The 144,179-nt window shown below is 41.5% G+C and overlaps 2 protein-coding genes and 1 long non-coding RNA gene across 6 annotated transcripts in view; 1 reads left to right on the top strand and 2 right to left on the bottom strand.

Moving 5' to 3' along the window:
• Window positions 1–46,062: 46,062 nt before the first annotated feature.
• LOC123331818 lies at window positions 46,063–50,083 on the bottom strand. Its single transcript, XR_006548613.1, has 2 exons — window positions 49,482–50,083; window positions 46,063–46,215 (listed from the first exon to the last, which is right to left on the bottom strand). It is a non-coding gene; the product is annotated as an uncharacterized LOC123331818 (long non-coding RNA).
• A 14,258-nt stretch (window positions 50,084–64,341) lies between these two features.
• On the bottom strand, window positions 64,342–115,397 carry SLC9A6 (solute carrier family 9 member A6). Of its 3 annotated transcripts, XM_025277345.2 has the most exons (17): window positions 115,247–115,397; window positions 114,888–115,112; window positions 106,371–106,570; window positions 104,705–104,782; window positions 104,354–104,430; window positions 103,937–104,049; window positions 101,576–101,681; window positions 95,120–95,261; window positions 92,897–93,002; window positions 92,513–92,601; window positions 90,077–90,190; window positions 87,516–87,627; window positions 86,154–86,307; window positions 80,302–80,332; window positions 77,987–78,066; window positions 72,328–72,433; window positions 64,342–67,027 (listed from the first exon to the last, which is right to left on the bottom strand). In XM_025277345.2, exons 2-17 carry the CDS (start codon window positions 115,054–115,056, stop codon window positions 66,755–66,757), a joined length of 1,950 nt encoding a protein of 649 aa, XP_025133130.1. In that variant the 5' UTR covers window positions 115,057–115,112; window positions 115,247–115,397; the 3' UTR covers window positions 64,342–66,754. The 3 variants fall into 3 exon arrangements, with proteins under 3 accessions (XP_025133130.1, XP_006056312.2, XP_025133131.1); XM_006056250.3 differs by lacking the exon at window positions 115,247–115,397 and having other exon boundaries at window positions 114,888–115,240; XM_025277346.2 differs by lacking the exons at window positions 114,888–115,112; window positions 115,247–115,397 and adding an exon at window positions 108,791–108,895.
• A 21,276-nt stretch (window positions 115,398–136,673) lies between these two features.
• LOC102407213 (ER membrane protein complex subunit 5) overlaps window positions 136,674–144,179 on the top strand; it is a 9,184-nt gene continuing 1,678 nt past the window's right edge. The window contains exons 1-4 of one of the 2 annotated variants that reach the window (XM_006056252.3): window positions 136,674–137,037; window positions 138,263–138,364; window positions 141,097–141,149; window positions 143,862–143,965. In XM_006056252.3, the coding sequence (XP_006056314.1) occupies window positions 136,959–137,037; window positions 138,263–138,364; window positions 141,097–141,149; window positions 143,862–143,965 (338 nt within the window). In that variant the 5' untranslated portion in view covers window positions 136,674–136,958. The remainder of the gene's footprint in view (window positions 137,038–138,262; window positions 138,365–141,096; window positions 141,150–143,861; window positions 143,966–144,179) is intronic. The other variant, XM_006056253.3, reaches the window with a different exon arrangement.

The following is a 144,179-nucleotide window of genomic DNA, read 5'->3' as shown; positions in this document are numbered from 1 at the left end:
TACAAATGGCCAATAAGTACATGAAAAAATGCTCGACTTCAGTAACCACTAGGGAAATGAAAATCAAAAAGTATCATGAGATACCACCTCACACCTACTAGGATGGCTATAATTAAAAGACAGATAATAACTAGTATTCTCCAGGATGTTAAGAAATTGGAACTTTCATGTATTACTGAAGGAAAAGTGGTGCAGCCATTTTAGAAAAGTTTGGCAGTTCCTCAAAAAGCTAAACATGGAGTTAACATATGTTCCAGCTATTTTGCCCCGAAGTATATATCCAAGAAAAATGAAAACATATGTACACACATATATACACATGTATGTTTATGTGTGTGTGTACACACATGTTTTATATAAATATGTTCATAGTGACATTATTTATAATAGCAAAAAAGTGAAAACAAACTAAATGTTGTTCAACTGATGAATGAATAAAGTGTGGTAAATTTATATGATGGAATACTATTTGTCAATAAAAAGGAATGAAGTACTGATACATGCTATAATATGGATGAACCTTGAAAACATGCTAAGCAAAATAAGCCAGTCACAAAACCCCACGTATTTATGGTTCCAGTCATATGAAGTGTCCAGAATTAGAGACAGAAAGTAGGTAAGTCTTTGCCTAGGGCTGGGTTTTGGGGATGGGGAGTGTCTGCTGATGGCTCCAGGGTTTTGTTTTGCAATATTTGTTTGTTTATTTATTTGGCTGTGCCAGATCTCACGTGAGATGTCTGTGACATGCGAACTCCCAGCTGCAGCATGTAGGATCGAACTCTGGGCCCCTGCATCGGGAGCATGGAGCCCCAGCCCTTGGACCACCAGGGATGTCCTCAGGGTTTTGCTTTGAGGTGATGAGAATGCTCTAAAACTGTTTGTGGTGATGGCTGCATAAGTCTATGAATAGACTAAAAACCGTAGAGCTCTGTACATTTTAAATGGATGAATTGTCTGGTATGTGAATTATACCCCCATAAAACTGTTAAAATGTGATAATATTGTTCCACATTTACAAAAATCATAGATTTATTTATCTCACAAACTTTGTTCACTGTAGTATACTATCATCTAACATGGTGACTGGCACCTGTAGAAATTTGATAAATATTTGTTGAATAAATGAATGAATAAATCTTGACACATTTTTGCAAGGCCACATTGCATCCCTTCTGATTCCTAAGGTGATGCTTATTTATAAAACAAATGCTTCCTTAGGTGGCAACAAAACAATAGCTACATCACTCTTGTCTCTCCTGTCCCAAGAAAAGACAGAATGGAGTGAGACCCACTTAATCTTATGGAAAACAGGGTGACAGCTCTCTACAGGAGCACAGGCAAGCTCTGTAACTGTAGCCCCAGGTGAGTGGTTAGTGGGGATGGTGGGTAGGGCTTGTTCTTACAGGACCTAAGAGCTTCACGGTTCCAAGATTCCATTCTCTTTGTCTTTAGCAAATAGACCAGGATCAAATACAGAGTTGAAAAACCATGATCCAGGAATTCTCCAACAAGGTATTTTAACAGAATTTTGTGCAGAATCCTTATAGACTTCGTTGGAATTTGAGAAAACAATAGCTCAAGACACTCAACACCTGAGAAGTATTATATCAAGCTATACAACAGTCTATAAATAATGACAATGGTGTTTTGCACTGATGTATTATTATGTAAAATAAGAAAGACACGTTGGGGTTTTTAGCTGAAAACAACTGAGGGTATATTTAGTCTGCAAGCCTGCTTACTTCCTGAATCTTCTTGGAACTCTGAAAATGTAACTTTAAGGAAAAGTACCAGTGGTAAAGGACACAAGCAAGGCAAGGTTCTATAGAAATCCCACCATCTCAGCAATTGCTACACAAGTTATTGTCTAAATCAATTAACCCATGTGAAGTGTCTGCAACTACATAGACATGCCTAGAGTCTTATTATTTGAGTATGACATAATTTTGTGTTTGTAAAATTAAAAAAAAAAAGATCTGTTAACCTCATGAAGACTAGTTACCAAGGCAAGAAGTCAGATACAGGGGTGGAAGACAAGAGAATCATGTTAGTGCTGTGAGGGGCAAGGTGGGGAGCTGGGTCCACCCCACCACAACTCTCAGCAGGTGCTCCACCTCAAAAAAAAGTCTCCTTCAAAATTTGGGACTCTCCCTATTTGCTGCAACTTACAGCAGTTAACTCCATTAATCACTGGAATGTCTCAGGTAGTCAATGTAGCTTGTATTATCTGGTTTGGTTTCATGGCTACTTCCATAATATTAAAAAGATTCTAAAAATTAAGAGCTGGAAGAACACTCAAAAATGAAAGATTGTTTATATTTTTACAGTGAACACAAGACATAAAATATGTTTCTCAACATTACAGCTGCTAAGTAACACAAATAGTTTTCCAGTCTCCTAAACATTTGCTTATGCACTTCTGCAGTACAATGATAGCATTCAGAAGTCATGCTTAAGTCTTCTACAATTTAGGTGTGCAACAGGCACAGGAAAGATCATTTCTTGTTTACTCTTATTTCTTTTGCTAGAATGAATTGTATGCCCCACCCCACTCCCAAATTCATGTGTTGAAATCCTCTTAATGTGAACTATGGACGGGCGTTCATAATATTGTACAGAAGGCAGTGATCAAAACCATCCCCAAGACGAAAAAATGCAAAAAGGCAAAATGGTTGTCTGAGGAGGCCTTACAAATAGCTGAGAAAAGAAGAGAAGCAAAAGGCAAAGGAAAAAGGGAAAGATACATCCATCTAAATGCAGTTTCAAAGAAGAACAAGCAGAGAGATAAGAAACACTTTCTAAGTGATCAATGCAAAGAAATAGAGGCAAACAATAGAATGGGAAAGATAGAGATCTCTTCAAGAGAATTAGAGATACCAAGGGAATATTTTATGCAAAGATGGGCTCAATAAAGGACAGAAATGTTATGGACCCAACAGAAGCAGAAGATATTAAGAAGAGGTGGCGAGAATACACAGAAGAACTAAACAAAAAAGATCTTAATGATGCAGATAACCATGATGGTGTGATCACTCACCTAGAGACAGACATCCTGAAATGTGAAGTTAAGTGGGGCTTAGGAAGCATCACTATGAACAAAGCTAGCGGAGGTGATGGAATTTCAGCTGAGCTATTTCAAATACCCAAAAAATGATGCTGTGAAAGTGCTGCACTCAATATGCCAGCAAATTTGGAAAACTCAGCAGTGGCCACAGGACCGGAAAAGGTCAGTTTTCATTCCAATCCCAAAGAAAGGCAATGCCAAAGAATGCTCAAACTACCACACAATTGCACTCATTTCACACACTAGCAAACTCATACTCAAAATTCTTCAAGCCAGGCTTCAACAATATGTGAACCGTGAACTTCCAGATGTTCAAGCTGGTTTTAGAAAAGGCAAAGGAACCAGAGATCAAATTGCCAACATCCGCTGGATCATCAAAAAAGCAAGAGAGTTCCAGAAAAACATCTATTTCTGCTTTATTGACTATGCCAAAGCCTTTGACTCTGTGGATCACAATAAACTGTGGAAAATTCTGAAAGAGATGGGAATATCAGACCACCTGACCTGCTTCTTGAGAAACCTATATGCAGGTCAGGAAGCAACAGTTAGAACTGGAAATGAAACAACAGACTGGTTCCAAATAGGAAAAGGAGTTCGTCAAGGCTGTATATTGTCATATAGGTTAACTATATGCAGAGTACGTCATGCAAAATGCCATGCTGGATGAAGCACAGGCTGGAATCAATAACCTCAGATATGCAGATGACACCAGCCTTACGGTGTCAGGAACTAAAGAGCCTCTTGATGAAAGTGAAAGAGGAGAGTGAAGAAGCTGGCTTAAAACTCAACATTCTGGTAATGAAGATCATGGCCTCTGGTCCCATCACTTCATGGGAAATAGATGGGGAAACAGTGGAAACAGTGGCTGACTTTATTTTTTGGGGCTCCAAAATCACTGCAGATGGTGATTGCAGCCATGAAATTAAAAAGATGCTTACTCCTTGGAAGAAAAGCTATGATCAACCTGCTGCTGCTGCTGCTGCTGCTAAGTTGCTTCAGTCGTGTCCGACTCTGTGCGACCCCATAGACGGCAGCTCACAAGGTTCCCCCATCCCTGGGATTCTCCAGGCAAGAACACGGGAGTGGGTTGCCATTTCCTTCTCCAATGCATGAAAGTAAAAAGTGAAAGTGAAGTTGCTCAGCCGGGTCCGACTCTTTGCGACCCCATGGACTGCAGCCCACCAGGCTCCTCCGTCCATGGGATTTTCCAGGCAAGAGTACTGGAGTGGGGTGCCATTGACTTTTCCGATGATCAACCTAGACAGTATATTAAAAAGCAGAGACATTACTTTGCCAACAAAGGTCCGTCTAGTCAAAACTATGGTGTTTCCAGCAGTCATGTATGGATGTGAGAGTTGGACCATAAAGAAAGCTGAGTGCCAAAGAATTGATGCTTTTGAACTGTGGTGTTGGAGAAGACTCTTGAGAATCCCTTGGACTGCAAGGAGATCCAACCAGTCAATCCTAAAGGAAATCAGTCCTGAATATTCATTGCAAGAACTGATGTTGAAGCTGAAGTTCCAATACTTTGGCCACCTGATGTGAAGAACTGACTCATCAGAAAAGACCTTCAAGCTGGGAAAGATTGAAGGCAGGAGGAGAAAGGGATGACAGAGGATGAGATGGTTGGTTGGCATCACTGACTGGATGGGCATGAGTTCGAGCAAACTCTGGGAGATTTGTTTGTTCCAGGAGTTGATTATGGACAGGGAATCATGGGGTCAGAAAGAGTTGGACATGAATGAGCAACTGAGCTGAACTGATTCAGTTCCATTGATCTCTTTGTCCATCTTTATGTACCACACAGTAGGTTTAGAGTTATTGTTTAGTTGATAAGTCATGTCCAACTTTTTTGTGACCCCATGGACTGTAGCCCGCCAGGCTTCTCTATCCATGGGATTATCCAGGCAAGAATACTGGAGTAGATTGCCATTTCTTCCTCTAGAGGATCTTCCCAATCCAGGGACTGAACCCCGGTCTCCTGGGTTGTCAGGCGATTCTTTACCTGAGCCACCTGGGAAGCCCAGATTTAGAGTATGTATGTATTAATTCAGATAGTGTGCATCATCCAAAGTTTTTATTTTTCAAGATTGTTTTGGCTAGGACCTTTGCATTATCATATAAATTTTAGAATCAACTTGCCAATTTCTACAAGATAAATTTCTTGGGCTTATAAATGTGACTACATTAAATCCATAGGTCATTCCTGGGAGAACTAACATCCTAACTATATTGATTCTACCAATCCACAAACACGATGTATCTCTCCATTTATTTAGGTCTTTAATTTCTTTCAGTAATGTGTTTTTTTTTTCCAATTTTGAGAGCTTAAATGTCTTTTATTAGATTTTTCTCTTGATGTTTGAAGTTTTTTGATGATATCATAAATAATAATGTTTAAAATTTTTCATTTCCCAATTTTTCACTACTATAATTGATATATAGAAATACAATTAATTTTGTATATCAACCTTGTATCTTGTGACCTTACTTAATTTGCTTTTTAGCTCTAGTGACTTTTTTTAGATTCCTTACATTTTTATACACAATTATGTTATCTGAATTAAAAGTTTTACTTCTTTATTTATAATTTATATGCTTCTTATTTCTTTTTCTTGACTTATTGAACTGGCTAGAACCTCCAGTATGCCAGTATGATATCAAATAAAAGTGATAAGGATGGACATACTTGCCTTATTACCAATCTTAGGGGAAAGTACTCAATAGTTCAGCAGTAAATATGATGATATGTAAGTCTCAAAAAGAATACTCTGCCTACTGTTTGAAAAAAGGGTTCAGTGGATATGAAAGGTTAGAGATAGAAATTTGTGACTCATAATTATAGATGGTATATAAAGCATAAGTCCTGAAGAGTAATGAAATTTAGAGATTGGGTAATAAATTAAAAATAAATCAATAGAAAAACTGGTAAAATGAAAAAGATGCCATCAGAAGACCTGACATAATAATAAATATTATTTATTAAGTGCTTACTATTTATCATAAACTATTATAAACACTTTTCATGTGTTCTTATTTACACTCTGTGCAAACAGAGAGAGAGATCCAGCAAAAGACACTGAAGGAGAAGCTTGAAGAAATTCAAGATGTGGGGTGTCACAGGAACCAAGAAAAGAGATTGTGCTAAGAAACAATGACTGACTTCTGGATACTACTGAGAGGCAAGATAGAAAGAAAAAAAGACATTCCTTCAATTACCAACAAGGATGTTGTCTGCCTCAGCAAGAGTATTTTCAATAAAGTACAGTCTGGAAGATAGATCAAAGTGGGTTGAGGAGTGGATGGGAGCTGAGGAGGAAGAGGCAGTGTTAAGGAGATGGCTCTTTGGAGAAGTTGGGCTGTAAGAGGGCAGGAAAAAAGAGTATCATATGGAGAGGGCTTTGGGGTCAACAGAAGAATGTTCATGCTCCAGGGCTCCTGCACTGTCCTTCTAGGGTTTCTTCCCAAGTTGCCTTTCTCCACACTCATTCTAAGTGCAAAGTTCTGTCTCCACTCTTCTCCATCTGACAAGCTCTTATCCTTTAATATCCATAAAAAATGGGAGGACTTCATTAAGTCGTGGTAAAATGAGCCACTTTCTCCACCAAGTTCCTAGGTACCACGGACACAATTCTATTAGACCATTCAGCATGTGGATTATAATGTAGTCATTTTGTCATCTGTCTCCCCTGTGGTCATCTGTCTCACCTCCTCCAGCGCAAAGGGCATGTCTGACTCATTTTTGCTTATTCCTTTGTTAAAAATCCTCCATTGGATGGAATATTACTCAGCCCATAAAAAAGAATAAAATGGTAACATTTGCAGCAACATAGATGGGCCTAGAGACTATCATATTAAGTGAAGTAAGTCAAAGATAAATATATGATGTCATTTACATGTAGACTCTTTAAAAATGATACAAATGAACCTGTTTACAAAACAGAAACATACAGAACATAGAAAACAAACATGTTTATCAAAGGGAAATGACGTGGGGAGGGATAAGTAAAGAATTTGGGTTTACAGATATCAGTTCAGTTCAGTCGGTCAGTCATGTCCGAATCTTTGCAACCCCATGGACTGCAGCACGCCAGGCCTCCCTGTCCATCACCAACTCCTGGAGTTTACCCAAACTCATATCCATTGAGTCGGTGACATCATCCTACCATCTCATCCTCTGTCGTCCCCTTCTCCTCTTGCCCTTAATCTTTCCCAGCATCAGAGTCTTTTCCAATGAGTCAGCTCTCTGCATCAGGTGGCCAAAGTATTGGAGTTTCAGCTTCAACATCAGTCCTTCTAATGAACACCCAGGACTGATCTCTTTTAGGATGGACTGGTTGGATCTCCTTGCCATCCAAGGGACTCTCAAGAGTCTTCTCCAACACCACAGTTCAAAAGCATCAATTCTTTGGCACTCAGCTTTCTTTATGGTCCAACTCTCACATCCATACATGACCAATGGAAACATCATAGCCTTGACTAGATGGACCTTTGTAGGCAAAGTAATGTCTCTGCTTTTTAATATGCTGTCTAGGTTGGTCATAACTTTCCTTCCAGGAGTAAGCATCTTTTAATTTCATGGCTGCAATCACCATCTGCAGTGATTCTGGAGCCCCAGAAAATAAAGTCAGCCACTGTTTCCACTGTTTCCCCATCTATTTTCCATGAAGTGATGGGACCAGAGGCCATGATCTTCGTTACCAGAATGTTGAGTTTTAAGCCAGCTTTTTCACTCTCCTCTTTCACTTTCATCAAGAGGCTCTTTAGTTCCCCTTCGCTTTCTGCCGTAAGGCTGGTGTCATCTGCATATCTGAGGTTATTGATATTTCTCCCTGCAATCTTGATTCCAGCTTGTGCTTCATCCAGCCCAGAGTTTCTCATGATGTACTCTGCATGTAAGTTAAATAAGCAGGGTGACAATATACAGCCTTGATATACTCCTTTTCCTATTTGGAACCAGTCTGTTGTTCCATGTCCAGTTCTAACTGTTGCTTCCTGACCTGCATACAGATTTCTCAAGAGGCAGGTCAGGTGGTCTGGTATTCCCATCTCTTTCAGAATTTTCCGTAGTTCATTGTGATCCACACAGTCAAAGGCTTTGGCATAGTCAACAAAGCAGAAATAGATGTTTTTCTGGAACTCTCTTGCTTTTTTGATGATCCAGCAGATGTTGGTAATTTGATTTCTGGTTCCTTTGCCTTTTCTAAAGCCAGCTTGAACAGCTTACAGATATACCTGATATATCTATATAAATAAATATATATTTACATATTAAAATATATCTATATTTTAGTATAGATTATAATAAAAAACAAGCACCTACTGCTTAAAACAGGGAACTATATGCAATATTTTGTAATAATCTATAATGGGAAAGAATCTGAAAGAGAATATATATATATTACAAATATACATATATATACATATATATGTTGCTGTTGTTGTTTAGTCACTACTTTGTGTCCAACTCTTTAATGACCCCATGGATTGTAGCCTGCCAGGCTCCTCTGTCTATGTGATTTCTCAGGCAAGAATACTGGAGAGGGTTGCCATTTCCTTCTCCAGGGGATCTTCCTCACCCAGGGATCAAACCCTCGTCTCCTGCATAGGTAGGCAGGTTCTTTACCACTGAGTCACCAGGGATGCCATATATATGTATGTATGTATGTGTATATATATATATATATATATATATATATATATATATATATGAGTCATTTTGCTGTGCACGTGGAACATTGTAAATCAACTATACTACAATTAAAAAAATGAAGAATAAAAATTTTTTAATTAAAAAAAGATGTGATATTAAAAATATCTGGTTATACAAGTGTGGTTAGCTTGTGAGAATTAACCAACCTCTACGCTTACACTCAAGAAAAGTGTTTTTTTTAAATGCACAAACAAACAAAAAAAATAAATGCACAAACAATAACAAAATAAAATACTGTTTCCCCTCCCCATTGTCTTCAGGTTAAAATCCAATTACTGAGCACCTACTTCATTCCCAGCACTGTGCTAGGTTCTCAGGTGATCCCAGCAAATACCTTTTGATCTCCCTGTCCCTCTCCAACTCTTAGCCGATGCTGACTGGAGTCTAGAGAGATCATACACATGTCCTGCTCTGGGACTTTGGGTTTCAGAATGGTAAAATCCTCGCTTAGCTCTGTAGGATACTTTATAAGGAGCTCAAAGCTGCTGGATAAACTAACAGGATGAATTTACAAATGTTTTGGACTGAATGTTAACTTCTGTTAATATATTCTGGAAAATACTAAGGTCTTTTGCAATAATATCTCCATATTTCACATTCTGCTTGTGAGCAATTATCTATACATTCCTGTTGGGCTATATGCCATTAGCCAAAGTTCTGAGAAACTGTTTTCGGGACCAGTGTGATGGAATGTTCTACCTACTTTTTAAAGGCTCAACATAAACTTTCATATATTACTCCAAAAACAAAGAGGCAAACATCTTATTTCTTCATTTATAGCATTGGAGTGTATTACTCACACTTAATCTGTGTTTAGCAATCTGAAATGGGGCCTTAAGGTTGTTTGAATTCCTGGAGCCCTTTCACATTTCCGGACTTCAATTGAGTGAGATGAACACACAACAAGAGTAGCCATCTGTAAACAGGGAAAACCAACCCATATTAAGCAATTAGAATCAGAATATGGCTTGTGTAACAGTTCAGTTTTGAAGTCTAGTTCTGGCTAAATGTCTGACTTCAGCTAAATTGTTTAATTTCCCTGCTCCTTAGGCTCTCTGTTTTATAAGATGGAACAAATACTGTAATCTTTAAGATGACTAGTTGGAAGGAATATACTAACAATTGTAGAGCTGTTTGCTCAGAGAGTATGATTACCCATATGAATCCCTTTATTTGAAGGAAAGATAAAGGTTCTGTCCTCTGCTTACAAATCTCCTTAGTTCTCATGTAGATGTCTTTAAGAAAACATAGGGACACAGAGAATTGTACACTTAAAATGGGTGAATTTTACGGTATGCAATTGATACCTTGTGCTCCCCTAGTGGCTCAGTGGTAAAGAATCTGCCTGCCAATGCAGGAGACGAGGGCTCAATCCCTGAGTGGGGAAGATCCCCTGGACAAGGAATTGGCAACCCTCTCCAATATTCTTGCCTGGGAAATCCCATGGAGAGAGGAGCCTGGCAGGCTATAGTACATGGGATTGCAAAAGAGTTGGACACAACTGAGCGACTGAACAACAAGTTTATTCTGCTTTCAGATATTTCATATTTCTCACTGACAACCTGTACCCATCTGTCCAATGAAAGTTTACTGAGAAAGACCAGTCTGGACCAAAAGGCCAAGGAACAGCAGACTGCAAGCAACTGTTTTCTTCTCTCTGTGCATTTAGAATAACAATCCTGCTCCTCACCCTGGGTTGAGCTGGCCTTTGTGGATCTCACCAACCTCATTTCCTTCCAAACTGCCTTTTGTCCACTAGGCCACACTGGCCTCCTTTCTGGAAATGACCAGCTTTTCCCCATCCTGGAGACTAGATTTCCTGTTCCCACTGGTTGGAATGTTCTTTACCCAGCTCTGGGGTTAGCTTGTTCCTTCTCACCCATGGGGTCTCAGCTGAAATAGCACCTCCTGGGAGAGACCTTCTCTGACCATCCTTTGTTTCTTTGTTGTTTCTTTTATCATAACCCCCAATTAGGTTAATTCTTTTGTCTACTTGTTTGTAGTCTGGCTCCCTCATTAGAATGAAAACTTCTCAAAGCAAGTTTGTCTTATTTCTATGAAAAATGCTGACATTCCATAGTGGTTCCCCTTCCCCCCTTGACTCTGCCCATGCCTCCCTCTCTTTTCCCGTCATAGCTCTACTTACAACCTGAAGTGCTCTTTCTTTGTTTTCTTCTTAATGATCTGGCTTTCTCTACTAGACTATGAGCTCCACGATGGCAGAGAATGGGTCTGTCATTCATTTCCATATCCCCCGTACCCAGCACAGGCCCTCACACTGGATGAATATCAGAACATTAGTGTTTGTGTTTAGGACAAAACACCATGGTCACCTCTTCCTGAGTAAACACTGCTTGCTTTTGGCCTAGAATTGCAGAGGTGTTGCTGTTGAGTCCAAACCCATTTCAGTCTAGGCTGCTATAACAAAATTATCACAGACTGAGCAGCTTATGAATCACAGAAGTTTATTTCTAACAGTTTGGGGGGGGGCGCTGAGAATCCAAGATTAAGGTGTTGAGAGATTTGGTGTCTGGTAAGAGCACTTTTCCTGGTTCACAGATGGCCATCATCTCTCTGTGTCATCACATGATGGGGAGATAAAGAGAGAGTTTTCTCGGGTCTGCTTTATAAGGGCACTAACCCATTGATGAGGGCTCCACCCCCATGACCTAGCCACCTCCCAAAGACTCACCTCCTAATATCATCACATTCACTTCACTTCAGTTCAGTAGCTCAGGCATGTCTGACTCTTTGCAACCCCATGGACTGCAGCATGCCAGGTTTCCATGTCCTTCACTGTCTACCAGAGTTTGCTCAAACTCATGTTCATTGAGTTGGTGATGCTATCCAATCATCTCATCCTCTGTCACCCCCTTCTCCTCCTGCCTTCAATCTTTCCAAGCATCAGGGTCTTTTCCAATGAGTCAGTTCTTCACATCAGCTGGCCAAAGTATTGGAACTTCAGCTTCAACATCAGTCCTTCCAATGAATATTCAGGACTGATTTCTTTTAGGATTGACTGGTTGGATCTGCTTGCAGTCCAAGGGACTCTCAAGAGTCTTCTCCAACACCACAGTTCAAAAGCATCAGTTCTTTGGCACTCAGCTTTCTTTATGGTCCAACTTTCACATCCATACATGAACTATGGAAACATCGTAGCTTTGACTAGACAGACCTCTGTTGGCAAAGTAATGTCTCTGCTTTTTAATATGCTGTCTAGGTTGGTCATAGCTTTTCTTCCAAAGAGCAAGCGTCTTTTAATTTCATGGCTGCAGTCACCATCCACAGTGATTTTGGAGCCCAGGAAAATAAAGTCTGTTTCCATTGTTTGCCCATCTATTTACCATGAAGTGCTGGGACCAGATGCCATGACCTTTGTTTTCAGAATGTTGAGTTTTAAGCTAGCTTCTTCACTCTCCTCTTTCACTTTCATCAAGAGGCTCTTTAGTTCCTCTTCACTTTCTGCCATAAGGCTGGTGTCATCTGCATATCTGAGGTTATTGAAATTTCTCCCTGCAATCTTGATTCCAGCTTGTGCTTCAGCCTGGCATTTCGCATGATGTATTCTGCATATAGGTTAAATAAACAAGGTGACAATAAACACTCTTGACATACTCCTTTCCCAATTTGGAACCAGTCCATTGTTCCATGTCTGCTTCTAAGTGTTACTTCTTGACCTGCATGCAGATTTCTCAGGAGGCAGGTAAGGTGGTTTGGTATTCCCATCTCTTGAAGAATTTTCCAGTTTGTTGTGATCTACATAGTCAAAGGCTTTAGTGTAGTCAATGAAGCAGAAGTAGATGTTTTTCTGGAACTCTCTTGCTTTTTCGATGATCCAACAGATGCTGGCAGTTTGATCTCTGGTTCCTCTGCTTTTTCTAAATCCAGCTTGAACATCTGGAAGTCCTCAGGTCATGTACTGTTGAAACCTGGCTTGGAGAATTTTGAGCATTACTTTGCAAGTGTGTGAGATGAGTGCAATTGTGAGGTAGTTTGAACATTCTTTTGCACTGCCTTTCTTTGGGATTGGAATGAAAATTGATCTTTTCCAGTCCTGTGGCCACTGCTGAGTTTTCCAAATTTGATGGCATATTGAGTGCAGCACTTTCAGAGCATCATCTTTTAGGATTTGAAATAGCTCAGCTGAAACTCCATCACTTCTACTAGCTTTGTTTGTAGTGATGCTTCCTAAGGCCCACTTGACTTTGCACTCCAGGATGTCTGGCTCTAGGTGAGTGATCATACCATCATGGTTATCTGGGTCATAACATCTTTTTTGTATAGTTCTTCTGTGGATTCTTGCTACCTCTTCTTAATCTTTTCTGCTTCTTTTAGGTCCATATCGTTTCTGTCCTTTATTGTGCCCATCTTTGCATGAAATGGTTCTGAATAGAGAGACTGTAAAAAATATAATAAATATTATATGTGTGTGTATATATATATATATACACTTACATACAGTTGATTTTCAATGAAGGTGCAAAGGCAGTTATACAAGGAAAGGATAGTCTTTTCATAAATGGTACTGAGAATAGCCAGATATAGGTTTTTTTAATTTATTTATTTGTCTTCACTGGGTCTTAGTTGCAGCACGCAGGATCTTAAGTTGTAGCATGTGGGATCTAGTTCCCTGACCAGGGATCAAATGGGGACCCCTGAGTTGGGAAAACAGAGTCTCAGCCACTGGACCACTAGGGAAGTCCCATAGCCAGATAGTCTTCATGAAAAAAAATGAACCTTGAACCCCTACATCACTGTTTACTTAAAAATTAATTTGAGATGCATCATATACCTAAATTCAGTTGAATATAATTAAAACTATAATGCTTCTAGAAGAATATGTAGGAGAATATTTTCATGACCTAGGGATAGGCAACAGGTTTTTTACAAGACATACAAAGCACTGACATAGAAGAAAAAATAAGGATAAATGAAACTTCCTCAACATAAAAAATTTCTCATCAAAAGACACCAGTAAGAAAATGAACAGTCATGCCACAGATCAGAGAGAGTGTTCATAACACACGTAACAGACAAAAGACCAGAAACATAATAAAAAATGGGCAAAAGTCACTTTACAAAAGAAGGTAGATGAAGGGCCAGTAAACACATGAAAATATTCTCAATGTTATTAGTCATCTGGGAAATGCAATGAAAAATCATTTCACACCCTCTAGAATAACTAAAATAAAAATAATTGACAGCATAAAATGTCAGCAAAGATGTGGAGCAATGGAAAATCTCATGCATTGTTGGTGGAAATGGTAAGCTACTTTAGAAAACTGTTTACCAGATTCTTCTAAAATTAAACATACATTTTCCCTGTGACCTAACAATTTCACTCCCTAGGTGTTTCTCCAAAAGAATTATAATCATAGGTCCACAAAAAGACTTGTATAAAGAATGCTTGCTGCTGCTGCTGCTGCTGCTAAGTCGCTTCATTGGTGTCCGACTCTGTGCGACCTCATAGACGGCAGCCCATCAGGCTCCCCGGTCCCTGGGATTCTCCAGGCAAGAACAATGGAGTGGGTTGCCATTTCCTTCTCCAATGCATGAAAGTGGAAAGTGAAAGTGAAGTCGCTCAGTTGTGTCCGACTCTTCGCGACCCCATGGACTGCAGCCTTCCAGGCTCCCCTGTCCCTGGGATTTTCCAGGCAAGAGTACTGGAGTGGGCTGCCATTGCCTTCTCCAAAAGAATGCTTACATCAGCCTTATTCATATACTCAAAAACTGGTTGTTGTTGTTCAGTTTCTAAGTTGTGTCCAACTCTTTGTGACCCCAAGGACTATAGCACGGCAGGCTTCCCTGTCCTCCACTGTCTACCAGAGTTTGCTCAAACTCACGTTCATTGAATTGGTGATGCCACCCAACCATCTCATCCTCTGTTGACCCCTTCTCCTCCTGCCTTCAATTTTTCCCAGAATCAGGGTCTTTTCCAATGAGTCAGTTCTTCACATCAGCTGGCTAAAGTATTGGAACTTCAGCTTCAACATCGGTCCTTCCAAAGAATATTCAGGACTGATTTCCTTTAGGATGGTCTGGTTGGATCTCCTTGCCATCCTAAGGACTCTCAAGAGTCTTCTCCAACACCACAGCTCAAAAGAATCAATTCTTTGGTGTTCAGTCTTCTTTATGGTCCAACTCTCACATCCATACATGACTACTGGCAAAACCATAGTTTTGATTATACAGACCTTTGACGGAGGACCAAAATATACATCCATGAACAGGAAAAAGGGAAAACTGTGGTAAATTAATATGCTGGAATGTTAATCTCCAGTAAAAAGGAACAAACTACTTATACATATGCAACAGCACAGATGAATCTCAAAAATATTATGTTGAACAAAAGGAACCAGACATAAGACTATATGCCATATGTTTTCATTTATATGAAGTTCAAGAGCAGACAAAATGAGTCTATGGGATAGAAATCAGATCATTGGGTGGCTGGAGGAGCATGGAGGAACTATCTGGAGAATTGGAGATATTTTATGGCTTGATTGTGATGTTGGTTAGGTGGAGGTATACAACTCTTTAAACTTATGATTAATCCCATCTCTCTCTCGTTCTCTCTGTTGTGTCCTACTCTTTGCGACTCCATGGACTGTAACCCGCCAGGCTCCTCTGTCCTTGGAATTTTCAAGCATGAATACCAGAGTGGGTTGCCATTTCCTGTTCCAAGGGATCTTCCTGACCCAGGGATCACACCCATCTCTCTTGCTTCTCCTACATTGACAGGCAGATTCTTTACCACTAGTGCCACCTGGGAAGAATTTTTATAAATTAAAATTAAATTAAAATACACTAAAAAAACAGAAAGCCCCAAAGCCTGAAACACGAAAAAGACTTCATATATCCAACTATTTAATTGACATCTATACTTGGATAATTACGCAGGCATCTTCAATGGAACTCAGATACTAAATGGTGGTTTCAAAATCCTTTGATACCATGAAGAAAATGAAAGAAAGTCTTGTGATAGAAAATAACTGGACAAAGGACTGTTTAAAATTGGGTAAGTAGGAAGCCATGCAGTCAGCTGAGGAAAGAATGTTCCAGACAGAGGGATAGCAAATGCAAAGACTCTAAGATAAGACTGAGTTTGGCACATGCCTAGAACTTAGTGAACAAGGAAAAGGAGTGGGAGATGAATCAAAGAAGCAGGGCCAGATCACAAAGGACAATGTAGGCCATAGTGAGGAGCTTGGATTTGATTTTATGTGTGATGAGAAACCACTGGATGGGTTAAACAGGCCCATGGTATGACTTGCATTATAAAGGATCACTCTTGTTGCTCTGTGGAGAATCAGTTTGGGGGACTGGGAATAGGAAAAGTAAAGTGGCCAATCAGAAGATGTGTTGGTTATTCCCCTTAACCTCTTTATCTTCTATATCATTTCATTGTCTGCCTTTCTCTGACCTCGAAGGCTGATCCCCATAGATAGCATCTCCAGGGCCTCTTTGCTGGCTGGTTTCTGGTTGAGTTTAGGCCACGGGAGGCACTGGCAGGTGATCAAAGGTGAGAGCTGAGGGATGTGGGAACACGTTGTCATTGCTCCCTGCCCCATTTCCTTCCTTCCTCAGCCAGGTCCTGGCTGGAGTTGTGTTCTTGCAGCTCCTTGTGCTTTCCCCAAGGCTTCCCCATCTTTGGGTTATTCTCTTAGGTCTGCTCTCACCTTGGTTAATGACCAATAGTTAATGGTTTACACCATCACTATTGACTATTAGTAGGTGTGATCTACTTACCTACAGCCAAACATCCTGGAGTGCAAAGTCAAGTGGGCTTTAGGAAGCATCACTACAAACAAAGCTAGTGGAGGTGATGGATTTCCAGCTGAGCTATTTCAAATCCTAAAAGATGATGCTGTGAATGTGCTGCACTCAGTACACCAGTAAATTAGGAAAACTCAGCAGTGGCCACAGGACTGGAAAATATCAATTTTCATTCCAATCCAAAAGAAAAGCAATGCCAAAGAATGTTCAAACTACCTCACAATTGCACTCATCTCACATGCTTGCAAAGTAATGCTCAAAATTCTCCAAGCCAGGTTTCAACAGTACATGACCTGAGGACTTCCAGATGTTCAAGCTGGATTTAGAAAAAGCAGAGAAACCAGAGATCAAACTGCCAGCATATGCTGGATCATAGAAAAAGCAGGAGAATTCCAGAAAAGCATCTACTTCTGCTTTATTGATTACACTAAAGCCTTTGACTGTGTAGATCACAACAAACTGTGGGAAATTCTTCAAGAGATGGGAATACCAGACCACCTTACCTGCCTCCTGAGAAATCTGCATGCAGGTCAAGAAGCAACAGTTAGGACCAGACATGGAACAATGGATTGGTCCCAAATTGGGAAAGGAGTACGTCAAGGGTGTTTATTGTCACCTTGCTAATAACTTACATGCAGAATACATCATGCGAAATGCATGGCTGGATGAAGCACAAGCTGGAATCAAGATTGCAGGGAGAAATATCAATAACCTCAGATATGCAGATGACACCAGCCTTATGGCAGAAAGCAAAGAAGAACTAAAGAGCCTCTTAATGAAAGTGAAAGAGAAGAGTGAAAAGGCTGGTTTAAAACTCAACATTCAAAAACCGAAGTCCTATCACTTCATGGGAAATAGATGGGGAAACAGTGGAAACAGTGACAGACTTTATTTTCTTGGGCTCCAAAATCACTGTGGATGGTGACTGCAGCCATGAAATTAAAAGACATTTGCTCCTTGGAAGAAAAGCTATGACAAACCTAGACAGCATAATAAAAAGCAGAGACATTACTTTGCCAACAAGGTCTGTCTAGTTGAAGCTATGGTGTTTCCAGCAGTCATGTATGGACGTGAGAGTTGAACCATAAAGAAGGCTGAGCACCAAAGAACTGATGCTTTTGAACTGTGGTGTTGGAGAAGACTCTTGAGAGTCCCTTGGACTGCAAGCAGATCCAACCAGTCCATCCTAAAGGAAATCAGTCCTGAATATTCATTGGAAGGACTGATATTGAAGCTGAAACTCCAATACTTTGGCCAGCTGATGTGAAGAACTGACTCATTGGAAAAGACCCTGATGCTTGGAAAGATTGAAGGCAGGAGGAGAAGGGGATGACAGAGGATGAGATGGTTGGATGGCATTACCGACCCGATGGACATGAGTTTGAGCAAGCTCTGGGAGTTGGTTATGGACAGGGAAGCCTGGCATACTGCAGTCCATGAGGTTGCAAAGAGTCAGACACGACTCTGTGATTGAACTGAATGGTTTACACATAATGGTTTATAGTAATAATATATAACATATATAGCAATAATAATATATACAGAATTATAGTTAATAATCATTATATTCTTTTCAGTTAATCTCTTTTGAGTGTGCCATCTGCTTCCACTTGTGCCCTGTATGGCGCAGGTGACTGTTACAGGCAAAAAGATGCTAATGGCTTGAGCTCCAATAGTAGTGCTGAAGAAGTTGAGAAGAAGGCTGATTTGAGATCTATTTTGGAGGTAGAAATCAGAGGACATCCTTAGCTACTGGTGGGAAATCCTTAGGGACTGGTTGTGGAGGATGGGAGAAAGAGAAAAATGGAGGGAAATTCCTGGGATTGTAGCTGATTGGTGGTGCTGTTCATTGAGGTAAGACTGTCTGAGGGAGATGGAGGCTTGTAGGAGCAGAGATGAGGAATCAAGAATTTCTTATCTGCCATGAAAAGTTTGAGTTGCTAATTAGACATCCAAATGGAAATGCCATGAAGGCCTGTAGACATATGAGTCTGAAGCTCAGTAGAGATGTTGGCTGGAGAAAGAAACATGGGTCCCATGAGTATGTTGTATTTGAACGCAAGGGGCAGGATGAGAACACTTCGGGAGAGAGTATGATAGGGAATTCCCATTGTATGAATTGTGATGGGAAGCAGGGCCCGCCTTCCACTGAGAAAATTGAAAATGCTGGACATTCACTCTCCCTGACCTCTGGCAGCCCAGACATGGGCAATGACCTAGGCTCAGTCAACCAAGGCCTCCTGTCGGGACTTTGAATCTGAAGCCAGTGTTGCAAAGAAGCAAGGGACAGTTCCGAATTCCTTCTGATGGCAGCAGCTGCAGCATCCAAGTTGTCGTTGGCAGTGGTTGGTGGTGACTGGTGGTGGGCAGTGTTCCTGGGTGTGAGCTTGGCTGGGATGCTGACCCCTGAACTTCCCTCAGTTTCAGACCGTTTCCAAGCCTGGCTTATCGGCCTTCCTGTCAACTCTGTTTGCTACCTGATTTCCTGCCAGTGAATTCCTTTTCTCCTTAGGTTAACCAGAGTTGGTTCCTGTTGATTGCAACTAAGAACCCTTTTAGCACAATGCCTTGAACTTGGTAGGCATCCAGCAAATATGTGCTGAACAAATGTCTGAATAAGTTTCCTCCTAACTTGAAATTAGAAGGGAGTCGCAAGCTTTTCCACCATGGCTGCCATGATCTAATGGAGAGTATTCTTTTTCATTAATTGACAACTTTCCTTGGAGTTTTTAGAGGACAGAGAAACAAGAGGTCAGCAGCTGAAGTAACTGTCGTCCTAATCTAATAGAAATAAACATGGTGACTCATGGGTGAAGTCAGTTTCCTTCTAAAAATGGCATATGGGAATTATTATTCACGGGGAATGAGTCTTCTCTGGAGCCTCTGGTATTTAAGGATGCTTCAGAGCAACCCACCCACCATTCCCCATATTTTGAACAGCAGTTATAGAAACCTGTGAACTCTTGATTTTAAGATATGTAGCCACAATGAAGGGCTTCCCTGGTGGCTCAGATGGTAAATAATCTGCCTGTAATGCAGGAGACCTGGGGATTTGATCCCTGAGCTGGGAGGATCCCCTGGAGAAGGAAATGGCTACCCACTCCAGTATTCTTGCCTGGAGAATCCCATGGACAGAGGAGCCTGGTGGGCCACAGTCCATGGGGTCGCAAAGAGTCAGACATGACTTAGCGACTAACACACACATGTACACAGAGAAACATAGTCACAATGAAAGCAAGAAAACCTTTTGTCCTTTGCAACTAGAATAAAGAGGTCACATTTTACTTCTCCAAACTTTTCAAAGTAATTCAATTCCTCCCTCTCCTCCAGTGCTTTTAAATGAAAGTCAACTGCTGTCTTTGAAAAGATTTAAAGAAGTTATTGAAACAACTGGAATCCAAATCTGCTCTGGTAAAAAAAAAAACAAAAACAAAAACAAAAAAATCATGGAATTATCCTATACTGTTCTATTTTATATTTTATTGATTTTGAGCTGCATCAGGGGCCATCTGCAAGGGCTCCTGTAAAGAAACCAACTTTCTGTCTTACAGATAGCTCCAAACCCACAGAGAGGCCAGCTCCTCAGCTGTGGTGTGAACTTACTCCAGGGGAGTGTGTCATCAGTCAGAGCTCTCACTGATGAAAAATGGAAATGTCAGTAGCTGGAAAAATAAGTTAATTTTAAAAGGATCACTACATCTGATACCAGATCCTGTCAGTTCCACCTTAATAGCCCTCTCCTGTCTATATCCTCCTCCCCACCCCACTGAGTCTTGGCCAATGCTTCTCTAATTTTAATATGGACACCTGGGGATCTTGTTATACTGCAGATTGTGATTCCACAGGTGGGGAATGGAGCCTCAGATTCTGCACGTGTGACAAGTTCCTAGGTGACATACACACTGCTGATCTTGGACCACACTTTGAATAGCCAGGGTCTAGGCCACCATAACACATCTTATCTGGATATTTACAACAGCTTTCTACCTGGTCTCCTGGCTCCAGGCTTGATCTTATTTTCAACCGATTCTTCCTACAGAAGATAGAAATGATTGGTTTAGAAGTTAATCCTGGATCTGTATCATTCTCATTTCTCTCCACTTAAATTCCCCCAATGGCTTCCAGTATTCTTAAAATACCATCCGGACCCCTTCCTGTGGCACTGAAGGTCTCTGTGCCCGTGAGCCTTCAAACCCCACACTCCTCCACAACACTGAGCACTCTGGTCCTCCCACATTGCTGGTGTTTGCTCATATCTCCTGTCTTCTCAAGTCTTGCTGGTACTTCTTCAGCTGGGGCTGCTACCCTCTGTTTGCCTAGTGAATCATTCTGCTAAGGCTTTTCTTTTCCTCCACAGCTCCTGACTCTTTCACAGAGTGGGGACCTCTCCCTATGGGTTCCCATGGTACCCTGAAAATATCTCTACCACCAATTTTATCAAACTGCATTTTAATTGTTTATATGGTTATCCCTATATTGTCACCCTGCAGAGTACATAATGAGAAACGCTGGGCTGGAAGAAGCACAAGCTGGAATCAAGATTGCAGGGAGAAAGATCAGTAACTTCAGATATGCAGATGATACCACCCTTATGGCAGAAAGTGAAGAGGAACTAAAAAGCCTCTTGATGAAAGTGAAAGAGGAGAGTGAAAAAGTTGGCTTAAAGCTCAACATTCAGAAAATGAAGATCATGGCATCTGGTCCCATCACTTCATGGGAAATAGATGGGGAAACAGTGGAAACAGTGGCAGACTTTACTTTTTGGGGGCTCCAAAATCACTGCAGATGGTGACTGCAGCCATGAAATTAAAAGACGCTTACTCCTTGGAAGGAAAGTTATGTCCAACCTAGATAGCATATTCAAAAGCAGAGACATTACTTTGCCAACAAAGGTCCGTCTAGTCAAGGCTATGGTTTTTCCAGTGGTCATGTATGGATGTGAGAGTTGGACTGTGAAGAAGGCTGAGCGCCGAAGAATTGATGCTTTTGAACCGTGGTGCTGGAGAAGACTCTTGAGAGTCCCTTGGACTGCAAAGAGACTCAACCAGTCCATTCTAAAGGAGATCAGTCCTGGGTGTTCATTGGAAGGACTGATGCTAAAGCTGAAACTCCAGTACTTTGGCCACCTCATGCAAAGAGTTGACTCATTGGAAAAGACTCTGATGCTTGGGAGGGATTGGGGGCAGGAGGAGAAGGGGACGACAGAGGATGAGATGGCTGGATGGCATCACTGACTCGATGGACATGAGTTTAAGTAAATTCCGGGAGTTGGTGATGGACAGGGAGGCCTGGCGTGCTGCGATTCATGGGGTTGCAAAGAGTCGGACACGACTGAGCAACTGAACTGAGAACTACTAAACTGTGAGCTTATTGAAAGCATAGAGACTTCCTTTCTTCCTGCCTACCTCGTCTTCCTCCTTCCTTCTCTCCCTTTTTTCTTCTTCCTCTCTGTCCTCCCCTCCCCTCTCTTCCTGCCTCTCTTTTCTCTTTCTCCCTCCTTCCCCCTCTCTCTCCCTTCATCTTTCCTTTCTGTCACACTGGAGTCCATGCCCTGCTTAGAATACCATATGGCATTGTGTTCTTGGTGATTCCTTTTTTTTAAAGTATTTATTTATTTACTTTATTTTTGGCTGTGCTTCAGGCACAGCCAAAGGCTCTAGGGGAGAATCCTTCCTTGCCTCCTCCAGGTTCTGTTGGCTTCAGATGTTCCCTTGTGGCTGCACCACTCCAATCTCTGCCTCCATCCTCAAACAGCTTTCTCCTCTTCTCCTTTTACCTGTGTCATGTTTGTCTTATATTAGGACACATCATTAGATTTAGGTTCCATCCAGATAATCCAGATGATCTCTGAACCCTTAACCTAATTACATCTGTGAAGATCTTTTTTCCAAATAAGATTACACTCATGGATTCTAAAGGTTAGATAGCAGAGATATCTTTTGAAGGTCACCAGGCAGCCTCCTACAGTTGGTGACATAACATTAACAGGTCCTGCCATGACCATCTCAACTGCATTTGAGTCCCCACACTTCTGAATAATAGTCCTTTTCAAATGTGTCACTCCTTACACAGGAAAAAGAAAAACAAAATCAAATTGATGCTGCTGCTGCTGAGTCACTTCAGTCGTGTCCAACTCTGTGCGACCCCATAGACGGCAGCCCACCAGGCTTCCCCGTCCCTGGGGTTCTCCAGGCAAGAACACTGGAGTGGGTTGCCATTTCCTTCTCCAATGCATGAAAGTGAAAAGTGAAAAGTGAAAGTGAAGTCGCTCAGTCATATACGACCCTCAGCGACCCCATGGACTTGCAGCCCACCAGGCTCCTCCATCCATGGGACTTTCCAGGCAAGAGTACTGGAGTGGGGTGCCATTGCCTTCTCCGAAAGTCAAATTAGGTGTGTATAAATCTTTACACTGAAATATTATAATGTGCAGCCAACCAGTTTGTATTTACACAACAGTGTCCTTGTCTGTCCTTCCAGACAACCACTGGGGTGGTACTCAAAATACCGTATAACTGATCTGTTGCAGGTACCAACCCATCACAATGGATGCCACAGCCCATCAGGATGGCACCCACTATAACCAACAGGCACTTCTATGCTGGTGTCTATTGGCAACAAAGCAGCTATAACCAATTCCTCACATTTAGGTAGTCACTTGGTTTTCAGTGATTTTTCATACTATTGATACTATTTGGTTTCCACAATGGCACTGTGAACATAGTGGGGTGTGTTATTTCACAGATAAGTGAACAAAATCAGAAAGTTGCCCGACTCACCTTGGATTGCTCAGTGACGTGAGGCAGATGCTAGCCTGGAGCCCTTTTAATGCCTAGTCCAGGACTGACTTTCCTTCACCACCTGGGGCCTGCTAGCATAGACTTAGTTTTCTTTGCGATGAATATAACATCCATAGAAGATGAGAGCCAGACATCTCTTTAGGAAGTTAATGGAGGCGCCAGGCCAATGGCCAAAACCCAAAACACCTTCAGGAACTGGTAGATAAACTGAGTGCAGCCACCCACATAAGGCGGATAGAGAGCATGGTGGAGCATGTGCTGATCTGGAAAGCACATGTCCCTCCTAAAGGTGTTTAAAATCAGATTTTTAGTAACTCTGATGTAGCCAGAGTTATAAACAAAACAACTCTGTTGGCCTTATTAAGCCCATAGGATACCTGTGTGTACCCTCTGGTATACCAACCATCTCAATGACAGATGACAGAATTGAGATGCAGACAGGCCAAGTAATTCATCCAAAGTCAAATCGCTTGTTACTGACAGCTGAGATTAGAGAACAAACTAGTGGTGACCAGTGGGGAGAGGGGAGGAGCAAGATGGGGGTCGGGGATTAAGAAGTACAAACTAATATGTATAAAATAAATAAGCTGTAAGATATATTGTACAGTAGAGGGAATTGAGCCAATATTTTATAATAACTTTAATTGGAGTATAATCTATCAAAATTTGGAATCAGTATGTTGTAAACCTGAAACTAATATAATACTGTGAATCACTAATACCTCAATAAAAATGCACTTTAAAAATGTTACAATGCTTTAAAAAACGAGCTCTTCTTACTCTCTGCCCAGTCCTCCTATCCTTACCTGTGAGAGCACTTGCCTCAACACTGCCCTGATAGGCCTACCACCCTGGAATTGTGGCTCATAATCCAGGTTTTTACTATCCCTCATGGCTCAATTGGTAAAGAATCTGCCTGCAATGCAGGAGACCCAGCTTTGATTCCTGGGTTGGGAAGATCCCCTGGAGAAGGAAATGGCAGGCCACTTCAGTATTCTTGCCTGGAGAATCCCATGGGCAGAGGAGCCTGGCAGGCTACAGTCCACGGGGCCACAAGAGTTGGACACGACTTAGCGACTAAACCACCACCACTATCCCTGTGGCGCCATACTCCCTTGCTCCTCCTAATCCAAATTCCCCAAACCTTCTCCCTCTTCTTCATAGCCCTGCTCCACATTTGGTTGAAGCTGAAAAAGAAATTCACACTAAGGCAGCAAGGAGACGCAAGAGCTTATGGTGAATTAGTGTAGCCAGTTGGGTCAGCTGTTATGCCAAGTCAAGGATTCAGTCTCTTTATTGCAAAGTCATTAGGGAAAGCAATATAACATCATGAGGAAGAGTTTGGGATCTGTAGTTATAGAGACCTGGGTTCAAATCCTGACTGTGTGAGTTTGGGATAGTTACTCACCCTCTCTGAGCCTAAGTTTCATTCTCTGAAAAATGGTTATTATACTCATTTCTTTTTCCTGGCAATACTACGAGGATTAGAGAGAGTATATGCAAAGCTCTTAACACAGTGTCTGGCATTTGGTAATTCACTGGAAATGATAGATTTTGAAAATAAAATCTTAGACCATAAGAAAAGATGCATCTCATATGAGCATTCCTTGGCAGTCTAGAAGTGTCTATGCTCCAGGCCTGACTGAGGTTCAGAAAAGAGAAGGGTGAGGAGGGAGAAAAAGTCCTCTTGGTCAAATGGTGTTCCCACATGCTAATGTGTATAGAGAGCTACCACCATCCCATCATCTTTTTGTAAGCAAGAGGTTTTTCATATATTTTAACCATAAATGGGAGTTTCTTGGCAGGGCTATTTTGTGATGGACCAAGAATAAATTCATAGGAAGAGAATAATCATGGAATAGACAAATTGGAGCCAATATGCAGAATTTGGGATGTGAGCCAGAAAACACTAACAGGCCAGAGATAGACAATAAATAAAGCACAAGTGAAAGAAAAGAGAGACAGACTCCATAACTCTGTGTTCTGCTCAAGATTTCTTATCAATAACTGGAATAAAGACCAGAGGACAAATTCATTGAATTTGGGAGGGGCATATAACTTGGAAGGGATGGTTAAATAGCTTACATGACAGAATTAGGTTTCAAAAAGACCCAGAAAGAAATCTGACTTCCTGGTCTAATCAACATGGAAAAGCCCCTCTAACAACTAAAAAAAAAAAAATCTGACATAAAAAAAATATATAAAGACTTTAAAAGGTGGAAAGAAGAAGATGGACTTGACTAGGGACCCCAGGACTTCAGGAAGAACAAAGCCGTGAGTTCTCTGGGTTTCCCCTTGCCTCTGATGTATCCAGAACAAAGAGCCAGGAAAGTCTGCAACCTGGAACCATCAACAGGCACAAACAAGAAAAGCTCCTTGAGGGGCTTTCTCTCCCTACCCAAAGGACTAGAAAAAGGGTGGCCTAATACAACAGAAAACCTTTTTGACAACACCTGCCCCACCCCAGCTAAACACCAGTCTGTGTATCTACACCTCCACCCATACCACACTGAACTGATTACCGAAGCTATATAGTAAGGCTTCCATGGGACGGTAGCATTATCTCTCCCAGTTCATGCTTTTTTTCAAAATTGGTTTAAGCTCAAGTTCTTGCCTTTCCATTTCAAGTGGGTGCTTATATTATTGATTTGCATTATTTCTTCTTTTCTAATGTAGTACTGTAAATTCGAATGTAGAATTTAGTGCTGTAAATTTCCCTTCAGTACTACTGTAGTTGTGTCCCACGAATTTTAATGTGTTATTCTTTCATTGTTATTTTGTACAATGTTTTGTTTGATTTCCCTTGAGCCTCCTTCTTTGACCCATGGATTATTTAGAACTATGTTGCTTAGTTCCCAAGTGTTTGGAGATTTTTCTGTTATCTTTGTGTTAGTTTCTAGTTTCCAGTTGGTTTATAGTTTGATTCCACTGGGGCTGGAGAGCACACTCTGTGTGATTGGAACTCTTAAATTTGTTGGGGTTTGTTTTATGGCCAAAGATAGAGTCTATCTTGATGAATGTTCCATGGGCACTTCGAAAGTATGTGTATTCTGCTATTATTGGCCAGACAGTTCTGTAAATGTCCATTAGATACTGTTGGTTAATGATATGGTTGACTTCCTCTATACCCTTGCTTATTTTCTATCTAATTTTTCTATCAATTGCTTAGAATATGGCACTGAAGTCTCCAACTATAATTGTGGATCTCCTGTCCCTCGTTTCAGCTGTATTAGTTTTTGCTTCATGTAGATGAAACTCTGTTGTTTGATAAATACATGTTTAGCATCACTGTCTTCTTCATGGATTGATCCTTTTATCCTTATGTACATTTCCTCTTTTACGTGGTAAGTTTCTGTTTTCCTTTGAAGTTTACTCTATATGACATTAATACAGCCACTCCTACTTTTAAAGAAAATTAATCAGTGTGCAATATATCTTTTCCTACCCTTTTACTTTCAACCTACTTACGCTGTTATGATTGAAGTGGGTTTCTTGGAGAGAACATTAAGTTGGGTCATACTATTTCATTTTTGGGCATCCCTGGTGGCTCAGAGGTTAAAGTGTCTACCCACAATGCTGGAAACCCGGGTTCGATCCCTGGGTCGGGAAGATCCCCTGGAGAAGGAAATGGCAACCCATTCCAGTATTCTTGCCTGGAGAATCCCATGGACAGAGAATCCTGGTGGGCTACAATCCATGGGGTCACAAAGAGTCGGACATGACTGAGCAATGTCACTTACTCACTTACCATTCTCCTTTAAATTAATAGATTTAGACCAACTAAATTTAATACAATTATTGGTGTTAGGATTTAAATCTGTTAGCTTATTGTTTTCTCTTTGTTCTGTTTTTTCTTGCCTTCTTATGGATCACTTGAACATTTTCTAGAATTACATTTTGACTTATCTGTATTTGATGCTTTTGAACTGTGGTGCTAGAGAGGACTCTTGAGAGTTCCTTGGACAGCAAGGAGATTAAGCTAGTCAATCCTAAAGGAAATGAACCCTGAATATTCATTGGAAGGACTGGTGCTGAGGGTGAAGCTCTAATATTTTGGCTACATGATGTGAAGAGATGGCTCATTGGAAGAGACCCTGATATTGGGAAAGATGGAAGGCAGAAGGAGAAGGGGGTAACAGAGGATGAGATGGTTGGATGGCATCACTGACTCAATGGACGTGAGTTTGAACAAACTCTAGGAGATGGTGAAAGACAGGGAGCAGTCCTTGGAGTAGCAAATAATCAGACATGATTTAGTGACTTTACAACAATATTTGGAAAATGAAGAGGATAAATTATCCTACCAACATTCTCTTTATGATGACATATAAATTCTCTAAGATGATACAGACTTTCTCTCCAATGTTTCTTACTTCCTCCTGAGCCCTCCCTGGAAGAATCTTTAACATTCTTATTTCTATCAACAGTCTGTCCAGGCCAATGATTTTTCTATCATGCTTTCCAAAAATTTTCCAGCCTCCACTCATTACCCACTTACAAAGTCACTTCCACTTATTTAGTCATTTGTTATAGCAGCACTTCCCTGATAGAAAATCTGTATCAGTAAGGTTTCAGAGAAACAGAACAAATGTAAAATATATTTTGAGGTTTATTGCAAGAAATTGGCTTATGCAATTGTGGGGGCTGGCTAGACAAGTCTGAATTCCACAGAGTAGACCAACAGGAAGGGAACTCTTGGGACTCTCAATCATGAGTTGAAGCTGCTGTCCAGAGGCAGAATTTCTTATTCAGGGAAACCTTAACTCTACTTTCAAAAGCTTTCACCTGATTGAACCAGGCCCACCCAAATTACCTAGGATAATGTCCCTTACTCAAAGTCAACTGATCATACACTTTAAACACATCTACAAAATATTTTCATACCAACATCTAGATTAGTATTTGATTGAATAATTGGGGTCTGTAGCCTAGCCAAGGACACATGAAACTGGCCATCATAGACTGTAGATCATCACATTCATCTTTTAAAACTGTTTGATGGCATATACTAATGCTAAACATATATGTCCTTTATGACCCAGCAAGTATCCTTCTAGGTTTAGACCTAAAATAAACCCATATATTTACCAAAAGTCATGTAAAAGAATGTTCATGACAGCATTTATTTGTATTAGCTTGAAATTGGAAACAACCCAATTCTCCATCAATGGGAGAATGAATTAACAAAGTGTGGCAATACATTCAATGAACTACTACTTAGAAACAAAAAAGAACATCCTACTACTATTTGCAACAGTACAGATGACTCTCACAGACACAATGGATGGGTCATTCATCCATTTGAATGACTTTGAAAGAAAGTCATTCAAAGTTGAGTACATTCTGTATGATTCCATTTATCTCAAGTTCAAAACCAGGCAAAACTAATCTACAGTGTAAGAAATCAGGATAGTAGTTACTTGGGGTGGGAGTTATTGACTGGAAAGAGGCACAAGGGAGCCTTTTGGATGCTGGTAATGTTCTGTTTCTTGATCTGAATGGTGGTCACAGTGATGTGTGTGTGTGTGTGTGTGTGTGTGTGTGTTCCATGCGTGAAGATCAATCAAGCTGTATAATTAAGACCTCTGTGCTTAAATTATAGCTTAAGAAAAAATTAAAATAGTAAAAACATCCAGAAAAGCTAGGAAAATGAGTTTAAACGAATAAAAACAGTCTTTAATGTCTAACAATTTTAAAGTAGAGCCTGAAGAAGACCTGATTTGGCAGCATGGAGAAAGACTTAGGGGCTTCAACTGACCGCAAGTTCTGTGAGTCAGCAATATGACATGGCAATTTTAAAAGTGCAAGTAATTTAATTCACTTTAACAGATACAAAGTCTCTCTTATATTTCATCTTGTTGGTTCCAGCCCATAATTTTCAAATCTTTTTGTATCTTAATTCTGTTATGTAGGACAAAATGGGGTTGTAGAAAGAACACTTGGAAAATAAAGTCTTGGAATAATCTTTCTAAGACAACAATCTAAAGTTGAGCAAAAGTCCAATGAGTTGTTTTCTTTGTAACTGGACTTAGATTTAGAGACCAGATGCAACACATTTCAAAAGTTGTTGACAAATTTAAGAGAAACCAGAGGCCAAGAGTTAGGATGTTAATGAGAAGTAACCCTGCCATATACAGAAGTGCTTGAGACAAATAACTAAGGAAGGATGTGGAAGAGTTTTTATTCTGAACATTGGAAGGGCTGGCATTTGAAAGAGGGCATATCTGTTCACCACTAAGGATGGAGCTAAAGCTGCAGTAAGTGTAACCATGAAACTGACCTGGTTCCACTATATTAAGAAGGAATATTAAAACTCAACATTCAGAAAACTAAGATAATGCATCTGGTCCCATCACTTCATGGCAAATAGATGGGGAAACAGTGAGAGACTTTACTTTTTGGGGCTCCAAAATCACTGCAGATGGTGACTGCAGCCATGAAATTAAAAGACACTTGCTCCTTGGAAGAAAAGCTATGACCAACCTAGGTAGCATATTAAAAAGCAGAGGCATTACTTTGCCAACAAAGGTCCATCTAGTCAAAGTCATGGTTTTTCCAGTATGTATGGATGTGAGAGTTGGACTATAGAGAAAGTTGAATGCTGAAGAATTGATACTTTTGAACTGTGGTGTTGGAGAAGATGCTTGAGAATCCCTTGGACTGCAGGGAGATCAACCCAGCCAATCCTAAAGGAAATCAGTCATGAATATTCATTGGAAGGACTGATACTGAAGCTGAAGCTCCAAATACTTTGGCCACCTGATACGAAGAACTGACTCATTGGAAAAGACCCTGATGCTGGGAAAGATTGAAGATGGGAGGAGAAGGGGATGACAGAGGATGAGATGGTTGGATGGCATCACCGACTTGATGGACATGAGTTTGAGCAAGCTCCGGGAGTTGGTGATGAACAGGGAAGCCTGACATGCTGCAGTTCATGGAGTCACAAACAGTTCGACATGACTGAGTAACTGAACTGAATTTTCATGCTAGGGTCTTTGTGAAAGAAGGATAGCTGGGGACTTCCCTGGTGGTCCAGTGGCTAAGACTCCATGCTGTCAATGCAGGGGGCCCAGATTCAATCCCTGGTCAGGGAACTAGATCCTGCATACCACAACTAAGGCCCAGGGTAGAGAAATAAACATTTAAAAAAAAGGAGTAGAGTGGGTCATCAATCAGGAGTTTAACCAGTTGCTGAATGACCTTGGGCTAGGTGGTTTTCAGAGGAGTCCAGGTGCATTGTACCTCTTTCCAGATATGCAGAAGCAAAGAATATCACTGAAGGGAAGGAAGGTGAAGTCTAAAAGAAAGGAAAATGTTGACACCTATGTTCAATCATTGGGCTTCCCAGGTGGCGCTAGTGGTAAAGAATCCAACTGACAATGCAGGAGACATAAGAGACGACGGTTCAATCCGTGGGTCGGGAACATCCCCCAGGGGAGGGCATGGCAACCCACTCCAGTATATTCTTGCCTGGAGAATCCCATGGACACATGAGCCTGTCAGTCTATGGTTCATAGGGTCACAAAGAGTTGGACACAACTGAAATAACTTAGCATGCACACATGTTTAATCATTACTCTCCATTTGCAATCTCTTAAATGTGGTCATTGGGGATGCCTGTAAAGCATTACATATTTTTACTAGAAATGGACCAGAAATAGAAAGTAAGGTCGTTGTAACTTCCCCGAGGTGCTTCTGTAAAATGGAGCCAACATCAACCTTCAGCATTATGTTTCCAGAAAAGAGAGATCAGTTTCAAATGCTGTCTAAACCCTCCAGTTTATTTATGGGACCACCCACTTAAAAATCTTGCCTCTGTGAAGCAGCATAGAAAACACCTTATTGTGACTCTTTTTGAGAATGTTCTCTTCAACTACAATCCTCTTGTCCCTCCCAAACTAAAGTCCACCTATGTAGAGAATCCACCAGATCTTTACGCTCATGATAAAGTGACCTTGCTTTCATTGTATTTAGTTGCTAAGTCATGTCCTACTCTTTCACCACCCCAGGGACTGTATTCCTCCAGACTCCTCTGTCCATGGGATTTTCCAGGCAAGAATACTGAAGTGGGGTGCCATTCCCTTCTCCAGGGGATCTTCCCAACCCAGGGATCAAGCCCGAGTCTCCTACATTGCAGGCAGATTCTTTACCACTGAGCCACCAGGGAAGCCTATTTAATTTAGTAGAGTTGGCATTAAATAGAAAGGATTATGCCAGCAAGTGTTGGTCAATCTGACCCTGTCCAGAATGCAATGCTTATTTTATTATATGGCTGCAAAAATATTGTCACAAGTATCTGTGACTATCTGTAAAGTACATAAAGTTATTAAAACACATTCTTTTACTAAAGGAGTACAAAACATTACATAAACAAATCAAGCTAGAAGCAAGCATATTTCATTTGCTTAACTAGCACTAAGGAAGTCACCCAAGCAAAGCATCTGATGGGCTGGCAGGCAGAAGGGGGATAATTTCAGGGATGGTATGACATGATAAATTGCCTCTGCTGTACATAATTTTCACTCCAGAAAATAATTCATGTCCCACTCTCATCACATTGTTCTCTCGATGCATATGTCAGTTCCGTCATCTCCAGTGCCTCAGCAGGACTAAGTTTGTCCTTTGTGGCTGAAATTCCAAAGATGCAAAACCATGAAAATAAAATAAACCCACAAAGCACAGCCTAATTTTGGACATCTTCTAAAATGTAAATGTCATTATTTGGGTCCCTTTTACATGTTTTCATGGAGAGTCTAGAGCACCCCATAGAATAATACCCTTTTGAGACAAGGCAGCTTGAGAGGAGGTATGAGCATCCACACCGTGACCCACTGGAGGCTTGGTTTAGAGTTCTAGCACTTATCAGATGTGTGAGTTTGAGCAGTTCACTTAACTCTTCCTCATCTGCAAAATATGGATATAATACGACTGACTTCCTAGGGTTGTTAAGAAAAGGCGGTGCCATGCATGTAAGGTGTCTACACACCATTTGTGTCTGTTGTTAGTAAGTGGTACTTGGTATCAGGATTCAGTGGTTTAACAAATATTTATTGAGTATCTATTTGCCTAGCACTGTTCTAGGTGCTTGGAACACAGAAGTGAATAAAGAAACCAAAGTCCCTTCATTGTTCTAATTCTCTGAAAAATACCATTGGTAGCTTGATAGGGATTGCATTGAATCTTAATAGATCTTAAATCGACTGAAAGGAAACAAATAATTAAAAAAAGTAAAAAGTGTAGCTTGTCACAAAGTGATAATGACTTTGGAAAAATCGTAGCAGGGAAATTGAAGATGGAGAGCTGGTGTTGAGAGTGGGGTTGCAGGCTTTGATGGGTGGTCACCTACGATGGTGACGTGTAAGCAAAGACCTGAAAGAGGTGAATGAGTGAGCCAGGAGCCAGGAGGCTATCTTCAAGAAGTATGTTTCAAGCAGAGGGAACAACAACTTGAAAATCCTGAAACAGAAATGTATGTGGGGTGTTCAGAATAGCATGGAGGCCAGTGTAGAGTGGTATGAATGATGGGGAGAGGAGTAGGAAATAAGGTCAGAGAAGCAATGAGGACAAGATCATGTAAGGCCATATATTGTCTGGCATGTTGTAGCAGGTGCTATGTATGTAAAAAAGTATTCTTATATAAGATCATCATCATTACCAGACACAAATATTTAAAGAACCACTTTTTTTCTGTGTTAAAAGCTATAGAAGGCACAAGGGTGACAGCAGAGAGATTTTTAAAATAACCAGATGAGAGACAATAGCAGCTGAGACAAGAGTAACTGCAGTGGAGGTTGTGAGACATGGTCAGATTCTGGCTATAGTTTCAAGTTAGAGTCAGCAGAACTTTCTGATTTAGTAAACATGGGGTGTGAGTGAAACAGAGGAGTCAAAGATGATGCGAGGCTTTTGTGCCCCAGTAACAGGAAGGTTGGGCCTGTTGTAATCTGACCTGAAGACCATACAGGTGGAGCAGCTTCTAGGCGATGGGCAACTTCTTTTGACCATGTTAAAGTCTGTGATGTCTGTTAGACACCGAAACAGACAGGTTAAGTGGGAAGTTGGATATCCAAGTCTAGCATTTGGGGCAGAGGTCCATGCTGGTATTATCAGTGCATGAATTGTATTAAAAGTTATGGAACTGGATCACCTAGGAGTAAGGACAAAGAGGAAGAGGAGCTGAGCCCTGGAACACTCCAATGTTGAGAAGTCAGGGGGAAGAATAGGCAAAGTCATGGAGATGGAAAGTAGATATATGGTTGTCAGGGGCTGAAGGTAGGGATGGAGAGTGACTGTTGATGGTTAAGGGGTTACTTTGGGGGGAGATGAAAATATTCTGGAACTGGATCATTGTGATGATTGCCAACTCCATGACTATCCTGTAAACCACTATAAAAGGATAAATTTTATGGTATATTAATTAAATCTCACTTAAAAAAAAGAAGTTGGAGAGAAGAGGAGGATTCAACAAAGGAGACTGAGGAGTGGTCAGGAGGTGGAAAGAAAACCAAGACAGTGGATTGTCCTGGAAAGAAAGAGGAAAAAATGTTTCAATAGAGGCATATCAAATGCTGTGGAGACCTTACCTACATTGCAGCTACATCATTGGATTTTGCATCATGAAGGTCACTGATGATCCTGAGAAGAGCCATTTAGGTGGAACAGTGGGATTGAAGCCTTGACTGGAGTGAGATAGGGGAAAAAATCCATTGGTCACTGTTGGAGGATGATGGGGATTCAACTCATTATTTTGAAAACTGGAAAGTAGAAAGAATCAACCCCCCCTCCTGCCTTTCTAGGAAAATAATACCAGTATAAAACCATATAGCAGGTGAGGGGGCATTTTTCTCTGTAGAAGTATTTCTAGCTAAAAAGTGAAGATAGGATGATGGAATTCTATAATGCCATGTTGCAATCCTCGGTGGAAATCTATGCATTAGATTAGCAATATTAGCAATAACTGCTAACATCAACCAGGAGGCATTATCATACTCCTGTATCTCTTAATGGAAGCACATGCCACCATCAATGAAACAGTCTTTCTTTAAAAAATATCAAACTAAATCTGATTAAACCTCTAGATTTGACTACCAATGTACATAAAACACAAGAGACAAAGGAGCATGTTAAATAAAACTACAGGGCTGCAGTCAGTAAGCTAGAGGATGTGGAGGATTTTAAAGGATAAACAAATTCTTTCCAATAAAAGAATTCTAGGGGCAAAAAGAGAGATAGAAGTGGAATACTGGTGACACTAAATGCTGGCAAGAATTTAGAGAAGCAGGAACTCTCATTCATTGCTGGTGGGAGTGAAAAATGGTACAGTCACTTTGGAAGACAGTTTGGTGATATATATTACAAAATGAAACGTACTCTTAGCATATGATCCAACAATCACGCTCCTTGGTATTTACCCAAAAGAGCTAATTTATGTCACATGGATATTTATAGCAGCCTTATTCATAATTGTCAAAACTTGGAAGCAAGCATCCAAGATGTCCTCCAATAAGGGAGTGGATAAATGCACTGTGGTACATCCAGAAAGTGGAGTATTATTCAGCATTTAAAAAGAAATGAGCTATCAAACCGTGAAAAGACAGGAAGGAAGCTTAAATGCATGTTACTACATGAAAGAAGGCTGTCTTCTAAAGCTACATACTGTCTGAGTCCAACTATATGATATTCTGGAAAAAGCGAAACTCTGGAGACGGTGAAAAGATCAGTGGTTGCCAGGGGCAGGGTGTGATGAATAGGCAGAACACAGGAAAATTTAGCCACATGATATTATAATGATAGATACATGTCATACATTTGCTCAGATCCATAGAATGCACCACACCAAAAACAAACCCTAATGTAAACTATAGACTGTGGTTGATAATGATGTGTCAATATACATTCATCAATTGTAACAGATGTCCCACTCTGGTGGGGGATGTTAATAGCAGAGGCTATGCATGTATGGGGGTGGGGGGTATATGAGAAATCTCTGTATCTTCCTCTTACTTTGACTATAGACCTAAACCTGCTGTAAAAAATAGTCTTAAAAAAAAATCCAACATGCCATGTGTCAACTTGGCTGGGGATCAGTGCCCAGGGGTTCAGCCAAACATTGTTCTCAATGTTTCTGTGAGGGTGTTTTCAGATGAGATTTCTATTTAAATGGGTGGCCTTTGACTAAAGCAGATTGTCCTTCATAACATGGGTGGGCCACATCCAATCAGTTGAAGGCCCTAAGAGAACAAATGGCTCACCTCCCATGAGCAGCAAGGAGTTCTGCCAGCTTACTGCCTTTGGACTTCCTCTGCAGCACTCATTCTTCCTGGTTGGTCAGCAGACTGCCTTTGTATTTGAACTGCAACTCTTTCCTGAGTCCTCACCTAGCCAGCCTCTCCCACCAGATTTGGGATTCACCAAGCCTCTGTAATCCTGGAAGCCAACTCTTTAAGATAAATCTCTTTATATAGTCACATCCTATTGGTTCTGTTTCTCTGGAGAACACTGACTAACAGAGCATCTAATGCTGTATCCCTTGGTCTGCACCTGTTTCTTTTTTATTTAATAAGTATCAATAAGGTTTTAAAAAAATCCAACAGAGGAATTTCAATATATTGCTTTATACTTTTCTGGATCTATGGTATCTAGAAATCTTTGGTGGTACAATTGGAATTTTCTTTCATGGAATTACATTTCTAAGGAATTCTCAAGATTAGATTTTTATTACAAAGTTTTTATGTTCCTCTTGGACATTAGAACTCAGCCATTGTTCAAGGCAACACTCCTTTAGTCTTAACTTTGTACAGTTTCCATTTTCACTGCCTTTTTGAACTTTATGCCTTCCTTGCTAACATCTTTCTGCATCTTTTCCATATATGTATGATAAATTAATGAGAAAGAGACACAGAGAAAGAGAGAGACAGAGAGATGTGATATGAATGGGAGGCGGGAATTTGGAGGCAATGAGTATAGACAATTCTTTTAAGGTGCTTTAGCATAAAAGGGAAGAGAAAAATGAAAAATGGGGCAGTTGTTAGAGAAGAAAATGAATCAAGAGGCATGTTTGTCAGGAATATAGATCAATGGAACAAAATAGAAAGCCTGGAGATAAATCCATGCACCTATGGGCACCTTTTCTTTGACAAAAAAGGCAAAAATATACAATGGAGAAAAGACAGTCTCTTCAACAAGTGGTGCTGGTCAACTACACGTAAAAGAATGAAACTAGAACACTTTTTAACACCATACACAAAGATAAACTCAAAATGGATTAAAGACCTAAATGCAAGACCAGAAACTATAAAGCTCTTAGAGGAAAACATAGGCAGGACACTCTCTGACATAAATCACAGCAAGATCCTCTATGACCCACCTCCTAGAGTAATGGACAAAAAAACAAAAATAAACAAATGGGACCTAATTAAACTTAAAAGTTTTTGCACAACGAAGGAAACTATAAGTAAGGTGAAAAGAAAACTCTCAGAATGGGAGAAAATAACAGCAAACAAAACAACTGACAAAGAATTAATCTCCAAAATATACACATAGCTCAATACGAGAAAACAAACAATCCAATCAAAAAGTGAGCAGAAGATCTAAACAGACATTTCTCCAAAGAAGACATGCTGCTGCTGCTGCTAAGTCGCTTCAGTCGTGTCTGACTCTGTGCGACCCCATAGATGGCAGCCCACCAGGCTCCTTCATCCCTGGGATTCTCCAGGCAAGAACACTGGAGTGGGTTGCCACTTCCTTCTCCAATGCATGAAAGTGAAAAGTGAAGTCGTGTCTGACTCAGCGACCTCATGGATTGCAGCCCACCAGGCTCCTCTGTCCATGGGATTTTCCAGGCAAGAGTACTGGAGTGGGGTGCCATTGCCTTCTCCGAAAGAAGACTTACAAATGGCTAATAAACACATGAAAAGATGCTCAGCATTGCTCATTATTAGAGAAATGCAAATCAAAACCACAATGAGGTGTCATCTCACACCAGTCAGAATGGCCATCATCAAAAACTCTACAAACAATAAATGTCGGAGAGGGTGTGGAGAAAAGGGAACCCTCTTACAGTGTTGATGGGAGTGCAAACTGATACAATCACTTTGGACAATGGTCTGGAGATTCCTTAAAAAACTAGGAATAAAACTACCATACAGGGACTTCCCTACTGGCCCAGTGGTTAGCACTTCGCCTTCCAATACAGAGGGTGCTGGTTCAATCCCTTGTCAGGGAGCTAAGATCCCATATGCCCTATGGCCAAGAAACTAGAACATAAGCAACAGAAGCAATATTGTAACAAATTCAATGAAGACTTAAAATTGAAAACAAAAACAAAGAACTACCATACGACCCAGCAATCCTACTACTAGGCATATGCCCTGAGGAAACCAGAGCTGAAAAAAGATGCACGTACCCCGGTGTTCACTGCAGCACTACTTTCAATAGCCAGGACATGGGAACAACCTAGATGTCCATCAGCAGATGAATGGATAAGGAAGCTGTGGCACATACACACCATGAAATATTACTCAGACATAAAAAGGAATGCACTTGAGTCAGTTCTAACGAGGTGGATGAACCCGGAGTCTGTTATACAGTATGAAAAAAGAAAGAGAAAGACAAATACTGTATATTAACACATATATATGGAATTTAGAAAGATGGTACCAATGATCCTATATGCAGGGCAGTGAAGGAGACACAGACATCAAGAACATACTTTTGGACTCTGTGGAAGGAGAGGGTGGGATGCTTTGAGAGAACAGCATTGAAACATATACATTACCATATGTAAAACAGATAGCCATTGGGAGTTTGATGTGTGACGCAGAGCACCCACAGCTGGTACTCAGTGACAACCTGGAGGCATGGGGTGAGGAGAGAGCTGGGAGCCGTGTTCAGGAGGGAGGGGAGACATTTATACCTATGGCCGATTCATGTCAATGTATGGTAACAAAAAATTACAATATTGTACAGTAATTATCTGCCCATTAAAATTTAAAAAAATTTAAAAAGAGACACGTTTGTTCACTGAACAGAATGATGTGGTAGAGCAGGAAAAATGACTGGCTTGGAAGAAGGATTGTTATAGCTATGCCCTTCAGTAGGAACAGAGGGTAGGGATCTAGTGAGGAATTGGAGTGGTTGCCCTTAGAGAGAAAACATACATTTTCCAAAGTAACAGATTTGGTTGTGGGAGCTTTAGGAAGTTCTTTTTCTCTTCTGCTCCCTTCTATTTTCTCAATAAAATAGGACACTAGATCACTAACTGAGAGTGAAAAATGGGAGAAGAGGTGTTGGAGGCTTAAAGAGAGAGGAATAGATGTGACATGGTCTTCCACAGGAGTTGGAGAGTGAATGTGTAGGAAAACAGTTTGGTTGCCAGACAACTCCAAGGATCCACTTGTGGCTGCTGCTGCTGCTGCTAAGTCGCTTCAGTCATGTCCGACTCTGTGTGACCCCACAGGCGGCAGCCCACCAGGGTCCTCCGTCCATGGAATTTTCCAAGCAAGAGTACTGGAGTGGGATGCCATTTCCTTCTCCGCCACTTGTGGCTAGCGGTCATGAATTTAAAGTGAGATCAGATAACGTGGTTTTGTATTTTCCTTCAGCCACAGTTCAGCTGCAGGTGCAGAGCAAGTAGAGAGCTGCACTTAACCAGGTTTGGGTTTTGCCAAGTAAGTCTGCAGATATGAGAAGGGCATTAAGCTGGAGCGTATGCAAGAGAGTGATTACAAAGATCGAGTATGGAGTGCAGGTTCAGTAAGGAGGGGACAGAAGACATCAAGTAGATGCAGGACAGGGAAAAGGTCGTAGGATCAATGGATGGGAAGTTTCATGGGGTCAAAAGATAGTTGGCAGTGAGCTGGACAGACAGGAGATGCCAGACTCCTATCTAGCCTTGCAATGAGACATTGCAAGATTGGGTAGAAAAACTGGTAATGACCAGGTCTAGGATACGGTCGTGGAATTGAGAGGCTGGGGTGGGGCTGAGGGCAAACAAGATCACTGGAGGAAAGGAGATCAAGTAACTGAGAGGCTGGGGTGGATACCAAAGTGGCTATGGTGGTGTTAGTGGAAGAGGCTATGGTTGTGGTGGCAGCTCCTTACGGAGTTCAGATGTCTCCCCGTCTGAGAACTCTGCTTTGACTCCTGAGGTTAAATGAGCCCCTCCCACACCTGTCTCTTCCCCTTCCCATCACTGTGCATCCTATTACTCTGTTTTGCTTTCTTTAATGCACTCATCATCGTCTGGAAAGATCATGCTTCTTTAGTTACTTTCTGTCCCCTTATTTTCTGCCTTTTACGCTAGAATCCAATGAATTCGTCTTCTCCAATGCTTTCTCCATGTGCTGTGCTTAGTCGCTGAGTTGTGTCTGACTCCTTGTGACCCCATGGGCTGTAGCCCGCCAGGCTCCTCTGTCCATGGACTGCTCCAGACAAGAATACTGGAGTAGGTTGCCATGCCCTCCTCCAGGGGATCTTCACAACCCAGGGATCGAACCCAGGTCTCCTGCATTGCAGGCAGATTCTTTTATTGTCTGAGCCACTTTTCTCCATATAGTGTACTTAATAACTGGCCATTAGAAAATAATGAAAAAAGCTTGAATGAGTTTGATCATGCATGTGCTGCTTCCTCAGCCTACAGGAGGGCCCTTCATGAAGCCTTTGGAAAGCTGGGTGAACAGGATTCATTTAGGGGAGGCTGAGCCTGTGTCAGCTGGTGAGGGTTTCTGGGAAGGGGGGGTTTGCAAAAAGCGGAGGACTAGTGATGAGCCCTCAATTTCTGAAAAGTGTAGCTAGTCTTTTTTGCATTCAGGGGAGTGTTGGCTGTTACCTGTTGAATGAATACAGAATTCCCCCAAGGGTCTCCCTGTGCACACCCTACGAAGGGTTCAAGCTTAGTTTCCAGCCAGCGGAGGAGTAATGCGACCTTGGGCTGACCTCCAGCTGCAAAAGTTGCCTTTCCTCTGGGGCTCTATCTTCACCTTTCCACATCCCATTCTTTTTTATCTCCACTGGCTCCAATCAGGCTCTACCTACCCTTGCCTCTACTGAAATAGGTCCAGTCAAGGACACCAGAGACCTCCTGCATCCAGTCATTCTACTGTCTCTGCCTCAATGCTCAGTGGCAGCCTGAGCCACATAGACAGCTCTCCCCTCCCTGAAACGTTTTTTTCTCTCAGCTGCTGGGAGATACCTAGGATTTTCCCCACCCACCCATCTCGTTAGCTACTCCTTCTCCTCTGCTTGACCTCTAAATGTGGTGTGAGGGCCTCAGGGCTCAGTATCTGGTGTCATTTTCTCTGCCTTCATCCTGCTTCTGGCTATTTCCCTCGGCTTTGCCTCTCCACTCTTAGGGTCTCCGCTGCCACCACTCCCATCCAACTCCTGACAGCTCTTACAACTCCAAGACTCTTCTCTGGGCTCCAGACTTCAGTATTTCTGTCTGCCTACTAGACGTCACCTCAAATGCAAACATCCAGAACAAAGCTGTGCCTCTTCCCTCCACCCCTCACCAAATCTCCTCCTCTGTGTTGCTCATCTCTTTAAATGGCACCAGCATAGCTCCAATAGCTCTGGCCACAAACCTAGCAGCATCATCAGTTCCTCTTTCTCCTCCCCCACCTCGATTTATAAATCCATCATCAAGCCCCCTCAGTCTTACCTTCTAAATAGCTCAGGATTCCATCTACTTGTCTTCACCTCCACTCATCACGCCAGCCAAGCCAGCATTCTCTCTCACCTGCATGGCATATCCTAACTGATCTTCCTGCCTCCACTCTTGCTCCCCCACTGCAACGAGATCGGTGGTGGTTTCAAAACATAAATTGGATTGTGTCTCCCACTCAGTACTGTTTAATGGTTCTTCCATTGTCATCAGAATACAAATCCCAAATCCATGACATGCTCAAGTTACCTCTCTGGTCTCCCCTGCATGACTGCTTCCTCTTTCTCAAACTCTGTGAACTTTTCTTTGTCCTTCAGTTTTGCACAGTGAGCATGGGCCCTTCACATGTGTTGCCCATCTTCTCCCGTATTCAGCTTCACCTTGTTGACCTGGCTAACTTCTCCTTATCCTTTATGTCACAGCTCAAATGCCACTCCCTCTGGGAATCCACACTGACCCTCGCATTCAGCCTTCAGGGTCCTTGCTCTATGTTTCTAGAGCACACTACATATTCTCCTTCTCATAGCATCGATCTGACTGCACTGTAACTGCCAATTTTCCATCTCCATACCAGCTCCAGTCTAGCTTCCATCTAGACTAGAAGTTCTGGAGGGCAAGAAATTCTAGTCTTTTGTTCCCCTCTGGATGCCATGTGTCTAGCTCACAGTAGGCTCTTTGCACCAGTTATCCCTATACTGGAATATTCCTCACACACATCTTTAAAAGTCTGCCTGCTCATCCTTCAGATCTCAGGCTAAAGATCATCTCTTCACAGATGCTGGCCCTGACCACCAATCAGAGCTAGCCAGCCACTCACTATCACATCAGCTTACTTCCTTTCTCTGCATTGCACTTGCCACTCTTGGATATTTTCCTTGCCTGTGTGCTTCTTTTTTATCTGTTCATGGCCTATCTTCCCCAGCAGGAACATACCCTCCATGGGAACAGGAACCTTGTCCAGTTTTGCCCCACATTATAGCATAGCAGCTAAGTTAAAGTATAGCTTGTGGTAAGATGAATGTTGGATGAATACATTTTGGATGAATTGAATGAGTGAACCAATGAATGAATCAAGCAATCATTCAAATGTAACCCTCCGAGGAGAGCTGAGCATTCTCAAGTGGAAGCTGTAAATTAAGTGAGGAGCTTGTAAAACCACCTTCACAAGTTGAGGCCTAAGATGGGTGATCGTTGGATCCTGAAGGACCGTGGCCAACATTCACCTAGCATGAGTTGTCTCTGGGACTCATGAGAGAAGGATACTAAGGAAGGTTCTTTTTTCAAATTTCCAAATGGCACAGACCTTTGGTATGGAAAGAAGGAAAATAGCTCCCTGTGGCCTCCCATGGCTTGCTAATGGAAGGCACTGGCAGGGAGTGGCTTCTCAGAACTTTTGATGGGTACTGAAGGTTGATCAACTGGTAACAAGTAAGGCCTGGGACACAGATGTCACATGAGCACTCATGGAAATGAGTGGACCATTGTCTACACCCAGGGCAGGACTGGGATTTCGAACAGTCTCAGCTTTGCTGGAGGGCAGTGAAGAAGCATACTGGCCAACAGTCCCCACATTCCACTGCCGCCCTGCCTCTCCCCACCCCGCTACCCTCACGTCCTCCACCCCCAGACCGCCAACAGCCAGAACAGAAAGTCATCACTCCACCTCCAGAAGCTCTGGCCACAGGAACTTGTCCAACTTACTAAATCGAGCTCTTCACTTCTGTGAATACTAAGAAGCAAACCTAAATGGAGCCCTTGCCAACAAAACTTCTCGCTTGCTCAGCATTGAAGTCGAGCTTCTGAGCTTTCCAACAAACATTTCTGAAGCCACCCCCTTTCTTTTTTAAAACTGCAAACTATAGAGCTCTCTTGCAGAGTCCTCCTCCCTGCTACCCCCTTGATGGCGAGCCATGCCAGTTTGGACACCTCCCAAGGACCAGACTTTTTATAAACCAAGCACAAATTCCCTCAAATGCTGCTTGATTGATGGAAGTTCTGTGGGATTCAACCCTTAGAGGATTCACATTCAAAGTCTCTTTGATTATTAAGTACTGCCAGAATAGACACTAAGCTCCCCAGTATAAAACCAAATGCCCTGAAGTTCCATTTGCTTGCTGTTGCACACACTGTTGTAGGCAATTCAGAGCATTATGTGCCCTCTGGTCCAAGGCAGCATGTGTGGTGCTGCTTAAACAATAGAAGACATAATTCTACCCTTAAAAGGGTCCAGTGGGGCCAGATCATCATATGTGCCCAGGACATACGTGTTAATGAAGACACTTGTAGTATAGACACATAAGGCGTGAGCAGTGTTCTCTCTCTATGCCACCTCTGGTGAGTGGGCTGAGCTCTCAGGTATCCTTTGGGCCCCATGACACAGAAGACCCAACTCCAGAACATCAGGAGCAGGCCACATCCCTCACCCAGGGCTAGTGAAAACAGCTCAAGTTTAAATTCTGGTCCCTGGGACAAGAAAATATTAGAAGATCTAAAGAGCCTTGCAACCCAGTTGTGTCCAACTCTTTGCAACCCATGGACTATACAGTCCATGGAATTCTCCAGGCCAGAATACTGGAGTGGGTAGCCGTTCCCTTCACCAGGGGATCTTCCCAACCCAGGGATCGAACCCAGGTCTCCCACATTGCGGGCGGATTCTTTACCAGCTGAGCCACCAGGGAAGCCCTACCAAACTACCCCCCTAATGGAATGTCTGTTAACTGAGTCGACTGGAAATGACTAGCCTGCCCACAAGGCCGGGTTGGCATGTGAATCTTGGAGCACCAGGGAGGAATTTGCACCTGTGGCTCTGGCCTCATCTTCCTTGCTTCTTTTTAAAAATTTTTATTTTATTGAAGTCTAGTTGATTTACACTATTGTGTTGATTTCTGCTATACAGCAAAGTGACTCAGTTATACATATATACATATATATATATATATATATATGCTTTTTCACATGATTTTCCATTATGGTTTATCACACGATATTGAATATAGTTCCCTGTGCTATATAGTAGGGCCTTGTTGCTTATCCATTCTACATGTGATAGTTTGCATCTGCTAATCCCAGACTCCCATCCCTCCGTTGCCCTCCCTTCCCCTTGGCAACCACAAGTCTGTTCTCCATGTCTGTGAGTCTGTTTCTGTTTCATAGATAAGTTCTTTGTGTCTAATTTTAGATTCCACATATAAATGATACCACACAGCATTTGTGTTTCTCTGTCTGACTTATTTCACTTAGCATAATGCCCTCCTAGTTCATCAATGTTGCTGCAAATGGCAGTATTTCATTCTTTTTACGGCTGAGCAGTATTCCATTGTGTATATGTACCACATCTTCTTTATTCATCCATCTGTCGATAGACACTTATGGTATTCCATATCTTGGCAATTATAAATACTGCTGCCATGAACACTGAGGTGCATGTAACTTCAAAGCAGTGTTTTTGGGTTTTTTTGGATACATACCCAGGAGGGCAATTGCTGAGTCATGTTAGTTCTATTTTTAGTTTTTTGAGAAACTTCCATACTGTTTTTCATAGTGGTTGCACCAGCTTACATTCCCACCAACAGTACACCTCTTTGCTCCTTAGTAATCCACTTGATCACACTCCATCACCCAAGCACATTTCCTTTAATGGGAGGCAGAAGTACAAACACGGAGCTGAGCAGTTCCTCTCAGAGGCCTGCACCTGAGGCTCTGGGAGCGCAGAAATCAGTGAAGCCACAGTGAACTCAGGAAAGGTAGACATTTTGTGTGGGAGGCAATGGCTCCTAGGGGAAAAAAAAGAACAACCACAGAAAAAGCAACTTGCTTAACTGGTTATCTTTTTACTTCAGGGCTGGCCACACAATAACTCTGTCACAGGATGAGTTTAAAGGAAAATGAGAAAGCATTTCATGGTTTGCAGAAACCACCACACTCGAGCCCAGCTCTGGCATAGCAGTCCAGGGCACACAGCGCTCTGGGAGACAAGAGGGATCACCAGAGTCTGACATGCTCACTGTCTGCACTCTGTCCCCGCCATCACGGGCCCACCCACAGCATACCACATCCCGGCCCCCAGGGGACTCTTTCCTATCCAGACTTGACTGTGAGAAATGGAACTGGGCAAAGGACTCCCTGAGCCCTCAGTCTGGGCTGTTTTTAGCCGAATGGGTCCAATCCACCAAACCACAGCAAAATCTACTGCTAGCAGCTGTAAAGAGGTGCGGAAATGCGGGACAGATGGGAAAGGCCTTTGAAGTAGAGAAGCAGTCCCTAAACGGAGGAGAAAGCCGCATGCTGAGTAGTCATTTTTTTGAAAAATCAAATGGCCCGAGTGCAGGAAACATGCAGCAAAATCCCCAAAGGTGTTTACAGAATACAACCTTGACTTTCAACTCCTTGGGTGAGGCAAAGTAGCCTGTGAAGAATTTGTTTGTGGAGCACCTTTTAGGAAAACTACCTTCAGACCCTGCAGCCAATTTCTTGGGATAATCTCATCACTAGGCGGCATTTTTTCAACAATTGGTCAACGTCTGATCCATGTCCATGAGGCAGATGTTCCAATAAGGCCAGGCTACCGTGGCTCCCCAAAAAGCAGGTGAAGGGGGTTTTCTCAGGTGTTGTATAACTTGGCTGGGAAGAGCAGCCCCAACTATGTCACGCGTGCTGGCAGCAGCACTGGAAGCAGTGTGCGATCTCCCGAGAGAGGACTTCTTGGAAGGGCAACACTCACTTAATGAAGGTAGAATTTCTGAAGTCACTGAAGAAATATGAAAGCTCTGATATGCTTGTTAAAAATCCATCTCTACTTTTTTGTGGTGCCAGGTGTTTGGGGAAGAGGGGCGGGGGCGGGGGAGGCCACTAATGTCACACGTTCTTGTCCTGAGGGGGAGGGGATTGCTGAGGGCTTCAGGGCAGGGCTGGGCAGACTTTCTCCGAAAGGGCCAGAGAGTGGATATCTTCAGCTTTGTGGGCCTTGTGGGCTCTGTCCCACAGGCTCAATCCTGCCTTTGTGGCTCTAGCAGCCAGAGACAAAATACAAACCAATGAGCGTGGCTAAATGCCAATAAAACTTTATTTGCCAAAGCAGCCTGAGCCTGACTGGCTCTTTGGGCTGGATTTGGCCTACAGTCCATAGCTGGTGACACTTGCCCTTTGCAAAGCGAAGGCTCATTTGCAGACTTCTTCTGGTTCAGCATCTCCAAACTTGCTGAAAGGTAAAAGGACAAGCTGAGGTCCCTAGACACCCATAATCACTTCTCTTCAACCGTTCTCAGTTGAATCCCATGATGTCATTCTGAAATGCAGTGGGTCACTGACAGGGTCACATTACTCAGAGAAAAACAGGATGTTCGACACCTAAAATATTCAGAACAGGCCCAGAGCTCATCGCTGCAAAAATGCTCTTATATAATGGGAAGCAAGGGAAGGGAAGGGAGCCATGGGCAGCTGAGCAGGGTCAGTCCCTCACAGAGCAGGGGCCAGCTCAGATGGTGGGCTGCTGCCTCTCCCTCCCCCATCACATCTCCCCCTTGCAGCTGTCATCCACTGACCAGATGACTTCATTTCAGCTACCCACCTCCCAAATAAAGGGGGTAATAATCTCTCACTTGGGAGAAATACCATATGGTAGATGCTTTGAAAAGTTGTAAGGAAAGTAGAAATTACTTAGGGGGAGAAAGCTACTTCCAAAAGCATGAAATTTGTCTAGAAAAGGATCAGGCAGTTTCTTTGAAATATCATAGCTTCCTAAAAACTCAAGTCTAAACTAACGGATTAGGTAACAAGAGGGACATTATCAAGGCAAATAGGCAGGGAGATCTGTTTCTTTTGTTTACATACCTTTAGTGCAGTTCAAATCCCCGACACTTATTCGCAAAGCCCTCCCATTACCTGCTCCTGCTAGAATCTCCAACCTCAAGGCCACCACTCTCTATCTCATACTCCAGGCTCAAAAATACGTGACACAACAACTTCTAATTCCCGAAGGTCCAGGGCTGTGTGGTTTCATGCTGCTAGGCCTTTGCTCATGGGGTTCCTTGTTCTAGAAGGCCCGTCTTGCCCTTTAAAACTTAGCCTCTTTATATGCATAAGATGTTACAAGGATATATTGTACAGCACAGGGAATATAGTCATTGTTTCATAGTAACTTTAAATGGAGTATAATCTATAAAAATATTAAAAATATTAAATCACTATGTGAAACTAATATTGTAAATCAACTATACTTCAATGAAAAAAGTCAAAATTTCGCCTCCTTTGTCTGTTCCCTGACCCTCCTAAATATGTTCAGCACCCTCTCTTTGCTACCTATGGCTCTTTTGTACATATTGCTTCTATGGTATTTACCATACCGTTGAGTCATTTATTTGATTATATGACTGATTTCTTCAAGCAGACTACGAACTCCTTGCTGTCTGATACATCTTTGGATCTCCAGAGCCTAGACAGTACTGGGTTCGTGGGAAGAGCTCCATAAGCATCTGCGGAATTAGGATGTCCAGTAGTGGGGGCACCCTATTGCCAGGTGTTTTCTTTTGAACCAGAGCTATGTTTTCCAGGGCTTGCCTAAGTTAGGTCTCCACGTTAAGGTCTCTAGACCACAACCATCTGTAGCCCTGGGTTCCTCAGCGTGAGGTTCCAGTCAAATGGGTCATTGGCATAACTCTTTCATGAACTTTAGTCCAACTTTTATACACCAAGCCTCCCAGTCCAATTACTGATAGTCTTCCAGATGGCTCCTTCTTATCCTTCAGGTCTCTTTTAAATGTCTTCTCTTCAGAGAGGCTTTCTATGGCACCCCAGTCCTCGGGTAGGTCTTCTTATTACTCTATCTTGGCACACTATTATTTTGCTTTATGTCATTCATCACAGTCTATAATGATCTGTGCTATTTCTTTACTTGTTTATTGGCTGCCTCTCCCACTAGAGGGTTAGCTCCACGAGGGACTAGCTTATTTGCTGTTGTAGCCCTGGCTTAGAACAGGACTTGGCATTTAGATAGCATTTAATAAATATCTGTTCAATGAATGAACGCTGTGAAGTCTGAGTAACATAATACACCTGGAATGCCTCACACAGTAACCATTGCCTATGGGTGTGCTGTAAACGTTTTTGTATTGATATCTCTTCAAACACACTAATCCTGGGAAACAGCTAGGATAATGAAGCCACATTTTCCCTGCTCCCACGCTTGCAAAAATGCTTCCTTCCATCTACAGACAAATGAGAAGGGAGATGAAAGCCAAAAAGAAGGCAGTTGTCATCTTTCATGGACAAATAAGATGTATGCAGAAGTTGACAACATTCATCTTTCCTTCAAGGGAAGCAAAAGTTAAATTCCCCACAGCTTGAGCAACCAGGAAAACCAGAAATGTTCGCACATAACCTTAAAAGTGGATCTGACCATACTGCAGAGGAAGACAAGCCCGGGTTAGGAGATTATGCCCATATAAGGCCCTGTAGGCCGCTCCCAGTGGAGACCGAGATAATTTGGCACCTCTCAGCAAAGACCAGCAGGACTGCGCTCAGGACTTTGTTCACCAATAACCCCAGATCTGCTGTCTACATTTTCATCTAAACATTTGAGGAAAACTCTAATACCACCCTAAACATTTCAGGCTTCATAAACCCTTGAAAGAAGTGCAGAAAATAACTCAAAGGTGGTCATCATGGACATGCTTCCTGGAGATCTCCCTGATCTGCTAAGAGGGTGGGATGGGAGGGCAGGGTTTTGGAACAAGGGCTGAGATCTGCTTCTTTTTCTGCCAGTGACCTATAAGGCCAGAGAATTGGAAAACTATTCTTGTAAAGAGCTGCTGCTGCTGCTGCTGCTGCTAAGTCGCTTAAGTCGTGTCTGACTCTGTGTGACCCCACAGACGGCAGCCCACCAGGCTCCCCCGTCCCTCGGATTCTCCAGGCAAGAATACTGGAGTGGGTTGCCATTTCTTCTCCAATGCAGGAAAGTGAAAAGTGAAAGTGAAGTCGCTCAGTCGTGTCCAACTCTAGCGACCCCATGGACTGCAGCCTACCAGGCTCCTCCGTCCATGGGATTTTCCAGGCAAAAGTACTGGAGTGGGGTGCCATTGCCTTTTCCTGTAAAGAGGTAGGTAGTGTTTTTAACTTTGTAGGCTGTAAGGCCTCTATCACCACTCCTCAACTCTGCTATTGGAATGGAAAAGCCTTAGCCCACAGGTAAAAGAATTGGCATGGCAGTGTCTCAATTCAACTTTACAGATGGAAACTGAAATTTGAATCTTATATAATTTTTGCATGTCATGAAGTAGTTTTCTTTTGATTTTTTCCAACCATTTAAAAATGTAAATGCCACTCTTAGTTCTCAGGTAATATAAAAACAGGCAGGTGGTGGGTCTGAATTGGACTGTGGGCTGCAGTGGACCTCCCCCAGCAGCAAGCAGCCACACACAAGGAGTACAGCCTCAGGTGTTTGACCTCACTTGGATTTTTCAAACTTACTTTCTGGCGAGGTGACCTGGAACAAGGTGGAGTCTGAATCTCAGTTTTCCCCATCTGTGCAGACTTCTCCATCAGCTCTAGAATGAGGTTTCAAAGAGATAAGTCATGGGAAGCACTCAGTATATAGTTCTTGGCACACATTGTAAGCGTGTGATAAGTATTAGCTACTGTTATCTGAAATGCCCTTTGCTGAGAGCCAGGTCTTCCCTTCTGATAACCCAAGTGCCTCACACATCTGATACACAGTAGATGCTCAGGAATTGTTTGCCAAATGAATGACTGAAAGGAAGGAAGGAAGGAAGAATAAATGGAACCCCACTGAAATCTAACAACTGATGCCTCCACTCACTAGCTGCACAGGCTGTCGGGTTGCAGCCTGTCTCACTTCCAGACATTTAGTTTTGGCCCAATGCCCTTGTTGAGTCCTCATTGTGGATAAAGGGTTGGGGTGGACTTTGTGTGATGTCACGATGTATCTGTGGTAGCTGATCAATAATCACTTGACAAATTAATGCATGAATGAATGAACAGGTATTGCCTAAACCAAGCACTATGATGTTGGAAGTCCAAGAAAAGAGATTCTTTTCTCCCCTCCCCACCATGCCTTGGGCTCCTGATGCTGGGAGGAGTCATGAGAGCGAGAGGGACCCCTCTGAAAGTCTAAGTGAAAGGAGGCAGAAGGTCCTGTTCCCTTCTCTTCCTCCCTCATTTGGCACCACCTGGGGCTACTGGTCTGTCCACCACCTGCCTCACTAGGAGACATGGCTCCCACACAAACAAACTGGGGCTTTTTCGAGCCAAATTTCTCTCCACATCCACATCCTCATCCATAGGGCCCTTGCTCCAGCTGCTAAGGTAAAAGAGGGGTTAGCCAGTGATTCGGGCCCATGTGCTTCATGGGGGGAAGCCATTTATTTTTCTATAAACAGCATATGGTGCTCATCTATGCCTCCCAAGGAGGCTGTGGGGATTCCTGGCACGAGGGTGATTTTGTTTCAAAGAATCTCCTGGGTCCCAGGGCGGAAAAAAAAAAGCTGCTGAAAAGACAGAAAGGGAAATGATCTTGAGCCATCCACAGCAGTCCCTAAACCACAAAGAGCAGCACGGGCGTATCCGAGGCTCCAGCGCAGGCCTCCCTGGAGGCAGGAAGGCCCCAGCGAGGCCCAGCCAGGCTGATACCACTCAGGCGGAGAAGTGACGCGGGGATCAATGAGCGCTCTGTGCTTGGCCTCGGGCGCCACCGAGCAGGGGCCTGTGGGCTACGTGCGTGCTGACAAGACCCTTAAAGGATTCCAGCTTTCCTCCAGAGGAAGGCTTGACTTGGCTCCGGCTACAAATACTGTCAACCACATCATAGCTGTTTTACAAAAGCGCTCAGAAAATGGAAAATGTGAAGGGCATTTGTGGGAACCAAGAAGGAGCCAAACACAAGCACAGCATAACTTTTCCCACCACCCAGGGAGCCACCTTCCTGAGTCTCGAGTCTTGAAGAGACAGAAACGGGAGTCGGGGCGCCCACCCCATTGAGTTGGCCCCTATGAGCTCGGTGAGGCTCATGGGAATTGGCATCTCAGAGCCTGCTTTAGGCCTTTGAGTCTATGGTATCAGTCATCTCTTCTGATTAAGAATAGTGATAACAGGGCCTTTCCTGGTGGCCCAGTGGTTACAAATCCTCCTGCCAATGCAGGGGACGCAGGTTCTATCCCTGGGCAGGGAACTAAGATCCCACATGCCAAAGAGCAACTAAGCCCCCCATGCCACAAGTAGAGAAGCTTGTGGTGTCACAACTAAGACCCAGCGCAGCCAAAAATTAATAAACATTTTTAAAAAGACTAGTGATAGTATCTGTAACAGCCACAACGGATAGAGTGGTCACTGTCACCAAGGCACTGAAACTAAACAGCTATGTGAACTTGGACATTTGCTGAACCTCTCTGAGCCTGAATTTCTTGCTTCTCTGTAAAAGAAAGACAATAATAGTGCTTACTTCAGAGGACGCTTGTGATGATTCAACATAGCAATGAGTGTAAAGGGCTTAACCCTGCCCCTGGCCCATTTGAGGTACTCAGTCAGCAGCAACTTATTATTACTATTCCACATGAAAAGTATCAAGTGATTAAGATCAAAAGGGAACACAAGAACAGTCTGAACTCTGCCTTCTGCACCTCCCCACCCTCACTCTGCTCACCTTACCCTGGTTCTTCAATACACACTCTTTCAATTTTCTCCCAATCCCCAGAGGGGCAGCCAGGATGAGGGCTGATCTGGCCATCCAAAAGCATAACCTAATCCCTCAGGGGTCCATGTGCTCATCAACTGCAACTCTGAGCAGACTGCCTCTTTCTTCCTCCCCACCAGGTCCATTTTCTGCAGTTTACATCTCCTTGACAGCGTCACTTTGGCCTGGCTCCACAGGGCAGTGCATGAGGCATGGCCCTAGCCAAGTTGTCCGTTGGCTATCTTGCCAGGTGACCAAACTGTGAGTCAGAAATACTCAGGCATTTGAAAGCAAAAGCACCCTTTCTGTGATGGCCACCAAAAACAATGCCCCCAAAGATATTTTTTCCCTTGTTTTTCTGAGTGTAAATCAGATGAGAAGGTGAGGGTGGAATGAATGAGGAGAGTAGCATTGACATATATAAACCATGTGTAAAACAGACAGCTAGTGGGAAGCTGTTGTATAATACAGGGAGTTCAGCTTGGTGCTCTGGGATGACCAGGAGGGACGGGATGGGGGTGAGGGTGGGAGGGGGGTTCGAGAAGGAGGGGATGTACGCGTACCTATAGCTGATTCACTTCAGTGTACAGTAGAAACCAACACAACATTGCAAAGCAATTATACTCCAATTAAAAAATAAACAACAACAACAAAAAACCCCAAACAAAACAACAAAGCAGAAGAGAAAAAAAAGTGAGTGGTGGCAACCAGTCCTGTGAAGAAAATGTTTCGTCTTGGTTTGTGCACTTGTTCATTCATGGCATTCTTAGTAAGTAGCTCCTGAGTAATACACCACAGGCCTGGGGGGAAAGAGTCAGACAAGGGTGCCTGAGCCTGAGGGCCCACTCTCCACTGGTGGAGGTGGACACAGTAAATAAGCAATTGTGATGTGGAGTGAAAAGTTCTCTGCGGGAGAGGAGCCTGAGGTGCTGCTGGGCCCGAGGAACAGGCACTGAACTCATCCTGGGACTGTGTTTGTAACAACAACAGAAAACAGGCTTTGATGAAAATAAATGGAACTGAGCAGCCCAGGAAACCACATGCAAAGCGCCCAGGGCCTGCCAAGGCAGCTCTAGATCTTGTTTCTCTGGGTCGTGGTGGCTCTACCGCTATTTCTTGTCTGTTCCTGAGCCTGCTGATTGGGCTCTTGCCTCCAACCCTCAAGGAAGAGTTAATCCTTAAGAGAATACTCACAATATTTTTTTAAAATCCAAGTATAGTTGATTTACAATGTTCCTGTTGTGCCGAAAAGTGATTCAGTTATACATATACATATGTATGTTTTCAGATTATTTTCCATTATAAGTTATCATAGAATATTTAATACAGTTCCCTGTGCTATACAGCAGGACCTTGCTGTTTATCTGTTTTATGAATAGTGATGTGTATATGTTAATCCCAAACTCTTAATTTATCCATCCCCATCTCCTTTCCCTTTTGGTAACCATAAGTTTGTTTTCTATGTCTGTGAGCCTCTTTCTGTTTTGTAAAAAAGTTCATTTGTATGAATTTTCTAAGATTCTACATATAAGTGATAACATATATTTGTCTTTGTCTGACTTACTTCACTTAGTATGATAATCTCTAAGTCCACCCGTATTGCTGTAAGTGGCATTATTTCATTCTTTTATGGCTTAGCAGTATTCCATCGTGCGCGTGTGTGTGTGTGTGTGTGTGTCTATGTGCCACATCTCTTTTATCCATTCATCTGTCGATTGACATTTAGGTTGCTTCCATCTCTTGGTTCATAGTGCTGCTATGAACATTGGACTTCATGTATCTTTTAAAATTCTATTTATTTTAATTGATTGATGATTGCTTTATAATATTGGTCTGATTTCTGTCATGTATCAACATGAATTAGCCATAGGTGTACATGTATCCCCTCCCTCTTGAACCTTCCTCCCACCTCCCACCCTTTCCTACCCCTCTAGTTTGTTACAGAACCCCAGTTTGAGTTCCCTGAGTCGTACAGCAAATTTCCATTGGCTATCTATTTTACATATGGTAGTGTATATTCTTCCATGCTACTCTCTCCATTCATCTTATCCTTTCCTTCCTCTCCACCACCCTTATCCATAAGTTTGTTCTCTATGTCTGCATCTCCATTGCTGCCCTGAAAATAGGTTCATCAGTAACATCTTTCTAGATTTCATATATGTTAATATACGATATTTGTTTTCTGACTTACTTCACTCTGTATAATAGGCTCTAGGTTCATCAAGCTCATTAGAACTGACTCAAATGTGTTCCTTTTAATGGTTGATTAGTATTCCATTGCATATATGTAATACAGGCTTCCCTTGTGGCTCAGCTGATAAGGAATCTGCCTGCAATATGGGAGACCTGGGTTCGACCTCTGGGTTGGGAAGAGGCCCTGGAGGAGGGCATAGTAACCCACTCCAGTATTCTGGCCTAGGGAATTCCATGGACTGTGTAGTCAATGGGGTCACAAAGAGTCGGACACAAGTGAGTGACTTTCACTTTCACCACAGTTTTCTTTATCCATTCATCTGTCAATGGATATCTATGTTGCTTCCATGTCCTAGCTCTAGTAAACAGTGCTGCAAAGAACATTGGGGTACATGTATCTTTTTCAGTTTTGGTTTCCTCAGGGCATATGTCTAGAAGTGGCATTGCTGGGTCCTATGGTGGCTTTATTCCTAGTTTTTTAAGGTATCTCCATACCATATTGTAACACAGGCTTCCCTTGTGGCTCAGCTGGTAAAGAATCTGCCTGCAATACGGGAGACCTGGGTTCAATCCCTGGGTTGGGAAGATCCCCTGGGTAAGGGAAAGGCTACCCACTCCAGTATTCTGGCCTGGAGAATTGTCCAAAGAGTTGGACACCACTGAGAAACTTTCACTTCACTGTATTATGTTCCATAGTGGCTGTATCAATTTACATTCCTACCAGCAGTGCAAGAGGGTTTCCTTTTCTTCACACCCTCTTTAGAACTTGCTGTTTGTGGATTTTTTGATGAGATCCTTCATTTATCTTTTTGAATTAAGAGTTTTAATCTTTTCTGGGTATGTGCCCAGGAGTGGAACTGCTGAATCAGCTCACAATATTGTTACAAAATCCAACATAAAAATCCCCAATCCTGTATACAGTAGGATTCCAATTTTGTACTTGTCTGTTTCTGTATGTGGGAGTTCATAATGCACATGCAGAAAAAAGACTGGAAGGAAACACATCAAAACATTAAAAGTGGCTCTCTTTGGGAAGCATTCTTATATCTTCTTGTTAAATATTTTCATTTTCCCACAATGAACATGTATTCATCTTTATTATCTGAAAAATACTGTTAATTTTAAAAACGAAGAGTCTGCAAAAGGCTGCATTGCTATGTGATTCTGTTTATATGACACTCTGGAAAAGGCAAAACTATAGGGACAGAAAACAGGCCTGTGGCTGCCGGGCCCTAGGGTGGGGAAGGGACTAACTACACATGGACACAGGGGTTTTGGAGTGATGGCAACGTTCTGTATCTTGATTGTGGTGATAGTTACATGACTGTGTGTGGCTTTCAAAACTCACAGAACTGAACACTTAGGACAAATTTTGTTGTATATAAAAACTTCCTCAGCAAATCAGAGATTTCTTTTTGGTTAGAGTCTGGATCATTTCTCAGCTTCTATTATTTCTGAAGAATCAAATGGACCTAAGAAGATAATGAAAAATTAGAGGATATGATCTCAAAAAGGAAGATTAAAGAAAGAGATAAAGAAAAGGTTCATATTCCTATCAGTCTCTTCAAGTTCAGCCTTAAGTGACTGGGGTTTGAGTTTGGTGTTCTGTTCTTTGCTCCTTTTTTTAAAGTCACTTGAGACCAGGATATATATGAAAGATATAGTTTTTCTTGGTATTTAATGAGGTGACTTGAGTATGAATTCAAGTATATGATTTACAACTGGAGTGATATCTTTATGAAACATTTACACCTATGACAACACCTAATAAAACTTTTTTATTATTATTAGAAACATTGCTTTTATGGTTAGAACAGACTCAAAATAGGGTAAATGATCAATTTGTATGTGTCTACATACAAATTGATCATTTACCCTATTGCTCTTCTCAGTGTCAAATCTAAATTCAATCTGATGGAGAATTGAGAAAAGGGCAAGCCAGTGACATCATTTCCTTTAAGAAGATTGGGGTTTTAATTCACTGCACAGGACATGACATAAAGACTATGTTAGAGTAGGGAACTACATGAGCCAGAAGCTGGCATGAACTCAAGATTATCTGTAGAAGCAAAGAGCGATGCCTAGACACAGACTCTCCTTCACATAAAAGGACTTGAGGATCCCCTGAGTCTGGCATAGGAGTAGGTGCTACAATTCCTGTCCTGAGTGACCAAGGTAGACACTAGTGTTCAAATTCAGTCATATCATTTAAATATTTATCCTTTGTCTTTTATTTAATATCAAATCAGATCATTGTCCATAAATATTGACATTAGATGTTGTTATAATCAAGATAGATTCAAAGCTACTCTTTCGTTGCCTCCTTAGAATAAATGTTATGGAAGACAGGTGGGCAACTGGCTCAATGCAGACAGAAGAGCTATTCTAGTTACTTTTTATGAAGCTGTAAATTCTTCTGTTTCTCCTTAGAAGTGGCTTTAAATGTGTGGTGCAGAAACTGTATGTACAGATGCTCCTGGTTCAAATAAAACCAGTTGAGAAATCACAGAGAAATACTGAAAATTAAAAAAATAGTTAAGTAACGGATCCTGGTCAAGGGCATGATGAAAAAATGGCATGGAGTTCTCTACAGAAAAAAAATTACCTTGTTAGTCCATTTTATTTACAAACTAGGAAATTCAAGCTCTAGACCCATAAAGTTGATGGCCCACTGGATGTCTCCACTTGGATATCACATAGGTACATCATGCTCAGTATGTCCAAACCTGAGCTTTTTCCCTTTCCCTCTCCCCAGCATATGCTCTTCCTGGTTTCCCCATCCTGGTGAATGGAGCTACTACCTACCAGTCACTCAGTCCAGAGAAACCTGGCAGTCATCCTTAACACCCTAACCTTCCTCACCTCCAGTATGCAAGCATTCAATAGGTTTCCCCCAAATGTGCTTTGCCATTCCCTTAGTGTTACCATTGGTCTCCACATTCCTGGATCCAGTGGATGCTCTTACACCTGCCAATGCAGGAGAAGCAGGAGATGCAGGGTTCAATTCCTGTGTCAGGAAGATTCACTGGAGGAGGAAATGGCAACCCACTCCAGTATTCTTGCCTGGAAAAACCCATGGTCAGAGGAGCCTGGCAGGCTACAGTCCATGGGATTGCAAGGAGTCGAACATGACCTAGCGACTGAGCACAAACACACTGACTTCCCTACCAATGGGTCAAAAAGAGTAGAGCTCAGCTGGATAGAGTATAGTGTAATGAGAGCAAAGTTGATGGCTGCATTATTACCCAGACCAGCCAGATTTGTCCTGGATGGTAACTCGAGGCCAGCTGTGAACTCTGACCAGCTGTCTTGAAAATGTAATGTTAGTAATCAAGAGAAATGGGTGAGAACACAGCATCACTAACCCAGATGGTGGTAGGGTCTCACCCCAGCAAGTAATCTTATTCTTTTATTGATGTCTCCCTTTGGAGGTGGGATTAGTGTTGGCTGATGAAAACCTTGGGGAGAGGGAGAGGAGACTTTTCACCTTCCTAGTGTTCCCAGGTGGAGAAGGAAATGGCAACCCACTCCAGTGTTCTTGCCTGGAGAATCCCATGGACGGAGAAGCCTGGTAGGCTGCAGTCATGGGGTCGCACAGAGTCAGACACGACTGAAGCGACTTAGTAGTAGTAGTCGTAGTAGTCGTAGTAGTGGTGTTCCCAGGGGCTGTACATCTAACCCCACTCTCTACAGGGAAAGACTCAGGTGAGTCAATTAAGTGTTCTCAATAGCTGAAGGGCATACTTCATGAGGTTTAATACACAGTTTTAGATCAGCACATCAGTCCTACAGTTTCTAGATAGGGGAATAAAATCCTACTGAGGAAGGAAAGCAGTCATGAGTTAACACAGAAGCAACTTTAGGAAATACCTAACAGGATCAACATTACCTTTTTTTTTTTTTAATGACAGCTTTCTGTGGATCATCTTTCTCTCAAGGTAGTTCTGAAGTGACTTTTCCCAACGACTCTGGAGGCAACGAAGACTTCATTTTGGAAACATTGGCTGGGTGAGCTGGTGAGTCACACCTCAGATGAATTAATAAAAGTTAAGAAAACAAAAACCAGATGTTTCCTTCATCTTAATATAGGCCTCTGTGCTTTCTTTTGTCAGTTCTACTGTCAATTGCTGATTTCCTTCTCTTGAGGCAAAAATCAATCTTTAAAAAGTTTGAATATCTGCATTTTTTATGAACTCGGTCCCACAGTGGCTGTTCGGCTCAAATGTCCACACAGACTGCAGTCCCGGCACTGACACTTTCAGCAAGTGAACGACACAGTGTTTGAGGACAGCACACCAGGGGGCTTTTGGATGCTCCACTGGGTTCGCTGGAGAACTCGCGCAACAGCCTTTGGGAGAAGCACAAAGTGAAGCCGTCTCCTTGCTTGCAAGTAAACCTCCCCAGAACCAGAAAGGGTCCGGCCAGCTAGCAGTGGCTTCCTTTCCAGATCCAGGATTCATTTCTTGGCCCTTGACCCTCCCAGAAAATGCTAAGAACTTCAGAGCGCCTGCAACATATATTTTCATCTCCTGCCCAGACCAGTGGAGGATACACTGAAATCCAGAATGACACACTTTTTAAAGTTTCCTAATAACACCACCCATCATTCCCTGAGAACTTTGGAAGTATTCTGTATTTTTGTAAGAAGGGAAAATAATTTATTTTTTCCTCCATCTATTGTACTTTGGTTAAAGCAATTATTTTCCCCAGACGCCACCCCAAGCAGAAAGCTCCAGATGTTCTTAGGTCATAATGGGAGAATAGATTGCAAGTCCTAGTGTTTTCCAAGCTTGTGTCCTCTCCCAGCTTTTTCATTTGGGGCCCTGAGTTATTTTCTCTTACTCTGCTTTTCCTGATTGGGTTCCATCTTCTTTTACCTTCCAGAGGCAAAATTGGGTTCATATCTTTACTGCCTACATCTCTGAACATCTTTGTCATAAAAAGGTATTTGATATAGATGAACTTATTTGCAAAGCAGAAAGAGAGACACAGATGTAGAGAACAACCATACAGATGCCAAAAAGAGAAGGCAAGGTCGGATAAATTGGGAGATTGGGATTGACATATACACACTAATGTGTATAATATAGAAAGCTAATGAGAACCTACTGTATAGCACAGGGAACCCTACTCAATGCTCTGTGGTGACCTAAATGGGAAGGAAATCCAAAAAATAGGGGATATATGTATATGTACAGCTGATTCACTTTGCTGTACAGTAGAAACTGACACAGCAGTGTAAAGCAACTGTATTCCAATGAAATTTTTAAAATAAATAAAATTATAGTACTACCATTCCACCCACTCACTTGCCTAACCCAGATCACTGGGAATCATTGTACCACCCCCCACCCTCAACTCAATCACCACGTTTAGTCTCCAAGTCCTGTTGAATCTATGGACCACCTGTGCATGTCTCCTGCATTTGTTCCCTCCTCTCCACTCCTGACATTTGTACAGTCCAGGCCACGCCCTCTTTCACTAGGCTAAGCCATCATCTCTGTGTCCACTCTTCGTCTGTCCAGATAATCCATCATTCCCACTGCAGCCACAATGAGAGCGAGCTTTCTAGAACCCAAATATGGTCATGTCTTCCACACACTGCCACTCCCTGGTCAGCGCGTGGGCATGGTGGCTTGGGAAAATTCCTGACAACAGTGAGTAATGTCGAAGCATTTGTTAAAGATAGGCTAACGTCACAGAAACGGCAGGGCCTCCTTCCCCAGCCTCCTGACCCCTCTCAGGGCTGGGCATTTATCATCCGGACATTCCTCCATCCCAGGGCCATGTTGTCTGTATACCTGCTAGTCTACCCCACTGGACTGTGAACTCTGGATCTTGTGCACTTCTGAACCCGTAGCATCGTGCACAATGCCTGACACAGAGCAGACATTCAGAACTAAATAAAAACAAGCCCCTCTCCCTCAGAGGCAATGCGTTAGTCTCTCAGTCGTGTCTGCCTCTCTGCGATCCTATGGACTGTAGCCTGCCAGGTTCCTCTGTCTGTGGGATTCTCTAGGCAAGAATACTGGAGTGGGTTGCCATGCCCTCCTCCGGAGGAACCTCCTGAACCAAGGATCAAACCCGTGTCTCTTATGTCTCCTGCACTGGCAGGCGTACCCTTTACTACTGAGGCACCTGGGAAGCCCCACCACAAACAAAGTGCCTTAAAACAACCTGCACTTGTCACCTTATGGTTCTGGAGGCCGGAAGTCGGACAGTCTCACTGGGCTAAAATCAAGGTGTCAGCAGGGCTGCCCTCCTTCCAGAAAATCTGGGGGAAACTGCTTCCTTCCCTTTTCCAACTTTTAGAGACTGCTTTCCTCTCTCTTTCAAACCAGGACTGAAGCATCTGTCTACCCCTGCTTCTGGTGTCACATGTGTTTTTCTGAACACAGCCAGGAGTGTTCTCTAATTCTGTGGGCCTATGGGACTGGACAGGACCCAACTGGACAATCCAGGATAACCTCCCCATCTCCAGGTTGGCTGATTAGCAATCTTAATTTCATCTACAACTATAATTCTCTTTGCCATGTTACTATTTACAGGTTCCAGGCAAGTTAGGAAGTGAAATATTAGTGGGCTCAAATGTTTAAATATCAGCTTCTTGGTTCCCCTTAGAAAATGGATCTCTGATTGTTGGTCTCAATAAAGTGTTAAAAAACAATTGTGTAGTGCAGACAGGGGGTCTGATCACCATTATCTCACTTTCTCACACCAAACAAGCTCTCAGATGGGAAAAACAGGCAGCTTTCATTGTCTGACATTAGTCCTCCAGATTTTTCAGATGCAAAAGCAGCTCACGTGCTTTTTGCCTAGTGCACATGGGAACGCAGCTGTATAGGAGATTCAAATGAAGAAAAAAAAATCATGTAATAAAGCCTTGTGACTCCCCAAGCAACCAAGAGTTGAATACTTGTCAAGCAATTTTGGTAGGATTAGTATTTAAACACATAGCGAACCACTTCAGTTCCAACAAATCTGGAGAAATGAAACCTTGTTTCCAAGAAGTGCTCACAGAGCTTTCAAAGTGTTTTTCCATCACTACAAAAAGAAAGAACTTGCACTCCTAAGCTGTCTCTTGAGTGGGACTCACACCATCAGACAGCAGCAGTGGAAAACGAGCAGGACACCAGGGGCGAGGCTCCTGGATGGCAGGGCAGTGCTGCTCAAGGAGAGGGGCTCTTTCACTTAGTAGACAGAATTGTCTAGAAACTGTCAGGTCTCACGGCAGTCAGGCTCCAGCCATGAGAGCCCCAGCTAAGCCAGTTCTCAGAGTTCAGCCTTCACCGTGGCAACCGCTTGGGAAACCTCCAACTTGCGGAACGGGAGATTCGGAAGGAAAGTCGCTCACAGTAGAAGCATGGCCTGCAGAGAGTTTTCCCTATTTTATTCATGTAGCACCTCATCACAACACGTGGCGGAATACTCAAGCTCAGTGTCAAGAGCCTTCTGAATCCTGGTCAAAACGTTTCCATGTACATCACTTCATCCGATCCCCCAATCAGACCTGGCAGCTACTTGGGCCTGGAATCATCACTCAGTACCTACCACAGTGTTGGCACATGACAGTAGCTCAATAAATGTTCACTGGATCCATGACCTGTCATATTTTATAAAGGAAGAAACAGGCTCGGAGAGGTTTAAGTAGCTTCCTCAGTGTGCCCAGTGGCAGGCAGGGCTGAAACCTGGCCATTCTGTTCTCCCACTCCACCGTGCTGGCCTTCCAAACCCAACTCAGTAAAGGGTATGAGGATGTTTTGCTCCTTTTCAGCAAACTTTTGTTGAGCATCTACCCCAAACCAGAACTTCCCATTACTCTTCCCCTGTCCTCTGCCTGGCCAGTTCCTTCAAGCCTTGGTTTTAATATCAGCTCCTGAGCAAGGCCTCCTCAACGAGCCCTCCCACAGCTACCCAGCCGCTGCCTCCTCACCCAGTACCTCTCACCTGATTCCTGTTTGGTATTCATCCCAACCTCTAATTACTTGATGTATGTATTTGTTTATTTATGGTTGGCCTTCCCCAACTGGAAGTTCCATGAAGGCAGGAAGCCAGCTCAGACTTTCTGGTGACACTTAAGATGAGGGAGACGATGCCACTAAAACAAAAAGCCAACATGGTCTCAGGTGAATCCACAAATATGTTTAGAACAATGGACTCCTAGTGCAAGCATCTGAAATACAGGAAGGCAATGAGATTGTCAGTCTAGGGGCAGAAAGACTCAGGGGAGACACAGCACTTTTTCTTTTCCAATAACCGAAGGCTGTGATCCCAAAGAGGACCATGGACGTGCCTCAGAGGGGTGGTAGGAGAGGGCTGAAGGGGAGGAAGTTGCAGGGACAGGTTTGGGTTCAAGGTGCTTCTCGTTATGAGTGCTGGGTACTTCCTGTCTTGCACACTCAGGTGTGAGTATAAGAGGGTGGCCTGCATCTATTTTATTCCTCACTATGTGTAGATAGCACAGTACCTGGTATGGTTTCACTCAATATCTATTTGATTGAATGAATTTGTGTGGAAGTTACAGGTAGAGGCTGTCACTATTCACTGCCTGGAATGTTTCTCATCCTCACCTTGTCATCTGCTTGACCCTCTGCTTATTCTGTGGTCTAACCTTAAATATCTCATCATCAGGAAAAGCTTCCCTATCCCCCATGACCAAATGACAGTCCCGCTTAGAGCCTCCTGTACTTTTCCATCCCGTGATGACTGTATTTGGTGTTGTCTGCTATTTGAGGTACATATTCCCCTACCAGAAGGCACCTGGTGTTTCTTGCCTGAATGATTCCAAGCAACACCATGAGATGGTCACTGGCATCCCATGCTGTGAGGGCAGGGACCATTGTTGTTTGCTGCTTTAGCCACCATGTGGGGCACAGTAAATACACAAATATTTCTTAAATGAACTAACTTTACAGCTAAGAAATTGCAAAAGCTTGGCAACATGTAACGGTCAATGTTACACTATAAGCAAGCAGCAGAGTCTGGATTAGAACTCAGGTCTGTGTAACTCCAGAGCCTGGGCTCTTTCTATCAATATTATACCAAACTCTGTGTGGGTTCACGGCCATTGTTTAGGACCTCATGCTCTGCCATCAAAGGTGGGCTCCTTAGTGAAAATATTGGCAGGCACACTGTGAAGGCATGGTGTTAGCCACGTTGCCTTGTCCATGGACTCAGAGATACAAGAGGGCACTTCACTAAGAATTCAAGAAATTTCCCAACCAGGGGAACATGTGCCTGGCAGCCAACAGTGCATCAAATGGAGGAACAGAGCTGAGACTTCATGCCCTATCCTGGCCTGATGACAAGCAAGTGGTGGGTGGGCAGCAGGACAGACATCTGTAATTCCCTTCATCATCCTTCTACTAATACTCAAGATGGAGTAGCCTGTCACCTGGCACTGGAGCTACTAGAGTAGCAGGGAAGAAATGTAGACTTTGGAGTCAAGACTGGATTTGAGTCCTGGCTCTGTCATTTACTAGCAGTGTATCAACTTCCTTCCACCTAAGTTGAAAAGAGAGTAATGGAATGTACCCTCCCAGCATTATGAAGATTAAGTTAAAATGGAAATGAAAAAAAAACCTCTCATACACATTGCCTAGACCTAAGGGGGTCCCCAAAATGCAAACTACTTAGTGACTGAACAACTATTTTTATTATTCCCAGTTTATTGCAAGCCTCACACATCAATGCTGCATCATTTGTGTGAAGTACTTCCTATCAAGGGCTTTCTGATTAAGTCAAGGCTTTTACACCTTCATCTCCAAACACTTGTACATTGAGTCAGGTAAACAAATACACTTTCTCAAACCTAATGTTAAGGTTTTATTTGTGAATTAGAAAACATGAGTTGGTTGAAGAAACAAGCCAGTGCTGTGGAGGCCACCACCTGGGCCTCTCAAGGACCATGAGCAAGGAAGCTGGAGCGGGTGGCACCAAAAGACAATCATGGTGTGGTTGGTGCCATTACCGGACTAGGCGAAGTGACTGTCAGCAAACCACAACCTAGAGAACTTCTTACACACAATAAGAAAGACCTGTCTTTAACTTGGAAAAGGACTATTTGTGATTGTACTCTCAACCCAACTTGGAACTACCTTACCTAACTTTTTACAGAATTTACTCTCCCCACATAATGGAAGTTAACATGTTCATGACATTATCCATTACTGAGCTAACATGCTACAAATCAATATAACAGAATTCAACTGCTTTGAATCATATTTCTTAAATGGTCCAACTGTGCCCATGAGCAAACACATCCAGCCTTACACATAAGCACCAAAAATGTGCCACCCCATAAGTTATGTTCTGTTAGGTTTCTGTTTGCTGCTTTTTTAAAAAAACACCAGTCTTCCCCCTTTCCCAGTAGATATATAGGTAGAAAAATAAATGAAGTCAGCACTCTTTACCTCTTACTAGAATAAACTGTGACTCAAACACCATGAATGGTTATTTGCAAGGCTATAATTTTTTTAATGACAGATTTTGCTAAAAGAAACCACTACAACGTCTGTCCAAGTCCTCCAAGGGAAAACAAAAAAATACATAAAGATTAAAAGTCTATTACTTTAACAGCACATTGCCAAACACGGACAACTAGGATACAATGCCAAGGAACCTTAAAAAATAACTTGAAAAGACACAATGTTCAAGTCATTCACACGTGTAGGGTCCACAAAGAACAGGAAAACAAGTCCGAGAATAGTTCTACTTGTGCATGATGAGAATTCTGACTGTACCTCATCCAAGTTCATTCAGGTGTCTTAAACCAACAGATGGATGAGCAGAGTTTGTTTTTTTCTTCTTTGCTTGGAGATGCACACATAGATTAGAGAGGAGAATCTTCCAGATGCTGATTTAAGCACAGCAGGCTTGGTTCCCCTTTGATAAAGTACGAAGGCAGATTCAGTTGACTCAAGCTTTATCAGTTTCCCTAAGAAAAAGTCTTATGCATGCTGAAACAGACAAGTTACTGAATTTATCATGCTAAGTATTTACAGTCATTTTCATAAAGTGAGCTCAGTAACTTGACAGGATAAAAAAGGTAGTTGTGAATTTCTTGTATAACCTTTTACAGCGTGAATGACTTTGTGGGTAAATGACGCTGAAGTTCAAAGCCCCTCAAACATGTTAACAAGAAATTACTGATGGCATGAAGAGGCACACATTATAGAAAATGCACACTTCACGGGTTCCTGCATAGCAGGAAAGTCGCTACCACTACATAACAAATGGCTATGCCAACAGTTAGAGCTGCCACTCAAGGGTTCAACAGTAGAATTCCCTTAAAACCGCAAGGAGTGTTTGCATCACAGCAAGAAAACCTTTGGGAAAATAAGTATATTTTGTTTGGAAAGATATTTTGCATTGGACAATTTGAACATCACATAAACAAAACCGTTTTCAAATTGGGTAAGATTTAAGGCAATGCTACTCAGACCTGAGGGGGAAAAAACCTACAGAAGTTTGTTTTTCTTCCAAAACTTTGACAGGTCAGAATCAACATTGGAAAGGATCCCCCCTGCTAAGCATTCAATACACTGTTAAGTATTTGCAGCATTACAAAATAGAATCCACTTTCATACTCTGCACATGAAATGGGCAATTGTTATATACTCTTCCTTGAAAACTGTAAGAAACAAAACAAACATGGCAGCTTAGGTATTTCCTATTAAAAAGTCACATGAACATGAAGACAACTACACCTGGTAACACAAAGGCAGAACCGTCCTCACAACAAGCTCAGGAGCGCTGTATTCTCTCCTGACTGGCTGTGGTGTCCTGTGGAACGGTCATGGATTCATAAATTAACATCAACTACAGACTAACGAATGACAAGTAGACACAGTCAATTCAAAAATTTTACATTTTGCTCCTGTTTGGCTGCTAAAGAGCAGCGATTTAAATTGGTATAAAAACTTCTGACCACAAAGCTTGCTATACAGATAAAGTACATAATCAAAAAGTAAGCAGCAATCGAGTTTCTCATTTAAACTTATCTGGTATAGAGTATTTACAGATTTGGGGGGAGAGCTCTCTGAAACCACTACGCTCCTTACTCCTCCTGGCCTCTGCCCACTCCAGCCCCTCCAAATCGAAATCAAGTGTTCTGAACTATATACAACTATACTTTGGCTAAGTGGGCTGGATGGTGCAACTCTTTCCAAGGTCTTGGTCTGGAAAAAAGAAACAAAGTCTTGGAAGTCATGCACAGCCTTCTTTTCTGAGTAGCAGTGTACTGGAGCCAAAAAATTTACTTTTTCACGGCAAAGGGGAAAAGGGGCCCCAGCACTTCACTCCCCAACCTGAATGGGCAAGATCCGAAGCCATTGACCTCATGCACCATAACAGGCCACCAGACAAAAAGGAAAGAAAAAGGTCACGACAAAGGCAGCAGCAATCAACACAACTTTCCAACAAAGCAACTTCTCCTGCCTGGGCTCCCCCAGAAACAGTGCTCCCTCCTTCCTCTCCCTCCCCTCCCACAAGACAAAATTAATTCACATCACAAGAACTTGGTGCTCTGGTTAAGTGGTAGGTAAATATAAGAAAGAGTAAATCTGTCACCTTGTATACCTGAACTGAGACATAAAGCTAACAGAACACAAGACATCACTGTGAAATTAACTTTCTAAAACAGATCCAGTCTACACAGTGTGGCCAATAAAAAGTAAAATGAAGAATTTGTTCACAATCTGCCTTGTACAGGGTATTTATAGTCTTTCAATGCTATATAAATAAATAGCATTTATATAGCTTAAACATTCAGAGACATGCACTGGGACTTTTTAGGTAGTACGAATTTCTTCACAATCACATGTGCAAATTTTACAGACCACTAAGTGAGTAACTAGTAAGCTTAGGCTGGACCGTGTCTCGTATTATCTAACAAATTTAAGGGGGGCTCAGAATCATCCATAGGTAGAACCAGGCGTGTTCCCCGAATGACCAGTTCATGGTCCCCAAAGGCAAGTTCCCGATCAAAGGCATCTTCAGAACTGTTTCCCATAAGTCTCCTAGGGGCACCGGATGATGCTGACTCAGTGTTCACAGTAGAATCGCCATATGTCAAACTAATATCACCATCATTGAGGATGAGATCGGAGTCATCGTCTTTCAACTGTTCCTGGTTCTAAATGCAAATAAAACAAGTTTTGAGAATTATTATGAAAAATTAAAGAAACATTTCCAATAGCTCAATTTTCAAGGATGCTGTATTTTCTCTGACCCCACTTGCCCCACTGTGTGCCTGCAGACTGAAGTGCTTGAGAGCTGCCAAAATCTCTACTGCTTTCTCTTACCTCCTGTCTCCTCTCCTCTCCTTCAGATAATTAGCTCCTACTTATCACTGAGGTTTTCACTTAAAAGTCACTTTCTCCCAGAAGTCTTCTTTGACCATCCAAGGCTAGCTTAGGTGCCCTCTTGTGTTCTTCCCTAGCAGCCTGCACTTAGCCCTCTCCCTACAGTGGCACTTACCCCTTTTCACAGCTGCATATGCAGGGGTCTGCATCACATCTCCCCCCACTAGACTCTAAATCCCTTGTATGCTGTAGTTCAATCACCTAACAATTTGGGGCACACAGAAAGTATTCACTAAATGTAAGTGCAATTCATTGCTGAATAGGTTTAAATAAATGAAGCGCTTACTTTCATGTCAACAATGCCTAGAAATATTGAACCTTCACTACCCTCATTACATACTTGTCAAGCAGCTCAAAAAGCTTTTGTTCTAATGGAAATTTGGAGGCCAAAAAGAATATAATTACATAAAGTTCCAGAAGAGGGAAAAGTGTCCAGGATATATAGTGCCATTTTGGTTAATTAAAAAATGTACATGTGTATAGTGAGAAAGGGTCCAGAAGACCCCCTGGAGAAGGAAATGGCAACCCACTCCAGTATTCTTGCCTGAAGAATCCCATGGACAGAGGAGCCTGGTGGGCTACAGCCCACAGGGTCACAAAGAGTCAGACACAACTGAGTAACTAAACCACCACCACATATCAGTAAACAATGATGTCACAGTCAGCAAGAGACTGCAGCCCTCCAACGTGAGCTGGTGAGCCTGAGGAAACTCAGGAAGGGAAGAATACCTGCCATCCAGCAGCCATCAAACTGCAGCCACAGCCCACAGTGAGCCCCAAGGGAGCTCAGGGTGTGAAAACACAGGATACCAGCCCCACACAGCTGAGGTGCATTTCAAAGGAATGCTTTCAGTGAGCCCAGACTCTGCCATTTTCCCATCATAAAAAAGCGCTAGATTCCTTCACTTGAGATATCTGGTTTTCTTTAATTTACAAAAACTTTTGACATTCAGACTTCCCACCCTTTGTTGCAAAATTTTTATATAACCTGGTTCCACTTACCCTACGCCTCAGCTCCAATCCACCCCACTCCCCTGACTCCCACCTCCAGGGAACAGTTTTCTCAGGGTTACTTGAGATGCTGCCTCCCAGACTTGAAGTACCCCAAATTCCAACTTTTAGGTTGTGACTATTTTTCCAGTCAACAATAGAAAAGTCTAGAAGGGTATTCAACAAAATGATGATAGCAAGCTCTGCATGATAGGATTGCTAATGGTTTTTATAGTTTTCTTTGTGTTTCTGTATTATCTGAAATTTTATTATAATGAATGTTTATTACTTTTAAAAATCAGAAAGTCATTTTATTTAAATGTAGAGTAAGAATCATTGTAAATACTCATGTTGATACAGCAAAAAAAGTCTGTGACTAATACTCCTTGAGGGAAGTAGATAGAAACCTCCTACACCCAACTCTCCTATCCTGTGCATTTAAAAATGTTAAGTTTGTCTAAGATAGTCAAATAGACTGAGGACACTATTAGACTAAAATTTCACATTTGCTGTTGCTGGAAATTTCAAAATTCTTTGATGTTGCTAGAGATTTGCCTCAACACTCAAAGACAAAGACCTGTAAATTAAAAACCAAAGGAAAAAAAAAAAACCCCAAAGAAACCCGCTCCACCAACCAGCCATAATCCCTTCCAAGCCAATCCAGCTGTAAGTCTAAGCTGTAAGTCTAAGGAGCCTGTCTATCACTTAATTCAGCAATGCCCACAACAAAGCTCTGTGGGGCCTTCACACATCAGCAGGGGCTCTTTCTTCAGCACCTTCGACTGCCTTTATTAAGTTTGAAGTTTGGGGCAATAGCTACCAAATTTTAAAATGCATATGCCTTTTGACCCAGCGATTTAAACCTTTAAAATCTATTCTTTATAACTTTATATTATTGGGTAAACATATATACAAGGATACTCACTGTAAACATTGTTTGTAATAACAAAAACACAAAAGGAATGAGACTGACTAGATCAACCTTAGTAAAGCTACACTACGCAGCCACCAATAGAGAGAAGGTTCTCATGGACTCTTACAAAGGTATCCATGCTGTGGATCATTACGTGAAAAAAAGCAAGTAGCAGGACAATACTATTATGATCCTGTTAGGGGAAGCACACCGATTGAAACCGCCCACCTTGGCCAGGCACCATAGTAACTTTGCATGAGTTGTTTTATGACAGGAGATCCTGATAAGGAATATGGAATAAGCCACCACCAACCAGAAGAGTTCGGGAAAGGTTAAAAGGAGACACCACGTGTTCGTCCACTTCCCAGAATCCCTCTCACTAGCATCCACCTTGGCTGAGCAATTAGTGCGCCACCAGGAAAGACTCTGAATTAGAGTGATTGGCCAAAGACCACCCAGAAACTAATCCCATCACCATAAAACTGGAGACTTCGAGCCACGGGGCAGAGCAGTTCTCCTGGGTTCCCTTGCCCTACTGCTCTCCACCTGGGTGCCCTTTCCCAATAAAATCTCTTGCTTTGTCAGCACATGTGTCTCCTCGGACAATTCATTTCCGAGTGTTAGACAAGAGCCCAGTTTCGGGCCCTGGAAGGGGTCCGCCTTCCTGCAACAATCCCATCGTAAAAAAACAATAACAGACAGTTATATACACACATAGAAGTTTGTATAGATAAAATATATCTGGGACTATCCACAATAAACTCTTAAAAAGACTGTCTCTAGGGGATGTGGTGGGAGAAAGAGAGTGACTTTCATTTTTCACTTTGTACATTCTATACTGTTTGAATATCTGGCTGTAAGTATGCTGCTGCTGCTGCTGCTGCTGCTAAGTCGCTTCAGTCATGTCCGACTCTGTGTGACCCCATAGGCGGCAGCCCACCAGGCTCCCCCGTCCCTGGGATTCTCCAGGCAAGAACACTGGAGTGGGGTGCCATTTCCTTCTCCAATGCATGAAAGTGGAAAGTGAAAGTGAAGTCGCTCAGTCGTGTCTGACTCTTGGCGACCCCATGGACTGCAGCCTACCAGGCTCCTCCATCCATGGGATTTTCCAGGCAAGAGTACTGGAGTGGGGTGCCATTGCCTTCTCCTGTAAGTATGCTACTTTTGTAATTTAATAAGGAGTCAGCATAACAAAAAATTAAATTAAAAATGAAGTTTTATGGTTGTTCTGGGTTACACTGCATCCCCCTCATCCCCTAGAAATATGAAATCCTAACTCCCAGTATCTGTGAAAGTGACCTTATCTGGAAGTACAGACTTTTAAGGGATCATGTTAAGATGAGGTCTTTAGTGTGGGCCCTGATCAAGTATGGCTGGAGGGTGTCCTTATAAAAAGGGGAAATTTGGAGACACAGATCTGCGCGCATGCACACACACACACACAGGGAAAATGCCAGGTGAAGATGAAGACAGAGATCACGGTGATGCATCTTCAAGCCAAGGAATGCCAAAGATGGCCTGCAAACCACTAGAAGCTAGAGAGAGGTCTGGAATAGACTCTCTCTGAGCCCTTAGGACCCAACCCTGCTGGCACCTGGACCTCAGACTTCCAGCCTCCAGACTGTGAGACAGTAAATTTCTGCTGTTAAGTTTGGGGTACTCTGTTATGACAGCCCAAGGAAGCAAATAGAACAATGTTGTATTCTGCTATATTCTACAGAACACACAGGCATTGTGCAGCTCTTCTGGCTTTTCATGATGGTGAGTGGGTCTCTGGACTCCAACAGCCAGGCCTCACTGACTTAGCTGACAAAGCTGGCTGACCCCTCAGCAGACAGCCATGTGGGCTAACAGGGTAAAGAGGGAATGGACACTGTGCTTGATACGGGAGCCTGGGTAAAGTGGGAGGGAGGGACAAGACAACATGGGGTGTTCCCCTCACCCCATCAGCAGTGTATGGATTCAACATAACATAGTGCTGCAGGGTACTCCTCCCTGACCCAGGTGCCACCCCAGCTAAGTCTCCCCTTCCCTGTCCATTCTCCATGAGATCTACGCTAAAACACCACAGAGGAGGTCATAAGGAAGTGTGTATGTGTGTGTGGGTGTGCATGTGCATGCACATCTACACTGTTTTACCACACCCTTTCCTCTCAAAGTGTTACATCAGAGTAGTCAAAACTGACAGATTTTGTTAACATGGGGACTTTATTTGATGTCACAGATTATTTTTGAAGGATTGGGTTAGAAGTAAAGTTTTTTAACAAAAAACTTGAAAAACTAAATGCTCATATTTTAAAATAAAAACTGCTTAGCATTTGTCATTTCTTTCTTTGTTGCAGTACCTGCTAAATCACCAATCTTACATTGGCAGTTAAGGAAAAATATGGAATCTAGATTATATCTAGGTATGTTGATGCCTCCCTCCCATGAGATATACAATACAGGTAGATAAACTTGCCCTTATGTATGAAATAAAAGACCATCTGTTGCACTTTAGGAGCATCAAAAAATGTTTTAGTAATCCTCTCAACATGACTGTGACGATCCACATTTATAGATTAAAATATATAAAGTTAGTATTGAGTTCAGACCACATGCTGCAAATAATTGATTCTCCAGGCAAGAACACTGGAGTGGGTTGCCATTTCCTTCTCCAATGCAGTAAAGTGAAAAGTGAAAATGAAGTCGCTCAGTCGTGTCCGACACTTAGCGACCCCATGGACTGCAGCCTACCAGGCTCCTCCACCCATGGGACTTTCCAGGCAAGAGTACTGGAGTGGGTTGCCATTGCCTTCTCTGAAATAACTGAAAACCAGCACAGAAATTGAATTTTTTTGTACTAAAATTACTGACAGCAAGATGCTATTCCATATCTGTTTTCAAATGATGTTTCAAACACTGTGAATTATAATAAATTTAGAGATAAATTATATCTATTCCATATATAATTTATATATAAATTATTATACATATAATAAATTTAGAGATTTCAGTGCACTTTCTAGCTGAGCAACATATGTTTATATTCCTGCTTGTGGCTTTTATATCATAAAAGCAAGCAAAACAAAACAAAACAAAACAAAAACAGCAGTCACCCATCCACAGAGCAGATATATTTACATTTAACTTAATGAAGAACTGAGGTTCTGGATGAAACCAACTTACCTCATAGGCCTGGGGACTGGTCAGGCATCTTGCAATGGGGCCACAGCAGGCAGGCAGGGTGGTGGTAAGAGGAGGCCCACTGTGCGTCAACAGAGGCTTCAGATAGCTGTGCTGGTTAAGGAAGAGCTGTGTTCCTTTCTTTATCAATTTAAAAAGAACACTCTGCTTGATTACAATCACTGTCACAGTGTACCTACCACTTCAGATAGCAAATGTCCCATTTCATGACCCTGTTATGTCAGTGAGATAGCAACATTTTAAAATTTTGTAGTATTATCTCTGCTTTACAAATATGGAAACTCAGGCTCACAGAAGTCAACGATCTGCCTAAAGTCACACAAGTAAATGGTGGACCAATACTCAAACCCAGATCAGTCTGATTCCAGATCCTATGACCTTTTGACCACTACATCATATTGCCTTTATGATTTTACTAAAGTCAAAATCACACTCGATTTAGCACCAAAGGAGATACAGAAGAAAGAATACTAAAGAGCCTGAAAAGCGATTAAACATTTCAGTAGTAGAATATAGTAATAAAAAATAGTTTTCATTATTTACTATGGATTCAGCTGGCCTCTTCAATGAGTTGAAACTTCAGAATCAGAGGAAATGCAATTCTAAAAACATTTTTAAAAATTATGCATCATGAGTTCCTCTGTCACAGACTCTCATTTTAGCATTCATCTATTCTCCAAAAATAAAAATAAAAACAGATGCAATAATATATTTGATACTTGAAAGGAAAAAAGAGAGAATCACAAGAAAAAGCAGAGAAAGGGAGAAAGACACATATACATATTCCCTACTTTCTAAAATTACAACCTAAGGTTGTTCTCAATTAAAAATGAAAGAAATTTACATAAATTCCCATAAACTCTAAGATTAAAGTACTTTGTATAAACACACTTATATAGTTCATAAAACATCTTGCCACACAAAAACCACTGAAAATCTGGAATGATGAATTGTACTAGTGCATCAAGTACAGAAACTACCAGATCTTAGTTCAGTGGTACTTAACAGGGTACTTAGTACTGAGGCTAATAAGTCTTGGTGTTTAACTCTACAAGAACAAATTACCTAAAAACTAAAACTTATCAAATATTGACCAAAAAATCTGAATGGTCCAGTATCTATTAAACAAACTAAAACATTGCTCATACAAAAAGCTCCAGGCCCAGAAAGCTTCACTGGTTAAAATCTTCCTGGCACTTAAGAAACAACACCAAGCTTACATAAAGTCCTCCACAAAACAGAAAAAGTCTTCCCTACTTGTTTTATAAGATTAGCACAGTCTTATTATAGAAACTTGATAAGGATATTACAAGAAAAAAATCACAAGCCAATACTTCTCATGAAAATAGACACAAAATATTAGCAACTAAATCCAGTGTCACACAATGAATAACATATCATGATCAAATGGGATTTGTTCCACCAAACTAAGATTGGCTTAACATTCAAACAATTGATGAAAATCAGCAAGATAAAACACTAACGGAGAAAAAAATAAACACGTGATCATTTCAATTGATGCAGGAAAAGGGTATGATAATATTCAATACCTATTTATGATAAGAACTCTCAGCAAACTAGAAAAAAAGGGAATTTTCTTAAGTTGATCAAAGATATCTCAAAAACTTATAGCTAGTATCATACTTAATGGTGAAATATTGAAAAATATCCCTTGAGGTCAGGAATAAGGCAAGAATGCCCACTGTCATCGCTTATATTTAACACTGCATTGGGAAGGTCAGTTCACTCGCTCAGTTGGGTCCAACTCTTTGTGACCCCAAGGACTGCAGCATTGCAGGCTTCCCTGTCCATCACCAACTCCCAGAGCTTGCTCAAACTCATGTCCATCAAGTTGGAGATGCCATCCAACCATCTCTTCCCCTGTTACCCCCTTCTCTCCTGCCTTCAATCTTCCCCAGCGTCAGGGTCTTTTCCAATGAGTCAGTATTTCCCATCAGGTGGTAAAAGTATTGGAGCTTCAGCTTCAACATCAGTCCTTCCAGTGAATATTCAGGACTAATTCCCTTTATCATTGACTGGTTTGATTTCCTTGCAGTCCAAGGGACTCTCAAGAGTCTTCTCCAACACCACAGTTCAAAAGCATCAATTATTCAGCACTCAGCTTTCTTTATGGTCTAACTCTCACATCCATACATGACTACTGGAAAAACCATAACTTTGACTAGATGGACCTTTGTCGGCAAAGTAATGTCTCTGCTTTTTAATATGCTGTCTAGGTTGCTCATTGCTTTTCTTCCAAGAGGCAAGCATCTTTTAATTTCATGGCTGCAGTCACCATCTGCAGTGATTTTGGAGCTCAAGAAAATAAAGTCTGTCACTGTTTCCACTGTTTCCCCATCTATTTGTCATGAAGTGATGGGACCAGATGCCATGATCTTTGCTTTTGGAATGTTAGGTTTTAAGCCAGCTTTTTCACTCTCCTCTTTCCTTTCACTTTCATCAAGAGACTCTTTAGTTCTTCGCTTTCTGCCATAAGACTGGTGTCATCTACGTATCTGAAGTTATTGATATTTCTCCTGGTAATCTTGATTCCAGCTTGTGCTTCATCAAGTCTGGCATTTTGCATGATGTACTCTGCATATAAGTTAAATAAAACAGCCTTGATGTACCCCTTTCCCGATTTGGAAGCAGTCTATTGTTCCATGTCCAGTTCTAACTGTTGCGTCTTGACCTACAAACAGATTTCTCAGGAGGCAGGTCAGGTGGTCTGGTATTCCCATCTCTTTCAGAATTTTCCACAGTTTATTGTGATCCACACAATCAAAGGCTTTGGCATAGTCAATAAAGCAGAAATAGATGTTTTTCTGGAACTCTCTTGTTTTTTCGATGATCCAGCAGATGTTGGCAATTTGATCTCTGGTTCCTCTGCCTTTGCTAAAACCAGCTTGAACATCAGGAACTTCATGGTTCACATATTGCTGAAGCCTGGCTTGGAGAATTTTGAGCATTACTTTACTAGCATGTGAGATGAGCACAATTGTGTGGTAGTTTGAGCATTCTTTGGCATTGCCTTTCTTTGGGATTGGAATGAGAACTGACTTTTTCCAGTCCTGTGGCCACTGCTGTTTTCCAAATTTGCTGGCATATTGAGTGCAGCACTTTCACAGCATCATCTTTTAGGATTTGAAATAGCTCAACTGGAATTCCATCACCTCCACTAGCTTTGTTCATAGTGATGCTTCCTAAGGCCCACACAACTTGGCATTCCAGGATGTCTGGCTCTAGGTTGGTGATCACACCATCATGATTATCTGTCATTAAGATCTTTTTTTGTATAGTTCTTCTGTGTATTCTTGCCACCTCTTCTTAGTCACTTCTGTTTCTATTAGGCCCATACCATTTCTGTCCTTTACTGTGTCCATCTTTGCATGAAATGTTCCCTCAGTATCTCTAATTTTCTTGAAGAGATCTCTAGTCTTTCCTATTCTATTATTTGCCTCTATTTCTTTGCATTGATCACTGAGGAAGGATTTCTTTTCTCTCCTTGCTATTCTTTGGAACTCTGCATTCAGATGGGTATATCTTTCCTTTTCTCCTTTGCCTTTAGCTTCTGTTCTTTTCTCAGCTATTTGTAAGGCCTCCTCAGACAACCATTTTGCCTTTTTGCATTTCTTTTTCTTGAGGATGGTCTTGATCACTGCCTCCTGTACAAAGTCATGAACCTCCATCCATAGTTCTTCAGGTACTCTGTCTATCAGATCTAAGCCCTTGAATCTATTTGTCATTTCCACTATATAATCGTAAGGGATTTGATTTAAGTCATACCTGAATGGTCTAGTGGTTTTCCTTACTTTCTTCAATTTAAGTCTGAATTTTGCAATAAGGAGTTCATGATCTGAACTCTAGTCCCATCACTTCATGGCAAATAGAAGGGAAAAAGTAGAAGCAGTGACAGATTTTTTTGGAGGATCCAAAATCACTGTGGATGGTGACTGCAGCCATTAAATTAAAAGGTGCTTGCTCCTTGGAAGGAAATCTATGACAAACCTAGACAGCATAATAAAAAAGCAAAGACATCACTCTGCTGACAATGGTCTAAATAGTCAAAGCTATTGTTTTTCCAGTAGTCATGTACAGATGTGAGAGTTGGATCATAAAGAAGGCTGAGCACCAAAGAATTGATGCTTTCAAATTGTGGTGCTGGAGAAGAATCTTGAGAGTCCCTTGGACAGCAAAGAAATCAAACCAGTCAATCTTAAAGGAAATCAGTCCTGAATATTCACTGGAAGGACTGATGCTGAAGCTGAAGCTCCAATACTTTGGCCACCTGATGCGAAGTACTGACTCACTGAAAAAGACCCTGATGCTGGGAAAAGTTGAAGGCAAAAGGAGAAGGGGGCAGCAGTGGATGAGATGGTTAGATAGCAACACCGACTCAATGGACATGAGTTTGAGTAAACTCCAGGAGATAGTGAAGGACAGGGAAGCCTGGTGTTCTGTAGTCCATGGGGTAGCAAAGAGTTGAACACAAGTTAGCAACTGAACAATACCATAGATACGCATTCATTCGTGTTTCCATATATTAGAATCCTTCCAGAAAGTGAATGTAAAAATCTAGCAAACAGAATATATTAAGTAGTAGCTTCTAATGATAAGTGTCAAGTGCGTTTTTCTTAAACATAGAAGGTTTTGATCAGAAAGTCAAAAGCAAGGAAAAAGGATTTTTACATAGCTGTCCCAAATTCACTTCAACAGAACATAAACTAGGTTCTGATTCACTTAAAGTCTCAGCCAGAAAGAACTCCATAGTCCCTTTATCTAGTTCAATTTTCAAATAAGAAATTAATTTTAATAAAGTGAGTGATACAATTTTTTAAAAGGCATGATTTAGGGACTTCCCTGGTGGGCCAGTGATTAAGACTTAGCCTTCCAATGCAGGGGCATTGGGTTTGCTCTGGTCCAGGAGCTAAGATCCCACATGTCTCTTGGCCAAAAAACCAGAAACAGAAGCAGTACTATAACAAATGTAATAAAGACTCCAAAAATAGTTCACATAAAAAGTATCTTTTAAAAAAATTTTTAAAAGCATGATTTAAACAGGTTATTATATATAACCTGACTTAAAGTATAGCTATGAAGAAGACTGTTACAATAGGACAAGAAAGAAATCTGGTAAATAATGAAGCACCGGCATTCTGAATGGAGAGGAGAATCTTCCAGTCTTTGGAAAGGTCAGAGAAAAGACATCAATGATCACTGCGGTATCCAGCATCGCTGAGTTTCTCATTCCCATGTTTCTTCCTAAGCCTGCCTTTCCTCTTTTACCCTAGCAAGCACACTGACAAACACCAACAAATTCCTTTTGCAGCATTCACTCAATTAGCTAAAAGACAATAAATATTAAAGTTTACTCCATAAATAAACCTATATATCAAAGCAAGTCTATCATAAAGGCTCTTGAGTCCCTACTGGCTTCATGGGTTTTCAGAGGAATTCATCTGTGTGTGTGGGTAACCTTTTCATCCGTGTGTGTGGGTAACCTTCTCCACTACACTGAAGGGGAAAAGGAAGACCAAAGGTATCCTTTATATTCCAGTTCAGGAAGAGAGTAGTCAAAACAGTTGTTCCATTAAATTGTAATCATTCATATCCATACTGTTTTTTTCTCAATTAAGGATACTTGTGATCAAAGTTATACCACATCCGGAAGAGCCATGCGCTCTCTGCTTTGGTAGTTCTTCTTTCACTTTCAGGAATACCCTGCAAACAGACAATAAGTAAGTCAATATATACATAAAGACAAAAAACACATTCATTTAAGAGTCACTGCTTTGTAGAATTACAAATATAGCCTAATTTAAGAGCTTGTATATTGCAGCTTAGGAATAAGAAACTGTGAAGTATTTTTTTTGAACACTTCTATTACTCAGGCTGCTTCCTGATTTATGAGTTGACTGGAATTTAGCAAAATTAATGTGGGATAATCCACCCCCTAAATCTGAAAGCTTTACACCCACAATGTGAACTGCACCTTAAGCGGAAAACATCGCATAAACATTCTGATCTTTGGGAGTTGTCATGGGTCCCAAAACTAACTGGCATTTTCAAAGATGCTATTATGTTGTTAGAACACTAGCAAAATTTAAGTAAGTAGGGAAATTCCATGGTAAGCCAGGCTGGGTAGGAGGGAAAACTAACACAGCAAGCGGATCTCTTCAAAAACAGCTCCCCCCAAAACATAAACTGCATCCTCATGTGTAACACAGAGCAGTCAGCAGTGGCGCTGTGAGGCCATCTGGTTCATCTCGGCTCCGATGTGAACTAGTTGGGCAAGTCCCTTCCCCTCCCAGCCTGAGTTTTTTCATGAATACAATGCGAACCTTACTCAAAGGCTCTTTCCAGCATGAATGTTCTGTTTCCAAGATTTTCAAAGAGTACAGTTGAGATTCTGGGTTTGGTTCCTGTTTTGTTCCTGTTTTTCCTGATCCTCAAAATAAGTGAATCTTCCTCTCGGTGGGTATCAAAATACAAAAAGTCTGAGAACACTGAACAGGCTTACAGTGTTTACTTTCACATCAGGAGGCATTAGTTTGTATAGCTCCACTTTTTAGAAGAGCAACAAATCTACAAATCTCACGATCCCCTCACCACATGAACACCTGTAAACCTAACCCCTACATGTTCCATAGTTACTAAAATCTTCCTCTGTGCTTCCCAGTGGACACTTGAAATATTGAGTAAACAATATACTGAGCCAAGGCATCCACAGTTTTGAGGGCAAAGTAAAAATGACATTTTTTTCTGGATGTCACAGTTGGTACTCACCTACCTGGCTCTTTCCCTGTCACTCCATTTCCATTTGTCCTCTGTGGTGACAGAGGGGACATAACGGGTAGAGGCATACACAGATGGTGATCAAGCATTGGTCTGGGGAGCTGTCTGATCACTACTCTTTTTTCGACATGGGGGAGGAGGCACTAAGGGGCTATTACCCTTTGGAAACTACCCCAGGAACTCAGCATCATGGGAACTCATCCAGCCTGGTTTGTACAATTATTTCAAACCCATGAAATTATACTTTAAGGTTCTGATCACAAAAGAGGCATGTGCGTCCTAGGTCACATACAAACTCATCACTCAATAGCTAGCAAAATTAGCATTCAGGAAATGAATCTGACAAAAAAAAATTTTTTTAATTACACTCTGAAGACAAGTAGACCAGGGCCTGTTTCAGACAAGAAAAAGAACTATTGTTTTTAAAGAGATGCTTTGCATTTTCAAAAACCTCATTTCTGTTATTTCCCATCTCATGTCTAGGGCAGAGGTACCTATTCAGCTGTGCTCAGAAAGCATTAAAAGGTGGAAGGAAAATACCAGAAAAAGGTGGTCAGTCTAGAGAAAGCACTGAGTTACAATGCACTGGTCTACCAAGTTCTGTTTCAAGGAAACAACAGAGAAAGTGACACATGAGTGTAAGCAAGGAAACATGGGCAGGGCTGAGGCAGAGGGTAAGAAAGCACATTCTCCTGAACAGGCAGGGAAGCCTGGTTGAAGAGCCCAAGGCTTCCAGGCAGTTCTCAAGGGCAGCTGCTGGTCATCCAATTTGAAAGTTGCACAGGAAAAGCAGCTGGAGTGGGGCTTACATCAGAGACAAGACTTCATGCGCAAACCAAAATGGAAAAAGGCTCCCCATGCCAGAACAGTCACTTGAAAACCCAGGAGTGCTTAAGGGACTCTACTCTTGTCTGTGGCCAAAGCCCAGCCTTGCCCACAGATAGGGGAGCTGTCACCCTTGATAACCACACGCAGCCTAAAATTCAGTTTTGTCTCTATCGAGCAGTGAGAAAAGCCAGGAATGATATGATGTCAGTTAAAAGCTGATGCAAATAGTACAGGATCTAAATAACAGTGGCATGAAGTCTACGTAGATTTGTTTTCTTTCCAAGCAACCACACATTTGACAGAAATGCCAGGACAACACAAATGCATATTTACCAAGTGTTCTTGGTCTGAATCAACACCAACCCTAAAAGAAAAACACAAAAGGCAAATGAGATCTTGAAGCAAAAAAAAAAAAAAAAGCCTATTCACATATGAGTACTCTTAGGCAACTACTTTTCTCAACACAGAAGCTATGAAATGACTAATATTTTTGTGCTTCTCAATGGCTGCTGCTGTAGACTTTTGGCTCCTGCCACTTTCCTTAGCAACAGCTTGACTCCTAAGGCAAGCAGGGTCTACTAACCTTCTCTTCCTGCAAGCCAATCCCACTTACCAGTTTCAGAAAAAATAACCTTTTCTTTTGTAACCAAGTCCACAATAAGCAGGAGTGAGGGCAAGCAGTGCTGCCCCAGTGGCCGAATAAGAACTCTAGGGCAGTTCCACAAACAAGGCTGGCCCATTGCAGTTCCGGGAGGAAGCTGCATGTTTTCAGACCTCTCAGCTCTCCTGGCAACATTCTGTTATGATGACTGAAGAGAAGGTCCAATTCCAGGGTGTTTTTCCATAGGCAAATGGATAGCCATTAGCCTTGGTTCTTCATGATTCTTTTTTATCTGCTTTCAATCTCAGGGAACAGCTTCATTATGAGAAGCTCTCTTTGACTCCTCTATCTCCTCAATCTGAGCACTCACCACCTCTGTTCATTCTCCCTCTAAACTGTCTCTCAGATCCCCTCTCCTTTCCATTTCAACTGCTCAAGCTGGGACCTCATTCTGACTCACAGCATCTGGAGCAACTGGCTGTAAGGGTGCCCCGCTGCCAGGCTCTCCCTGAGAGTTAGCCATCTCAAGCAGAGAGCTCACTGGCTTACTACCTTTACAAAAGTCTCTGAGACCAGCTTGTAACTCAGAGGGTCAGGTCTAAAGTCCTTTGTGTGGCATTCAAGACTCTTCAAATTAGCCACCCCTGCCACTCTGGCCCAGTTTTCCCCTCACCCTCGCCCAAACACCTGCTGGTAGTGAGACCCGACTGCTCCTTGCCCCAGACCCTGTCCTCTCCTGAGCTTCCATGTCTGTGCTTGTGCTAGTCCCTCTATTTGAACTGTATTGTCCCTTATTTTGTTCTCCTTTTTTGAGTTCCAAAGGAACCATTCTATGACCCCTTCAGTCAGGATCATTTTTCCTCTGGGATTTTACAGTACTTTCTAATTCTTTTATTATAATACTTAGTATAGTAGAGTATAGTTATTTACCTGTCGGTCTCCCCAGATAAGACTGTGAGCTCCTTGAGGGTAAAGGTCATGTCCTAATTCATCTCTGTATCCCCAGAGTCTAGCACAGTACCTGACACACAGGTGTCAAATGTTGAGCACACTAGGTGCTCAAATGTTTATCGATTAAGGCCACTACTACAGACAACACAGAAAAAAATAGCAGTGTGAGAAGCTGCTGCAGGAGCAGCCTAGTAACACCAAAGGGAGGAAAATGATGCACGACCTTATCTGGAAGGCAAGAGAATCAGGGCCAAATACTTGAAAAACAGATGGTCATAACCAGATTCAGAATTCCAAGAAATGCTCATTTCTTCTTTGTTAAGATGGCCAGAAGCTATTTAATACCTCTTTCGCCATATTAAACTCTAACCACATTTGTGTATCTCAAGTGACATCTAGTGGTCTTGACAACACAAGTTTAATTCTCAGATGCAAGAGTGTTGGAGGCCAAGTTAACATAATAAACATTTATCAGAGCAGTTACTACCTGCCAGGCACTGTGCTAAGCATAGGGCATAGACATGATTTACACACAGCCCTGCCCTCCAGGAGTTCACAGACTGGTGGGAAAGACAGACATAACTACAGCGCAATCCCCAAGGGCTCTGCAGTCCAGAAGAGCTGGGTTCCAATCTGACTCAGCTCCTTTCTAGCTGTTTGAACTTAGTCAAGTCATGCGGCCCTATGAACCACAGTTCTATCACCTGAGAAATGGGGGTGACGGCCCCCATGCAGAGTTGCTGCAAGAACTAAACAAGAAAATGTGTCTAAAGATTTTAAAACAGTGATACATCATTATTGTTGTTCAGTCGCTCAGTTGTGTCCGACTCTTTCTGACCCCATGGACTGCAGCACGCCAGACTTCCCTGCCCTTCATCATTAACACTTGCTAAATGGTAGCTCTTATAATAACATCATCATTACGAGGCTGACTGAAAACAGTGCTATAACAGACGTACTCTACAGTAAGCAGACAGAAGAGTGGTTCTGAGAGAAAAGAAGAGGGTGAAAGGAGGCGGTGTTTGAGCTATGTCGTTTCCTGGGAGTGGAAGAGCGATCCAGGCAGAGCCAACAGTGTGAGCAAAGGCTCAGAGATGGGGAAGTACAAACTATGTGTGGTACGCAACAAGGAGCCAAAGGTGACTGTCACAAACTACGCAAAAGGACAGAGGAAGAGCTGGCTGGCTCTCACTCACTGAGGAGCCACTGTCCACACAACAGGACAGATGACATCACGTTCTTGCTGTGAAATCCTACAAGACAGCCAACTGGATTTTATTTATTTTTAAACAGAAAGTTTATTTTTAAGACATTCTTGTTTTATTTATACTACATTTTCTTTTAAATGGCTACACTGGGTCTTCGTTGCTGTGTGAGGGTTTTCTCTAGTTGTGGCGAGTGGGGGCTACTCTCAAGTTGTGGTATATGGGCTCCTCATGCAGTGGTTTTTCTTGTTGCGGAGCACAGGCTCTAGGGCACCCAGGCTCAGTAGTTGTGGTGCACAGGCTTAGCTGCTCCAACGCATGTGGAATCTTGTCAGACCAGGGATCGAACCCCTGTCTCCTGCATTGGCAGGCGGATTCTTTACCACTGGACCACCATGGAAGTTCCAAGTGGATTTTAAAATCCAAACTCCTTACTGTGTCCTACTAGAACCAATAGCAGGGCTCCACCGACCACGCCAAGTTGGTGCACCTCCTGCTTTTGTGAATAAAGTCTTGTGGGAGCATGGCCATGGCAACTGATTCATGTATTGTCTATGGGGCTTTCATGCTGGAGTTGAGTAGTTGAGACAGAGACCATATGGCCTTCAAAGCCTAAAATATTATTCTCTGGCCCCTGACAGGACACATTTGTCAAGCTCTGCCCCTAAAGGATCTTGCCCACCTTGTTTCCTACCTCCCTTTTGGTTACTATATTCCAGCTAGGTGGGCTTTTTTCCTTTTCATTCAACAGGCTGTTCCTGCCTCAGGACCTTTGTACTTGCTCTCCCCTCTGCCTGGACCACTGTTCTTCCTGCTCACTGCTTAACTGGCATTATCTTGTCATTCAGGTATCCTAAGCTCCAATGTAACCTCAGAGACACCTTTCTTGAGCTCCATCGATAAAATACACTCCATGCCCACCTACTATCATAGCACCTTGTTTGCCATCGGAGCATTTAACATCATCTAAAATAGTCATCTTCATTTACTTACTTGCTAGTTTACTACCTGTCTTCTCCCACTACAGTACAGACTTTATAAGACCAGAGACCTTTTCTATCTTGTTACTACCACTGTACCTCTCCAGATCAGGGGCTCTTAACCTTTGCAGTACCAACATTTTGGCTCAGATTACTCTTTGTTGTGGGGGCTGCTCTGTGTACTTGTGGGATGTTCAGCAGTATCCTTGGCTTCTACCAACAAGATGCCAGTAGCAGCCCCCTCTCTTTGATTGTGACAATCAGAAATGTTTCCAGGCATTGCCAAATGCCCCTGTGGGGAATTGCTACCAGTTGACAGCCACTAAATTTCACCTTAAAACAGCACTGGGAACATGGCTGGTGCTAAATTAGTATTCATTGAATAAATGAATAAAAGGCACATTTGAAGTACTGTACTAAGAGCTTTACAGACATGAGCTCAGGAATCCTTACAACAACCCTGGAGGAAAGTACTGTCACACATGTTACCAACGGGGAAGCTGAGGCTTAGAAAGGTTAAAGAACTTGCTCAGGATCACAGAATTACTAAACAAAGGGGCAAGAACTCAAAGTCAAGCCTAATCCTGCATATATGTTAAAGCTGAAGGACTTTTTAGTATTCTCACAATTATACTCAACAAATTTGGGGGGAGGTAAGAGAAATTTAAATTCCAGTCTCTGCAAAGAGGCCAAAAAACCCCCAAACAACAACATTAATAATAGTTAACCTAAGACTGTATGATAATGCATACAACTGAATGCCAAACAGGACAGGCAAGATGGGGCCAACGCTGGCCAAAGAGCTTGCAAAGCTGGTGAGGTGGATTCAGCTTTATGTGAGTAGGTAGGTTTTGGGGGAGCTTTTTTCTGGGGGGTGGGGTAAACATGGGTATTTGGTTTAGTACGTGTGAAAGGCAGTTAGGGAAGAGAACTGATTCTACTTAAACACTGAGATTCCACTTAAGAGTGTTATTTTTCCTAAATTATCTTACATTTAGCTTTGGCTTTGTTTTCCTTAGTAGAATAAGGAAGAACTTTTGTTTTAAAACTCTTGAGGAAAAAAAAAGGAGTTTAATCCTTCCAAAATGGACCATCCTCATTTCTTGATACAGAGGTCTAGGACAAATCAAGTGAGACTGGAGGCTCCTCTGTCCACCATTAATGGTATTTATGAGCTTGAACAACTAGAAACTTTTAAAGCCTCTATTTCCCCACTTGTGAAATGGAGTGATTGTGATTAGATAAATATATAAAATGCACTTAGCACAATGCCCAGCACATAGAAGGTGTTCAACACATGCCAGGTCCTCCCTAAAGTAATAATCAGGGTTACAAGAACATTATTTTGATGTATTTTTAATTATCCACAATAACAGCACAGGAATTGTAATAAAAGGATTAGAACAGTAAAGAGAGAGAAAGACAATCATAACAATATTCAATGTCTGATTTAGGGCTGGTTGCTATTTAGAGTATTAAAAGAAAGGCATAAAATGGAGAATGGACTCTGTAACATGTGAAAGAAATACTATTTTCTCTAATGAACCTTACACATTCTGGAAGCTCAGTAGCTCTCAAGATCTATGAAGTTACAGCAAACACAGAAGTAAAACCTACAACAGCTTTAACTATAGACTGCTGTACCCATGGAAACAAATGCAGAACTCCTGAGATACAACAGAGCTTTTTCCAACTGAATACAGTAACTAGTGTGCATTCAAGACTAAGATCTTACAACCTTGGCCTTGGATTGTCAGGTCAGAAACAGTGCTGATCATGAAGATAAGAAAGAATGATAATATCTAGTTGTTGATTTGGCCTGGGATAAATTGGACTATTTCATATGCTGCAGATACAAGAAAATTTTTGATCCAGTTTGGAGATAAGAATAATAAGCCTTAAATATATGCATATCCCTTGACCAAGCAATTTGACTTCTAGGAATGCATCCTAAGGAAATAGCCAAGTGCACAATAGTATATGCACTTCCAAACACTCACACTGTTAATCATAGTAAGAGCAAAATTCTCAGTTAGCCATAATAACAAAAACCTAAAAACAACACAAAAGTCCAATGGTAGAGATTTGGTTAATAAATTACAATATAAGCAGCCATTAAAATAATGATATTTACTAACATAAATGTCTATGCTATATTATATTTGAAAATCAGTTTATAAGAATACCTACAATGTTGCCTCTTTTTGTTAAAAAAAATACATAGAGCAGAGCAAGAGGTCTGGAAAGACATCCCTCCAAGTGTTAACAATAGTTTTTATCCTTCCTTTGCATATTTTCCATTTTTTCTGTGCTACATGTTATATACTTATTATAAGGAAGAAATGAAATATTAGGGACTTATCTAAGCTTAAAATTCTCTCATGGTTAAAAGAAAAATAACCCAAATTACATTTTAATACTAAAATGAGGTCCCCAATCAATACATACCTTATATGCAAACATGACAGCATGGCAGTGGTGCCACCACCAAATACCCACACAGTAAAAAACACAATCAGAAGTGTGGTGCTGAACATCATCTGCCGGGCATAAGTGGCCGTATCTCGAATGGCCAAGGCAAACGCCATCGCGCCACGAAGGCCTACAAGGGAATAGGAGGAGGACAACATGAACTTCATAAATTCAAAGACACAAGGTACATTCTGAGATCTTAGAATAGCATGAACAAATACATATTTCAACATATGTAGGTATATACAACCAAATACAAAAAGAATTAGTAGATGATACTCACAAGCATTGATCATTTAATAATTTTTTAAACTCTATTTTAAAATGTACTTACACTAAAGTTCACTCTTTTGGGTGTACAGTTCCATAAGTTTTGACAAATGTATAGAGGTGTGTGACCACTACCACAACCGAGACACAGTGGTTTCATCACCCCTCTCCCAAATTCCTTTGTGCTACCTTCTTTTTGGACTAACCTCTCATAATCCTACCACACTCTTGGTAACTATTGATATTCTCTGCATTGCTGGGTTTTTGTCTTTTTGAGGATGTCGTGTAAATGGAACATACAGAATGAAACCATTTGAGCCTGGCTTCTTTCACTCAGCACAATGCCTCTGAGGTCCATATATGTTCTATGTATCACTGGTTTGTTCTTTTTAGCACTGAGGAATATTCCACGGCATGGAGGTGCCATTATTTTGCATACTCCCTCACTCACTGGAAGACAGACAACTGGGCTGTATCCAGGTTTTGGCAATTATGAAGAGAACTGCCATAAACATGCACATACAGATTTTTGTGTGAAAATGTGTTCATCTTTACCTCCTCCACTACACTTAACATAGTTCTGAACTGGGAATTTGGAACCAGAACATGAGAAAACTCCCATAGAAAGGAATGGGACACTTTTAAAAAGGATGTTTTATTGGAGGCTGTGATTTCAATGTTTAAGGGAGTCTAATATATTATCTTTGGAAGGGCTGATGCTAAAGCTGAAACTCCAATACTTTGGCCACCTCATGCAAAGAGTCATTGGAAAAGACTCTGATGCTGGGAGGGATTGGGGGCAGGAGGAGAAGGGGACGACAGAGGATGAGATGGATGGATGGCATCACCGACTCGATGGACATGAGTTTGGGTGAACTCCAGGAGTTGGTGATGGACAGGGAGGCCTGGCGTGCTGTGATTCATGGGGTCGCAAAGAGTTGGACACAACTGAGCAACTGAACTGAACTGAATATATTATTGGCATATTATTTCCATCTAAAATCAGACTGGTATATGCACGGTGAGTTGTTTCCTGGAGGAGGCAAGAAATAGAGAATTAAAACTTACCAGCAAACATCATCATGTGTTGAAAATTTGATCCAATCTTACTTCTTCTACCCAAATTAAGTAAGAGGGACAAGGGGTAAATATTGGCAGCTCTTCCCAAGAAAATAGCAATCTAAAATTATTAATAGGTTAAGGATAATTCTTTTTATTGTTAACGTTATTTAGACCATGCATTCCTATCACTGGACTTTTGTACTATTTCTAGGATTTTGCTTGCTATTATGGCTAACGATTGAGGGGGAAGCCACCTGGGTCCCTAAGAACAAGGACAACTCCCTAACGATAGTTACAAGGCTGTGCGGGTCCCTGGTGACTTTGTGGAGCAGAGCCTGCTACACCAGTCCAGACTTTCACATGAGAGAGAAATATATTTCCATCTTTTTTAAACCTCGGTTAACTTTGGTAATTGCCACATGAAACCAAACCTATATCCTAACAAATACAGCCAGAAAGAGAACAAGTATCTCCTGGTAAGAGTCAATTTTCATGGCAGGATTCTGTTATGAGGAATTTCAACTCCTAACAGACTCAAAAACCTACAGAAAATATTCAGCCTTGGTTCTGGGTAAGTACTGTGGATTCAAGCCACTTGACTGCTTAAAAATTTCTCAAAGACTAGCAGGATATGAAGTTACTGATCTCATGGGAGTCTTCAAGTTAAGGTTCTTCTCTTATGAATAAGGTTTTATCTGTTTCTGCCTGAAGTTCATTCTCAGAAGACTAAGACTCGGTAGAATGGTATTTCAGTAATACTTCAGTTTCTAACACAGATCCTACTTAGAGTTTTAACTAAGAAAATATTTCCGACAATCTCTTTTGGCAGAATCCATTCTGAAGTGGTTTCTTAAAATACTACTTCTTTTGAAAATCACTAATTCAAACATCCCGCTCTCTGACCACAATTTCTCTTTCCATGTTTCACATCCATCTATTGCAGATAATTCTTCCATTTCACTGGGACCTTCAGTCCAAAGATCCCTCTGCTTTTCCATCAGTCAGTCCTCTCCCCTCTTCATTTCCTTTTCTAGCCGCATCTTAATAAAACTCTTTCCAATACTCAGCAATCCCTTTCCCCTCTGTTTTCACTGCACCAGCTTGACAAAACTCCAAACTCAGATGGACTCAGCTATCTGTTTTCTCCATCCTTATAGCTAAATAGTCCTGGATAAAGTCATACAACAGGGCAGACTGACTCTACTTTAAGATTTATTCCTCAAACTCAAATGGGTTCCTAACACCGCTCAGTGATTCTACTGCATTTCTTTGCTCAATGCACTTTTCCACTCTCTGCAACAACTATTTCCTCAAAACTCCTATCATCTATGGGAGCCAGCCTCCTAGAGGGTTCCCTAGTATTCACAACCTTGTGTAGTCTCAGCTCACACTTTACCAGGGTTTATGTGTGATCAATAGAAAACAGCAGAAGGCAGATGGCACACTGTCTCCAAGACTAGGTCATAAAAGGCCCTTTGCACTCCATCTTGGTGCTCTCTCGTCTCACTCTGTCCCCCTGGGGAATCTATGTTGTGAGTTGCCCCATGGAGAGGTCCACATGGAGAAGAACTGAAGCCTCCAGCTAACAGCCATGTCAGTGAGCTTGGGGTGGCTCCTCCATCCCCAGTCAAATCTTGAGAGAGTACAGTCCCAGCCCAGAGCATGATTATAACCTCATGAGGGATACTGGAGCCTACCAACTTAACCTGCCAGTTAAGTTGCTTCTGGATTCCAGACTCTCAGAAACTGTGCAAAATAACACGTTTGTTGTTTTAAGCTGCTAAATTTTAGGGTAATTTGTTACATAATAGACAACTGATAGGCCACCTGCTCCTATCTCACTTTCAGCAGATGATCTCACCTCCTACTTTACAGATAAAAATAGAAGTAATCAGAGAAATGCCATCTTGGAAATGTATATACTTCATCTCTACATACTCTACCCTCTCCTGGAACAATGGCGGAACTGTGCTTCCTCCCTCTGGAGGCCCATCCCTCCCCATGTGCTTTGGATTCCATCTCTTCCTGCCTTCTTGTGAAGTTGGCACTATTGCTTGCTCTCTTTCATGTAATCAGCGTCTCCTTTTCAACTAGGTTTTAAAAACTCAATGAGAGAGAGAAAAAGAAGGGTGGCGGAGAGGGAAAGAATGGGCAAGCCTCCTTCCATCTTTCAACTACTGCCCTGTGGCACAGACTGCAAACTGCTCTCTATCATCCAATCTCTCTTTCTTCCCTTCAGTAACAGAGGACAAACAGTTTTATCTTTTGGAGTTGGCAGAATGGTAAGAGACTTTTTCTTGTCATTTCAATCTGTCAGTATTATTTGTGCAATAAACAAAAATGTAAATAGCATAGACTAGATAAAAGAGTTGAAATCCTTATTTACTTCTCTCAGAGGAAAATATTATATATATTATTATACATATTACTTTTATTAAAAATATATGTATCCTTATCAATTCTTATCAATCTTATCAATTCTTATCAATCATCCCACCCCCAAGAAAACAAGTGCAAATCTCAATTTAAAAAGAAGTTTCCAAAACAGAATACATAATAAAGGATACAAATGCTCCTACTACAAATGTTGGGTTAAAGACATGGTTCTGGAAGGTGAACAGTGTCAATCCCATGTAGGAGAAGATGAAATTCTCTGCCAAGAAATTGAGAAGCTCAAACAACTGAAACGAAATTTCAAAAGGTTAGTCCAGTAAAAATCTACATAATTTGAAAACATGAATATTACTAAGATATTGAAACAGATACTTCAAATATGTAATGTTCATGTATATCCTCCAAAACATGTGATTCAGAGGGAAGCAAATGTAGAGATGACATTTCTGGTCCCACAGAAAAAGCCATAAATGTTTCCCCTTCACTTGCCCAATCAACTTCCCTTCTTCAATTCCCATATTCAGTCATTCTCACCCTCATCCTCCAAACCCTGCCAATTTTTCTTTTGGAATGTTCTTGGCTGTCTCAGCCACTGCGTTAGTCTAACTTTCATCACTTCCCATCGATAATGCTGGGGATGGACCCTAAGTGGTATCCCTGCCACCCTCGACTTCTACACCCTGACTCAATTAATTCCTAAATATGGCAGGTCCCAGACACTTCCCTCTTTACAGGCTGTAAGACCCAGTTCAACTCATTTTATCCTGGTACAGAGTGCTTCATGACAACTCTCACACCAGCTTGCCATGTGATTTCACTTTTTACATGGGTCTCAGCCCTCACTAAGAGAGTGAGGGCTTACACATTGTAGTCCTGTGCTCTGTTCCCTGCCCTGCTACCTGCCCACCTCCACCTGTTTACATCACTGTGATGAAAAGGCCACAACTAGAAGCATGAAAATTATAAAAGGAAAAATCTCATTTGTAAAGGCAAATAAACAGTAAAGGTAATAAATCAACCATATATAAAGCTAGTAGGAAGGTTAAAAAACAAAGGTAGTAAAATAATCTATATCTGCAATAAGAGATAAAACAAAATGATGTAAAATATGATATCAAAAACAGTAAACATGGCAAGGGGGGTTAATGCATTTGAACTTAAGAGATCAGCAAATATATGCACCCCAATGTTCATGGCAGCATTATTAACAATAGCCAAGATATAGAAGCAACCTGACTGCCTATTAATAAATGAATGGATAAGATGTGGTGTACACACACACACACACATACACACACACACACACACACACACACAAATGGAATATTACTCAACTGTGAAAAGGAATTAAAATTTGCCATTTGCAACAATATGGATGGACCTAGTGGGTACTATGCTAAGTGAAATAAGTCAGAGAAAGACAAATACTATGTGACCTCACTTATATGTGAATTCTAAAAACAAAGAAAAAAAAACAGAAACAGAGTTATAGATACAGAGAACAAACAGATGGTGGCCAGAGGGGATAGAGTTGGGGGAAGGAAAGAAATAGGTGATGGAGATTAAGAGGTACAAATTTTAAGTTGCCAAATAAATGAGTCATGGGATGAAAGGCACAGTTTGGGGAATATAGTCAATAATAAGGTATTCTCTTTTATCATGGTGATTATTTTGAAATGTATATAAAAACCAAATTGCTATGCTGTATAAGAGGAACTAACATAGTGTTACAGGCCTCCCCAGTGGCTCAGCGGTAAAGAATCACCAGCAGTGCAGGAGCCACAGGAGATGTGGGTTCAAGAAGATCCCCTAGAGGAGGGCATGGCAATACACTCCAGTATTCTTTCCTAGAGAATCCCATGGACAAAGGAGCCTGATGGGCTACAGTCTACAGGGTCACAAAGAGTCAGACATGATTGAAGTGACTGAGCATACACATACAACACAGTGTCATAGGTCAATTATACTTCAAAAATAAACTAACTCATAGAAAAAAGACATCAGATGTGTGGTTACCAAACGCAAGTTGTAGGGAGAGGGGAATTGGATAGAGAAAGTAAAAAGGTACAAACTTTCAGTTATGAGATAAACAAGTACTAGGGATGTAATGCATAATATGATAAATATAATTAACACTGTGATATGTTATATATGAAAGTTGTTAAGAGTAAATCCTAAGAGTTCTCATCACAAGAAAAAACTTTTCCTATTTCTTTAATTTTGTATCTATACGACATGATGTGGTCACTATTTCATGAGGTATACAGATCAAACCATTACTCTGTACACTTTAAACTTAAGACAGTGCTGTATGCCAATTATAGCTCAATAAAACTAGAAGAAAAAAAGCTATTAGAGGAAAACAAGGAAAAGAAGCTAACTGACCATTGGAATCACAACAGTAACAGCCCCTGGCTACTCTGCTGATCTATCTCTACCCTAAAAGCTGTCACCCTTCAATCTGCCAGTCTCATCTATTTCTGGAGCCAACAGAAGAGGAACTGAAATGAGCAGACATCACTTTGAACAGAACAAAGATTATTTTTCAGTAAAAAAAAAAACTGTTTTGCTGCAAAAAAAGTTTATTGACAAACTATAGTTTCTCTTACCTGTTTAGTTCTATGCTGAGACTCTGTGGACAAGTTATTGTACGTATAATGGGCCTGTGTGATGCCACAAAACAACACTGCAACCACACCTATAAAGACAATGAGTTCCGAGTGCACATCAAAGGCGTGTTCCCAACTTTTATACTAAGGATCTTATTCATAGAAGTAAATTAGATGTTTAGTGTTAAATTTTTCACTTGTGACTTACTTTGTCGAGAGGAACCGCATCCACTGAAAATCTTTTACACTCTAAAATGATAGCATAAATGCCAACCCTAACAAGAGTGCTCAAACACTAGAGGAGTTGGTCCACACATAAAAAAAACATCACTGGCTAAGTCACTCCCTATAAGGGTTTACAATTAAAAGGAGAAAGTAACCTACCTGTGAAACCCCATGCTTCAGCTAAGAGGAAGGTACTCCAGGACATCAAGAAGAACAGGCCCGTCTCCAACAGCTGGAACTCTCGTAATTTGGTGAACTTTGTCACGTAAGACTGTCAAGGTTGATAACAAGATCTCATAATACAGAAGTGTTACTAGAAAAAATAATAGTTGAAGCAAGCCAAGCCTGAAAGCAGAAGGATTCTCTAGTCTCTAACACAAAAGTCACAGAATAAGGAGGCACCAAAGTGAAGAAATTCTGAACACAAGCATTGTACTAAGGAGTCAGCAGTCCTCCCTTCCATGAGGAAGCTCTACAGCTTAGTCCATCCAATTGTTTTATGGGTATCACATGCTTTGTTAGAAACCATGCAGTAAGGAACAATGTGTGTGCGTGCTCAGTAACTCAGTTGTGCCTGACTCTTCTGAGACCCATGGACTATAGCCCACCAGGCTCCCCTGTCAATGGAATTTTCCAGGCAAGAATACTGGAGTGGGTTGCCTTCCTAATCCAAGTTAAGAACAGACATGACAGTAAAGGACAGGAGTGACAGATCAGATACACAATATGCCAACTCTATTAATTTGAGACCCAAAGCAAGACAGCTTCCATAATAATAGCAATTTATACCTAGTAAAAATGTCATTTTCATGAAATTTGATGTTTGATCCTCTCTGTGATGTAGAGTATCCCATGAGGAAACTGAGGCATGTCACTCACTCATACTAGTCTAACAAGTATTTGACAGTTGCCAGTGGAAGGGCCTGTATCAAGCTGTGGCAAATCTCAGCCTGGAGTCTACATTCCCTTCAACAAATGTGTACTACAACACAATGATAAAGTTCCTCAAGGAACTTAGGCTAGGAAAGAGATACTAGCTGGCCTGGTCCTTCTTCAGAACTGTTTTCACTGTCCCTTTAAGGCTCAGTGTGCCTGAAAAAAAGCCCTAAGACAAGCTTCTTCCAGAACAAAACTGAAGTACAGAAAATGAATATATTCTTGGAAAAGTATTTGTTTTCTATGAAAGTACCTTGAAAGTTCTGGAGCTGGAAGCTCTTTAGAGATCAAATCCTACTCATCTTCCACGCTCTTCTCACCCTCCACCTTCCTACACTGAGGTCCCATGGAGTGCAGTGCCAGCAATTCTTCTATACTAGGAGTTCCAAAAGGCAGACACCACAAGAGGTCTTGTTTATCTGTGATACACAGGGCATAGCATGTGGTATATAACAGATAATCAAGAAATTTTTTTGAAGAATTAAAAGCTTGATATAAAACAGAAAATTGAAGTTCCAGAAGTTTAGGTATACTTGCACTTAAAGAATCCAATAACAGAAAATTTAGATTCATTTATTAAACTGTCATTTTCTATTATATTTTAACTTATGAGCGTGAAACTGCAATGACTAAGAAAAAAAGAAAAATTTTTGAATGAATACAAGAATGACTGGCTCAATGTTTCTAAAAGCAAACTAGTGGTAATGTGTAGGACTTGAGAGCATAAGGTTAAAATCGGTGAGAGCTAAGATGAACTCCCATCTATCCTAAGCCGGGAACTTTATTTTATTCAATTGGTATCAAGATCATACATTCCTATTCGTCCTATTAAATGAAGAGCAAAAGGATGCCAGGCTGAACAGCCACATGGAACACCCAAGGGGCTCTTTGGAAAATATCTACCTTTATATCAATTCAGTCTGCTGCTGCTGCTGCTAAGTCGCTTCAGTCGTGTCCGACTCTGTGCGACCCCATAGATGGCAGCCCACTAGGCTCCTCTGTCCCTGGGATTCTCCAGGCAAGAATACCGGAGTGGGTTGCCATTTCCTTCTCCAATGCGTGAAAGTGAAGTCGCTCAGTCGTGCCCGACTCTTAGTGACCTCATGGACTGGAGCCCACCAGGCTCCTCCATCCATGGGATTTTCCAGGCAATAGTACCAGAGTGGGGTGCCATTGCCTTCTCCCTTAAAATTCACCCCCAAAAGGTCACTATGTCTAAATAGAATTCCTTAGTGAGTGTTTAAGGGCATGAAGCCCTACACAAAGCAATGAAATTCTTTTATTTATTTACTGGTAAAGATGATTGCCTAATTCAAACCAAGCACTTGCTTATAAGGTTAATAATTATAACATGATGTCAATTGCAGAAGTAGGGGAAACCACGGAACACAGTATTACATTACTCTGTAAAGTTAACAAGAAAAGATAAATATAATAAAAGGATATTAAAGCTGTCACCACTCCAGTAGCAGCACCCATCGCGAAAGAGCCACTGAAGATTCCAAGGAAAATCCCAATAGACTTGAACATGGCTGTGACATCAAAGGTGTGGCTGTTGTCTCCAGCTGGTTGGTATGCTACTATTGAGCTACGAAAGAGAAAGAAATGGCTCTTTCTTTGAGAAGCAACTTTTACTTTTAAAACATTATCTAAAAAATTTTAAAAATTACCTAGTGTCAAGCTTGATGATGAAATAAGAGGGGGTAAAACCCCAAAACTTTGGATTTGAATTGCCAAAATAAGGACCAAAGGTTACCAAAACACGCTGCAGTGGATCAGCTAACAAGAAAACTCAGCTTTTGTTAAGTGACAATTTCAGAAGGTAGAACATTTTATTCAGTAAGATCCTCTTTATGAAGGTCGAACCAAGCCTTTTCCTCCCGTCTCAAGATACCATGCAGCACTATTCTTTTGTGACTGTTTACTTACTGGTACTGAGTGCCTGAAAGCCCTAACGTACTAATAATATGAACAAACTAATGAAAAATTCCCCACGTTTCCAACAGAGTACGCATAAAAATATAAAGAACACTGTTCAATACTCAATCCGGTCACATTTTGTTTTTCCTATGGGAAAAATAAAAAGGATGACTAAAGAACCCTTTCAACTTTTAGAATACCAGATAGCCCAGAACCTCCTATCTATTCACTCACTGAAATGGACTTTTATAGATAGAAGGGCTTGAAAGGCCTTCCAAGGAGTTAAGAGTCCACTCAACAGTACTTTTAGCATACCCAGCTGAATCCTTCACCTAAACTTCTGAAAGAAAGTCACTCTGTAAGAGGCCAAGACAGGTAATTAGAAGGGACACTCTCCATCTTGAACTCACAGTCTAAATCTGGTCTAAAAATACTTCTTTTGAAACAGTTGCCCCAAGAACTAAACACAGCTGAGAAAATCACTCTTGCTAGTGGGTCTCTGGCAAAAGCACCTACCATTACTAAGTCAGTTTTCATCACAGTTAATTGAGTACCAGTGTTTATATAATAAATCCAGACTCAAAGACATCACACAAGTCATGTCAAAGAAAAGAAGCAGAAAAAATACATTCCTAAGAATATAATGAATTCTCCCTGTGGTTATTGCTGATTTTTGTTTTTTTGATTCGAGGCTAAAAAATGACATTGCTATACCACGTACACTAAGTTCTCTTCACACCTCCCTAGTTAAGTTAAAAAACAAAACAAAATCTAAGACCAAGCTAACATTTCCTAATTTTACCTATCTTATTGAAGTATAACTCCAATATGAATTTCTGGTAATGGAATATAGAAATTTCTGAGACTCAATCTGAATTGAAAACTTTAAAATCTGCATTTAGTCCAGGTTTGATGCACGATACTGGATGCTTGGGGCTGGTGCACTGGGTCGACCCAGAGGGATGGTGTGGGGAGGGAGGCGGGTTCAGGATGGGGAACACATGTATACCTGTGGCAGATTCATTTTGATATATGGCAAAACCAATCTTGTAAAGTTAAAAAATAAAATTAAATTAAAAAAAATAATAAAATCTGCATTTAAATCTTCAAAGTGACCAGATCATTTTGTGATTGGTAGATCTGCTACTGTTTTAGTGAATATGAAATGGCTTTTCATGTCATACTATCTTACCTACACGTAAAGGACCCTACCACTGTAAATTAGAGTTGACTATATTATAGCATGAAAATATAGCAGCTGGCTGGAGAAAGGAAATACTGCTACAACAACGTTCTTTCTCTCTGGCCATAGTTTTCAAAATGCTGACAGGAACAAAGTATCAATGCAATGCCTTCTGAGATCACTTTCCCTGGAGTAGTTCATGGAAATTCAAAATTCACATTAATCATTATTTTATTCTTTAATCACTAAAATGTACAGGAAAAGCATGGTGGGCTGAGAACAGATGAGAGGTTTGTCTTCTTCCTTTTCAAATGCTGGCCTCTGGATTGAAATCTTAACTCATCTTTTCTACATCAGTCAACATTTTAACTTGAGGCAGCAGCATTTTTATGAATACTTAAAAAAAATCTTGAGAGTAATACAATGTACAATTTAGGGGGGGAAATCACCCCGTCATTTCACTACCCTGACAGATCTCTTATTTTCCTTCTGTATTTCTTCCCCCTCTTTTTGTTTTTGTTCAGTCACTCAGTTGTGTCGAACTCTTTGTGACCCCATGGACTGTAGCACACCAGGCTTCCCTGTCCTTCACTATCTCCCAGAGTTTGCTCAAACTCGTGTCCATTGAGTCAATGATGCCATCCAACCATCTCATCCTCTGTCACCCCCTTCTCCTTATGTCCTCAATCTTTTTGTTACATGCATGCTAGTTCATGTTTAGTTGTAATCATAGTGAACATACAGTTCTGAATTCTGCTTCTTCAACTGACAATAAGAATGACTACAGTCTCTCTAATCGTGGTTTTTTAAGACATCAAAATGGTCCAAATGGATATAACATGATTTATTTAACTATTTCCTCACTATTGGACATTTTAAAGTTGCTTCTAATATTTTTGCTACTATAAATAACAGTGTGAAAGAACATATTTGTGCTTTTTACAAATTTTGGACTGTTTTCCCATTCTACATTCTTAGAAACAAGGCATTAACTAAACCTATAGCTGCTTTTACATGTTAGGCAATAGCTTTCAACTAAATCTTTATTATATTTTAAGAGGGAAATATGACTATATCTCTCATTTTTTAGTAATGATATCCAATGGCCTAGAAATTCTACTTTCAAAAAATATCCTACAGAAATACTCTCAAGGATTCACAAAGATTTATATATAAATATATTCACTGCAGTGCTATTCACAATAATACAATATTAGAAAACACTAAATATTAATCAACAAGGGAACTGCAGAGGTACATTGGTAATGTATCCATACGATGGGATAAAGGAGGTATTAATGTAGTACAATGTCTAAGTGAAAGAAGGAAGTTACAGAAAAGTATGTACAGTGCTATGCCTTTTTGTTTAAAAATTAATATTGTTTATATATATGCTAATATCCTAATGGAAAAATCTGGATGAAAACATTAATAAGTGGTTATTTCTGAGAGCTGAAATTTCAGGAATTTTCTACTAAGTCAAATACTTTAAATTTTTGTTAAAAACATGTATTAATTTATTATCATAAATAACAAAAGATAAAATACAAAAGAGCAGGTACTACCAATTTCAACGTCAACAATGTACAAGTGATACAGTTTTAAAACGACTTCAGGGTTTCTCAATCCTGGCATTACTAACATTCAGGGCCAGGTAATTATTTGTTGGGTAGTGGGTGCTGTCCTGTGTATTGAAGGATTATTTAACAGTAGCCTTGGCTTCTACTCACTAGATGCCAACAGCAACATCCTCCTATTCTTGATAACCAAAATGTCTCTAGACGTTGCCAAATATCCCCTGGTTGGGGGGTGGTAATGGTGCAAAACTGTCCCCAGTTAAGAATGACTATAGTAGACCATTACCAGCAGTAACTATTTTTCATTAACAATTTTGTTCTTGGTAACTGAATAGGTAAAAATGGCCACTAATTTAACATGTATATCTCTGGTGACTAGTAAAGCTAAACAGTTTCTGTCATGTTTGTCTACTCATACTTACATTTTATAAAATGTAAATGACCCTCAAAACATATTTTAAATTAGTATGAACTTAGGTCTCTAGGGTAATCATGGTATACCCATTCAGAGGAATACTATTCAACGTAGACCATCTCTAGGTATACACAACACTATCAGCACATACAGCTCTACCTCATACAGCAATGAGGGAATCAGTTTCACTCCACCCTCACCAAATTAAAGTATTGACATTAACAGCAAAAAAAGTTACTGTCACTCTAACAGGTCAAAAAACAAATAAAAACAACTTCCAACATAAATTTCGAGAATGGATACCTTAACCTGTTAACTGCCTAAGAGAAGTCCTTCAGGAAGGGGTCCCCCTCTTTCCACAAGGCTGTTTCTACAGAATATACACATTAGAAAATCACCAAACAGAAGTCAACACAAAGTAGACTATTCACATCTAGTGAAAGTTGCTCAGTCGTGTCCGACTCTTTGAGACCCCATGGACTATACAATCCATGAAATTCTCCAGGCCAGAATACTTGAGTGGGTAGCCGTTCCCTTCTCTAGGGGATCTTCCCGACCCAGGAATCGAACCAGGGTCTCCTGCATTGCAGGCGGATTCTTTACCAGCTGAGCTATCTAATGTACTTTTAAAGGCAAACGAAAGATGATGAAAAATGTAATGCCAAGCACTTCAGTTAGGAACCTCCTACGAAAGTGAAAGTGTTAGTCGCTCACTTATGCTTGCCTCTTTGAGACCCCATGGACTGCAGCCCACCAGGCTCCTCTGTCCATGGGATTTTCCAGGCAAGGATACTAGAGTGGTTTGCCATTTCCTTCTCCAGAGGATTTTGCCTACCCAGGGATCAAACCTCGGTCTCCGGCACTGCAGGCAGATGCTTTACTATCTGAGCCACCATAGTCGCAAAAAATTCTGGCAATAAATATGGTAGAGGGGGTAGAATTTATATGCACTACATTCACAAAAGAAGATCTGATCTTTAGCACATCTTCATGCACAACATTTAAGGAATTAGTGTTACATCTCAGAAAGGATAATTTTCCACTTTGCAGTTAGACAATGGGGTAAATCAAGTTGTGTAAACCAGAGTCAGTGGCTGACTGCTCTTTTATGGTTAATGAAGTGGAAATTAAGGAGAGAAATAAAAGTAAGGAGGAAAGGTGAGGGAGTTTTACTTCTCTCTTGTAGAAAGTTCTGGTGTAGAGTAAAGGCAGTTGTCTATAGGGTTAGATATTTGCTTAGTAGGAGTGAGTTGGCAGGCCACAGCTCCTCAGAGGTTCACATCCACTCTTTCACCTGCAAATATCTTCTAGTAGCATATATAGTGATTTCTATACTGAGATTAAAATACTGCTCATTTTCATTGTTTTCAAAAAGTGTCCTGCTCTTTGTGACCCCATGGAGTCCATGGGGATTCTCCAAGCCAAAATACTGGAGTGGGTAGCCATTCCCTTCTCCAGGGAATCTTCCCAACCCATGGATCAAACCCAGCTCTCCCACATTGCAGGGGGATTCTTTACCAAAATTCTGTAAAACAATTATCCTTCAATTAAAAAATAAATTTAAAAAGTATACTACTTAGCACTTCTAAAAATTAAGTTTCTGAAATGATTATGTTAAATAAGAGAAATATGAATTAAAGTATGAAGTATTTCTTAATCATCAAATTGGCAAAAATAGCAAAGTCTGCCAGGTTGGTGAAGTTGTGAGGAAACAGGCACTCTCATAATTTGGTGGCTAAAATGCAGAACAGCTAATTGACAGGCATTTTAGCAATTTAACAAAATTACAAATGTATTTACCCTTTAACCCACTAATCTCACTTCTGAGAATTTATCCTACCAATAACCAATATACTAATGTACATATAAAACAGGCAAGTTCAAAGTTAATCACAGCAACATTATTTGAGATAGTAAAGAACTGTAAACCCTTTATGTTTCCAGCAATAGAAGACTGATTAAGTAAACTACAGTACAGTTCATAGTATTGTACACAGAATACTATGTGCCTGTAAATGAAGAATGAGAAACTCCTTGCTTTGATACAGAAAGATCTCCAGAATGTAGTTATGTGAGAGGAAGTCAGGTATAGAACATATACAGCATGCTACTTTTAAAATATGAAATGAGGCAAATTAAGAATATTTATTCATATACATGCTTGCATTTGAAGAAACACTAGGATACACAAGAAACTAATAAAAATGGTTACCTAAAGGGACTGAGGGGATAGGTGGATGAGGACAGGAGTGAGAATGTGACTTTTCAATGTATACCTTTCTATATAGTTTTGATTTTTGAACCATGTGAATATATAGCTATGCCAAAAAATTCAATTTGAAGAAAAAATGTCCATGTTAGAACAGAATGCAAAATTACATATACACTACAATCACAACTATGTAAAAATATTATGTATAGAAGGAAAGAAATTTTTAAAATGTCCTAGAATGCTTACAGTAATTGTCTTTAGGTGTCAGGGATACATGTCACTTTTCCTTCCTTTTCTTCTGTGCATTTTTAAAAAAAAAAGTATTGGAGTATAGCTGCTTCACAATGTTGTCTTATTTTCTGCTGTACAGCAAACTGAATCAGCCATGCATATACATATATTCCTTCCCCTCTTTTTTTGGTTTCTATGAATTTTCCATGTTATCAATAAGTATACATTTATTCACAGGGGAAAAATACTTCAGTTTTTCAAATGTTTCTATTCATAATGTACTCTACTCAATAAGTGACTTCTGGTTCTTAGAATCCTAATGTTCAACATACAGAATAAAATAAGAAAAAAAAAAAACACTTACGAAGAGAGCACTATGGCAACAGCATCATTGAGGACACTTTCACCAAAAAGAAGTGCATAGAGTTCAACATCAACTTGAAGCTCGTGGAATATGGCAAGAACAGTCACTAGCAAGTAGAAAGAGTCACAGGAATATTAAGACATTACAAATATAACATATTTCCCTCCATAGATGATCATACTAGTTATTTGGAAATTCCTTTCTTCATCTCAGAATTCAATCCTAACAAACATTCATACCATATTAAAGATTCAGTAATTTTATGTCAATATTTTTCTTTTCCCTAACTGTGTACCTGTAATATCTCCTTCCTTTTTCTAACAGTCAAAAATAACCTTGGAGGACTGAGTTGGCCTACATTCTTTATGCAAATGCTAATAATCTTGCCTTGTACATTTCTTTCCCATAAAAAATACATTCAGAATTTCTTACAGACCAGGTGATCATTAATCTTTGATAAAGAAGACTATTACAAAAAGCATTTCCTGCTGCAAACTTCATTTTTTCCTTGGAGCCTTATAACTCACTTCTATTTGACTTGTAAATTTCAAGCATACCAGCTTAGCAGAGACAGTGGGAAATGAAAACATGAGTTTGGTTTCCGGTTGGCATAAAATTTATGACCAGAATTATAGCTGCTATATTTAACTTAATAAGAAGACAACTATCAGACTATTTCAGCTTGAGAGGAAAAAAAAAAACACCTTCTCTTAGAAAACCATTACATGAGAATTCTTAGAAAATCAGAGGAGACTGAAGTTGCATTGTAACTTTAATTGCTGAGTCACGTACAGCTCACTTGCTAAATAAACTCAAGCAAACATGAAAGATTATTACAACCAGAGTTGGGAGAACCTCTTCAAATGCCAACTAAAAAACAGGAAGCTTGTACTTTAAAAGATAAAGTGTCCACTGCAAAGCATTTCATCTGGAAAATCCTGATAGCAAAGCTAACCAAGAGAAGGCAAAAAGGAGGGCTGGAACAATGCTGTAAAATTTTAAAAAGAACCTATGGCTCCCCCTTCTATCAAGTGAACAACTGCAAAATAATAGAATTATTATAGGGGTAAATACCTATATAACTCAGAAGAAATATAACCATTCAGCTTCATATAAGCAAAACAGTTCTGCTTGAGGCATCCAGGCAATACTCCCACTAAAACAAAACCAGAAGTTTTAAGTAATGTAGCCAGTCCAACTGACTGAGATTTCTCCTAGACTTTGAAAAGTTGAGGACTTTGCTTCCAGTAAGAGAATATGGAGAACAGAGACCACTAGCTTCCTGCAAAAACCATCCCATCTTCATACTGATAATGGGAATAGCTACAAACAACAAGGGGGCAGTCTCGACTGTCTTTAAGGAGGTGATTTGCTTTTCAGTTTTAAAAATGCCAGACTACAAAAATGCCTCTCTAAAATGTCCTCTGAGCTTTTAAAATCATTTCTTACAGAGTATAGAGCATATTTTCCCACTTTCTAAAATGCCCTGTGTTATCAGAGTTAACACAGGAATTCAGAGATAAACTTTGATTATGCTGGATGATAATTAAAGAAGATTATTAACTTACAAGGTCAAAGGGTAAAACGAAACAAACCTACCAAGAAAACAAAATCTAGTAAAAGAAAACTTGTGTCCTTAGTTCAAAAAATGCAGTCTCTGCTCTTATCCCTACATTGTCAGCCTAAACATGCTCTAAATTCTTAATTTGAATGTAGCTGTGAAGATCACCAATATTATATCAGGAAAACTACAGTCTAACTCATCTAACTCAATACAACAAAATTCACTGTCACGTCATGATAATATCAAAACTACTCCATAATCAGAAAGCCAATTTTCTGAAAATAGCTCTGTAATATACATTACAACCCACCAATGGCCCCAAATCACACTTGTTCGTATAATGGCCTTCCAACAGTCATTTTAGAACAATTTTTCTTACTCTTAAATTCAGATTAGCTAAATGTCAACAGATTTTTAGGGATCTGTTTTCTAGAAGCTTGAAAAGAAATGTATCATCATTGCCCATTCTTAACTAATACAGTTTGTCTTCTATACCCTGTCACCTGGGATAGAGACCAACCTAAAATTCTTGAAGGAAATGCTTTACGGTCTTCATCTAAAAAGCATCAAATTGTGGACCAGTATTAGGACATATAATAAAGAGGAAAAAAATTGTGTGCTTAAGCCAAAAGGATCCATGAATTTTGTTTTTTCCTTCCACAACTGGAAAGTATAGCAAGATGGGGAATACCTAATCCTGAATTCTACACCTCAAAGCAAGAAATACATGCACGTGTGTTGTTGGAAAAACACTGTACACCTTAGGTACTCAAGCTCCACATTCATGTAAAACATACCTGGATCAGTTGCCGATACGATGGCACCAAACAGCAGGCAATCTGTAAAGTAGAAATCTCCGGCAAGTTGTCCAGTTACTTTCATCAGTGTAACACAGCCATACATTATTGATCTGTTCAATAAACATATGTCTACTTTAGAAAAAACATCAACTGTGAAAGAAGTTAGAATACAATAAGAATAAGACGGGTCTACTATTAGTACTTTGTGACTAATCCCACATTTACTGCATGTCATTTAAATATCGTAATGCCTTAGCCTTAAGGAAAATTCAAAGAACTTATTACCTATATGAATACATTTTACTACAAAAGTCCTTAGACACATTCAAGAATACAATACTGCAGAAGTCAAATATGCATTATTTTAAAATTATAATTTGAAGGCTAAAAGTGTTTTAAGCTTCAAATACTCACCCAATTACAAAACAAGAAATTGCAGTTCCAAGAAAAGCGTATGCTAGGATTGACCCAAGGTTTCGAAAGAAATGTCTCTGATAGGAAAAAAGTTTTACTGTGTTAGAATATTCACCAATTATTTTTAAAAGAAAAGGTTTCATATTCTAGTGTACTATGCTAATATTAAATGCATTATCCATTAAAAGAAATAACTAAGAGAGACTTTTTGTACAGGCATTAAATTCAGCATCTCAAAAGGATCAGGAGAGGGAGAAGCGAGGGGTGAGCTGGCCATTTCTGAGCAGCAGCGATGGTAAAGCCCGTGGAGTGTAAGGGTGTTCAAAGCATATGAAATACAAAAGCACTTACTCTTTTCAGGCTATATCCTGCATAAAATATGATAGGAGGAAGTAATATGTTGAAAAATACTTCTGGATCAAAAGTAACCTGTTAAAATAAAGAGTTCTTTTAGATGAATTCGCTCAGAAATTTCTTATTACACTATGAAATGAGCAAAAAGAAAAAAAGATTAAATGTTAAACTGGTGAAAGGCAAGAACAGTACCACTGCGGTAACTGAAAAATATTTCATACAGGATAGCTGGTGTTCCACTTCTCAACCAAATGACAAGGAGATAGCATTGGAACAATCAGTTACATCCTATCTATGCAAAGTAGGTTAAAATGATAGTAACACTCTTCAAAATAAGAGAAAGTATGAACATGTCTTTGCTTTAAATAAAAGAGGCCCCAAACTGGTAACATAAAATCTGGGAGTACAGAATTATTGTTGGCAAGAGGAAACAGAGTTCTTGCATAGGTAACATCTCTAAAGGTATATAACATAATATAAAAAGTTTCTGTACAAATCAGATTTCTAGTCCTGACAGCCCATTCCTTTTACTATCTATTCCCTATAATAATACAGATGTCCCCTTCTGTTCATAAGGCTACAGTAGGATTTGACATGAACACAGAGCAGCTACACACATAGCCAAGCTAAAAGTTCATTTCCTAGAGCTTTTAAGGAACTAGAATTTTCCACAGGTAGAAAAAAGCTCTAGCTGCAAAGTAAAATTTAAGTTTGTGTGAAATTTTGAAAAGCATTAAAGATGGTCAAAAACACAACCAAGTAGCTGTAAAAGCCAAGTCCTGTCAATGTAGAAAGCAGACGTGGAGGCAAATGGTCAAGAGTGGATGAAAACAGAGATATGAGGCCCTGAGACACGTCAGGATGGGAACTATGAATGGGTCAGGAGAAAGCAGCTCCAGGAATGTCTGGGAGCCAGTAAGACTGAAACCAACCTACATCAAGTTTCATGCACACCATGGGACAGTACCTGATACTCAGGTTGAGGCCCTTATGAATCAAAGAAAGATTAAATTGTGCTCAGTATACAACACAAGGGCATCCCTCCTGGCTCAGTGGGTAAAGAATCCGCCTGCAACGCAGGAGACACAGGAGATGCAGGTTCAATCCCTGAGTTGGGAAGATCCCTGGAGGAGGAAATGGCAACCCACTCCAGTATTCTTGCCTGAAAAATCCCATGGACAGAGGAGCCTGGCAGGCTACAGTCCTACTGGTTGCAAAGAGTCAGATGGGACTGAGTGACTAAGCACTCTACAACACAATCAAGGCAAGAAAGAATTCAAAAAAATATTCATGGAATATTTTAGGTATTATCATATAAATGCTATGTGCTAAAGTACTATAAAACTCCAAGGGCCATAAGCAAATTGAAAGAAATATTTATAAATTCTGCTTAACTCAATACCGGTTACCATTTATTACAACTGTAAACATTACAGAGTGAAACAAAAACAATTACAGTACTTAGTTTCAATCAGAAAATCAAACTGTAGACATGACAATTTCCTTAGCACTGCATTACATTCATTCATTGAGGTTTTACTGCATTTGAAAATACTGATTATTCTAAATATCATTAAAAATTCATTATTTTTCTCCTGAATCACTTTGCTGCTATTATATACTTTTTAAAAAATCCAAAGGTTCTCTTTAATGAAGAACTTACCTTTCTAAGCATTTCATTATCTTGAACGTTATTGAGTTCATGTGAACTAATCTCTCCTTTCAGTGTATACTCATAAAATTTTCCACTAACATTTACCAATAAGGTAGTTGGGCTTGACTGCACTTCACAGCTCAGGGTCACGTTATTCACATCGCTTGGAACGTGAATGCCATATCGAAGCACAAGGCCCACCAAAAGACCTGGAAATAATAAAAGAATAAGCTCTGCTTTCATACAGAAACTACTTCTTGTGTACCCCACACATACCTCTGGATTAATAACAGAAAATCTCTTATGATAGTTTCCTGTAGCTCAAAATTCATTTTTAGACCAAATGCAGTTTACATTTTAAAGTCCTACTAAATTCACAAATCTAAGTGCCCAATATAACTCCAGTGACAGGAGGGGAAAATATCCCCAGGGGTAACAATGCATATTGTATTCCTAGATCAATATATAAATAAGTGATTAGGAAAGTAACAAAATGAGGAAATACCTTCAGATCATCTGTACACAGTACATGCTCCAAGGTGTCCCAACCTGACAGTATAATTATGTTAGAAATATGTTTACCATCTCCATCTATTAATACCAATTCACAAGTCCTAACTAACTTCTTGCTATTTTCTTAAGTCATTCCTAAAGCACTGCTGCTGCTGCTGCTGCTGCTGCTAAGCCGCTTCAGTCGTGCCCGACTCTGTGCGACCCCATAGACGGCAGTCCACCAGGCTTCTCCGTCCCTGGGATTCTCCAGGCAAGAACAATGGAGTGGGGTGCCATTTCCTTCTCCAATGCATGAAAGTGAAAAGTGAAAGTAAAGTCGCTCAGTCGTGTCCGACTCTTAGGGACCCCATAGACTGTAGCCTACCAGGCTCCTCCATCCATGGGATTTTCCAGGCAAGAGTACTGGAGTGGGGTGCCATTGCCTTCTCCTCCTAAAGCACATGGCTGGCCAAATACAATTTTTACAAACTGGAAAGTTAATGTTTGTAGATTGAGTTCTTCTAATACTAAAGGTTCAGATTTTAATTTTAAAATATGTTTCAAAATGAAAACATGGACAGAAGAACTGACTTTGACACTATGATATCAATGTATTATTAGAATTTTACCTGGATCATCATATTGATATTCAGTTATGCACAATGTTCTAAGTACTATAAACCTAGATTGATCAAAAATGTTTAAAAATGACTTTATTGTGATATAACTCAAGTACCACAAAGTTTATCCTTTTAAACTGTACAATTCAGTGGCTTCTAGTATATTCACAAAGTTGTATACTGATCACTACTTTCCAATTCCAAAACATTTTCATTGCTCCAAAAAGAAACCCTAGACCTATTAGCAGTCACTCTCCACTTCCCCCACCCCAACTGCCATCCCCTGACAGCCACTAATCTACTTTTCCTCTAGATAAATCTGCCTATTCCGGATATTTCATATAAATGGAATCCTACAATACGTGACCTTTTATGTCTGGCTTCTTTTCCTTAGCATAATGTTTTCAGGGTTTATCCATGTTGTAGCATATATCAGTGCTTCATTTCTTTTTATGGTCAAATAATGCTTCAGTGTATAGATATACCTCAACTGCAAATTGAACTCAAACATCTGGAACTTTCCTTAACTCTGCTTTAATGGCATTTTACTTTCCTGTCTCCATCCACTCTAACTGGTCAGTCTTTCTTTTAATATATGTGAATGGACTATTATGCTAAGTAGGCCCACAGGGTTCACAAATGAAAACAAGGTCCCTCCTTCAAGTAGCTCTCAGTCCACTTGGCAAAGGGAGTGGGACATTAGGAAAGTCTTTCCAGAGGTGTCATCTAAGCAAGTAACAAAGTAAGAGAAAATGGTTTCCCAGGTATGAGGACTAGCAGTACATATCCAGTCACGGAAGAGTGAGAAAACATAGCCCATTCAGGGAATCATAAATAGTTCAGGATGGCTGGGATATCAAGTGTCAAGAGTTGAGGTGTGAAAGACTGGCAGGAGCTGAATCACGAAAGACCTTGCATGTTGGGGAAGGGAGTTTAGACTTTATCCTGAAAGCAAATGAAGCCATAGAAAGCCTATAAGCAGGGGCTTGACATCAGATTTCTATTTTAGCATGACTGGTCTAGACTACAGAGGTTCGGAAAGGTCAGATAAGAAGGCCACTGAGGTTATTCAGCACTAAGAATGCAGGGCCTAATCTAAGACAGCAGAGATAGGGAGAGAGGGAGATTTTTTAGAAAGTATTATCTTGTAAAAGAATTTGGTGACTGAGAAGACTGGGAGCAAGGCAGATGAAAAACTAAGAGGAACCTAAAGTGACTTGGCAACTAGATGGATAAGCTGGGCCAGTGAGTGAGGCAGGGGACAGATTTCTAGGGGAAATGCGCAGCTTCATTTTGGACATGTTGAGTTTGATGTACCTGTGATACATGCACAGTTGAGTATGTGGGATCTGGACCTCAAGGAAGGGGGAGGGTCTGGACTGGCGATATACACTTGGCAGTCATAAGATGGTTGAAGTCAAGTGCAGAAGGGATTACCTAGGGAGCAAACAAAGTGAGAAGAGGACTATGGATATATGCCCAGAGTTTTATGCCAAAATTAAGGGGCTGGTAGAAGAGAAGAAGACGATGAAGGAGTCTAAGAAAGAAAAGCCACAGGCATAGGAAGAACAGAGGAGGAAGTGATGAAAACTAGTAAATGCTGCAGCAAAGTCAAGGAAGACAAGCATTAAGAAGTGTCAATTGGGTTTGGCAACAAGGAGGTCACAGGTGACCTTGGTAAGAGCAATTTCAGTGAAGTAGTGGAGGCAGGAGCTAGGCCAGAGTGGGGAGTGATAAAGCAGAAATGGGGAGTGCCAGAGCAGTAGTTGGCTGGGAATGGAGGAGGAAGCAGCAGAGATGAAGGATCCTTCTCTTCAACTTATAGTCACATGTAATTTTCTTCTTTTAAATGAGCAACAATGAGTAACTGGTAACCAGTACAATGACATGGACTCTAAAAAACATTTTAACAAAGATTCAGATATTTGAAACAACATGATGGACATTGAGGGCATTATGCTAAGTGAAATAAGTTGGACAGAGAAAGACAAATACTGTATTCTCTTTTATGTGGAATCTTAAAAAGAATAAAACAAAAAACAAGCTCAATAGATACAAGCTCTGGTGGTTGCCAGAGGCAGATGGAAAGGGATGGGAGAAATGGGTAAAGGGGTATAAATTTATTTAAAATTTAATAAATAATAATTGAAAGATTTGATCTTGCTGTTTAGTCACTAAGTCATGTTCAATTGTTTTGTGATCCCATAGACTGTAGCCCACCAGGCTCCTCTGTCCATGGGATTTCCCAGGCAAGAATACTGGAGTGGGTTGCCATTTCCTTCTCCAGGGGATCTTCCAACCCAGGGATCAAACCCATGTCTCCTGCACTGGAAGGCAGATTCTTTACCACTAAGCTACCAGGAAAAGATACACTTTGAAAATATCTCACCTCCAAAAAACAAAATTAAAAAGTGATGGCTGGATACTGTGTTTGATAAACATAATCTGGGAGAGAAAAGGTTATCACTCCACAGTCATCCTGTCTATATGATATGGAAATAGCTCTTTTTTCTACTATCCCATAAGACCTCCTAATTAAGAGGCTCAGTAGTACTAAGTTGTCCCCTTACATTGATGCACAAAAATCACAGTTAAGCTATTACAAGCAGCAATAATATCAGCATAAATTCTTGCCTTATCCCCAAGCCTAACTATATAAGGAAGAGTACCCACAGGTTCTACTGCACCCCAACCCAATGCTGAAATGTCACTGTGTGTCCTGAGGAGGGCTCGGCACTTGGACAAATCTTATACCCTGGCAGTTAAAACACCAGCAAGGAGAATAATTACTTAGGTTGCAAAAAAATCAGATCTTCTTATTACAGCATCAGACAGCTGAAAAATTAGAATTTCTTTGAATAAAGTTGACAGATCAAGTTAACTTGGGCTCTGTGAAAGGTCAAATCCTAATCATGGAGTTAAGGCAATTCTCAGTAAAGAGAAAGTACACAAAAGGAGTGCTTTGTTAAGGGGATAAGGCAGAAAATTCTCGCTTCCTACACAGAGGCACAAAAAATATTGATATCATGACATTTAAAATTACCACTGTCAGGCAACAAAGTGTACAACCACAAAGAGATATCTTTCACAAGAGACAAGTCCCTCCCTTCCTACACATTCCTGACCCTCTTGTGCTGGAGACCCTCCCAAGGACTGAGGACTCAGGCCCTCTGGACCCAAGGCCCAACCACTGTATGAGTCCCATAGTGGAAACTGGTTTTTTAATGGATTTCAGCACATCCTTCCAGCTTATCATACTAGAAGCCTCTGATAGTCAAAAATATGGAAGAAACTTAAGTATGGCCAAAATTGATAAAGATTTCTACAGATTAAAAATATATGCATATTTGTATATGTGTGTGTATACATATATAATATTTATCTGCTTCTTGAAGAATGCTGTTAGATTCTGTCTTAAAAATTAATCCAACTATTATGAGTCTATCACTATTTTCTCATCTATAAAATGGGGATAAATGACTTTCCCAACATTATTTGGCATTGACAAAACCAGAATTAAAATCTGCATTTTCTATTTCCAAAGTCTTTATAATTTTCTTATCACTTCCTGGCTCTCATGTCACTAACTTGTTCTCTGGTGGTTGTGTCTCCATTCTCTCACAGGTTTCCCTCACAACTCACTTTAAAACCCCTGTAACTTTAAGTATTAACTCCCTTCATATCTGATCTTATGAAATTTAATATAACATAGTGAAGGAGAAAAAGCACAAGTTTGGAGGGCAGATAGAAGTATCAATTCTGGCTCCATCAAGTTCTAGTCTGTGATTCTAGCGTAGATAATCTCTCATTGAACCTCAGTTTCCTCATACGTAGTGATGATAATACTAACATAGTTCGTTTTCATAAATAAGCTTTATCTCTTCGACATGAGGTAATATGTTTTAAGAGGCTAAGAGAATGGGGCTCTGAGGCTGACTGACTGAACTTCATACTGACAAGTTATGTTACTTCAGGCAGGTCACTGAACCTCCCTGTGCCCCAATTTCCTCATCTGTAAAATGGGAAAGATAATAGTACCCATCTTACAGGGTCGTTATGAGGTTTAAATGAGATATCTGGAGACCATCTAGCAGTGTCTAACGTTATAATGTTCAGTAAACACTTCCTATTCAGTCACTAGATTGTAAGTGCTTTGTGGGCAGGGAGGATGACTCATCTGTATTTTCCCATTATGTCTCATACATCAAAGACAATAAATATTTATTGATGAATCACATTAGTTAAACTTGGGACTCTGGATGCTGTAGTTTCAGGCAATAATAAGTACTGCTTCCTTGCTTTTTGCTTTTTATACCATCTAAAAGCACACTGCAGTTTTCAGACTTAGTAACGGTGACTCACTTTGAAGCTTCGTAAGCAAACTAGCCCAGTGAACAGAACACTTGGGTGCTTCAACATTGTTTGTAACTAGGCTATATTACAACCTAGAAAGTGACCACATTGGCAATTTAATCTCGTTTTCTTTTTTTACCCTTGCTTCTCAAAAAGATAAAGGAGAGGCTTATTTTAAGTAGCATTTTTCCAGGATTTAGGTAGCTAAATCATCAGTGGACTGAATCTTGGCGATCTGGACATTCCCAGAGTAAGAAGTCTTTTCATCTGGAAGTAAAACTAAAAAATAAAGGTCTTAAAGTACTATATTAACATAATAGCTATAATGGTACAAGTTGTAAGAAAAGGTAAATGGCAGATGGTAATCATGACTAGAAAATGTCCTAATTTTCATGGCACTGAAAGTACTTTGAGCCTCACCTATTCTCAAACTGGATTTGGGAGTTGGTCAGGAGGCTGTTCATCCACAGCCCCCGATCACCCATATTGAGAAAATGGGACAGGCTAAAGAATGCCAAGTCATGGCAAATCAACCCGATTTGACACCCAGGTAAATCTCTTTTACTTTATATTCCACAAGAGACACCCTTGTTTTTTCTTCACACAACACCAACACTAAGGTACTCCATCACTTTTTATTAACTTAGAAACATCAGGGAAGGAAATCAGTAATCCCACTTTTCTCCTGTAGCCCAAGAATTAGAGGAGGTTAATGATATCAACTACCAAAGAACAAATGTTGTCAGGGCAATTCTAAGTCTCTATTTGACTTTTGTAAAAAATACTATGTCTGCCTCTTAACTTACAAGACTGAGTCAATTAAAAGAATCATTCTGAGCTTAACCTGAGAAAATGCAGTTATAACAGCAATAATAATGCAATTGAAACTCTCATTTAATGAGCATTCACTTAGGGGTCAGATACTGAGCTAAAAACATTTCTTCCTCACAATAATGCTACTATCATTGTTCCTAATTTATAGATGACAGTGTAAGATGGTGAACTTGCCCAAGATCACAGAGCTATTGGCACAGCGAGATAGGAACCCAGGTCTGACTCTAAAGCATGGGCTAGAAATCACGGTGATGGTCTGTTTTTGTATGATACAAGAGCTAAGAATGGCTTTTAAATTTTTAAAGGTTTACAAAAAGAAAAACAAAACAAAACAAACATTTTCACAACACAGAAATGGATGTGATCCACAAAGCTGACAATATTTACTCTGTGGCCCCTTACAGAAACAATTTGCAGACCTGTGATCTAACCATCTTGAACCACTTTATCATACTCTCTCTCTATAGGAAAGAGGTTACAGTGATCGGTTCCTTATTTTAACACCGTAATACTCATTTGGCATTTAATGGAATTTAAGATCCTTTATTTTCTTTATATGACTTGTCTACCCAAGAAGGGTAAGTTCTTTTAAGGTAGGGATCATATATTTCTTTGTATTTTCTGTGCATAACATAGTAAGCTGAGTAGCAAATGTTTGTTGAGGATAGTAAATAAATCACACACTGTTATACAGAGAAATTAAACAGAGATACACAGTTTATCTGACTAACTCAGCTTAAGGAGTGCTGCAAATAGAATACAAAAACATGAAATATGAAAACCACCACCCAATATGTCTAAAATCTAAGAATCTTAAGAAGCAGAGATATTTTGCACACAGGCTTAGAATTTTATTACCTTACAAATGAAAAATAAAAAAGTAAAAAAAAAATGAAAAATAAGTCTGAGTTCCTGCATTTTCCTGATACACACAGCTACCTTTCCTTGCTATGCTACCCTTGAGCTGCACATTCCAGAAGTCTGTATTTACTGGAAAGGGATGGGGGTGGGGGGGTGCGTGGAGAAACGTCTTTTTATGCCAAGGCTTCTCCCACCTATCTGCAAGTCTGAGACACAAAGCTCAACAAGCTCATCAGTTTAAGCCTGTTTCAAATGCAGATAATCTTCACTCATGAACTGCACAGAAAGGACTGTTTATCTGCCCTCTTCTCTCCAACCATATATCCCCTCCTGGTCATCCTAGATTAAGACAGCAATATGCATCTTTTCCTCTCATGGGTCCCCAGCAGAGGCCAAAATGCCTCTGAGTCTGTGGTTTGATTTGCCCTTCTCCCCTTATGATCAAAAAATAAAGATAAATAAGAAATCTCAAAAAGAAAGCACACTAAGACACAAGAACTGAAGCCATTTACTCAACAATCTGTCAATAACCTTATGCCATCAGCAAGTCACCCATCGCACTGCATATGCGTGGTGCTCCTAATTACTGTTTGGCGGAACTGTTCTGACCATCCTATAGTACAACACGCTGCCGGAAGATCTTTATCTCTTGTCCTTAGCTCGGCACGGCCTGAATTAGAAGAGTCAACCATATGTATTCATATCAGATATCACAAGCCTAGTACAATACATCAAGATGTCATCAAAATTGCCCTAAGCCGCCTTCGGCTTCTTTCCCGTACAGGTTTTTCTCAGCCTCCAAAAGACAGGGCATAGCAAGAGCTGGGTGATGGGGAAAGGTGGACTCTGGCTCCAAGGGAACGCCAGATGCTGAGCAGCAGAGATACTGCTGCAGCTTCAATGGACCTTAAACGAACTGACATCCCAGAGAAATGGATAGCTGGGCTGGCTTCCCCTCCCCCAGTCCTCAACCCAATCCGAGACACCGCACCCACTCCCTTTCCATCCTCAGTCCTGGGTCCCGAGCTCGGTAGGCAGAGGCGGAGAGGAGGGGTGCGGAAGAAAAAGGAGGTGGGGTCGGAGGGAAAATGGTGTGGACTGGCAGAGGAAAGGGGGGCGCGAGGCTGAGAAAACGGGGGACGAAGCTTAGGAGAAAATGGGGTGAGGCAGAGAAACGAGGAGTGAAGCAGGGAAAAAAGGGGGCGACGGAGAGAAACGGAGATCCGGGAGAAAGGCGAGGCGGAAAATGGAAGCAATGGGAAGGGGAGCGGTACGTAGGCCGAGCAGAGCCAGGAGAGGAGGTGAGGCAGCCGGCGGACAGAGAAAGGGGGAGCGCCCAGGGCAGACACGGGGTTGAGACACTTGCCATAAATCATAGCCAGGCCGGTTTCGTGCAGGAAGCGGGCCCGGCGGTGCTTGAAGAGCCAGATCGTGAGAATGGTAAGCGTGAGCAGCAGGATGAAGATGAGCAGGTTGGCGCTGTCCTGCCGGTGGCTCTCCTCAGCTTGCTTCTCTGACACGATTTCCTCGTCCATGGCTCTCGCTTCTCCGCCAGCGCCGTCCGAAGCCCCGGCCCAGCCAAAGACGCCCACTGCGAGAAGTAACCAGAGCGGCCGCGTGAGCCGGCGGGCCCGGGGGCCGCCGCCGTCGACGCCGCGGCGGAGGGGCGCCCGCAGCCAGCCGCGTCGAGCCATGACTCCCCCCACCGCCCGCCCCGCTCCTCACCCGCAGCCGCCCGCGGTCGGACCACTCCCCGAGGGCTCACGGGAAAGGGGCGGGGCCCCAGGGAAGCCGTCGGAGCGCGCGCCGCCGCCGCCGCCGCCGCCGCTCTTAAAGCGGACGCGCCACTCCCAGCTCGCTGGGCCTTATGACTTTGGCCTTCTGTCCCCCGCCACATCAGCTTCCCCCCAGGCTCCGCTGCCAGGGAATGAAAGGCCGTCGAATCTAGTCTACCGCCTTCTGGAAAAGAAACCTGGGTTCAGCGTAATCAAAGCAGTGGCAGATTGTGCTCAGTCTAGTTTGATCCTATTCGTAAAGGTCTCAGAAGAATGGATCTTTCATAACCCATCTCAACATTGTCCCCCAGTGTCTCTTAACAGGATAAGAAGTTGTCCTCTTGGGAAGGGCCTAAATCTCCATCTTTAATTTAAATTGGATTCTCCTTGTTGTGTCCTCAAAGGGGGGGAAAATAGCACTGTAATAGTTCATAAATAATTGACTCAAAGGCAAGGATTCTGCGTGTGTCTTTATGCTCGGCTTTCTTTACACGTAAACACCCGATGTAAGTCATCTCTTACAGATAAACTCCTCAATCTCACAAAGATTCAGTCGGTTTGTGCTTAAATTTCCCTGTGCTCTAGTCTCCTCCCTCCCCAGGAAGAAATCTTTTGTGATGTGATGTGTTTCTCCTTTTCCTCTTGCTCCTTTCCTCTGCCATCTTAAAGGAGATTTCCCCAGCTCAGAAGCCACCTTTAACACCGTATCTCATCTCTCTTCTTCAAAGAGTATTTTCCCTGTTCTCAGCCTCTCAACCGTGCACCCAGGATTTTCACAGTTCTTACCACTCTGAGAATAGTGGATTTCTATTTTCTCCCTTCATCTCAGATCACTCATTAGTCTTTGTGGGCTTTTTGTTCTCTCTAGACTTTCTCTAGATGTTTCATTTCTACTTCTGCAGGAATGAACTCCAATTCCAAGACCTGACCTGCCACTCTCCCTCAGGCCTTTACCTGTTGGATCGTGAACGTAATGCTGGTGAGACTCCTACCAATTGCCAAAATTAAGAATGCTTTTTAAAAATTATTTATTTATTTAGATGTGCTGGGTCTTAGTTGTGGCATGTGGGATCTAGTTCCCTGACCAGGGATTGAACCCAGGCCCCCTGCATTGGGAGTGTGGAGTCTTAGCCACTGGATCACCAGGGAAATCCCCTAGAAATGTTTTTGAATGAGCTCATTTCACCCCCACCAACACATGTTCTTTCTCATTTTTTTCATACTGTTGATACTGGCTATCCATCCAATTCCTATCATACTGCCTAGAAGTCATGACTCTCAAACGTTTTCATCTCATGGCCACATAACCTCTTTGCTAACACAAACAACATCCAGGCAACTCCCAGCTGCCCCGATGTGGATTCACTCCCATTAACCAGTTCATTAAGATGGTAAGCTTAAAAATAAGAAAGTTCTGGAATGGTGCTTATCTTGGAGTTCTGGCCCCGTTGGGTCAGAATCTGTGCCAGTGACTATGAACCCATTCTCTCCTCTTAGTACCTGGGTCTGCCCCTGTCTTCCCAATTTCATGGCTGCCTGTCCCTATACCCTGCCTCCAGCCTAACCACACTGCCCTGTACACACAAGGCTGGGCTGTGTAGAGACAAAAAACCCAAGTGAGAATCATTCCCAGTGTCTCCACTGCCTCCCTCCTGAGACCTATCTCTGTCACCCCAGAAGACCTAGCAAATGAGCATCTCAGCTTCTTCAGGCCTAAACACCCAATCCAAGGCTCTTTTTGTCCCAGCACAAAACCATTTTTTATTCTCCTAGTGTTTGGAACTTAAGAAAAAAAAAAAAGTCACAGTCTGCTCTCCTGACTACAGTCAGCAAAATTCTCCAAGCTCCAGACTCTACCTCTGATTACATGGCCCCAGCAACTTAGTGTCCTTCCCCTACCCTCTCCCTAGCAACATCTTTATAGCAGGGTTCCAGAAGGAGTCTTGAGAGGGCAATAACTCTGTCAGGCAGGCCACACCCTAGCAGGGGAGCCCTTGGCTCCCCTCAGAGTATACTTCTGTCTCAACTCAACACTGTCTGGTGTGACTCTCGCCCTCCATTTTTCCTCTCACTGCTGCTCCCCCTGCCAGTCCTTGCATGTGCCTTCTGGAATGCCCTCCATTAGGATCAAAGTACCCAACGCTCTCAGTTGCTGCATGATGCCTGCTACATCTCCCCCTTTCCCCAGTCCCTGAGCCTCGCCCAGCACATCACATGCTCTGCAGCTGTTTCAAGTGGAGGCTGCTTATTTCCTCACCACTCCACAGTCCTACACACACACACACACCCCTCACCACTCCACAATCCTACACACACACACACACACACACACGCACACACACACACACACACACACACACACACACATCTCACGCCCTGTATCAGGTTGCTTCAAGGAGGAGCTGGCACTCCTCTCACTACCCATTGGTTGCATTCCAAGCTCCTAACTGCCCCACCCTGCCCTGAACGCTAACACCCTCTCCTTCCCTGGTCCTCGAACGATTTCCTGATCACTCTCACACATTCAGCAAGGACTTGGGTATCTGGTTCACAACTTCCTCTCCCCTCCCTCCCCTCACCACCCCCAAGCCTAGGCTCCCTTAGCCCCGCCTTCGAAGCTCAAACAGGTCAGTCACCTGGAATTCGAGCCCTGCCTCCATTTTTACTAGGAAAATCAAGATCCTCAAAAATAGTCTTCACCGTCCTCACCCTGCAGTCAGTCTCTTTCAGTATGCCATCAGTGCCCATGCCTTCCTCCTCCTCTCCAGCCCCAGTGCAAGTGGTGTTCCCTCCTCCCTTATGAAGCACGCCTCAGTCTACACCCAGCATTCCACCACCTGCTTCCTGCCTCTTTCAGCGTCTACTACTCCAAGAATCATCTTCCTCCACCATCTTCAGCAGCTCAGTCTTCACCACCATTTCTGTTCTCCAAAACCACTTTCAGGGACTTTTCAGTGGTTTTGGAGGTCAGTGGTTAAGACTCTGCCTTCCAACGCAGGGGGTGCAGGGTTCAATCCCTGGTGGAAAACTAAGGTCCCACATGCCAAGGGATGCAGCCAAAAATTAAACACATACACACACTTTCAGGTTTCTCTTCTAGGAAACAGCTTCCCCCACCCCCCATCCACACCCGCCTCTACTACTAGCACGTTTCTCTCCTCCCATTCAGACCGAGTTTCTCAAGAGTCCTCTACACTCCCATCCACTATCAGCCAGCCAAACTGGCCTGCCCCTGTTTGGCTATGACCTGCTGTGAAGCATGCTTTTGACATTTTTTAGTGGCTGAAAAAATCAAAAGAAGACTGTTTTCTGACATGTGAAATCCAGTGCAATTCATACTTCAGTGTCCACCAGTAAAAGTTTATTGCACACGGCCAAACACATTAGTCTACTGATTGTCTGCAGCAGCTTTGCAGACATAATACCAGCTTTGGTATTATTTCTATTCTAGGGGTCAGGTACCATTGTGGGTGTGTGCTAAGTCACTTCAGTCATGTCTGGCTCTTTGTGACCCTATGGACAGTAGCCCGCCAGGCTCTTCTGTCCATGGGATTCTCCAGGCAAATATACTGGAGTGGGCTGCTATGGCCTCCTCCAGGGGATCTTCCCGACCCAGGGATTGAACCGGTGTCTTTTAAGTCTCCTGCATTGGCAGGCGGGTTCTTTACCCCTAGCGCCACCTGGGAAGCCCCTGTCTGTGACAGCTTTGGGACTACAAGGCAGTCCCAAATTGGTGGTTGAAAAACAGACGGTATATAGTCTGCAAAGCCTCCAGGATTTACCACTTGGTCCTTTACAGGAAATTTTGCTGACTTTTGCCTTGGCCACTGCCAATCATTATACTTTTATCAGAGGGATCTTTCTGAAGCACAAGTCTGATTACATATACCATGTGTCTGCGTGCTGTGTTGTTTCAGTCATGTCCACTCTTTGGGACACTGGACCATAGCCCGCCAGGCTCCTCTGTCCATGGGATTCTCCAGGCAAGAGTACTGCAGTGAGTTGCCATGCCTTCCTCCAGGGGATCTTCCCAACCCGGGGACCAAACCTGTGTCTCTTATGTCTCCTGCATTGGCAGGTGGGTTCTTTACCACTAGTGCCTCCTGGAAAGCCCTATATATACCACAGCCCTGCTCCAAACCCTCCACTGACCCCATGGCTTTCAGTTCTGGCTCCTTAGCTTGGCACACAAAGGTCCATACATCCTGACTCCAGACAGCTTCTTCACCATATATCCTGCCTTTCTCCCACAAATACACTGTGCTTCAGACTTTCTGAACTTGTTAGTTTCCTGAAAGCTTCATGTGCTCTCATGTGCCTCGCCATGTTCTCCCTCTGATTGAAGAGTCCTTCAACCCATTCCTCACCGAACTAACTTCTCATCTGACAAAACTCAGTTTAAAGGTCACCAAACATGGTACTGCCGACTAAAAAAATATGTACAATGTGAGGGTTGTGAGTTAAGGTTTGTTTGGGGCAATATGAGGATGGCAGTCCAGGAGACAGCACCTCAGATAGCTCTGAGAAACTGCTCCAAAGAGGTGGTGGGGACAGACAGTATATATGTGATTTTGGTAAAGGGAGAGTATATGCAATCAAGCACATATTTTTTGTAAAAAATTTCTGCTGGTCTCATGAAGTTTCCACTAGTCATGAGAAACAATTGTCACCGTGAAGGATTTTAGTGCTTTTCTAGATATGAGGAGATACAGGAATTGGGCTCATAAAATTACCTCCTGAGAATATCTATCTGAGGACTTGTCCTGCCAGTTTTCCCAGAGCACAGAGTACCTCATTTCTGCTCTCCACCCTGAATTCCTTTGGGGGATGTTGAAGGTCAGCAGCTGCAGCAGCACATGATTTAATCCTTGATAGAAAGTGAAAGAGAAGTCGCTCAGTCATGTCTGACTCTTTGCAACCCCGTGGACTGTAGCCTATCAGCTTCCTCTGTCCATGGGATTTTCCAGGCAAGAGTACTGGAGTGGATTGCCATTTCCTTCTCCAGGGGATCTTCCCAACCCAGGAATCGAACCCGGGTCTCCTGCATTGCAGGCAGACACTTTACCGTCTGAGCCACCAGGGAAGCCTTGGTAGAGGTAGATGGCAAGCACCCATGGCAAGTGCCAATTTGTAGTTGACAGTACATATATACTATGGAATATTACTCAGCCATAAAAAGGAACAAATTTGAGTCAGTTCTAGTTAGGTAGATGAACCTAGACCCTATCATACAGAGTGAAGCAAGCCAGAAAGGGAAAAACAAATATTGTATTTTAACACATATATACGGAATCTATGGAGAAGGCAATGGCACCCCACTCCAGTACCCTTGCCTGGAAAATCCCATGGATGGAGGAGCCTGGAAGGCTGCAGTCCATGGGGTCGCTGAGGGTCGGACACGACTGAGCAACTTCACTTTCCCTTTTCACTTTCATGCATTGGAGAAGGAAATGGCAACCCACTCCAGTGTTCTTGCCTGGAGAATCCCAGGGATGGGGGAGCATGGTGGGCTGCCATCTATGGGGTCGCACAGAGTCGGACACGACTGAAGCAACTTAGCAGCAGCAGCATACAGAATCTAGAAAAATAGTACTGATGAACCTATTTGCAGGGCAGGAATAGAGATGCAGACATAGAGAACAGATTTGTGGCTACAATGGTGAAAGGAGTTAGTGTTGGTTGCTCAGTTATGTCTGACTCTTTGTAACCCCATGGATTGTAGCCCACCAGGCTCCTCTCCTCATGGGATTCCCCAGGCAAGAATACTGGAGTGGGTTGCCATTTCCTCCTTCAGGGGATCTTCCTGACCCAGGGATCAAAATCAGAGCTTCTGCATTGCAGGCAGATTCTTTACAGTCTGAGCCACCAGGGAAGCCCAAGGAGAGAGTGGGATGGAGTTGAGAGAGTAGCATTGAAACATATACAGTAGTGTGTGTAAAATAGATAGCCAGTGGGAAGTTGCTGTATAGCATGCGGAGCTCAACCCAGTGCTCTGTGACAACCTAGAGGGGTGGAATGGAGGGGGAAGGTGAGTGCAGTTCATGAGGGAGGGAACCTATGTAAACTCATGGCTGACTGTAAGGCAGAAATCAACACAACATTGTAATTATCCTCCAGTTAAAAAAAAAAAAAAAGGCCATCAAGCTTTCCACGATGCCCTCAGGCTGAGTTAGGGGCTCCTAAAGTAATGCTTAAAATTCTCCAAGCCAGGCTTCAGCAATACATGAACCGTGAACTTCCTGATGTTCAAGCTGGTTTTAGAAAAGGCAGAGGAACCAGAGATCAAATTGCCAACATCCGCTGGATCATGGAAAAAGCAAGAGAGTTCCAGAAAAACATCTATTTCTGCTTTATTGACTATGCCAAAGCCTTTGACTGTGTGGATCACAATAAACTGTGGAAAATTCTGAAAGAGATGGGAATACCAGACCACCTGACCTGCCTCTTGAGAAATCTGTATGCAGGTCAGGAAGCAACAGTTAGAGCTGGACATGGAACAACAGACTGGTTCCAAATAGGAAAAGGAGTACATCAAGACTGTATATTATCACCCTGCTTGTTTACTTCTATGCAGAGTACATCATGAGAAACGCCGGACTGGAAGAAGCACAAGCTGGAATCAAGATAGCCGGGAGAAATATCAATAACCTCAGATATGCAGATGACACCACCCTTATGGCAGAAAGTAAAGAGGAACTAAAAAAGCCTCTTGATGAAAGTGAAAGAGGAGAGTGAAAAAGTTGGCTTAAAGTTCAACATTCAGAAAACGAAGATCATGGCATCTGGTCCCATCACTTCATGGGAAATAGATGGGGAAACAGTGGAAACAGTGGCAGACTTTATTTTTGTGGGCTCCAAAATCACTGCAGATGGTGACTGCAGCCATGAAATTAAAAGACTCTTACTCCTTGGAAGGAAAGTTATGACCAACCTGGATAGCATATTGAAAAGCAGAGACATTACGTTGCCAACAAATGTCTGTCTAGTCAAGGCTATGGTTTTTCCAGTGGTCATGTATGGATGTGAGAGTTGGACTGTGAAGAAAGCTGAGCGTTGAAGAATTGATGCTTTTTAACTGTGGTGTTGGAGAAGACTCTTGAGAGTCCCTTGGACTGCAAGGAGATCCAACCAGTCCATTCTGATGAGATTGGGTGCATTCAGGGTGGTATGGCCGTAGACCAACCAGTCCATTCTGAAGGAGATCAGTCCTGGGATTTCTTTGGAGGGAATGATGCTGAAGCTGAAACTCCAGTACTTTGACCACCTCATGCGAAGAGTTGACTCATTGGAAAAGACTCTGATGCTGGGAGGGATTGGGGGCAGGAGGAGAAGGGAACGAAAGAGGATGAGATGGCTGGATGGCATCACTGACTCAATGAACGTGAGTCTGAGTGAACTCCGGGAGTTGGTGATGGACAGGGAGGCCTGGCGTGCTGCGATTCATGGGGCTGCGAAGAGAGTCGCACACGACTGAGTGACTGAACTGAACTGTATGGTCTTTCAGAGTACCACCCCTTGCCTCCTGCAAATCTGTCTCTTAGCCCTCCTGAAATATTATGTTTGATTTACATGTTTCTTATACCATGTCATGAGTATCTTGAGGGCAGAAAGCAAGTATTACTTATTTCTTTACTGACAGCCACTAGCCCAACACCTAACCAAAATAGGTACTCAATTACAACATATGTGAGCATCAGTGTATGTCTCTTCTATTTCCTTGAGTACCAAGGAAATCTCCATGTTTGCAGATGACATTCAGTTCCCGTAAGTACCTAGATTCAGTTCAAGGACAAACTGAAAGAGGACTTTATGGTATTGGGTACATAGTAAATGCTCAGGAAGGACTTACTGATTGAAAAGTATACATAAGTTTAGTCTAGTGTTTGTGGCAGTCCTTGGTTCTTTGGAGATGCATAATAAACACTGATTTAATTAATTCACATGTTGATGGAAAGGCTGAAAAGCTAAGTTGAGGCCGTATTGTGGAAGGTCTTAACACCACATAAAAGTTTAACTCATTCACTCCCCTGCTCAAAACCTCACCAATATTAATCTGGCAGCAGATAGGGGAATAAACAAAATGGGCAACAGGGGAGACCAGTGAAAAGGTTGGAAAGGTAGTCTTGCTGAAAAGTAGTGAGGCCTTCATTTATAGGATGCAGTAGGAATGGAAATGGAAAGCTGAATGAGAAATCCAGTGCCGAGATATGATTGCCCTGCTTTAGCAACTGATGGGGTGGGTGGATGCAGAGTGCTTAAAGAAGAAGGATGGAAAGATGACACCGGGGTTTTGAACCTGGATAACTGGAAAGCACAGGACAGCTAATAGCATTAAAATGGGAGTCAGAAGGTAGAGCTCAGCTCTGGACAGGTTGGATTTAAGGCAGCAGTCTCCAACCTTTTTGGCACCAAGAACTGGTTTCACAGAAGACAATTTTTCCACGAACTTGGGGGGCAGGGCATGGGCAATGGTTGTTTCAGGATGATTCAAGAGCATTACATTTACTGTCCACTTTGTTTTTATTACTATTACATCAACTCCACCTCAGACCATCAGGCATTAGATCTCGGAGGCTGAGGACTCCTGATTTAAGAGACTGGTGGGATTTCCAAGTGGAGTTATCAAAATGGGCAGTTAGAAACTTGGGTCTAGAATTCAGGAGTGAAGTTAGGACCAGTGATAGATCTGGGAGCTATGTGCACAATGCTGAAGCTATGGGAGTCATGTGTTCTTCAAAGAAGGTAAGGAAGAAAGCCAGTCCTGGGCCAATAGTATAGGGAATGCTATATTCAAAGAACAGAAGAAAGAATAGGTCACACATATTGGTTAGGACTCAATATAAGTATGCTGGAGTTTTCTGTTTATTTCCTAAACAAACCAGCTCAATGTGCTAAAAAAGCAAGTAAGATTTTTGGTTTCATTTTCAGTGTCAAGGCTATGTGAAATGAATACTCATATTACCCTCAGCCAAGTAACCTAGGATACTTGGTACAGATGTAGTAATGAAACCCCACGAGAAATATTAGTGGATCTGGAAAAAGCCCAGAGAAGAGCAATTAAAATAATCAAAGGGGTGCAGCAACTGATGTTTTACAAAAGACTAAAAGGATAAAGAGCCTCTTCAGTCTGGAAAAACAGCTAAGAAGAGTCAATAGCAGCATCAACAACAATCACAATGGCTAAAATTTACTGAGTGCTTCCTGTGTGTGAGATTATTTTATAAACAATTTGTAAGCATCATCTTGCTCAATCCTGACAACAATCTTATCAGGTAAGTACTATTATTATTCCCACTTTACAGATGAGGAAACAGAGGCACAGTGAAGTTAAGTAACTTGTCCAATCTGCCAGTATTTAAACCCAATCTGTTTCTGGGGGTGTGGCCCTAAACTCACCTCTTCCCATAAGCACACCGAAATTATAACTATTTATGTGGCAACTATTGATGAGAAAGACCAGAAGGCTAATAGAAAAGATCTTCTACAACTAAAGATATAAAGAAGGAACCCCAACGAGACAGGTAGGAGGAGCAGAGACGCAGTATAGTCAAGATCCATACCACTGGGTGGGCAACCCACAAACAAGGATAATTACAACTGCAAAGGTTCTCCTCAAGAAGCAATGAGTCTGAGCCCACATCAGGCTCCCCAGCCTGGGGGTCCTGCACCTGGAAGATAAGCTCTCAGAATGTTTGTCTTTGAAGGCTAGTAGGCTTACTTTTGGGAGAGCAAGAAGGCTGTGGGAAATAGAGATCCACTCTGAAAGGGTGCATGAAAAATCTCACATACTCTGGCACCCAGGGCAGAAGCAGTAATGTGCGAGGAGCCCGGGTCAGATCCACCTGCTGATCTTGGAGCGCTTCCCACAGAAGGAGGAGGTAACTGGAGATCACACGAGGGACACAGACCCTGGCAGCAGCCATTTTGGGCAGCTTGTTCTACCATGTGAACAGTGGTGCTATCAAGTGCCTTTTGGAGCCCTCCATCTAGCTTATTCCAAAGAATAGCAAGGAGAGATAAGAAAGCCTTCCTCAGCAATTAATGCAAAGAAATAGAGGAAAACAACAGAATGGGAAAGACTAGAGATCTCTTCAAGAAAATTAGAGATATCAGATTTCATGCAAAGATGGGCTTGATAAAGGACAGAAATGGTATGGACCTAACAGAAGCAGAAGATATTAAGAAGAGGTGGCAAGAATACACAGAAGAACTGTACAAAAAAGATCTTCACAACCCAGATAACCACGATGGTGTGATCACTCACCTACAGCCAGACATCCTGGAATGAAAGTCAAGTGGGCCTTAGGAAGCATCACTACCAGCAAAGCTAGTGGAGGTGATGGAATTCCAGTTGAGCTATTTCAAATCCTGAAAGATGATGCTGTGAAAGTGCTGCACTCAATATGCCAGCAAATGTGGAAACTCAGCAGTGGCCACAGGACTGGAAAAGGTCAGTTTTCATTCCAATCCCAAAGAAAGGCAATGCCAAAGAATGCTCAAACTACCGCACAATTGCACTCATCTCACACGCTAGCAAAGTCATGCTCAAAATTCTCCAAGCCAGGCTTCAGCAATACATGAACCGTGAACTTTCAGATGTTCAAGCTGGTTTTAGAAAAGGCAGAGGAACCAGAGATCAAATTGCCAACATCCGCTGGATCATGGAAAAAACAAGAGAGTTCCAGAAAAACATCTATTTCTGCTTTATTGACTATGCCAAAGCCTTTGACTGTGTGGATCACAATAAACTGTGGAAAATTCTGAAAGAGATGGGAATACCAGACCACCTGACCTGCCTCTTGAGAAATCTGTATGCAGGTCAGGAAGCAACAGTTAGAACTGGACATGGAACAACAGACTGGTTCCAAATAGGAAAAGGAGTACGTCAAGGCTGTATACTGTCACCCTTCTTATTTAACTTCTATGCAGAGTACATCATGAGAAATGCTGGGCTGGAGAAAGCACAAGCTGGAATCAAGATCGCAGGGAGAAATATCAATAGCCTCAGATATGCAGATGACACCACCCTTATGGCAGAAAGTGAAGAGGAACTAAAAAAGCCTCTTGATGAAAGTGAAAGAGGAGAGTGAAAAAGTTGGCTTAAAGCTCAACATTCAGAAAATGAAGATCATGGCATCTGGTCCCATCACTTCATGGGAAATAAATGGGGAAACAGTGGAAACAGTGGCAGACTTTATTTTTTGGGGCTCCAAAATCACTGCAGATGGTGATTGCAGCCATGAAATTAAAAGACGCTTACTCCTTGGAAGGAAAGTTATGACCAACCTAGATAGCATATTCAAAAGCAGAGACATTACTTTGCTAATAAAGGTCCGTCTAGTCAAGGCTATGGTTTTTCCAGTGGTCATGTATGGATGTGAGAGTTGGACTGTGAAGAAGGCTGAGCGCCCAAGAATTGATGCTTTTGAACTGTGGTGTTGGAGAAGACTCTTGAGAGTCCTTGGACTGCAAGTAGATCCAACCAGTCCATTCTAAAGGAAATCAGTCCGGGGGGTTCATTGGAAGGACTGATGCTAAAGCTGAAACTCCAATACTTTGGTCACCTCATGTGAAGAGTTGACTTATTGGAAAAGACTCTGACGTGGGAGGGATTGGGGGCAGGAGGAGAAGGGGACGACAGAGGATGAGATGGCTGGATGGCATCACTGACTCGATGGAGATGAGTGTGAGTGAACTCAGGGAGTTGGTGATGGACAGGGAGGCCTGTTCTGCAATTCATGGGGTCACAAAGAGTCGGACAGGACTGAGCGACTGAATTGAACTGATCTAGCTTATTAGTGCAGGGACCTGCCCCCAGCCCTGCTCACCAGCCTGTTGGTACCAGTACTGGGAGACCTTAGGCCAAGCATGTAGCTGAGAGGAGATACAGTCCCACTCACCAGCAGACCTGCTACCTTAAGACCTCCTGAGCCCACAGCTGCCCCGGGACCTGGCCTTGTTCACCACAGGGCCCAGGACCTGTCCTTGCACAGTAGTATACTAGCACCATCTCTGGGATTTCCAGGGCCCTGCAGCTAGAGATCCTGAGACCTGGCTCCATCCATCAGTGGACCAGCACTGGCCCTGGGAACACCTTCACCCACCAGTGAGTGGGCACCAACTCTGGGATCCCCTGGGCCCTGGTCCCACCAGGGACCTGGTGTACCCTGGTCCCACCAGTAGGCTGACACAGCCTCAGAACCACCTGGATCCCATCCCTGTCCACCAGCAGGCCAACACCAGCTCTGGGACATCCTGGGCCCCTTAGCCAGTGGTCCTGGGATCCTTCCCCACCCACCAGTAGGCTGACACCAGCTTTGGGACCTCCAAGGCCCTATAGCCAGAGACCCTAGGAATTGGCTCTGCCCACCAGTAAGCTGGCACTAGTTCTTGGACCCCATGGGCCCCAGCTCTTCCCACCAGCAAGCCAGCACAAGCTTTGAGATGTCTTGGATGGCTCAGCCAGTCACCCTGAGATTTGGCCCGACTCATCAGTGGATCAGTGCCACCTTTGGGACACCTCAGAACCCCCAGCCAGCCTTGTTAGGAATCAGCCCCATCCATCAGCAGGATAACAGTAAATCTGGAAACCTTGGCCCTCCAACCACCCAGCCCAGAACCTGGTTCTGTCCACCAGTAGGCTAGAAGTAGCCCTGGAACCCACTGGGGCTCTTAAGCCAGCAGCCTCATGACCTGATCCCACCCACTAGTAGCCTGCAGCCTCTGCACAAGGCAGAGCCTGGCAACCAATTGGACTGGGTGACAGCCATGCCTACCATACCACCCACAGTAGTCAGCCCACCACAACAGAAGGACCCATGCAGCCCACATAGGGGGCACCCCTACAGCACACAGCTCTGGTGACCAGAGTTGGGTGTGCTAGTGGGACACATAGGATATCTTCTACAAATGGTCACTTATGCAGGCTCAGAAAATATAATCAACTGTTGGGGTCCTTTAATGGACCGGAACCTGGTGGTCTGGAGTAGACAATAAGAAAGTGAAAGAGAGAGCCAGAGGGAGGGAGAGAGAGAGAGAGAGAGAGAGAAAGACACGGGCACCCAAGCTCTGATGGAGCAAAGGATTAGGAGCAAACACTCAAACATTTTTTCCTAAGTGAAATTACTGAAAAGCTGATGCAGAATAACTTGACAAATGAAACGCTGTTCACATCCAAATACCTGACCTTGTCCCCAGAAAAGAAACGCAGCCTGGCAGCTGTTGAATCTCTCTGTTCAGTGTGTCAAGGAAGATGATTATACTGTCAAGACCGACCTGAAAAGAAGGTGAATATTTTTCACTTTTGATATTCTTAGGAACAAATAACTTATTTGGCAAATGGTGTCTTTTTTATGTTTTTTTGGGGGGTTTGTATTGTGAAATAGGCACTGAAGCTGATGTTACTTGGTTTTAAGAATCTTACAGACTGGAAACAGAAATAAAGCTATATTAACAATAGTTATAGGCTTAAAGAATATATTGCGTTGGAATCTAGTAAAGTCGGTTCTGGATAAAGAATATAAAAGTGTTCTTGTATATTCCCCCTTATTTAATTTTTTATTTGTAGTTTCAGTGTGTAATGTGTTTGTTTAATTATGTCTTGTGTTTGTGGATTATAAGGAATGTATGTAATCTGTTTAATAGAGAATGAATGTAAAAATTGTTTGAATTATTTAGAAATATAGGCAGGGCCATTGTCTGTTTTTATAGAATTAGGTGTTCTCATTATTGCAAAGTAAGCTAACAGGTGGGTTATAACATGTCGTGTAGTTTCACCTCGGAGAGGTGTGGCCCATATAAAAGAAGAATTTGTATCGATCGAGACATGTAAGAAGGAAGAGCAAGAAAGTTCAGGACAATGAGTTACATCCACTTGCCATAAAATTCTCTTTCATTTGTCATAAACCTTTTTTATATTTTTGTATTTATCATTTTATTTGCCATTTCTTATATCTTTTTATGAAAAGCATATATCTTACTTTTCTTTAGCAACTATGAAGTGTCTTGTATATTAGCATTTTATAGATTGGTGAATATATTTATTATATTATATATTATAATATATATTTATTTTTATATAAATATTTTTATTTATTAATAGTTTAAAATCTCTTTAGTTTTTCTGTAAGAAAAACTTTTTGTAAGAGGAAGTTAGTGTTCAGTAATTAATGTTTTAAAATATTACTTTATTTGGAAATGACCTAGCTATTTAATAAACTTATATTATTTAGTTTAGTTGAATTCTAGGAATTTAAGCTACCCCAATCCTAAGAGATTATTTTAGATAGACATTTTTAAAACATAATTATTTTTAATATAGCTTATTAAAAATTTTTCATCTTATTTATATATTTATATATATATATAAAGAGTTAGTTTTTTGTTGACAAATTTAGTTTTACCTTAAATCTAGGCATAATAAAAGTATTATACAATGTTGATGATTTAAGAAATGTCTTAATTAGATCAGCAAATAATTATATTTAAATTATATCTATATTTAAATAAACATTATATTTAATATTGAATATTTTTCAGTTCATGTGAACTTGAATTTAAATAGAGCTCATTAATTTCATATTATCCAAAAACACAGACATACATTGAGATATAGATAATTTTAGATAGACATAGTTTTCTGTTTGAAATTTAAAATATCTTATATATATATATATTTTTTTTTTTTTTTGAGTTTTGCCAATTTGCTTATAGCTAGAGTCTCAGATAGAGTGGGCTGTGTATCCCAAGGACATGATAAAAGTTAACTTTAGGTTTTTTCTTAGGCTTGTTTTTGTTTCCCAGGTAGAATTGGAGCTCCAAAACAGTATTTTAACAAGTTAACCTTTAACTTTAACTTAATTTAACTTTAACTTAACTCATTGGAAAAGAGGAGGCCTGGCGTGCTGCGATTCATGGGGTCGCAAAGAGTCGGACATGACTGAGCGACTGAACTGAACTGAACTCCATCACGTCCATCGAGTTGGTGATGCCGTCCAACCGTCTCATCCTCTGTCATCCCCTTTTCCTCCTGCCCCCAATCCCTCCCAGCATTAGAGTCTTTTCCAATGAGTCAACTCTTCGCATGAGGTGGCCAAAGTACTGGAGTTTCAGCTTTAGCATCAGTCCTTCCAAAGAAATCCCAGGGCTGATCTCCTTTAGAATGGACTGGTTGGATCTACTTGCAGTCCAAGGGACCCTCAAGAGTCTTCTCCAACACCACAGATCAAAAGCATCAATTCTTCGGCGCTCAGCTTTCTTCACAGTCCAACTCTCACATCCATACATGACCACTGGAAAAACCATAGCCTTGACTAGATGGACCTTTGTTGGCAAAGTAATGTCTCTGCTTTTCAATATGCTATCTAGTTGGTCATAACTTTCCTTCCAAGGAGTAAGCGTCTTTTAATTCTATGGCTGCAGTCACCATCTGCAGTGATTTTGGAGCCCCAAAAAACAAAGTCTGCCACTGTTTCCACTGTTTCCCCATCTATTTCCCATGAAGTGTTGGGACCAGATGCCATGATCTTCATTTTCTGAATGTTGAGCTTTAAGCCAACTTTTTCACTCTCCTCTTTCACTTTCATCAAAAGGCTTTTTCGTTCCTCTTCACTTTCTGCCATAAGGGTGGTGTCATCTGCATATCTGAGGTTATTGATATTTCTCCCGGCAATCTTGATTCCAGCTTGTGCTTCTTCCAGCCCAGCATTTCTCATGATGTACTCTGCATATAAGTTAAATAAGTAGGGTGACAATATACAGCCTTGACATATTCCTTTTCCTATTTGGAACCAGTCTGTTGTTCCATGTCCAGTTCTAACTGTTGCTTCCTGACCTGCATACAGATTTCTCAAGAGGCAGGTCAGGTGGTCTGGTATTCCCATCTCTTTCAGAATTTTCCACAGTTTATTGTGATCCACACAGTCAAAGGCTTTGGCATAGTCAATAAAGCAGAAATAGATGTTTTTCTGGAACTCTCTTGTTTTTTCCATGATCCAGCGGATGTTGGCAATTTGATCTCTGGTTCCTCTACCTTCTCTAAAACCAGCTTGAACATCTGGAAGTTCACGGTTCATGTATTGCTGAAGCCTGGCTTGGAGAATTTTGAGCATTACTTTGCTAGCGTGTGAGATGAGTGCAATTGTGCGGTAGTTTGAGCATTCTTTGGCATTGCCTTTCTTTGTGATTGGAATGAAAACTGACCTTTTCCAGTCCTGTGGCCACTGCTGAGTTTTCCACATTTGCTGGCATATTGAGTGCAGCACTTTCACAGCATCATCTTTCAGGATTTGAAATAGCTCAACTGGAATTCCATCACCTCCACTAGCTTTGTTTGTAGTGATGCTTTCTAAGGCCCACTTGACTTCACATTCCAGGATGTCTGGCTATAGCAAATTAGGTAAAACGAGGTGACACAGAAACATGTTCCAAACAAGGGAAAAGATAAAACCCCAGAATGACTAAGTGAAGTGGAGATAGGCAATCTATCTGTAAAGAGTTCAAAGTAATGATTGTAAAGCCATTCAAAGAATTTGGGGGATGACTGGATGAACAGAGTGAGAAGTTAGAAGTTTTCTTAACAGAGTTAGAAAACATAAAGAACTAAACAGAGGTGAAGAATACAATAATTAAAATGAAAAATCACTAGAAGGAATCAACATTACTGAACAGATCAAGGAGCTGGAATACAGAGTAGTGGAAGTCACTGAAGCTCAGCATAAAAATAAAAATGAATAAAAAGCAATGAGGACAGCTTAAGAGACTGTTGGAACAATATCAAACATACTAACATTCACATTAAAGGGGTCCCAGAAGGAGAAGAGAGAGATAAAGGGACCGAGAACATATTTGAAGATAAAATAGCTAAAACTTCCCTGATCTGGAAGACAGGGAAACAGACATCCAGGTCCAGAAAGCACAGAGAATCCCAAACAGGAACCCAAATAGGACCACACCAAGATAGGCTGTAATAAAAATGGCAGAAATTATGGATAAAGAGAGACTATTAGCGGCAACAAGGTAAAAGCAACAAGTTATGTAAAAAGGAACTTCTGTAAAGTTATCATCTCCCTTTTCAGCAGAAACTCTACAGGCTAGATATATTTAAATTAATGAAAGGGAAAAACCTACAACCAAGAATATTCTACCCAGTAAGGTCTTAAGTCAGGTTTGATAGAGAGATCAAAGTTTTACACACAAACAAAAGCTAAAAGAGTTCAGCACCACTAAACAAGCTGTACAATAAATGCTAAAGGAACTTGTCAAGGTGGAAAAGAAAAGGCCACAATTAGAAACATGAAAATTACAAAAGGAAAAATCTCATTGGTAAAGGCAAAAATACAGTAAAAGTAGTAAATCAACTATGTATAATATTAATAGGAAGGTTGAAAGATAAAAGTAATAAAATCATCTGTAAAAATATGATATCAAAACAGTAAATGTGGAAGGAGGGGGGCAAAAATGCAGGGTTATTAAAATAGCTATATGAAATGACATGTTTACTAAACTTGTGGTAATCATTTCTAGGGCAGGTGGGTTTTTGAACTAAGTAGGAAAGGACAAAGTGTGCTACGTAGGGGGAGAATCTGCATGGGAAATGGATACATGGACATGGTGCATGAAATTACTTCTCCAGCTGGATGGCTGTTAATCAACTTGAAAACAATTCTGGGATTGCAGTGCTTTTTCTATTCAACCAGCTCTCCTGGGGAAACAGTGATGAGCCTTCATAAACATCTCTATCTCCATAGGAAATGCTTTAGAGACGGCTATCCCCACCTTTAATAACATCCTCATCACTTATCCACTATGCATATGAACAACGGCTATTTCTTTGGGAAAACTAAACACACTTTTTGCATCACCCAGGAATTTAAATGCTCTTTCTCATGATGTTGGACTCTTTTTCTAAGAGCTCGTGAAAACACTGCTGCCATTAGCTGTACCTTGCACCTCTGGGAATAGCTCTAATGTACAGAACACTGTATGAGTGGACCCAAGGTATTTAGTAACTGTAACTTAGTAAAGTCTTTAATAACTGTGACTATGAATATCTTGGCTTCCTTTCAGATTGGAATCTAAAGATAAGACAATTAAAGACAATTAAAATCCTACCCCATGAATATGCTGCTGCTGCTGCTGCTAAGTCGCTTCAGTCATGTCCGACTGTGCAACCTCATAGACGGCAGCCCACCAGGCTCCCCCGTCCCTGGGATTCTCCAGGCAAGAACACTGGAGTGGGTTGCCATTTCCTTCTCTAATGCATGAAAGTGAAAAGTGAAAGTGAAGTCGCTCAGTCGTGTCCAACTCTTAGTGACCCCATGGACTGCAACCTAACAGGCTCCTCTGTCCATGGGAGTTTCCAGGCAAGAGTACTGGAGTGGGTTGCTGTTTCCTTCTTCATCCTGATTGTGAGGTTTATACATAGTTAGAACTGGACATGGAACAACAGCCTGGGAAAGGAGTATGTCAAGGCTGTACATTGTCACCCTGCTTATTTAACTTATATACAGAGTACATCATGCAAAACGCCAGGCTGGATGAAACACAAGCTGGAATCAAGATTGCCAGGAGAAATATCAATAACCTCAGATACGCAGATGACAACACCCTTATGACAGAAAGCGAAGAAGAACTAAAGAGCCTCTTGATGAAAGTGAAAGAGGAGAGTGAAAAAGTTGGCTTAAAACTCAACAGACAGAAAACGAAGATCATGGCATCTGGTCCCATCACTTCATGGCAAATAGATGGGGGAACAATGGAAACAGTGACAGACTTCATTTTGGGGGGCTCCAAAATCACTGCAGACGGTGACTGCAGCCATGAAATTAAAAGATCCTTGCTCCTTGGAAGAAAAGCTATGACCAATCTAGACAGCATATTAAAAAGCAGAGACATTACTTCACCAACAAAGGTCCGTCTAGTCAAAGCTACGGTTTTTCCAGTAGTCATGTATGGATGTGAGAGTTGGACTATAAAGAAAGTTGAGTGCCGAAGAATTGATGCTTTTAAGCTGTGGTGTTGGAGAAGACTCTTGAGAGTCCCTTGGACTGCAAGGAGATCAAACCAGTCCATGCTAAAGGAAATCAGTCCTGAATATTCATTGAAAGGACTGATGCTGAAGCTGAAACTCCAATACTTTGGCCACCTGATGCGAAGAACTGACTCATTGGAAAAGACCCTGATGCTGGGAAAGATTGAGGGCAGGAGGAGAAGGGGATGACAGAGGAGGAGATGGTTGGATGGCATCACCAACGCAATGGACATGAGTTTGAGTAGACTCCTGGAGTTTGGTGATGGACAGGGAGGCCTGGTGTGCTGCAGTCCATGGGGTCACAAAGAGTTGGACATGACTGAGCAACTGAACTGAACATTTGTAAGAAATATAATATACCATACTTGACATTGATCAAGTACTCTGTCAAGTCTTGGCTTAGAGGTGAATAAACTGGTAAGGGCCAGAGAAAAATAATGACTATAATTAAATGTTTGGAAAATGGGATCCAGGACAAAAGCTATATAGGTAAATTTGAGGAAATCTGATGACTCCTGGATGCCTTCCTTTCTTTTCTTTTTTTTTTTTTTTTTAGCTTTGAGGAAACTCATATCAGAAAATGCTTATCATCAAAATGTTATCAAAATGTAAGTGTGTGTACAAGTCCAGAGGGATTTTTGAACGCAATTCAGAATAACAGAAGGACGCTCTATAGAGATCCTTTCTAAGGAGGATACACCCCTCCACTTTCCCACAATTCATTCATTCTTTCAGTAAACACTGAATGCCTACCATGTGACAGGCAATGTTCTAGGTATAGATACAAATCTCTGCCCTCTTGGAACTTACATTTCTGGGCAAAGAGAGATAGTAAACAAAAGAAACATAATCAATAGGTAAATCGTAGTGTATCTTAGAAGGTGACATGAAAATAGAGCAGTGGAGGGGCCTCAGGAATGGGAAGAATGCAAATTTAAAAGCATGGCCAGGATAGGCCTCTAATAGCAAGTGAGGTGAGTAAATTGAGTAGCTAACATGTAGAATTCTGACAACGTTAAAGGGAAAGCATGGTGATCATCATACTTTGCATTTACCCTGTGATATGCAGTTTACAACATTGCGCCAGCCAGTCAGGTGGCACGGGAGGAGTTGATGGGAGTTTGGGAAAAGGAATGAATTCTATTTTGGCCATATTAAGTTTTAAGTGCCATGTGATAGAAATAAATGATCAGCAAGGAGTTGGAAATGCAAGTCTGAAGCTTAGGAGAGACATTTGAGATACAGCTGTCGATTTGGAATCACTAATATTGACAATGGCTGAAAGCAGTGGGGAGGAATAGGTGAGCTGGCCAAAGGAGAATAGAACGTAAAGAGGTCAATGTAAGATGTCTACATTTTAGGGGATGAAGACAGAGATAAAAATCGAGAGAGTATATTTTATTCTGATCAGAGAGACAGAGAGAAGATGAGCCAGTATTGTTATCATCCTTTTATTCTTCCCTTTTTATTTCAGCCTAATGTGAAATGTGGGCTTCCCTGGTGGCTCAGATGGTAGAGAATCCGCCGGCAATGCGGGAGACTTGGGTTCGGTCCCTAGGTTGGTAAGATCCCCTGAAGGAGGGCATGGCAACCCACTCTAGTATCCTTGCCTGGAGAATCCCCATGGACAGAGGACTGAGCTTTCTTGGTGGCTCAGACCGTAAAGAATCTGCCTGCAATGGGGGAGACCAGGGTTCAATCCCTGGGTCGGAAGATACCCCGGAAGAGGGCATGGCAACCCACTCCAGTATTCTTACCTGGAGAATCCCCATGGACAGAGGAGCCTGGCGGGCTACAGTCCATGGGATCGCAAAGAGTCGGACACGACTGAGCGACTAGGCACACACAATGTGAAATAGGTCCCCTTAGTGACAAAACACTCCTGTGGTGCTACACCCCTTTGGGTGCGAATCTTTCACATAGACCACTTACAAGTAAAGAGAAGAGGACTAACTTTTACTGAGTGTACCCCGCTTGCCACGTGTTCGGGGCCTCCAAATCCCGGGTGGTTTTCCTCTACACCCCCACTAGCTCCCTCGCTTTCACACTAGTGTCTCCTTCCATAGTGCCAGTTTCCAGTACGCTGAAGTACAAGAAAGGTCGACAGAAAACAAAGAGCACAGCTTGAAGAAAAAGCAAAAAAAACCACAAAAATCCCCGGCCAAGACGTAGGGATCTGGCACTGACAGCCTCTAACCACCTCCTGCAGCGTCCAAAGTCCCTCTGCCCTACCCGGAACTCTCCATAGGCCCCGCCCCCGGCTCTCCGCAGGCCACGCCCCCCCGCCCCGCGGCCCGCGCTCATTTGCTGGCACCTTCGTCTCCACTTCCCCATTGATCCGCCTGCGCTTCTTCTTCTACGCTTTCCACGCAGCCCCGCCTCTCCGAGAGCGGCAGCGCGGCGCAGGCCCGGCTCTTCACCATTCCTGGACCTTTTTCCTTGTCTTTTCCCCCTTCTTCCCAGCATTCCCGTTTCCGCTTTCTCACGGCTATTCTGTTTTTCCACCTCTGAGACGCTTCGCGCCCAGGGGTTCAGTGACGTCATCTTTCTGCGCTGCGCGGACACCCGCCGGTGGAGGAAGGAACGGTTCTGCCGCCCTTCGCTTCTTTTGTTGGGCTGCTGTTTCGGAGTCATGGCGCCGTCGCTATGGAAGGGGCTGGTGGGCATCGGCCTCTTTGCCCTAGCCCACGCGGCCTTTTCCGCTGCGCAGCGTAAGTGCCTGGGGAACAGGGACAGCTCCCATGCGGGACTCTGCGGGCGGCGTGTGGGCGCACCCAAGAAGGAGTGTCGGACCGAGTGGCCCAGAAATGGTCATTTGAGACCTTAGAGTTTGGGGTGACTGTGAGAAGCGGTGCTGGGCTCCCCGGTGGAAAGCTTGGACTCTGAGTTTGAGGAGAGTGGGGCAACTGGGGTTACAGCAGGGTTGGAAGGGGATGTTGGGGAGAGGGGATCGGTGGGCTGCGGGGTGGGCAGAAAGGGAGCCTTTCCGGGAATCTGGGACAAGTGTTGTCAGATCCTTCGCGGGGTTGGTAAAGTGTCAGATCGAGGACCTCGGATGCTCATGGTTCCATGACAACTAGGTGGACAGCGTCTTGGGCACTCCTGGGTTTTCCAGGAGGACTGAGAAGTTAAGTGACCACTTGCCTCTGGGAGGCACTGTGATATGGGGCAAAGAGCACCGGGCTGGGAGACTGGAGGGCTGGTCTTAAAAACTTGCTTTACCGCTAAATCTGTGACCTTGGGCATATCATATCCCTTCTCTGATGCTTCATTGAGGTGGATTTTAATTCTTGCCCTTTCTATGTCAAAGAGTGATTGGGAAGTTTAAGAAAAAAGCAAAGTAAAAGTACTTTATCGTACATATACAATTGTATTGTCAAGAAGAAACTTAGACTCCAGCAGAGGATGCAGTGCAGTGAGACGGTTGATCTGTTTGGAGGTCTTCCGTCTCTCCTAGACCAAGGGTTAGCAAACTCTAGCATGTGGGTCAAATGCAGCCTCCCTCTTGTTTTTGCAGTGAGCTAAGAATGTTTTTAGAGTTTTAATTTGTTGGGGGGGGGGGAGCAAAAGAATATCATTTTATGATCCATGACAGTTATATAAAATCCACGTTTCAGTGTCTATCAGTGGTTTTATTGGCACACAGTCATGCCCGTTTAGGTATTTTCTGGCTGCTTTCTAAGGGCAAAGTTGAATAGTTGCAACGGAGATAGTAAAGCCTGCAAAGGTTAAAATATTTATTATCTGGCCCTTTACAGGAAAAGTTTGCTGATCTCTTTTGTAACCTATAGAGCCCACGAGGGCAGGGACGATGTATGTTTTGTTCATTGCTATAATCTCAGTGCCCAGCATAATGTTTCCTACAGTAGTTACTCAATAAATTTGTTGAACGAAGGGAGGAAATTCAGAGTTGAACTTTTTTCCTTTATTTGCTAGATTACTTTCCATCTTCAGGAATAAAGTGGAAAAAGAAATGTGAATTCCTTCAAAGCTCCAGTTTTCAAGATAAAATCTTTCGTTCTATGTATTATGTATACGGTAATTAAAATGATCCAATTATTAAAATTACATTTTTAGATACATGTATTATGACAACATTTGTCTTGACAAAAATTCAGCTTTAATTTTTTAAAAATTTATTTTGAAATTTTAGATTTACAGAAAGGTTACAAAGATAGTGCAAATAGTTACTGTATTCTTCTCACCCAGTTTCTCTCATTGGTAACATCTTCCATTACTATGGTATGATATCACAACTATGAAACTGACATTGGTATATTACTATTAAGTACGGTCTAGCTTTTATTTGGATTTCACCAGTGTTCCCATTAATGTCTTCTTTCTATTCCAAGAATCAATCCAGGATATCACGTTACATTTAGTCCTCATGTTTTCCCTGGCTCCTTTCTCTGTGACAGTTTGTGCAAAACTCCTGTCTTTAGTGATGACAATAATAATAGCTTACCGTGTGCTAGGCACTGAACTAAGCACTTTATGTGTATTGTGTAATTCAGTCCTTCCAAAATCCCTGTGAAGTGAAGTGAAGTTGCTCAGTCGTGTCCGACTCTTTGCGACCCTGTGGACTGTAGCCTACCAGGCTTCTCCATCCATGGGATTTTCCAGGCAAGAAGAGATATTATTATTGTTATCACCTTTGAAAGATGAAGAAATTGAGCCATGCTGCTAGGAAACTTGCACAAAATTACAAAGATGATAAATGGGGAGGCTGGGCTTCAAATACAAACAGTTTGATTCTAGAGCCTGTGTGCTACATTGCTTGGTAAAATTCAGTCTTGAGTAATTGGTTGAAATTGCAATGTGCTTAGGTGCTAGAAGGTGCAGTGATGTCCTGAGGGAGTTCAGAGTCAAATGGAGAAACAAGTGATTCAAGCAGCAGTCACCATAAAGTGATATAGATGCTAAAAGTAAAGATACATGGAGATGGGAGCAGTTTTTTTTTGGAGGTGGGAGAAGGGGTTAAGAGGTACCTAGAGCCTTGCTGATCAAGTGTGGTCAATAGAACAACATCTCGGAAATCATCTGGGACCTTGTCAGAAATGCAGAAACTCAGACCCCGCCTCAGATCTGTGGAATCCGAATCTACATTTTAATAAGATCCCCAGGTGATTGTATGCACATTCATTTGAGAAATGCTGCCCTAGAAGAGATTAGGATACAGTGGTACTGTGTCATTTTCTACTATAGACTTCAGCTGTAAAATATTACAGTCCTAGAGCAAAGAGACAGGTGACAGAAGTCCAACCCTTTTGTTTTACAGATGAGGGAATGTCCTACTAAGGTAGGGTTAGAGTCAGATTAGGCTTCAAGCAAAGAAAGGTAGCTGGGAATTGGACAGTAGGAAGTTAGCCAAAACCTACTTTGGCATTGGTTTAATTTTTCTTTTACACCTGTCCTGTGATGAAACTTATGAGATAAAACTTCAGAAATGTCTCTGTTAAACACATTCTCTTTTAAGAATCAGTGAGTGCATGCTTACTCACAGTTTGAGTTTTTAAGCATGTTATATTAAGTAGAGGGCTTCCTTGGTGGCTCAGTTGGTAAAGAATCCACCTGCAGTTCAGGAGACCTGGCTTTGATCCCTGGGTTGGGAAGGTCCCCTGGAGGAGGGCATGGCAATCCACTCCAGTATTCTTGCCTGGAGAATCCCTAAGGGCAGAGGATCCTGGCGGGCAGTAGTCCATAGGGTCACAAAGAGTCTAAGACAACTGAGCAACTAAGCACAACACATATTAAATTAAGTAGAGACTGCTAGGTTCCTCTAGAATTGGGATTTTGTGTTTTTATGTGAGATGATAATGCCTTGTGGCATTTATCGCTGCAGTAGGACCTCTTTACAATATGCTCTTGTTGGAAAGAGACCATTATTACCATTGAGGCTAATTGTATCTTGTCAGATTGTAGCAGCAGGTAGCACCCTATGGTGCTGTGGCATGCTCATCTTTGCCGTGATGAACTTTATTTTGGCAGAGCGCCTATCCTGTATCTCCTTTGATTCTCATATTATTCCCATTTTACTGATGCAGAAATCTAGGCAGTGAAAGGATACTATATTCTCAGGCACATTCCCCCTCTCCCTCCTACATTTTAACACTCTGAGATTGAGATACATGTTACAGTCCACGAGAGTGTCTTTCACATTGAATGAGATTATGATAAACTGAAGAGCTGGTGTTATGATCCAGGCTTTTCAACTTCCAAACCTTGATCCTTTTCCTTCATACCCTGCTGCCTCCTGAGGCTAAGGCAGTAGCAGAATTCAATCATAGAAGCAGAAATTGATGTACAGGAATTACTCCTATTCCAACACTGCCCCAGGATATTCTCTTGAGAAAAACATTTCCATAGCAATATTACTTTGTCCATATTATGTAATGGTAGTGCTATTTTAGAGTTGAGATTTTTCTGTAGACTTAGTTTTTAAATAATTGTAATTTCTTTGATCAGTTAGTGAAAGAATTTAAGAGAATTCTAGTTTTCCTGTAATAATGAAAGAAAAGTTGTTTAGGTATTTCTTCCTTAGTTTGCTCACTTTTCACTCTTCTGTTTTATAGGATGAGAAAGCAGGTCATGATGGGAATAAAATAGTTCAAGATCAGACTGACTGCCTTAGAAGATAGAGGTTTTTGAGGAATCCAGGATTAGCATTGTTTGTTTTAGCATATGTTAGTTGCTTCTTTGGTATATTGATTTGCTTGCATTTTAAGAAAAATGGGCTACAGTTTCCTTAATGGTGTGCTTCTGGTTTATAGATCGTTCTTATATGCGATTAACAGAAAAGGAAGATGAATCACTGCCAATAGATGTAAGTTGGTCATTTATATTCCATTGAAATATATATAACCAAATCACTTTGTTGTATACCTGAAACTAACACAACATTGTAAATCAGCTATACTTCAATAAAAATATATATTTATATACAGTTTAAAAATTAGCCACATAGCTTAAAATGTATTTTAAAAAATTTTTTGTTTTTTATTCTCTTAATTTTCCAGACATGAAATAACATCTGTTATATACTTTTTGTCACTGATTATAAAGCCCAAAGATGTAGAAACAAAATATTTCTGTTTGGTTTCTAGAACTTAGTTTATTAATTTTTTGGCTGTGCCGCACAGCCTATGGGATCTTAGTTTCCCAACCATGGATGAAACCAGGCCCCTGGAATGGAATTGTGGAGTGCTGAACACTGGACCATGGGGGAAATCCCTAAAACTTAGTTTAAATAGTCTTTCTAGAAGTTGCTCTGTCCATAGTCTGAGATGAACTTAACAAGTTGATTATTTGACTTTATCTTTTTTGGCTGCACCTTGAGCCATGCAGAATCTTAGTTCCCTGACCAGGGATTGAACCTGTGTCCCCTGCAGTGGAAGCATGGAGTCTTAAGCATTGGACCACCAGGGAAGTCCCCCCCTTTTTAAAAATCTTATTTTTTTTAGAAAAGTTTCTTTTATACATAAAGTTTAAAAACAAGTAAACCTAACAAAACATTGTTTAGGGGCATACACAGAGGTGATAAAGATTAAAAAAATAGGAAGTGCTTCTTTTTTTAAAGTTGCAATAATATGTGAACTTCACTCACAGTTTTTTATCTTTACTGGATTTTTTTTTTTTTTTTGGCTGTGCTTTGTGGCTTGAGAGGATCTTAGTTCCCTGACCAGGGATCAAACCCATGCCTTCTGCAGTGGAAGTGCAAAGGCCTAACCACTGTACTGCCAGGGAATCCTTCCCCCAACTTTTTTTTATCTTTCTTGGATTTTTAAAGTACAAAAGTAGTAAGTTCTTTGTAGAATCAAACAGTGTCAAAAATAAAATTGACTCCATATATTAAAAAAATACTGACCCCATGCTCACAATTCTTCTTCTGTTCCCAACAGTTTGGAGTGTATCAGTAGTTTAGTTTTCTTCTATGCATAAACAACATTGTCTTTGTTTGTGTGTATATAGTTTTATGTAACCAAAACACACAGAATTTTTATTGATTCATCTTGACATATTTTCACGACAGCTCAGAGCTACCACATCCTTGTTAATGGTGTCTGTGATTGCATTGTATGAAATAGGTCTTGGTACACTGATGATGGGGATGTAAACCAGCACAACATATGACATTAGATTTTGATTTAGAAAATTAAAGTAATAGCTTGTGGCTAATTTTGACTTTAATTGTCTGTAATTCAAAATATGGTAAATGTGACTATTAACTCATTCTTCTGTTACCTTTGTTTTTGTGGTAGATGCATACACACATACATACACATGCACATGTGTATATGCACTCATTTCTATCTGTTTAAAATAACTTTCTTCTGTTTACAAATGGAAAAATTTGAAAAATACAGGTAATTCCAATCAGGAAAATAAAATATGCCTGTAATCTCATGTTGGTTAATATCAAACACTGCAAATTTTTGCTTACATGCTTGCACAACCTTTTTGGAAAGCAGTTTGGTATTACCTAATAAAGTTGAATTTGTGTATACTCTCACGCCAGTGATTGCATTCCCTTGTGTTAGGAGACATACACAAAGATATCCATCCTGACTTTGTAAAAGTTACAGACAGGAAATAGCCCACATAGCTATCAACAGTGGATGGATAAATTGTGGGAATTTCATGTAATGAAATACAGTGAAAATGAATGGACTATGATAACTATATACCACAATAGGGAGGAATCTCACCAAAAGAAAAAAAAGCTCAAATGGGAAAAAGTAAGCAATGTATGTTTTAGACGTACACATAGAGCTGGTAAAATAAATAAAAGCAAGGAACTGATTAATACACAATTGGGGCCAATAGTTAACTGGCAGGGAGGGTGAGGGATATAATTGGAGAGGGATACCTGGGCCTTGAAAGGGACTGGTAATGTTCTCTTTTTTAAGCTGGGTAGTGGGTAAGGGCGGAGAAGGCAATGGCACCCCACTCCAGTACTCTTGTCTGGAAAATCCCTTGGACAGAGGAGCCTGGTAGGCTGCAGTCCATGGGGTCGCGAAGAGTTGGACACGACTGAGCGACTTCACTTTCACTTTTCACTTTCATGCACTGGAGAAGGAAATGGCAACCCACTCCAGTGTTCTTGCCTGGAGAATCCCAGGGACGGGGGAGCCTGGTGGGCTGCTGTCTATGGGGTCCCAGAGTTGGGCACGACTGAAGTGATGCAGCAGCAGCAGTGGGTAAGGGGTGTTTTTTTTTTTAATACTCTGTGTTATTTAACACTAATACATTAAAACATTTATAGTTGCTCTTAGAAGTTGGTCATAGTTGATAACTGAGTTCTGAATGGCCCAGTACCTGTTTTGCTATTTGAGCAAAACCCAGATGTGTTATTGCAGCTGATCCACAGAACTTATAGAAGATACTATTGTGTTTGAGTCCAAATCATTTAAAGTGAGAATTGACTGCTTGATAGCATCTGGGAGAAATACCTGATAGAGGCTAGAAACGGAGAGAAAATTGTAAATTTTCATAATATTTGTTTGTTGTTGAGTAATCTTAATCTTTATACTCACAGATAGTTCTTCAGACACTTCTGGCCTTTGCAGTTACCTGTTACGGTATAGTTCATATTGCAGGGGAGTTTAAAGACATGGATGCCACTTCAGAACTAAAAAATAAGTAAGTCTTTTCCTTTTCATAGACATTTAATTTCATGGGGGTTTTGCTTCATTTACATAGTTTAAAATTATGTTTTCTGGTACGTAAAAGTTGGTTTTGTTTTTACATTTTGATCATGCAGTTTGTATGAGTAATGAGGTAAAAAAATTGAGTCAGTGTTTGATTTGACAGGAAAAATGGAAGTTGAATGACAGACTGTTGACATTAGAATAAG

Source organism: Bubalus bubalis, chromosome X (assembly GCF_019923935.1).
Source record: "Bubalus bubalis isolate 160015118507 breed Murrah chromosome X, NDDB_SH_1, whole genome shotgun sequence".
Lineage (NCBI taxonomy): Eukaryota > Metazoa > Chordata > Mammalia > Artiodactyla > Bovidae > Bubalus > Bubalus bubalis.
This window is presented reverse-complemented; position numbering and strand designations above follow the sequence as displayed.

Coding starts and splice junctions, on each gene's coding strand:
- SLC9A6 (XM_006056250.3), bottom strand. CDS start 115,215: ATGGCTCGACGCGGCTGGCTGCGGGCGCCCCTCCGCCGCGGCGTCGAC. Junction 104,431..104,704: donor CAGGATATAGCCTGAAAAGA/GTAAGTGCTTTT, acceptor TTTTCCTATCAG/AGACATTTCTTTCGAAACCT. Junction 101,682..103,936: donor CGTATCGGCAACTGATCCAG/GTATGTTTTACA, acceptor TCTACTTGCTAG/TGACTGTTCTTGCCATATTC.